The sequence below is a fragment of the Talpa occidentalis genome, unplaced genomic scaffold (genome assembly GCF_014898055.3).
Source record: "Talpa occidentalis isolate TD23 unplaced genomic scaffold, MPIMG_talOcc4v2.1 talOcc4.8, whole genome shotgun sequence".
NCBI lineage: Eukaryota > Metazoa > Chordata > Mammalia > Eulipotyphla > Talpidae > Talpa > Talpa occidentalis.
Genome location: NW_023605194.1, coordinates 70,023,092 through 70,163,837, shown reverse-complemented (window position 1 = coordinate 70,163,837; position 140,746 = coordinate 70,023,092). Strand labels below are relative to the sequence as shown.

Sequence of the window (140,746 nt, the reverse complement as noted above, 5' to 3'; positions counted from 1 at the left end):
ATTTGTTTTCTCTTCTGGCCTCCTGTCGGCATTTGAGTTTGCCACTCCAGCTAGAGATGCTAGATAAGCAGAACTTCAGTTAAATGTGAATTTCAAATAAACCACAATTTTTTTTTAGAGTAGGTATGTCCCAAGTAGTGCTGAGCAGTCTTTTTATTTGCTACATTTACCCTTTCTAACCCCAGGTCCCCAGCCTGGCCTCCCCACTTCTGTGTTGCTCACTGATCACCTTTCCAGCTGTACGCTCTGGCCGAAGCAGCTGCTCGCCAGCCTCATGAATATGTCTCTCGCATCCTTCTCTGTCTTGGACACCCTGCCCTGTTCCCTCTCCAGCCACCTAAGATTAGACCAGCATCTTCAAGACCAAGTTGAAGTTCCAGTTCTTCCAGAAACATTCTTTTTCCCAGGTTCCCTCCTTCCTCCCCCACCCCCACCCCCCATCCCCCCACCCCCCCACCCCAAGTATGGCGTTTCCAAGTATCACCTCCTTGCAGGTGAGACACCTCCCCAGCGGGATGACAGCCTTTGGGTGTTTACGTATTGTTGTAGCTCTGGTACCCCTGTTGTAGCTCTGGTACCCCTGTGCTTTGAGCAGAAGCTGTGGATGAGAGCTTCCAGAAGGACGATGCCCCAGCCAGATTTTATAACAAAATACCCCAGACCCAAGCCCTAACCCTGAGGATAACAAGTGTTCATTACAGGTCACGGTAGGTTGGGCTAGGCTAGCGCCTCTGTGATGGCCTGACATGGAGGCTAAGCCAGCTCCTCTCCACAGCTGGTTGCAAAGGGCCCCTGCCTGGGTCTGCTTTGCTATTGTTCCATTTGTCGAGGAAGGCCGCAAGACCTGGTCCAGCTTCAGCAGGGAGAGGAACAGGCTCTGCCACTAGTTGGGATGAGGAGTGAATCCCACTGGGTGCGGGGAGGCAGTTCCTGTGACCCCCAGCTGAGAGCCCAGCCCCAACCATGGCTTCTGCACGTGGGTGAAGGGACTTCTCTGGGAAGGCCAGACTCCTCTCCCGGGCTGTCCCCTCCCGTCCGCCCTGCCGGCTGCTCGCACCCACCCCAGCCTGACTAGACACCACATTTCCTTCAGGCCACTTCCTTGGTGCCCCTTCCTGCCTCCTGGCCAGGCCGGGCTCAGCAAAGTGCACTCGGTTTGGGAGCCCCCTCTCGGGTCTTTACTCAGGGTCCTGAAATACTTTGTTGGTGGATGTTTGTTCCACGTGGGCATCTCCCTCTCAACAGAAAGCACTCCGGAGACAGGGGACACGTGCTTGCTTGTTGACTCCACAGCCCGGAGTCCAGGGCTTGCCTGGCCTCCAGCAGGGTCCAGCTTTGGGGAACAGATGAGTGACCCTGTGGGGGAGTGACCACCGTGCGTGGAGCTCAGAAGCCGGCGTGGGGACCCATGGGGCTGTGGGGGAGACGGGCGTGGGGGGCACAGAGTACTTGAAAACAACTCAGGACCAAATGGAGAGTAAAGCCAAGCTATGGACATGGTGTCCAAGCAGCTCGGGCCCTAGGAGAGGCTTCATGCATGATGCGGCCCTCTGCCTGTGCAGAGAGGCCGGGAAGGTGGCGCCATGAAATGAGGGGAGGGGACTCAGAAAGAGGTCCTGTTTCCAGCCTCTGTCCTCCTGCTGACCACAAGGGGGAGTGGGCTGGAGACAGGGCCCTGCCATGGGGACCCTACCCTCGCCCCCATGCACAGTGAGTGACCCCACACACACCAAGCAGTAGAACTAGAACAAGAACATCTCCTGACTTAGGATAATTTCTCTCTCTCTCTCTCTCTTGCTCTCTGAAATACACAAAGAGGAACGTACCTGAAGCCCCATCATCTACTCAATGAGTGCCCACACTTTGCCATGTAGATTCTGCGGCTCTCCCAGGCCAACCTGATCTTTTAGTTTAAAGCATTTGAGAGCAAATCCCAGAGGTCTCGTCCTCACTCTCCTGAGCACATCACCCCGTGGCTGAAGGAAACAGAGGCCCCTCCCACAACCTCGCTAAGCCAAAAGCAGTGGCCGCCCCCCCAACCCCCCCCCCCGCCCCTCCCCGCTGCCAACAGCACCCCCCGCCCCCATTATCCAGAGCATCTCTTTTTATCGTCAATTCTCTGGGCCAGGGTTGAAAGGTGTCTGCGCCCAAGTCATCCATGTGTCTTTTAAATCTTTTCTTCTGGAGAGGGATATTCTCTTTCAACCAGGGCTTCTCTTTGCTGCCGCCCCAGCCTGGCCACCAGCCTCCACCTCAGTGCTGGACATGGGGCGAGGGTGGGAGGATTGGAGTCCAGTCGGAGCCTTCAGAGCTTATGCAAAAGAATTCCTTATCAGCTTCAGGGGAAACAGATTAAAATAAGAGGCTCTTGAAGGCTGGAGTTGGCCAGCTGGCTCTCCAAGCAGAAGAGGGTGAGAGAAGAAAGGAGGCCAAGCGGATGGACAGGACCCCAGGACTGGCAGGGCCAGAGACACTGCTCACAGGCCCCTGCAGAGCTGGCCCAGAGCCCTCACCCAGGGGAACCCCAAGGGGCTGCGTGCAGGTCTCCGGGCTGAGCCCCGCACTGTGACGCGGGCCAGTGTTGTCTTTCAGAGACGTGCAAAGCCTGGGGAGTGAAAGAGCCAACGTTTTATTTCCTCCCCTAGAAGCCAGATAACCCCGTTTGAGTCTGATACCAGCTGTTGAGACCCCAAGATGCTGTCCGCCACCTGGCTGACCCCCTAAGAGACTTGGGGACTATGGGCGATCTGAATGTGCCCTGTGCTGCCCTGGCCATCCCGGTCGCCTGGCCCCACTGCCCCTCTCCGGCGGTCAGGCCCAGCCTCGCCCTCTGGCCTGAACTCCAGGCTCCTGACTCTGGGCAGCCGAGTGGGTTCTATCCCGCCTCACAGCACTTGTGCCGGCGCAGAGCCTCAGTATCCCGCAGTGTCCATCTGATGTGACATCAGGCCCCTTCTTCATCCAATGCGTCTCCCGGTCCCTCTGCCCAGGCCTTGGAGGGGGGTTTGGTAGGGACAGGATCACCACAGAAGCAAGGCAGGGCCTGGGGTGAGGGCAGAGGTGGACAGAGCTGCTTTCCTGTTGGCCCATCCAACCTGAGGCCCTGGCAGGCAGCCAGGGGCGTGCTTGGCGCTTCCATACCTGGTGCCTGGAGAAGCAGTGGATAAAGAGAGAGTGCACATCCTCCTCCTTCCCCAGACTTTCTCTGGGGTCACTTGAAGAAGCACTAGCCCCCCTCCCCAGAGGGCAAATGCAGCCCCTCTTTTGGATAATTTTTCTCTTTACACCAAGAGCTTTTAAAGCAATTGCTGTTGAGGGTTTTCAAGGACTGGCGAGCAATGAATTAATCCACAGTATCTCCTGAGCAGAACAAGAAGCTGCTGGGAGGAGGGAAGGAGTAAAAGCAGCTTCCCCAACGCATGGTGTAGTCTCGATGGCCACAGCTTTTAGATCGTAGAAGACACAGACATATCCAGAGAAGGGGCCGTGGTTGACAGACAATCCAGGGCAGAGTTATCAGCTCAGAAAAGGAGAGTGGAGCCCGAGCTTCTGGGGCAGAGGCAGGCCCTATCCAGACCACAGTGACCTCCTGGCAGGCCCTCAGGAGGGGCCCAGAGAGGGGCAGGCCCCAGGGAAAGGAGTGACAGGGCACCAGGCCGAGGCAGGGGCAGCTTCCAAGTACTGTGGCCTCCTCCTAGCCATTGGGGTCTCCCACATCTTTCAGTTCCATTTGGCAGATATCTCATGCTGTGAAGGAAAATAATTATGAAAATAATTCAGGCCCGCCCACTGCAGGCTTCCAAGGCCTCACCTTCAGACCCTGAGAGAGAAGTCAGAACCCTTGACACTGTCACTATTTGGGGTGGGGCCTGGCAAGGCCTGGTCATGGCCCTGGAGACAGGAGGAACACAGGTGGATGGTTTCCCTGAGGGATCCATCTACACTGTCCCCAGGGCCAAGGAATCAAGCCCCTGATCCAGACTGCCCTGCAGCCTGCTTCCTCCTTTTCCAATGGTGAGAAAAGCCAGGGAGATTGGAGCCCTTAGCCCAGGGAGCAGTTAGCCTGGCATCCTGGACAACATAGAAGTTTCCAGAACTAACCGAAGACCCAGGGCAGGCTGGAAAATATGAAGAAAGGAGATGAGGGCCTGCATCACCACTGCCTGGAGCCTGTCCCCCTTGGGCAGCTCCCCCTCTGGCCTCCGTGGGAATGGGGTCCCATCACCAGATGGTCAGTTTGGCAGAGGAAGCCCAAAGCCCAGAGACCGGGGTGGTCTGGGGAACCAGGACAATCTCCTATTCTAGAATCAGAGAGTCTGAGGAGCCACTCCCCACACCTGGACAGGCCTTGATGGCAGCCTGCGGGTGCCCCAGGGACCTGAGCAGCCTTGTCTGCAGGAGGTGACAGGGCTTGCAGCTGACCGTGGATCTGGGGGTGCAGCAGGCGGAGGGATGGTGGATCCCAGCAGGTCTGGATCTACTCCGTGGAGGATGAGACGCTCAAGCTGCATTATAATGTCATGTGAGTTCCAGGGCTCCCTCGAGCGGTGAAGGTCACTGCTGAAGGCCCAGTCTGTCCCTCCTCGTGCAGGTGACCCCTTGGCCTGATGTGCCCACCTTCCTCTCCCCTCTGGTGACCACTCACTGGTCTGAGAGTCTACGCGGTTCATCTGTTTTGTGGGCCTGTCTGTCCCTTACGTCCCCCTTTGAGTGAGGTCAGCTGTGCCGGCCTTCTCGGCTCTGGCTGCTTCCACTAAGCATGGAAACTTCCAGGCGCCTCCAGGTGGCTGCAAATGACTGGACCTTGCCTTGTTTTGTGAGCTGAGTAGCGCCCACGGTACCCACCGCCTCTTTGTCCACCCACCCACCATGGGCACTAGACTGCGCTTGGCTATGGTGACCACAGCTGCATGGACACGGGCACAGAGATCTCTGCCAATTCTGCAGGTAAATGCCAAAGTGGGGGACCTGTGTCCTGCTCCCCTCAGTCTCCATCTCACCTCCCGGCCTCTGCTCCCCATGTCCTCCTGACACCCACTGGCTCTTGTCATCAGGAGAGCAGCAGCCATAGCTTGGGCAGTCACCACTGTTCTTGTTGCGTTGTGATGACCATCCTCTCATGCGTGCGGCATTGGCCTGCCTCCAGGAATGTCCCTTCAGACCCTCTGCCCATCTTGTGATGGGCTGTCTGGTTTTTATTGTTGAGTTTCAAGCTGAGTCTGGAAACCCCAGTTTCCCCAGTGGACTGGGAGGAAGAGCATTCTAAACGGGGCGGACGCCATGTATGAGACACAGGGGTGAACTTGGGGGTGGCCACTGATTGGCCCGATGCTCGTGGGGTGCACAGCAGGCAGTTGGGGGGGTGTGTTCACCCTCTCTGGGAGAAGGAAGTCTCAGAGCTCAGAGAAGTCGGAGGAGGGGAGAGCAGGTGTGGTGACTTGGGGGGCACTGACGGTCTGGGGTTTCACTGGGTGCAGGATGGAGCAGAGGCCAGAGGCCTAGGGAAATGATCTTCAAAAGGTGTTAGTGTTTTTGTTGAGGTAACATTGGTTTACAACACTATATATGATTTAGGGGTACAGCTTCACACCCTCAAATGTCTGTCACCACCTCACACCCACAGTCCTCCCCACCATCTGTTGGTCCCTCCCCACAAACCCCACTTCCATCCCCCCTCTGGGAGCCTCAATTCTGCAGTCAGTTTCATAGGCTTTTTTGCTCTAGTTTAAACTGTTTATTATTATTATTAAAGATTTAATTTATTTATGCGTATAAGAACTGGGTACAGGCCAGAGGTGCAGGGGTTGAGAGGGCTCACCAGAGACAGAGTGGGAAGCAGAACAGGAGAATCCACTGAGGAGGCCAGCGGGGAGACAGGAGAGGTCTGCTGCACCATGTGAGTAGCTTCCTAACCGCGGATCGTACTCAGGCCTCAGCGGCAGTGGCTTGATAGCGTTGAGACTTTATAAAACCTGCGTGCCACCAGGAGACCCTAAACTGTTTATTTTTTAACAACTCCTCTCCCCTGGCCCCATCTCCCTCTCCCAGAAGCACCCCCTATTCGGGGACCAATAAAATCATTACTTTTTCTGCACTTCTGGACGCTCGGGTTATGGTTCCCTTGTTCTGCCAGTTGCCCTGACACTGCTTCACGACACTCGCCAGAGCTGGCTTCAGCTCTCTGACTTCTGAAGGATGCTCTGAGACTGTCACCAGGCTCTGCCTTTTCTAGAAATGTACACTGGGATCAGGGGATGCAATTTTTGTGTTTGTTTAAAAGCAAAACAAAACTTCCCAGGCAGGCTCCAAATTCTGGGCCAGGGGCACTTTGCCTCCCAACTGGGTCCCGAGTCCTGCAGGTCCGTGTGGCCAAGGCTGGCTGTCACAGAACATGCGGGATGTTGAGGAAAGTTCGGGGAGGAAGTGTCTTTTGTTCTAGTGCCAAATCCCAGGGAGAAGGGTGTTTGGAATATTGTACACGCTACTGACTTCTGACATCATTTCTCTGATCCTTCTGTTTCATACCCAAGAGCAAAGTAAAGTTGGCCCAGTGGGTCTGCCAGGCTGGCCCGGGACCTGCAGTCTGCAAGGTGCTCACCGGCCAGTGGAACAAGGGTCAGTCGGGTGAGGTCCAGGTCACAGCCAGGAAGCCTTTGGAGGCCACTGGCCGGAGGCACTTGGGCCCAGGTCGTGAGCGCGGAGGCCAGGGAGGTGGGGGAGGACCACGCCGTCCAGTCCACCCTCTGGATCCTGGACAGCCAGGAAAGCGGCCTCAGGCAGTCACCTGACAGAGAGTCCTGTGGGAAGAAGGCCCCCTCAGCCTTGGGCCAGCCGGAGCAGCACTGACTGGAGCTACGTTTCTGCTAAACCGGAAATACTAACTTTTCCCGATACGAACGTCTGCCTCCAGCTTCTATCGCCCCCAAACAGCTGTCGGCCCTGGGGTGAGGCTGTGCTTCCTCCCCTGCCTTCACCGCCCTGTCCTACCCACCCCTGCCTTGCTATCCTTTCATCTCCCAGTCAGGCCACGAGAGGCACTTCGGAAGTCTGGGGGGTGCCTGTCATGGCACCGATTTCCCAAACCATCATCTGGACAGATGCAGCATTTCCAAGTGTTTCCCTGGCATCCCATGGGTGGATGCAGCCCTCGGAGGCTCAGCCCAGAACCAGGTCCCGCCAGGCTGCACCTGGCACCGGCGGGACAGGTGACAGTCCTGAGACCTGGCTGGGACAAGCACCTGGCCTTGCTGGCCTCAGTTTCCCTCTGGGTACAGGGAAGAGCTGCTGTCAGTGACCATGATAAATGTGGTGGGGCCCGGCTCACAGAGGCCTCAGGCTCCTGGAGGCCCTAGCATGACAGTGAGCAATGGAGAGAATGAAACTGTGTTTGATTTTGTCATGAAAATTCTCCAATGCCAGAGAAGTTGAAAGCAAGCAGTGCTTTCATAGCAGCAGTGAAAGCAAAAGCCTCTCCTGGATTTTTTATATTTTTATCTATTCTGTGCATCATAGATTTCAGAACCACTGCAAAGTAAGATGTTGGCCTGATCCCTAAACCCTTCCACACCATCTTTGGAGAAACAAGGCTTTATCCTACTTCTCAACAGTCTTCATTACACTTAAGAAAACAACAGTGGTTACCTAAACAACCTGATTCGCAACCCAGTTAAAACTCCCCCAGCATTCCCCCCAACCCCCACCCTGGCATGCTCTTATCAGCCTTCTCCCAACAAGGCCCTGGGGATTCCCACTCTGCCCCTCATGGCCACAAGTTTCTGTTCTTGGGCAGCAGGTGTGGGACACTCTGAAACAGGGTGTCAGGAGCTGTGTGAGCTGCCGGCGCCCAGCGGGTGTGGCCCGGCCTCCCCAGACCCCAGGCTGGCCGGGCCAGAGGTGGGTTGCATGTGCGCTAGAGGGGCTGGTTACTGGTTTTACTGCTTAATGACATGCACTTCAGGCATCTTTATGGCCTTTACCTTCCCACCACCCACACTGTGGCTGACGCAAGATGATCAATAAAAGTGGGTGATGGAGGGCAGGCAGGGCGAGGAGCAGCGTGCGTGGGAGAAGGCACGCCTGAGCAGGTGTGGAGGCCCCTGGGAGGTGCCCCTCCTGACCTGGGGATGCTAGTGTCCTGCTGCAGACCCTCCCCATGCCCTGGCCAGATCCCATCCTCCTTGGGGGACTGAGCACTCCCTGCATTGCCCGGCCCCTCTCTTCCAAGAGACAGCATTGGTCACCAAAGTCTCCACTGCCCTCTCTCTACAGCCTCCTCATCACCCCCACCTGGGCTGTCTGCCACTTGGTTTCCACCTCAGCCATAGGGTTCCTGGCCTGGTGCGGGTCTTGGGGACTGTACTCTTTGGGGACAGTGAGGCCACGGGGCCTACAGGACGTGCTCCTGGACGGAGGCCCAGGGACTGGCTCCCCTCAAGCGTAGCTGGGAGGGTTCCTCAGGGCAGGCCTGACTTGGCCCACCACGGAGGGAGACACGGGTGTGATTGGCTGCGCGAGCCCGTCTGGGCCTGAGCTAGTCCACCGCAGCCGTTCTGAGTTCAACAAAGGACAGAAGTCCTGGGAAGGACGCAGGGATCCTAGATGCCATAGCTGGCCGCCGCTCAGGCCAGCCGCCCTTGAGAACAGGCCTCTTGCCCAGCTGCTGGCTGGCCTCAATTCAAAACACACAGGCCGCTTAATCATTAATCCACAAGGCATCATCAGGAAAGTTAAATTGGTGGGTGAGTGTGTATGCACTGGGACGCCTCGTGCCCTACCCAGCCTGGCCTGCTCACGCTGGGCCTGCTCCTGTCCCTCTGCAGGGCCACCCATGAGGCATTGGCAGGGAACCCCAGGAGCTCCCTGGCCCCTCTCCCACCCGCCTCCCTGTGGAGCTGCAGGGGGAAATGTTTGTCAGCTAAGCAGGCTCCTGATCTCAAGGAGGGACTGACCTTGACCTTTGAATGGGCCTTTGTCTGCCTGGGAGGAAGCTCCTGTTTGCCTTAGGAGGTGACTTAGGCCCTGCTATCCCAGGCGGGATGTCCAGGCTGGGCTCCCAGAACCGGCAAGGCTATCTAGCCCACAGCTTTATTGACTATAAACTCACTCTATCTTGATACTAATAACAGGGGAAGTAGTTGGGAAGTTAAATACAGAGGGCGTGGGTTTTAGCTTCACACTCAGGGCCATTGGACGTTCTGCAGAACTAGATCCAACCGGTTCTCATTTCCCTCTTCCTCCGGGTGTCGTTCTCTTGTTCTTCGGTCCTTTCCGTCTTAGTTTCTTCTTTTTTTTCTTGCTTCCTATCCCTCCCTCCCCTTGCCTCCCCCCCCCCCCCCCACTTCTAGTGCTGCTAACTGCCATCCAGACACTTGCTGAGAACTCAGGAGGCAGAGGCGAGTCCCACACTCAGCAATTCCGGGACTCAGGGTTGGGGTCCACAGACTGAGCTCTCTGTCATTCAGTCCAGAGATAAGGAAGCTGCTCAGTGGGGAGCAGTGGACCCTTGATGACGGTGGGGCTGGGGAGGAGCAGGGCCAAAGCCTTCCCTGCTGGGCCAAGCCTCAGGGCAGTTTAAGGGCTCTGGACAGGGGCTGGGGATGGAGGACTCAAGAGAAGCTGGGCCTTCCCTGATGGGTGGCAACAGGCTTTGGTGTCACTGGGCCAGGTTAAGATGACAGGGCAGGGTAGAAATGGTGCCTGCCTTTATCCTGAGAAGCCCGGAGGACCCACCTGGGAAGTGCTAGAGACGCCCCAAGGTGCCTACTCAGGGGACTGACCCCAGGGGGTCCTGGCAGAAAGAAGAGAAAAATGAAGGAAAGTCCCCCAGGGCCAGTGCATGAGAAGTGAGGGACAGGTGGGGGGCTGTGGGAGTTATGCAGGGGTGACCCAGTCAGTGGGAAGCCCTCCAGGGTGGAGCAGTGAGGGCTGGACAGGAGCAGGATGCTGGGCTGACCGGTGCAGCAAGCTTTGCGGGGGAGCTCAGGACAGGGGAGGATTCAGGTGAGTGGCCACCAGGTTCTCCGGCCGCCAGGGAGAGTCCCTGCCTGACTGCCCCTAAGATTCAGATCACCTTGGTGATCTCTGGAAGGCAAGAGGGAGTGTCCTGCTCCTTAGAGGTCTCCACCTGCTGGTAGAAAGAGCCAGAAGGACCCATGTGTCGTGTCAAGAATGTCACCTGCAGCCCAGAACAGCAGTGGGTGCTCAGTGTCTGCGTCTGATACCACCCCATACTCAGTGTCTGCGCCTGATACATGCACTTACCCCTCACAGACAGGGGAAAATGAAGGCCCAGAGACCATGGGATCACACTTGAGCGGCTCCCACTGGCCCCCCTGCTCCTGAAGACAAGCAAATGCCCAGGGCAGCATCTCTGTGGCCAGACGCCCTTTGCAGCTCCTTGGGGGATGGGTGGACAGAATCCAGAGACGGATGCATTTTTGTGGTTCCACTGTTGTTATGAAGATGCATAAATTAACATTTTCCATTTCCCTAATTAGTGCAGTCTCCATGTGCTTAAAAATATATATCAGCATTAGCCAAGGATTTGTCACTTGAGGAGGAAAATGTGGCTTAGAAAGCAGATCCAGGCAGGAGCCAAAGGCGGCACGTGTGGCCCCAAGTCCAGTGTAGGTCCTAACCCCTCCATGGTGGCACCTGGAGTCAGGTGCCTGGGAGGGGTCAGACAGGAGGTTGGTGGGTGGGGTCCGTGATAGGGCTGGTGCCCATGCCCCGGGGAGGCCACGTGAGGATGCATTGAGAAGGTGGGAGGGAGAGGTCCCTAAGAACTGACAGGTCACAACTTGAGCTTGGATGTCCAGCCTCCGGCACCGAGAAAAAAAAGCACCTGCTGCTTCGGCCCCAGCCCTGGCTGTGCTGCTGCATCTGCCACCAGCCCCCCATACCCTCAGGCCCCACCCCAGGCTGGGACAGCAGTGGCCACGCAGCTGCGGACACATGCCCTGTGCCCAGGGGTTTTACCCACTCCGTCAGGGTCCCCCACAGTCCACAGGAGATTTGGATGCGCTTTTTCTCATTGGTGTTTGTGAGTAATTTATGCAATCATGACTTTTAGCAAAACTTCTAGCAGAAATATGAGCTGCCTTAGTATGCGCCATTCACCATACAGGTGGGCGCTGCCAGCATCTGCAGCCTCCAGGAGAGGACAGGAGGCGGGCAGGTGGCCCTTGCAGTGGAGAGGAGAGTGGGCAGCCCACGGCCCACTGCCCGGCCTCATGACAGCCTGCCCAGTATCCAGGATACACCTAAGGGAGATACAGGCCCAGCTGTGTGGTCTCCCAGGATCTGCTCAGCATGGGGTGTGTCCAGCAGGTGCAGCTGGGCCTTGGAGGCTGTGGAAGAGCGTGTCTGGAGCCCAGCGCAGAGCCCTGCTTGGGCAGAGATGGGACCTCAGGCTTCCTGACCCCCTCACCCCGAGAGTGACTGCACTGGGGGCCCATCCCATCTGCAGACATGAGGAAACTATCTTAGTCCAGCATCTGTGGGTCTCCAGTACCTGGGTGTCACTGGGCACTCTGCTGGAGGGAGATGCTGGTTAGCAAGTGAGGGCTCATCTGTCATCTGCCCCTGTGGGAGGGGCTGGTCCAGGGGCATACCCAGAATAGCCTCCTGATGGCCCCAGCTCAGCATGAGCCTCCACCCCACTGAGAGGCCTCACCCCACCACCTCACAGAGCTGGGCCGCTGGGGGCCCAGTCATGTGGTGAGGAGAGGTGTCAAGTGTGCCCCAGGATCGGCCAGCCTATGAGCTCATGCTTGCCGTCACTGTGCACATCGCCATCAGTCATACAGTGAAGAGAAGAGTCTGGGAAGACACTGAGTCACTGGTCATGGCCTCACAGGTGAAGGGGGAAGCTAACCAGCACGGCCTGCCCCGGCCATCAGCCCCCCAAGCCCACAGGGCCCACTCCTGGCGCAGGCCCCTCCCTCTCTGGCTCTGGTGTCCAGGACCAGACAAGCTGGCCTGACTGTCCTGGTTAGACTGACCTCCCTGGCCCTCAGTGTTCTCCTCTGTGGACAGGGCCGGTGACGCCCACTCCGGAGACACCCCATGTCTGGCGCCATCCCCACACAGCCTCCAGCTGGGGAGCCTGGAGCGGGCTGAGGTGGCCACCAGTCATGTCACCTCTGTGTGCCCCAGGCCCCCTGGGGCAGGGGTAATGTCGGGTCATGACATCTCCTGCTCTTGCAATGGGGCAGCCATAAGATGGGCTTCTGAGTGTCGACTGTGTGGTATGCAGGGCGCTCATGGGACGTTCACAGGGTGTTCACAGCTGGCATTTTTCTTCTTATTGTACACACTTTTGGGCACGGAGGACCCTCCTTGCTGACCTAGGAGGTGGGTCCAGAGACCAGAGGAGGGAGAAGGCCCCATCTGCTGGATTCGGGGCTCCAGCCTCAGGGACACACCAGGGAGGGACACCAGTGCATAAGACAGCAGGCAGGGTGCTGCCGTCCCCCAGGGCCAAGACCCCAGAGTAGATGACCCCTCCCCACGTGGGCTCTGGTGCAAGCCAGAGGAGGCTTGGCTGGGGGCAGTTTGCTACCCTGCACCCCAGAGCAGGACACAGGGTGCCCGGTCCAGGGTTCCCATGTGCCGGGGGTGCTTTGAATCACAGGAGAACCGAGGCAGGGTGCTTGCATGTGGTCGGGATCGGGCTCTGGCCTGCTGGCTTCCAGGCTGGCCACTGTGGCTGCCCGGGGTGCACAGATAAGCTCTCCCCCAGCAGAATCCATCATCTCACACACTTGCCAGCACCAGGCCCCATGGAGACAGGGCCAATGTGCCCTCAAGGCCTGTAGTCTGCCAGAAGGGAGCCCTCCCAGCCACAAGGCACCATCAGCGTGTCATTGCCAACGTCAGTGGCCGGCACGACCCCCTGGAGACTTGATGACTTTCCCCTGCTGCGTGGGTGGCTAAGCAAGGCCCTTGTAGCTGTTGTTTTGCTTGGTTTTCATAGGAACCTTTGTAGCAGACCCTGGGGCCTTGTCTTCAGACAGGGATACTCTGGAACAGGGAGACTAAGGGCTGACCAAGGTCACATGCGGAACCAGGTAAAGAAGCTGAGCCTTCATCCTCTTGGTAAAATACCCAACCCCCCTCAGTAAAGCAAAGTACCATGAAACATTAAGTTGATGTCCCATGGGGGTTTGGGGGTGAACCCTGGGAATCCACAGGACAAGATACTTGCCCACTAACTACTTATTGGGGGGCTTAGCTATGGCCCCCACTGTGTTGCTGGGTCTGCATTCAATGCCCAGAATGAAGCCTGCTCGGTTTGCCCGTCAACACCCAGAAAAGAAATCCTCCCTGGCAAAGCCTCCTCCCGGGCTCTGGACAGCCTCCAGAGGGCTGCGCCAGGAGGAGAGGCCTCCAGGCCAATCACAGGTGCCCAGTAAGCGTGGTGGTCACATGATACGAAGGACTCAGTCCTCCCATACCCCTGAGTGAGCTAACACAGGGCCCCAGGGGAAGGGATGTGGCAGCCCCACCAATCACACCCAGCTGCTCCTGGCTCTCAGGAGACTTAAATAAATATGCACAAAGTATATTTATAAGATTGTTTGTAACAGCAAAAAATAAAGTTTTCCAACCATTCAACCGTAAGAGATTGGTTCAATGAATTAAGGTACACCAAGAAATTACTCTACAGCCATAAATCAATGCTATTTATTAACATAGGGATGTTTTCAGTATGTTGCTAAATGCCAAGGTCAACTTGAAAGACACAATGGGCATTCTGATCCTGTTTTCATAAGGCAAAGAAGTGCATAGGTGTGCACAGAAAAAAATTCATTTATACACACAAAAATATTAATAGAGGCGTCTTTGATAGGAAAGAACACTGATTAAGCTCTTTTTGCTCATCTGTATTTACATTTTTGACATGAAACAGGTATTGCTTATGTAATAAACTTGCTATTTTAAAAATCGAATGGTATGTTAGAAATTTAATTTTGTGAAAAGAATCATCTCCATTAAATATGAGAAAACTCAATGTCTGACTTTCTCATTCCCTCTCTTCTTGTTGTTCTTGCTGCTGGTGGAAAGTGCATTGTGTCCCTCTAGGGAAGTCACTCCAGGCCAGAGCTTTACCTCTGAGCCCCTGCACCTGAGAGCGGCAGTTTGGGGGGCCCACTCCCTCACTTAGCAGATGAGTGAGTGGATGGGAGGCTTGGCTGGACTTCCAGGGACCTGGAAGTGAACTTGGCTGGAATCTGGGCTCCTGGAGTCCCAGGCCAGGCATTTTCTCCACCATCCTGCCCAGTGCTGCATTTGGCATTGACACATGGAGAGCACTCCTCAAGTGTGGTCTCCTCGGGTGTGGAGGTGGCACAGGAAGCACAGGAATGGCGAGTGCGAGGGTGCTCTGTCACCACACTTCCGGCCACTCTTGTGTCACGTGGCCCTGACAGCCAAAGCTGAGGTGGCGGTGGGTTCTGGGAACGAACCTCATGCTCATGTCTGGAAATCTCCTCTGAACGCTCCGTGTCCCACCCGCCGGCAAGGCTGGGCCCAGGCCACTCTCCACAGCCTTCCTCTCCTTTGGCCGCCGGCCTTCCAATCCTTCTCTTCCCGGAAGGCACAGCAGCGTTGGGACCCAGCCTGGCTCACGGCAAACGCTGTGCCTGCCCTTTGGGGCACCAACATGGAGAGCTGCGCCAATGATAACGCCTCCTCGTCTCTTCTAGAGAACTCCTGCCAGGCCCAACCAAATCGCCACGGCTTGGCTGCCCGCTTCGGACACCCCACTGAGTCTAGTTCAGGCAAAATAGGGGAAGCCTCAGCTCACAGAATTCAAGGCAGGTTGAGTCTCCAAACTGAGCAAAGGTCACAGGGAAGAGTGAGGGCTCGGGCCGCGAGGACCAGGCTGCAGTGCCAGGCTTCGTCTCCACCTCTCCTGTTTCTCCCTCCACTGTGATAGGCAGCATCCTCACCCCATGGACCTATTTCCACCCCTGCCTCTCACTCCCAAGTTCCCCCTGGACCCCCGTGGGAGAGCCACTGACCAGGGTGTCTGGTCATACCAAAGGTGATGGTTCCAACACTAACACGTGGCCTGTCTGAAAGGATAAGCAGGTTGCAGAGCAGGAGGTGCTGACTGAGATACAGGTCTTGGCTTGCCCTTTAGAGACAGCAGATCTGAGGGAAGAGACCAAAGGGAAGGGGCGCTGAATGGGCATGGCCCCCACCCCCCACTTCATGCAGCTACCTTGGACTACAAGTCCCAGTGCACCATGGACCAGACTCCTGACAGTGGCCCTGTGAAGGAGCAAGGAGTAGTAAAGGGAGGGGCAATGATGGAGAGGACAAGACCCTTGGAAAAGACATCTATGTGGGTGAGACGCATGTGGAGAAGGTGTTCCTGGCCTTGGCAGAGAGAGCAGCGGCTGTTATCTTGACCTCATGTTGGATGACGTGATGTGTTTTGAGTCTCTCCTTCTGTCCCAGCTCCCTGGGACCCGCCTGATGCCTTTCTTATGGTTCCCTGCCAGAAGGTGCCTTAGCTGTGTGGCACGTTTTTGGGCCTTAGCAATACCATTTAGGGCCAGGCCCGTTTGGCTGGGCATTAGCCCATGAGGGGAAGGGTGATTTTTTTGATTTTTCTTTGGAAACTACTATTTGAAGCCCTTTCTTCTCTATTTCTCTCTCTGCACACAGATTCTGTTAAACGTCTTCCCCATTAAGAGTCTGCTCCCTCTCCCTCTGTGCACACAGGGGCTGGACCCTTCAGAGGGTGCCCTCCCGAGCAGTTTAGGGTCTCTGGATCCCCCTCAGTCAGATTTTCAAAAAGCCAAAATAAAAACCCAGCCGGGGTCCTGGTCAGGGACATTCTCTCTGACAGTGGCTGACGTCCAATGACCAGAACCTGCGTGGGCTGCTCCTTAACAGGCCCCCAAAGAGGCACACCTGGGAGTTTGGGCCCGGAGTCAAGTTTCAAGAAAGGTGCTTCCCTCCCAGCCCCCTCTCAGAAAACTAAGTCACAGGGTAACAATCCTGTAATTTTTACTGTATTTATAAATCCCTGTTCCTTCATGTGGTGCTTTTTTTCCTACTCTGCGCTTAGTCTGAGTGTTTCTATTTTCACAGAGGAAATCAGAGGAAAGAGACTATAATTGTATGTCAGACTACAGCTCCGGAAGCAGAGACGGCAGCCAGCGCCTGCTCCTGGCCCTCTTCCGGTGACACCCGTTACCGGCCTCAGCCTGGTCAGAGCTGCACGTCTCCATCCCCGTGTCTTCTCTGCCTTTGCTTTGCTGGCTCAACGCATCATGGGTCAAAAAGGGAAAGTGGGAACCAAACGCCAGTGAAGGAAAGCTGCACGAGCTTGGGCCGGCCCTGCTCTTGGAGATAAATAATTCAAATGGAAAAGAAAAGGGGAAAAAAAACATTTCAGGTCATTGGCCTTTTTAAACAGACCACCGGCAGTGTTTACTCCTCCTGAAATAGCACAGTCGCACAAAGAACACCGAGTCAGTAAAGCTGCAAAGCAAAAGGACAACTGACGGACAGCCCTAGCACTGGCGCTGAGGGCCCTCGGATTGCTGCCTGGCTGTGCCTGCCTCCTGGCCTCCCCCTGCCCACGCCGACAGGAGTCGGCGGGGTCACAGTCAGGCGGCCCAGGGACCCTCCCCGACTCTGGCCCCTGGAGTCAAGAGCCAGTGTCTGGCCTCCTGCCACGTGACATGCATGGCCTCCAGGCATGGCTGTGTCCCCAGGGGCCACCCTCTCTTTTCCCCTTTACGCCTGCTTTCTGTTTCCTTTTCCTTCATTGTAGACATTTGAATCCAACATCTGCCTCTGATGGAAATGTCTTGCTCCTCCACCCCTTTTTGGTCCAGCTTAAGACTTTCTGTGATTTCCCCAAGGTCACCCATTTGCCAGCAGGTCACAGGATACTTTTGTGGACATTAAGAGAAGAGGCTCCTTCCGCCAGGCCCCGAATGGGGAGCCTCTCTCCTTCAGGACACAACCCACGCCATTGTACATGGCAGACCAGCCTTCATATGCCAGCCCTGGGGTGCCTGGGCTGTGGGGCCACCAATGAAGTCAGGTCGGCATCTGGGGGTACAGCTCGCCTCTGGGCATAAACTGTCATCTTGGCTACCAACATCTGTGGGACTTGGCTTAATGGGTGGCAAGGCTCCAGGTGATGCTGTTTGTACCCCTTGTTTCCTGTCCACCAACCACCACCTCCTTTCTTTTGTTTCCCCCATCCTTTCTCACACTCCCCTTGGTCTTCTCTCCTGAGTCAGTCCTGCTGCGCCCCCATGGAGCTTTCCTGATGAGGCCTGCCGTGGCTGGGGCCTGAACGGAGGTGGGGTATGGGCGGGGGAGGAGTGGTATGTGGTCACAAGCTGGGCACTCCGGAGAAGCCTCTCAGTCTCACTCCTTCCAGCTTGGTGCCCAAGATTCCCTTGAGAAGGCAAAAGCCATCTGAAATTGTCTGTCTGTCTGTGAGCACGCCATGCTCACCAATACCTTCCCAGAGGCCACTCTCCTGTTGTCACCGATCTTGGCGAAGGTCCCGAGGGGAGTCCCACTCTCTGCTCCCAGGCATTTGTGTGTGTGAACACAGAGGCAAATGAGACCCTTCAGATGCCAGGAGACTCCCAGAAGCAGGCTGAGACTCGACTTTACCGGAATCGCTGGCTGACCGGGCGCTGGACTCCATGGACAGCCGACGGTCACCAGGGACTGCTCAGTCGTGCCCCAGTGTTCTTGTTTCCATCCTGCCCACCCCAGGCCTCGGGCCCTGCCTCGCTTCCTTTTGAACGTGCCCACGCACGTAGGACAGGAGGAGAGAATTAGCCAGAGAAGCGTGTCGTGGCCTCTGGTCTTTCAGGTGTTTTATGGTTGCCAGGAAAGTTACTCGTAGCTGCTGGTGAAGTCAGAGTGTCTGTGTACCTGTCCATAGATCCAGGATCTAGCCTCTGTCTGTCTGTCAACTACCTACCTATGACTCTGCCACCTAGTTATCATCTGTCACTTACCTATCAATCATCTATCCGTCATCCACCATCCATGTATCTCCTCATCTACCCTCTATTTCTGTCTGCCTGTCTGCCTGCCTGTCTATCGATGTGTCTATCTATCGTCTCTCTCTCTCATATGTCACCTGTCACAAACACTCCCTGAGGCCCACTGCCATGCTTGGTGATAAACCTCCAAGATTCTGTTTTTTGTGGGAAAATAAAGCTGGACCCAGCTGCCAGGAGCGCTGGGCCTGTACTGTCCCTCTGATGCCAGCCTGCGTCCCCATGTCAGGGCTGCTCCTGAGCTGGAGACCTCCTCTCTCGGGGCCCTGGACACAGATTTGCCAGGGCAGCCCTGGGCCACCCCGACAGGGCACAAACACCACTCAGGCCCGATGCCCCAAGTGAGGCACGCCTGTCTGGCTCTGTCTGTCCCCACCTGCCTTCTGGGTCCCCCACAGCCTTGTCCTGGGAACATCGAGAAGCTCACTCACACAACCATATCTCAGGACATGCTCGGCTTGGAATCCCTCCTGCCAAGTCTCGGAGGTCAGAATGGTGGAGGGAGACGTGGGGAGCAGCAGGCCCCCCAGGTGCCTGAAGGGGCATCACCCAAAGTGGAAGGTGAGGACTCCCCAAGGCCGGGGGGCGAGGCAGGACTGGGGGCGCCCATGGAACATGGCTCCTGTGTGGGAGAGGCTGAGGGGTCCCAACAGCCTCTGACCCCTGAGGGTGCAGGGTCCGTCATGGGAGGGCAGGTGTTTTGGGGTAGAGCCAGTAGCCATCATGACCCCGTGTGCCCACTGCCCCTCGTGTCCTAAGGCATGTAACCATGTCTCAATTGTCAAACAGAGGAAGAGAGCTGGAAAACGGGAGCTGGAGGCGCCCGGCCCTCAGGGCTGCAAGTGAGTTGAACGTGGGCTGTTGGTGTCAGCGCGTCATAGGCACTGTGGGGCTGGCCTTGTGGACGTGGGGGCCTGCAGCTTCTGGGCTCTGCAAACTCTGTCTCCTGCCCAGAGAGGGGCGGGGCTGCTCCCTACAGTCCCCTGTCCTGTCCTTAAACGCTTTTTAAGGACAGAGATGGCGCCATCATAGGGAACTTGAAGATCCTCATCCATCCACACCCTGTAGCTGGGCCCCTCGGGGCTCCTTGGCTCCGTAACCCCAGCACAGCCCCTGTGGGTGGCCGCAATGCCCTTTGCACTGCCCAGCTCTCCTCAGGTGGGGGCCTGGTCCGAAAGCACCCCATTCCTGCCCTGACACTTGGCGTCCCTCTCGCCCTCCTAGGGAAGAGGTTTGGCTTCCGGACGCCAGGAGACACCTGCTCAGTCCAGGCCACAGCAGGGCGCAACGAGGCTGGCTGGGGAAATGCTCTTGACAGCAGCGGCAGGTCTGGGCTGATGGAGAACCTATGAAACTCCCTCCTGGATTTCTCTTCCAGTAGAAGGAGAGGGAGCTTCCAGGGAAAGTGGTGCACGCCCCATTCCTCGGCACCTCCCAGCCACTTGGGAGTGACCGCAAATCAATTTCCAGGTGGTTAGTTAGTTCCCCTCTGCTCAGGAGACCTCTCTGGAAGCAGTCACCCCCACGCCTGGACCAGAGCGGTGGCCCAGCACCCCCCTCCACACCTCCCCCATCCTCCGTCCTGCGGCGCCGCCTCAGCCCAGGCCTGTTTACTGGCTTGGATGAGCAGGAAGGTCACTTCCGTGTTCCAAGCTGGCAGGGGCCGCCCTGCCCTGGCCGAGCGCCCAGGCCTGCAGGGTCCTGAGGCCAAGGCCCTGTGCACGCCAGCACCCGCCTCTACAAGGCTCTGAGTGTTTGTGGGTGTGCGATTGTCATAGGCTAGGGTATGCAGGGAGCTGAAGTGACAGAGAGTAATGAAAACCAGCGTTTGTTGTCACACAGTCCAACTGTAAAGAAGAATGTAAGTGAACACTCAGTCTCACCTCAGTGAGCCTTCTCCGTGTGCCCCTCGGCGTGTGCACCCACTCAGATGCTGTTTCCATCACGGGTCAAGCAATATTGGGGCGCCATCTCCCGAACTAACAGAGGTCATGATGGACTATGATTGAGTCTTGCGTGTACCTGCCCGGGACCACCTGTGTAGTCCTGTGCCCTGTGAGGGAGGCATGATGGTGACTCCACTTTACAGAACGGGAGCCTGGGTCATCAAGGAGGACGTAGGTCAGCTCTAATGGGGGGGCCACATGCTGGGGAGGAGTCTGGGCTTGGAACTCACCTGAACGAGCGTCCTGCTCCTGGTCACAGAGCCAGACCCCAGCAGGGGCCCAGCTAGAAGGGTCCTGAGCTTCCTCCATCCCCCATGGCCCCTTCCCTTCCCCTCCCTCCCCCTGCCCCTTCCATAGTCACCAAGCACCTATACTCAAGGTCTTGGGGTAAGAATGTGAAGCAGGCCCAGATCTTCTCAAGACCCAAAGTCTTTAGAGGGAGACAAATGTGTAACTAAATCATTGCAACTCAGAGTAAGGAGGCAAATTATAAAAGAGAACTAAAGGGAGACGGTCATTGCTACTTGGGGGAGTGCAGACGTGCTTCAAAAAAGAAAAAGAGGTGCCTCCCTGGTGGCGAAAGGGTTTAAGCACAGCCTGTGAAGCTGTCAGCAGCCACTGCAGCACAAGTTCAATCCCCGGCCAAGGAGGTGACCCAAAGGGCGCAAGAGACCTCTGCTCTCTCCCCACTGCTCCCCTCAGCAGTGTATTTCAGTGTATTTCGGTGGATCCACCTTTTCTGCTCCCCACTGTGTCTCTGGTGAGTCCTTTCACCCTCCACACCTCTGGCCTGTACCCCAGCTCTTATATGCATAAATAAATAAATAATTCTTAAAAAAAAAGAAAAGAGAAGTTTTTACCTGGGAGTGTGGGGAGGGGGTGAAGGCTGTGCCCATGAGGCCCGGCAATCTCACATGTGCCCACCCCGCAGGGGAGGGGGGTGGGTAGGCTTGCAGGTGAGAATGCAAACTGCCAAGGGGCTGGTGGCTCTGTCCAGGGGCTGGTCCTCCTGCAGGCAGAGGGGACTCCTGGGGTGTCCCATCACCACATGCTTTTCAGTAACAGCAGCAGCAGCTGGGGGCGGGGAGGGGGTTGTGGGAGGGGTGGAGCAGGGAGCTGGTCCAGTGCAGAGATGCAGGAGCACTGCCTGGCGAGGATCCTAAAGCTCAGGGCTGGCTAGAGGGCATGGGGAGCTGTGTAGGACCAGGACCCGGGGAAGTTGAAGCTGTCGAAGTAGGTCTGCCTGACTCTGGGGAGGGGCTGAGACTTAGAAGCTCCCCATGACTCTTAAATGCCACCAAGATTGGGGCCACAGGCACACAGGGTAGTGGCTGGAGCACGGGCGTTGGTTCTGCCACTGAAGCCACTTACCGGCACACAGGGGACCTTGGGTGAGTTATGTAACATTGTCGAGCCTTTGGGGTGCTCATCTGTACAGTGGAGGTAGCAGAAAGCCGCCTCACTGGCTTGTAATTAAATCAACACTGTTTGGGCACTGAGTATACAGGGTTGTTATTGTATCAGAATGATTCAGGATGGAGATGAGGAGAGCTAAGAGATGACAGCTACTGAGTCAAAGGCAGGGAGTTTACGAGAAGAGCAGGAATTATAAAGGTGGAGCTTGGTGAGCGATTAGGTGAGGGCAGGTGAGGATAAGAGGAAAATTAAAGAGAACTCCCCTAATTTCAGGCTTGAAGAACACAAGAGGAGGTGATTTGGGGGGTTGCAAGGGAAACAAGGGCAGCGTAGAAGGCAAGGGGCAGGGAGAAGGGAAGTATTTGGGGGGAGAACATGATTTGGAATAGAAATGAGTTGATCAAACAGTGGCCAGTTAGATGGAGATTTGGAGCAGGAAGTTGAAACGAACTGGCTCGAGCTAGAGATATTTGGGGGCAACCATGCCTATGTGGCTGGGGCATTTGAGCTACAGAAGTAGGTTGTGTTTCTCAGGGAAAGAAAGTACATAAAGTCTCAGGAAGGCCAAGTCCAGAAAATGGCAAACACCCGCATTTCAGGGGTGCGGGGTAGATATGAAAGTATGTCCCCCAGGAAGGAGGTGAGGGATAGAAAGAATGAAGTTACAGGGATAACCACAAGGAACCCACTAGGAATAGCAACCTACTCTCCACAGGGAAAGAAGTAATCCTGGGAAAGACAAAAGTCTAGTGGAGAACGTTGAGCAAAATAAGATGCTTTAAAACGTGGACACTTTAGGGGCCTCTCTGGTGGCGCAGGTGGTTGAGCGCTGCACTGGGAAATTGTCCGCAGCCTCTACACCGCGGGTTCGATCCCAGCCGGCCGGGGAGAAACCCACATGATGTAGCAGACCTCTCCTCTCTCGCCTGCTGCTCCCCTCAGCAGTGTATTTTTTCAGTCTGCCTGTTCTGTTCCCTGCTCTGTCTCTGATGAATCCTTTCACCCTCCTGCTCATCTGGCCTGTACCCCAGTTCTTGTATAAATAAGTAAATCTTAAAAAAAAAAAAAAAAAAGGATGCCCGAGACCCAGGTTTAAAAAAAAAACAACAAACTTGAACACTTTAATTCTAGGTTGCTCTTAGAAGACACACAACTTTTCTTATTTGCCTTCCTTCCAAAGGACGTCTTTTCCTTGCACATCTGGATGGCAGGTGCTGTGGCAGGAGTGATGGCAGCCACGCTGTTCCCTGAGGTGTGGGGGTTGTCTGAGTCTCTCCATGGGGCAGAGGGAACCATGAAACCCATGCTGGGTGACTTGCTCTAACCAACTGGGCAGGATGGGGTGAGATGGGGTGCCTGGCAGGGGAGGTTGGGATCCAGGCATGAGGGCTGATAAAGACTGGGACCACTTAGGAGTGACTGGATGAGGCCTGGCAGAGGGACATTGCTGATGAGCCAAGGCTTCACCGGTGCTGCTGGGTACTCATGGCTGCAGGGGGTCACAGGTGGACTTGCACAAACTGGTTAGGGCTGGTCCTGTTGAATCCAAGGGAGGAAGCTGAGATGATTCCAGAGATGAGGATGAGGATGGAGGGTTGCTTTCAAATGTGTTGAGCTACTTCCCACAAGAGACTGTTTCAACTTAAACCATTCACGGTCAGGTGAAGAGTTCAGGGTCATTGACTGGTTATACCTCCCACTCTTATTCCCCCATTGCCCCCAAAACAGCCTGATTAAAGTTTGGACAAGTGAGTGGTTGAGCAGAGAAGAGGTGAAGAAGAGGTGAGGGGGCTGGGGAGGCAAGGGGGAGTCCCGTGGGCACTGAAGAAACCTTACTTTTGAAATCCTGATCCCTGTGCCCTTTGCTTCCTCTTAGTGATGGGCGGGGTGGAGGGGTGCTGCCAAGGGTGCAGGAGGCTCAGCCCAGCCATCACCTACACTGGCACCCAGTCCAACAACCTGGTCTTGAGGGCCCAGGCCCAGGGGCTGTATGGAGAGGCCCCTGCAGGCCACTGATAACCTCTAGGCCCGGGCCCACAGACATGGGGGCCCACTCTGTCAGGACTATTTAACTCCTAGGCTAACAAACAAGATTTTTAAAAAGTCACATGAGGCAGGATTGCAAGAGCAGAATTGCTTCAGCTGCCTGTGAAATACCGGCGTTGTGCAAGGCTTCCAGGGTGACAAGGGGCCAGGAGCCCTTGGCCCAGCCATTTCTCAAACACAGGCCTCTCTAAGATGGTGCTACCTTTGCTGCCACAGCAAAGAAGAACCAAGGAGAAAAAGGCCTGACGTCCTGGGGGCCCGCTGGCCCCAAAGGTGGAGTTAGTTTCTTTTTTCGATTCTTATTTCTAGAAGATGACAACAAGGCCGATTGACACTGGGTGGGTTTTTTCTCAACAATGTTCCTTCCGGCTCACCTCCTCTCAGCTCCTCTCCTTCACCCCACCTCTCCCACCGCAACCCACTTCCTCCTGAGCCCCAGCTCAGCCCTGGCCCCCCAGGTCCCGCCTGCCCCTTGTGCTCTGGCCCCCAGCTGCCAGGCAGGGGTCACACTCAGGCAGCTGGCCCGGGCGAGCCTCCCCTCCCTCCACCAGCGTCTGCTCAGAGCTGGTCTGGCAGGCAGGTCACCTTGGTCCACCTTGGTCCTCTGGCAGATAGCACAAGGCGGGCAGCCCAGAACAGAACAGGGGGCGGGGGGAGCATCACGACGTGACTACTTGACATTTGACATCCTGTGATGACGATTCTTAATATCATTCATCGTGGAGTCAAACACAGAGCAGTCCTTTCCTCCTTACCCCAGCAAACACATGAAATCAGTCCCACCATATCCCTGTTTAAACACGAGGAAAGCAGCAGGGAGATGTGAGGGACTTGCCAGAGGTCAGGGGCGGCGCTGGCTACTGACCCACCCTCTTCAGCCCTGCTCTGAACACGAAGCTGGGAAGGCCACCTGTGGAGATCAGGAGACCGTCTCACACAGGCGAGTCCTGGCAGGAGAGGCTAGTCATTGGGGACCTGAGGTTGGCTGCCCCAGAAGCCTAGGGGCCCATCCCTGGCCACCTGAGGGGAGCCCGCCCCTGCACAGATCACCAAGATGGCGCCTTGCCAGGGCTGGGCCCACACCCTGCTGGCAGATACTCGGTGGACAGCTCCTTTCCATCCGATCTGTGGTCCTGGTCGCAGCCTTTCCCGGGGGAAGCCACTGGATGAAACCACGAGAGCAGCCAGACACAACCCTTCACTGTTCTAAAAAATAAAGAAACTAGAAAAGCGCATCCTGCAGGTGGCTGGTCGGACAGCTCTCTGCAGCCCAGGCCGATGGGCCGGCGGGCAGCTCGCTCTTCCCTGAAAGGCTGCCTGAGAGAGGAGTGGAGTGTGGCCTATGGAGTGTCCCCAGCACGCCATGCCCACCACCTCCTTCTTACCAGACACCCTGAGACAGAGTGAGGTCCTGGCAAGTCGGCACAATCTGGGAGACGGCTGGTGTACGAGGCAGGCCAGGAGCCATGGGGAGCCCCACAAATGGCTCTGGCAGCAGCTGTGGGTGCTGCTGTGAAGGAACCCTGAAGGCGGTGACCCCCTATGCACACAGCACCCCAGAGCCTGGCTGGGGAGCCCTGGACACTGTGGGCGCTGACCCCACAGAGGGGCCAGACACACCCATCAGGCAAAAACAGATAGGAAGCGGCACCCCAAATACAGAGCACATGATGAGGAGGGAGCAGAGCTGGTGGGAAAAGCCAAAGGGCCAAAACAGGGAACAGATTTCCAGGGGGGTGCGTGGCATCTGAGTGAGAGGAGCATGAGTGGTGCACCCCATGTGTTGCCTGCTGTTGGGGGCACTGGCCCCCAACAACTAATGAGCTTCTCTAAGGCATGGCTGTGCAGGCATCGGGGGCACGCGTGGTTTAGACACGCACACCCTCACAGAGCAGACAGTCCAGTGTAGTCCGGGGACAGTAGATCCCCCATGTGAAGTCAGCGCCCTGCTGGGTGCCCCAAGGTTACAGCTTAGGCTGGCAGGGTGCTGGCTTAAATGGAAAATGGAAGGCGAAGAACATGGGCTAGCATTCGGGACACAGGCAGTGATGGAGGAGAGGCCACGGCGGGGCACAGGGTGGGGGTTTCGCAGCCCTTGGGTGTGACGGGGAATGTCAAGAAGTGAATTTGGAAACACAGGCAGGACTAACTGCGGCAGCAAGGATGCAGTGGCAGAAGCCGGGGGGTGGGTGGGGGGTGTGAGGCAGTGAAACCCCTGTGTTGGTGTCCAGTCCTTGGTGGCCATTAGCGAGGGGCCACCCAGGCAGGTGAAAGGCGCCGCTTCAGTCAATAATCATGACCCCAGCCTGAGGGCTGCCAGCTCTCCTGCCCTTGCACCCCCAACATCCCTCTTTCTCCCCTGCAGCACCCAGGGTGCACACACCAAAGGTGTGGATTTTACTTCCCTGATGGGAAGGGAATAGCCCCGTGTGGAGCTTAAAGGTGCCGCTCACATTTCTAGAATTCATGCCAAGGTGTTCTCCAAATTTGCTAGGAAAATGCTTCCAACATCTTAGAGATATCTCTTGCCTGCCCAGGGTAAGGGCAGGCTCCAGGAGCCAGAATATTAATGATCTCCTTTATAATATCCCAGAACAATCTGAAAATATGTAGGAGTAGCTAGATAGTTAGAGACAGCATGGACAGATTGATGGCTGGCTGGAAGATGGATGGATGGACGGATGGGTGGATGGGCAGAGAATGGACACAGGATGGGGCGGGGTGGGGCTTCAGTTCCAGGGCCTGCGGGGCAGGCACCTGGCTCCTTGACCTCACCCTGCCCTTCGCTGCCACCCTACCCACCCCATGGCCCACACCAGCTCTGCTTCGTCCCTTCAGGCTTATCTCCAACTTGAGTTTAAAACTTCCTCTCTCCACGGCCATTCTGGGATCTTGGAGAAGAGCCTCGGCTCTCCCAGGTCCAAATTCTTTGCTCCCCTCTAATTTTTCCAACTGTTCCCACTTGTGGACCATATATCTTGGGCGCCATTATCACAGATTATAGGACATTCGCCCTAATCTGACCAGGGAGACATTCACGTGACGATTTTGAACAAGATAAGGGAACTCATGACCGAGAGCCGAGTGTACACAGTGGCCAGGGACATGTCCAGAGCTCAGAGGGGGCCACGTAGGCCTTGAGGGCAGGTGGGCCTTCAGTCTGCATTGCGGACCTGGGGAGGCTCAGGGGAGGCAGGTGTGGGACCAATGCTGGCAGGGGAGTTTCTTGTGAGGATGACAGAGGGGAGTTTCCTGGCCCCCCAGGGCTGGTGACTGCGCACAGGGTGATGTGAAGTGAGTGGAGCCACATCAGCCACTCCGGACCGGCTGCAAGTTCCGGCCAGCACCCTGGCCACCACCTCCTGTCCAGCAACTTCGCATATTTTGTCTCATTGAAGAAGCACCCCCTGCTTTTCAGATGAATACATGTGTGGCCAGGGAGTGTCTCAAGTCAAGCAGCTGATAACAACAACGTGACAATGCGTCGAGGTCACGGCAGTCCCAAAGCACAGCCACCAGTGAAACGGCTCTCTAACAGCCAGGGAGTGGGAGTTACCCCTGCCCCCACCCTCAGATGGAGACACTGCCAGCTGCTTGAGATGCACGGCAAACAGCAAAGCTTTATAAGCCAGACTGGAATCCAGGCGCCCGGGGATCAGCGCCCAGCCCCCCAAGACTGCTGGAGGGCAAAGGGCCCCTGGGAATCTGATGACATCACACCATCGCAGTAAAACAGGGGAAAGAAAGACGGTGCTTGCCAACATGTAGGCCACGTGTCTTAAATGTTCTAGTAGCCACATTAAAAAGCAATAGGAAAAATTAATTTGAATAACACATCTGATATAATCCAAGACCACCAAAATATCATTTCAACATGTAATCAATACAGAAATGATTGCTTATGTATTTTACATTTTCACATGAAATCATTGAAATCCAGTGTATATTTTTTAAACTTGGAACACATTTCAATTCAAATGCTACATTTGCATCAGGAATATTTGATCCGTATTTATACCTCATATAATTTATTCAGAAGACTCAATACAAATATCTTCGATGTGGATCATAGAAAATCACACAATGGAAGAGAGATCAGTATGTTGCTTTCAAATTCCAATAAATCAGACTTTGGATTCACACAGGAGGAGACCCTTGGTTGTGATGGAAACGGTATTTTCCTATCTAGCTGAGTTTTTCTTTGGCAGAAAGAAAAACGTGGGTTCAGTTCTCGGCCTGTAAAATAACCTACTTTTTTCATAAATTTGAAAGTCTTTTGAGATGAAGCACATCGTGAGCGTTAACTGGGCAGACTGTCACACCACAGGACTCTTCTAGAGCCGAGGGAAAGCTTGCACTTTTTCAGAATTTGAATCCATTGAACTCTGACATATTAAGAAAGATTGTGCATTCAACAGGCAATTGTGTAATTGTGGACAAGTTTTCTGAGTTTGTAAAAATATCTTTTTTTTATTATTATTTATTTATTTATTTTTTTTAAAGATTTATTTTATTTTTATTTATTTATACAAGCACTGGGTACAGTCAGAAGCGCGGGAGGGTGAGAGAATTCACCAGAGCCAGAGTGGGGAGCAGAGCAGGCAGAAGGACCAAAGTACACTGCTGAGGGGAGCAGCAGGCGGCAGGAGAGGTCTGCGCGCCATGTGGGACCCGCCTCTGGTGGCCGGGGAGCAGCCAGGGATCGAACCGGCACCGCGGAGGCTGCGGGCAGCTTCGCAACCCAGCGCTCAACCGCTGCGCCACTGGGGAGACCCTGTAAAAATATCTTTTCAAGCTTTTTTCTTATGGTTTTCCAACAAATATCATTTTCATAGCTGAAATAATAATTAATTGTAGTACCTCTTTACATGGTTTTCTTTTTTATGTAAGAATACAAGTCGTATGGCAGCTGCTCAAGTTGTCAGCTCAGATCTTGCTAAAACCTGTTGTTTCAAAAGTTTGTTGGACATTTAACTCTAACGTCAGGCAACTGGTAGTGAATCTCTTTTGAGGACTGAGAGGAAACTTTGCATCAAGTGTACTATGTACTTACTGAGAATATTGCTCAGTATTGTCCAGCTGCTCTTTAAATTTACTGTTTTACAAAGCAAACAGCTTTTTCCTGTATGTGGCCAAACTGTCATTGCCATTCACCGAATTGTGCCTGCTGCCACCTTCCAGGCCTTTCTCCCTTCTGCTCTCACCCAGCGCTGTTAAGGAGGATGCCTTGATCTGCCCCATTCAAATGTTCCAGGCTTAAAATTAAAACCAGTATTTCAACTTCACTGCCAACTCTGATTTACATAGTATCCCTACATCATCCACAAAAATATTCGAATCAGCATATTCTAACGTTATGTTTGGTGAGAAAAAAACCATCCAGACTGTTCAATCTGTCGACAAGAAGTAGATCAGATGCCTTTCAATGTAAAAACTCTGCCCACCCAACATCTTCCGCGATGATTTACAGGGCTTCAAGTTTTAAATTAAAATGGAGTGTGATTAAGATTAAGTGACATTTGGCATTCAGCTCCTTGGCCCCACAGCCGAGGCCAGCCGCTCTCCTGCTGACCGCCAGGCTTAGGAGCAGGTCAGAGCTGATTCCAGGTCAACAGGGTCTCGTGCCCCCCGCCCCCGCAGCCTCCCCCCTCGCCTGGAGGTCACGTAGGGCCCTGCTAAAATTGTTCTTGCTAAAGCAATGCGGGTGTCTTCAAGCAGTCTGCTGCCAGTCTGCCGCTTCCCTCCTCCCCAGGAACTCCAGCAGCTGTATTTCCCTCATTTGCCTTGCAGTAGCCCATCTGCTCCTCCTGGGTCTCTCTGCTGGTGCGGCTTCCAAGTCGCTTTTCCTGAGGGTGGGTATTCTCTAAGGCTTGAGGGCCTCTGTCTACCGTCACCAGCTCCTTTGGGGGATCCCGCCCTGGGGACAAGGTTGGTGGTCTCTGCCAGCTGGATCAGCTGCAGTCTGCCGAGGCTACCCCCTCTGTGGGTTCCCCCTTTTGTAAGTACCCCATTTCAGCCCAGTCTCACCATTTTTAACATACAGAGACCCTATTTTCTTTACTCCAAAAGCTAAAATCATGTTTGTATGTAAATACATTGTTCCCTGCATGCAACTGTGCAGAGAATAGCAATGTAACAGATACTTGGCTCTGACCACAGGAAACAGCACGCAGCCTGTGGGGTGTGGGGGGGCCCTCCAAGGGGACCGCCTTCCTACCCTCCTGCAGGAAGTAACGCGTTTCCTGAGCTCGGTGTTTTCAGTTCTCAGGAATTAAATATATACAACGCGGCTCGCTATTCAGGAATACGTGTCTATAAAGCTCTGCGTGCCTGCGCACGTGGACGTCACTACATAATACTCTGTTTCCTAAACAGTAAACAGCATTTTACATGCTTCAAGCTCTGTTCATTCACCCATTCAATCAGTTGTCTAGGGTTTTAGCTTTTGTAGCTGCTGTGTTTGGATACAGCAGATAAGAGGCTCTAGAACCCTGTGTTCCAGGAGTCAGGGGGTCCCCTTCAAGGACAAAGAAGCCACCATATGCCACCATGGTCATCCCAGGGAGGAACAATTCTGATCAAATCAAGTGTTTGCCATTGGGTTTTATTTTCTGAACTCAAGGCAGATTCTGAGAGAATGAAGGGGTTTAAGAAAGGGGCCACAATGAAGATGTAGGGGGTCACCACATAGCCACCAGCCGGTCTGCCCTGCATGTCCAGAAGAGTTGCATCTGTGATGGTATTTCCTAAGTGTTCACCCTGATTTGCAGCCAGTCTTCAGAGTGAGGTCCAGCGGTGCTGATGACCCCAGCCGGCCAGACCACACCCTTCTCTCCAACAGATGCTCATTCCAAGTCCTAACCAGCACCCCCGCTCGGAGAGTCCACAGGCATTTACCCCAATGTCTAAAATTCTTCTCCCCCTGTATTTCTCTGAGTTGACAGTTGGGGATCCAACCTCTTAATTTGTGCCTGATGGACGCTGCACTGCCCAGGAGTGTCTTTTGTGGGGCCCTCACTGCCTCAAGAATGACCCCATAGGTCCCCAACCTGCTACTCTCCCATGCCCTGTCAAACCACCCTGTGCTTCCCAGATTTGTGCAACTTACTTGTCTCCATTTGGTGACCTCCTCATGCTGTTCCCTGCCATGCTGTTCCCTGCATATCCACCCACAGAAGCATGAGGCTTTCTCCTGGTTAATTTTAAATATCAGCTCCACCCATCTATTATTCACCCCCCCACCCCACCCCCCAAGCATTAGAAAAGCATTTTCCTCATTAATTTTAATGGCACTTGACTGGCACATCTCTTATCCGAGACTCTGGGCCCTTGGCCTTGCTCCCTCACAAGGTGTGAGCTCCCTGGGCCTGAGCCATGTCCAGCTCACCTGGGTTTCTCTGGCACCTCCCACCCAGCAGGAGGCAGCCCTAGCTCCCCAGGGAGAGTACTTTCTCCCAAAGAAGGTGGATTCTCAGAGAATTCATCTGAAGCCTTGGTGCCCCCAGGAGAGGACTGGGCTGGGAAGGTGGGCCTGCCCACATGGGGTTCTTCCAGCCACGGGAAGGCCTGTGACCGCTCAGCAATGCCACGGGAGGGGCCCAGGGGGTCATGGGATGCAGTCCCCTGGGGGGTCATGTCTGTCTGCTAGCCCCACAGACAAAGCCGACCTTGGATGACTTCCTGTACGTGGGAATTTAAGGCCGCAAAGTCCATGAGCTGACAAAACAAACGTGCACAAGTGGATGCTGACAGCGGAGCGGAGGTCACTGAGGGGAGCAGGCAGCAGGGAGAAGGGGAGGTAGGGGGTGGTGCTTGCGCTATGTTTGCTCTTTGCTCAGTGTGTCCATTTCTTTGCAGAAAACCAACTATATGCAGAGCCAGAAATAAGAGAATACCTGCGAGAGCTATGTCCAGTTGGGCAGGGGAGCAGCCTGGCACCCGCGGCGAGGCCATCTCCAGGCTGGGCCACATCCCCGCCCTGGGCCGCTGGGCACTGTTGCTGCGTCAGCACAGGGTACCTGGGTGCCGCCCGTCCTGCCTGAAACCCGTCGGGGGAGGGGATCCCTGGTGGGTAGAGAGAAACTCGCTGCCTCTGTGAGGGGTGCCAGGAAGAGGTTCTGTCAGCGTTTTGGTGTGGAAAGTGGATGGGACTTAAGGACACTGGTGTGAGAGAGAGTGAGTGTGTGTGGTGGGTGTGACTGTGTGTTGAGAGTGAGTGGTGTGTGGGAGATGTGAGCATGAGGTATGTGAGTGTGTGTGTGACTGTGTGTGAGTGTGAAGTATATGTGACCATGTGGTGTTTGTGTGAGTGTGAAGTGTGTGTGGCATGAGTGTGAGGTGTGTGTGAGAGTGTGAGTGTGAGGAGTATGTAAACATGAGGCATGTGAGTGTGAAATGCATGTGAGTATGAGGTATGAGTGTGTGAAAGAAAGTGTGTGAGTGTGAGGTGTGTGTGCAAACATGTGGCATTTGTATGAGGTGTGTGGTGTGTGTATAAGGTGTGACTGTGAGCATGAGGTATGTGAGTGTGTGATACAAGTGTTAGGTATGAGTGTGTGAGGGTGAGTGTGAGGTATGTGAGTGTGTGAGTGTGAGGTGTGTGTGAATGTGAAGTGTGTGTGACTGTAAGCATGAGGTATCTGTGATGTGAGTGTGAGGGTATGTGTGTGTGTGTGTGAGCATGCATCCCCAGCCCTCTGTGAGCTGCGCTTGGTGTCTTGCTCCTGGCCCATGACCCCGGGCACAGGCTGCTGGCCTGGTTCCTCCCCGCGCCCTCCTGCCTGGCTGGCACTGGGACCTCTGAGGCACATGACAGCTTCACATCTTGTGCCCATTTGTTTCTGTCACGAATTTTCATCCTTGCTGAGGAAAAAGGCTGGTGCCGTGGTGTTCTTCCTTCTCTGGCCTGGCCTACTCCAGGCTGTCTGCCCAATCTCGCCCTCATCGTTCCCCAATTAACATACAACATGTCATCACCTCTTTAAAAATAAAGATTCAGCTCTCCAGCTTAAAGGACCTTAAAAAACTCTACGAACTCAACACATCTCACCTCTATTCGCTTTTCCTTCTTCCTCACCAAGTCCCTCAGGTGTTTCCCTTGTAAGGCCTCCCCACCTACACGCAGGGGCGTTTGCATTTTCAGCCTTAGATCATCACAGAACTGGGGATGGGGTGTGTGGGGGTTGGGGGTTGGATTGTCACTTGGGTCTAGCTTGAAAAGCTTCACAGGTGGCACTGACACACCCTTCCTCCCACCACTTGCTCAGGCCCTTACCACCTGGACGTCTGTCCTCTCCTCCAGGCAGTCCCTCTGGTTTCCCCTAGCCCCGCCCACTGCTGTGAACACACTGCTTTCCACCACATCCGCATTGGATCATTCATCATCCTGTCCCAGTGACCTCAGGGAGTCCAAGCCCTGCGACATGCCACCATCTGATACCACTTGCTTTTCTGGAGTGTGGATACCCCAGGGGAGGGGGGCAGGGGGGCACGTTCTCTTTCCTCTTGGCTCTCCACACTCTGCCCAGGACAAGGGCATCCTTGGAGGTCTCTCTACTCATGAGCCTCAGCCCAGATCCCTTCCTGCCAGCTGCTTCCTGCACGTCCCTCAAGCTCTGTGTCCAGCGAGCTGTGTTCCCATGTCCCTCCTCTGTCTCGGTAAATGGCACCACTGTCCCTGGTCACTCACTCGAGTGCATCACCCCTTCCTCCCGTCTGTCCTTCAGCCCCACTCCCCCAAATAAATCACTGTATTCTTTACTTGGTTGCCAATATCTCCTCATCTGATCTCTCTGTCCCCCTTGATGCTTGCTTTTGGCTCTCCTGGCTGGCTGGTCTCCGCAAGCCTGGCCTCACCCTCAGCCATCATCCACCCTGTATGCTGCTACATGTGATCTTGCTAGAAGGCAAATGTGGCCCAGCTTTCGCCTTCCAGTGTCTTCTCGATAGCCTGAGAACAAGTGTGAGCTTTATTTGATTTTATTTTCTCTCAAACACCCACCTACCACCATATGAGCAGCCCAGTGTCCTGACCTGGGCCCAGGAGGAGACATTCACTTCAGGCCAATGAGCCTCTTTCCTGCCTGGACCTCTGAATCTTAAGCCCTGGGAGTATTTCCTCGCCAATCACTGGTCTCCTCTCCTCCCTCTCCCTTCCCCCACCCACTTCTCTTTTTATTTCATTTTTTCTTTTCTTTTTCCTTCCTACCACCACCCCTTATATTCCTCTGTCCCCTTCTCCCTCCCCCTCCTCTTAATTCAGAGCCCTCATTTCCTTAATGAGTGGTTGCTGCTTTTTGTAAGTATTTTGCTTTGTCAAATTGTCCACTAAGTCAGTCAACATTTCTCTGTGTCATCCTGACTTGGTGGCTATACACAGTTCCCTTGAACTCTTCCATTTTGGTTTAGGTTGTAACATTCCATCTTTTTTATGGCTGCATAGTATTCCACAGTGTGGACAGACCACATCTTCTTGATCTGCGCCTTGATCAGTGAGCGCTAAGGTTGTTTCCAAGTTGTGTTTTTGATTTGTTCCCCTTTCTAAACCTTCTGAGGGAAAAACCCATGTTGTTTTCACTTTCTATCCCCAGAACCTAGCCCTGAAAATAGCCAGTAATACCAAGCATGGAGTGTTGATGGGATGTTGAATGAAGATTCCTTTTCCAGTTTTCATTCCCAGTGCCCCTCCAGAAGACACTTTCTTTAGCCAGCTGCCTCTAGCCACCTCATGCATGCCTGCACCTCCCCAGCTGCACCCATGGCACCCCCTTCACTGGCAGACAGTGGACAGGCTGTTGCCAATGGAGACAAAGGGGAGGACTCTGAGCCTGACAGGAGCGCTGTAAGCAGATGGTCTCCTGTACCTGTTTCCTTTACGTAGTTGGGCCTCACCCTGCAGGCCCAGCTTCTACCTACCTCTCCACCTCAGCACAAATGCTGCCTTGGGATCTGGTGTCTTGTCCTGAGTGGGAAGCCATCTCCCTGGACACATATCTTTTCTATTCCTCAAGAGATTGTGCTCTCCTGGTCTTGAGGCCAGTGCTCAGCCACAGGCCTTCTTCGTGGGCCTGTTAGATGACACTGATTGTTTGGAGTCACCGAGCTTCCAGGTTTGCCCAGGTCTGGGGGCTCTTGGGACACACATGGGGCTTTCTCCCTGCTTTGTTCCTGTAGTTGAAATGTAATTGCCATGCGCTTCCCCCACTGATGGCAAGCTCCATGTCTGCTGAGGGATTCCCCCCACTGTCCTCCCAGAATAAAGCCTCTGGAAAGGACCAGGCTCATCGTGCAAGGCCAATGAATGTGTCTGAATGAATAAATAGGTAGCACTGAGCACCCTTCTCTCTCCTGGTAATCTCATTTGCCTTCCAGGTGACAGGACTTCAGAGTGTGTCACACACACGCACACAGGGTGTATAAGCACCAGGCCGTGTCATGGGGGTCATGCTGATCCACTCATGTCATGTTTCGTGAATACACTTGTGCAGGGTGAATGGGAGCACTGGGACTTGCACTGACTTTTCCTGGAGGGGAGTGGAGGGCCCCAGAGATGCTAGAACATCAGCAATTTCACCTGAACATGACAGGGGCGTGGGCCAGTCTCCAGGGAGGGACACGGGAGTAACAAAGGTGACCTCGCCCAACCTTCATGTGACGGGGCCTAGCACACAGCAGGTGTGACATTTGCAGTGCTGGTTCTATTTACACACACACATACACACACACACGCACACACACAGAGTTTAGAAGGCTACATCCTTAAGCATACACGTCCAAGCTCAGGGCCTGGTAAGCAGTAACAATGGAGAATTTCCAGCTCAACGATCCCTGCAAACCCTGCAGGACCAACAGCGCAGCTTACTCATACCACAGGCTCCACCTGTGGCTGAAGATAAAGGGTCCGTTAATTGGCTTTTCAAATTGACTGATTTCTGCAAGTTTGAGCCTAAATAGCAAGCCCATAAAAGCCGTGGCTGGCAGGCAGCGGGGAGGTATCTTTAGAGGAGGGAGATGTTTCCTTCAGCAGTGGAGAGAGGACATCCTCCCACAGGGAAATGCACGGTTGCCTCTGAGTCCACAGAAGCCAGTATCATTTTGGAAATCACTGCCCCACCTAATATACCCAGAGAGCAAGCGTGTGTTGAATTCAACCACTTTTGCTTTATCCCTCCACCCCCAGGTCAAATTCTGCCACAAGATGTGGCCAAATAAACTCCTGAGTTTCAGTGGGGAAAAGTGGGACGTTACCTGTTGTGTGACATGAGCAAAGTCATCGGTTGAGATATGAAAATCTTTTTAGTGATGAAAAGTTAGGATTTTTGATCTTATCCATGTGAACTTTGCTTTATCTCAGGCTTCATTTCAAATCACTGTTTCACATTAAATTTTCGGGTGCTCTCCTCCCAACCCAAACTCAATCTTCTTCCCTCCATTTTTACACTCTGCCAGGAGGAACACAACAACACAGCCATGGGCCGCTGGCCTCCGCTGCCCCTCCTCGTGAAGTTGTCAGGTCATGCTTTATTTATCTTTTCACTCCCAGTGTCTGGTGAGTGGCCTGGCACATGGAACGCACTTGAAAAATGCTTTCAAGGTTAAGTGAAAGTCTGGAGTTTGGCAACATTGGGATTTTTAGTTTCATTCTGCAAAGACAAGAGTACATAGCATGAGCTGAGCCCCCAAATAATAGCCGGGTGTCTCATCTATGCAGATGGCTTGGGCATGGCAGGAGTTATGAGACATCTACAATTGCAGCCCACTTCGATGGAGCAAAAGACCTCAGAGCTGTGGAGAAGAGACTCAGTGGTCCTTGTAAACTGTACGTAAACCCACAGGCTTGGGAAGGATTGATCCCCCCTTGGCGTTACCAACAGCCCACAATCAATCCTCCTGCAAGTTCTGTTTCTCTCCCCTAAAATACATTTCCCATCCAGCCATCTCTGCTGCCACCGACCTCCTCTAAACTCCTATTTGGCCAACAAAACTTGTACAATAGCCCAAAACAAACTGATTTAGTAATCACCAACCTATCTACAAGCATTTTGTAATTCAAAAGCAAAAGTGGCAGCAATTGAAAACCACACCCTCAACCTTGCCTGGCTAACAAAGGCCTCCTGGAACCTGCGGGAATTCCCTTCATCTCCATGAGTACCATGTTTACACAGTGGGTAGAGAGGCAGCATGGAAATAGAGCCCTGGAAAAATCTAGAAAAATTTAGTTTCCTTTGTGAAAACCTAGTTTCATTCAGCTTTAGCAGCTTGCATAGTAAGTTGTTAGAAGATGTCATGAGCCCAGCAAGGTAAGTCTCCTGGAAGGGAGGGAGGGAAAAGAACTTCCCAGTTTGGATGAGCTGAGGTCCCTGAGACAGAAGCACCTTCCTGGTCTTCCAGGGTCAGGGACCAACTTGACCTGTGCTGATCGGGTCCTATCACCTTCCAATGCCCAGTGCGCCTACGAATGTCTGTTATGTGAGTGAGTGAATGAATCTGTGTAAGCCTGCAAGAACCCTGGAAACTTCACTGAAGTCTAGGCAGTAGGACTCAAACTTCTCCAGGTGAGGAAATGCCTATAAGTCATTCTGGTTTTGGCAGAGCTTCGGAAAGCATGAATGTATTAAATCCTAAGGGATTTTATCTCTGGGTACAGAAGATGTGAGAAATGGGCTGCGTGGAGGTGGAGATTTGGATGTTGGGGGACAGGGTGAGCATGAGACTTTTTCTGTTACTCCTTGACTTTTAAAAAAAATATTTATGTATGTATGCACACAAGAACTGGGGTACAGGCCAGAGGTGTAGGGGGATGAAGAGGATTCACCAGAGACAGAGTGGGAAACAGGACAGGCAGATTGACTGAAATCCACTGCTGAGGCAAACAGCGGGGAGACAGGAGAGGTCTGCTGCACCCTGTGGGTCAGCTCCCTGGCCAGGGATCGAACACCTTGCACCACCAGGGAGGCCCTTGACTTCTTTTGAATTTTAGATAATGTGAGTGTATTTAAATAAAAATAAAAAAGGTATTATAAATTATATTTTTATTGCAAACCAAACCCTACTTTTTGCATTTAGATTGTAGTATATTAACATGGCAGTAGAAATCAAACTTCTAAAAAAGTTATAAGGGAGAAATTTCATTTTATTTTTGTAAATTTGGAAATTGCTGCTTGCCTTGATTGTGCAGATAAAGCATGTTTGGCTGCTCTTCGATTGGACACAGTTTGGAAATTACAGTTGTTAAGGAATCAAATTTGCCTGGATGAACTAAAGAGAATTTCCCAGTGATCTGGGAAATTGCCTCCTTCTGAAGCCCTGGAAAACAAATGTGTAATAAACATACTACGCACATACAATTATCCTGTGTTTACTTTTCATTTTTTCCAGTATGTTCTTTCTTAGGTCACATGGAGACCCTGGAAAGAAGGCTGTTCACTGATGGTTTTGTGTGTGATGTACAAGTCTGGAAATGTGAGCCCTAAGAGGGTGAGGGGTAAACAGGACCATGTGTTGATACCAATAAGCAATAAAGTGAGGCCTATAGATTCTTGGACTGCTGGTCTTCCCAGACTCTTTCCCAAATGCTCAGCGACTTGAATTTGGAATGTGAGCCTCTGCCTTTACAAGTTTGGAATCACTTATCAAAATTGTGCTCAGAATTCTTCCCCAGGAGAAACCCTGCTCTTAAGAACTAAAATGTCCTACCCTGGGTATCTGCCCCAGCTCCAGGAAGGGGCTGCTTAGACAGAGCTGACATCAGTGGTCTCGGGTCTCCCCACCTGCTTCCCTCTATTTTCTATCACATTCCAGTATGAATTTTGGCTTTACTCTACTGGTTTGCTTTCTGCAATCCGTTCCCCCTTTTTATGTAAATTCTCTTTCTTATAAATAGTACTTCTCCTGACTTCTAAACATTTATGATGTGTTTTTAATAACATCCAGATGACTGGAGAATAGGTGACCTATTCTCCAAGCTTAGTAAAAATAGATTTCTTGGGACTTTCCCATAGGATCAGTCCAGGAATCTGTATTTTCTATGAGCACCCCAGAGAATTCCGAGGCAGGAAATCCAATGTCCAGACTTTCAGAAACCCTACTCTTGAGAACTAAAAATTATATTGTGCTTTGCTGCTTATCTCTCCCGAGTTCAGCAGGGAATACAAATAACTGAATTCCTGCTCTCTTGTTTACAACCTTTCAGGGGAGAAAAGTGGTGCCTTCCCAGCTGCTGCGTGATAACACGCCCAGGAGTGGTGTAGACCATAAATGCTGGAACAAAAAGAAGGCAGGCATCACGTCTGACTGGATTATCACGAATGGCTTCATAAAACACAGGGGCTGAAGAAAAGACAGGTCTCAACAAGATGGAAGGAAAATCACATTGCTTCAAGAGGATGGAACAGTACAGATGGGGGGGCGGTATCTGGAAACACAGATCGTTTTAGGGGATCAGTCTGTGGAATGATGTGTCTGGAGTGAAAAAAGGTTTGTGTAGGGACATGGTGGGATTTCAGCTTGGAAAGTCAGTGAGAAGTCAGACAGGAGAGCCATGAGTTTGGCCTCTGTAGTACCGTGCAGTCCTGCAAACCTGCTAATTAAACGAAAGGGGCGGTGAAAAAGCTGATCTAGCAGAGCCTTGGACAAGCCCTGCCCTGTGTTTGGCGTTCGGTTTTGCAAATTGGGAGGAAGCTCTGGTCTGAAGGCCTGGGAAAGTCGAGCAGCACGACTGATGAGGAAGAGGAGCAGCGACGCTGCCCAGGTTGCCGCTTGCCTGGGAGGAGGTGCGCAATGTCACCTCTCAGTGACTCGGAGGGGGGGATTGTTTGGAGGCGCCAAGCTGGGTTCTAGATCTAGACTCCAACTTTCTATCCAAAGTTGGAATCCTCTATACCTATGCAAGGGGTGGTTTAGCTTAAAACGTGGCTGCTGTTTTTATTCAGTCGGAAGGTAAAGGCGCGCAGCTCAGGGCAGAGGGGTGCAGATTCGGGTCCACCTGCGCAGACCGCCGGGCAAAGTGAGGCAGCCGGCCTAACTCGCTCACTTCTACCGAGCGGTGTTGCAGGCACAGCGAGGCACGAAGCCCCAGACGTCCAGCCCTGTTCTTAGGAAGTCAGAGATCCAGACCGACCCTTCAAGGAAGAGCCAGGGGCAGCCCCCCACGCCCGGCCCGCACAGGCGCGACCTCGACGCGAGCGGCGGGAGCCGCGCAGGCTTCTGGCTGAACGCGGGTGAAAGTTCCCAAGTTGGGTCAGGGAACCCTCGTCAGGGAGGCTGCGGATTTGGGGAACACTCGTTGGTAGCAAATACTGGAACCGCGCGAGAACCGTGTAGGGGCCCGGGGGCCTGGGCAGCCGACATACATCCGTTTACCTCGCGACCGCGGACCCCCGAGATTCCCGGCCGCGCCTCTCAGGCCCAACCCTGGTGTTCAGTTGCGCGCTCCGATTGGTCAAGCGCCACTCCCCTAGCCGTCAATCATACCGTTCGTCTCCCCCCCCCACCCCTGCCCTCGGCCCCGCCCCTTTCAGTGACATAACACCTGGCGCGTTCGGGCGCCTCAGTCGTCAGGCTTCTCACCAGTCGCTTCAGCTTCTCATTGGCCAGCAAAGAGGAGAAGGAGGGGAAGGGACACTCGATTTTGCTCTCCAAAGTCGCCCCTCTCGTTTTCTGGCCTCCTTACAGGCGACCGGGAGAGCAACTCCAGCCTGGCGCAGTCGCGCAGGCGTGCCAAAGCGTTCGAGGATGGAGGGACAGCTCCCCTCCCCGGAGAGCCCCTTACGCGCTTGTGACGCAAGCAGCGCTCCGCTCTTCGCCTTCACTTGCGATTGGCTGGCGGCGAAGTCCGTCGCACGGCCACGCCCCTTCTTCTGAGTTCCGCCCCGGTGGGCGAGCCCGTCCCGCGACCACACCTCTCCCCGGCTGCCGCTTAGCCCTGCGATTGGCTGAGGGAGCGGGCATGCTCCCACCGCCCACGCCCTCGGAGCCGCCGAGAGGCGGCGGGACCCCGCGGAAGTTGTCAGTCAGCCGCTCACCCCGTGAGGCTCCGCCCCCGGGCGCGCGCCCGCGGACGCGCGCCCCCGGCCCCCGCCCCGTCCCCGCCGGCTCAAGTTGGAGCGTCGCTCGCCGCGTCTCCGGGGGCGGCGGAAGGGCGCGCGGGGCAGGGGTCCGGGAGCGCAACTGAGCCCGGCGTGCGCGCCCAGGCCGGGTCCCGCCCGGGACAGGCGGGGCGGGCGCTGAGGGGGCACGGGCGCCTCGGAGGCGCCCCGCGATGGCAGCGCCCCGGGCGGCGGCCCCGGGCCGGGCGGGCTGCGCCGGCCGCGTCCTCTGAGGACGGCCCGCGGTCCGCGCCGCGCCCCTCGGCGCCCTCGAGCCGCCCGCGCGCGCCCCTCCTTCTGCCCGGGCCGTCGCGCCGGCATGCGGCCGTGAGGCGAGCGCTGCGGCCAGAGCAGCTCCGCGGCGCGGAGGGCCCGGCGCCAGCGCCCGCCCGCGGAGATGTCGGCGGCGTCGCCGCCCGCGGGCGCCGCCATCTCGGCCTCGGAGAAAGTGGACGGCTTCACCCGGAAATCGGTGCGCAAGGCGCAGCGGCAGAAGCGCTCGCAGGGCTCGTCGCAGTTCCGCAGCCAGGGCGGCGCGGCGGAGCTGCACCCGCTGCCCCAGCTCAAAGGTACGGCGGCCGGCCCTCCGCCCTGGCGCCGCTCGGCGGGCGCCCCCTCGGTCCCGGAGTCCCCTCGGCCCTGGCGCCCCTCCGCCCTGGAGCCCCTGGATCTCGGCGCCTCTTGGTCCCGGAACCCCTCCGCCCCGGAACCCCCTCGGTCCCGGAGCCCCTCCGCCCTGGAGGCCCTTGGTCTGGGAGCCCCGCGATCCCGGAGCCCTGGAGCCCCTCGGCCTCGGATCCCGGAGCCCCCTCGATCCCGGAGCCCCTCGCTCTTGGCGCCTCGGCCCGGAGCCCCCTCGGACCCGGAGTCCCTTAGCGCGCCCAGCTGCCCGCCGGGGCTCCACTTCCCTCGGGCTGCCCTGCCCCACCCGGCGGCCTCCCACCCGGCCGCCCTCCGACCCGTCTGCGCCGCAGCCTCTCCGCAGCCCCTCGACTAAGACTTTGGGCCCCGGACCCTCCCCGGGCGCGGCGGCTCCTCTCCCTGCCGGCGCGTGTCCCCGAGAGCCCTGCCCCTCGCGAAGCCTCGCTAACCGGTTCGGAGTTAACGCGGCCTTTCCCGGGCGGGCCAGAATGCAGCTTTCACGCCTGGCGGGGCTGTGGCCCCGCCGGCTGTCGAGTGGAAAGGGTTCCCTTTAGCTCACAGCCTGGGCGGCGGTGGGAGCAGGGAGGAGGACGCGGCAGGTGGCTCGGCGCCGACCGGGTGGGTTGTGCGTCTCCGGTGCTGGCTGCTGCACGCCTCGCCGGGAACCTGGCACGGCTTTTGGGCTCACTTATTTTCCCCACAAAGTTCAGAGGACTTTCAGTCAGTCGTTCCCCGGTGTTCTAGCTTCTTTGTGAATTACCGCCGTACGAGTCAATCATTTTAGTGTCTTCGCTCTTAGGAGAGAGAAATCATCTTGGCGCAAGATAAGGCTCCTAGACATTAACAAAAATTCCTGGACGCAGTAAACCTGATAGGAATTAGATCACCTGTGTGGCAAGGCCAGGAAATAAGAAGTTCAAAGTCAAATAAATGTCCAGCAGAGTTTTCAACCCATTTCAAAGACACTGGCATCCCTTTCCAGGCCACTGGGGTCCTGATTGGTCTTTGGGCAGCTTGTGAATCCAGCTTCAGGCTGGCTAGGAGGCCAAAGAAAGCCCTAGAGCCGATCTCAGCTGACCTACACTTGCTCTGGCGCGCCGTCCAGACCCTTCTCAGTTTGCCTCTTGCACTGCTTCTATTTTTTACTTTTAAATTAATTTTCCCAATTCACAATTTGGAGCGCTTCTAAATCAAGGCCATCCCACAGCTGGAGCCCCACTGACTTGATTGGAGGGTTTATTTATTTTTTTTTTTTTTTTTTTTTTTTTTTTTTTTTTTTTTTTAATTTTTTTTTTTTTTTTTTATTTATTTATTTATTTTTATTTATTTAATAGAGGCATGTTTTATTATTTATTTATTTGTTTGTTTTTTTGTTTATACATGCACTGGGTACAGTCAGAAGCGCGGGAGGGTGAGAGAATTCACCAGAGCCAGATCGGGGAGCAGAGCAGGCAGAAGGACTGAAGTACACTGCTGAGGGGAGCAGCGGGCGGCAGGAGAGGGCTGCGCGCCTGGAGGGTTTATTTAAAATGCTGTTACTGCCTTTGCGGTCTCCTCCTTAACCGACGAGACTCGCTGCATTTACTTGCCCTCCCGGGTGGTAGTTCCCAGGGGTGGGGTTGGCTAATATTTTAATTCTTGAGAGATGTCACAGCTGTAGAAGACTAGCATTTAGTAGGAGGTCAAATTGTTGCTTGTGGATTTAAAATCTTAACTTACTAAAAATAGTTATTTTATATTTTTGATTTTTTCACTACATTGTTGGATTTTTCACATTTTGAAGGTTTAGTGCTAGTGTTTTTCATATTTGTTTAGTTTGCTTGTACTTGGGTATTCTAGTTCCTTAGTAATGTCCTTATTTTGATGTCTGTCATAAGAATAATTAAATATTAAAGATATGGTTGGTTCAAGCCAAGAGATATATCTTGTATCTCTTGTTTTATACATTCGGTTTTTAAAATCTGGCAAAAAATATGCAGAGTCAGTTCAACAAGTTGAAGGTGCTACCGAGTGGTTTATTTATAGTATTTGTTCACTAGCAGAGAAAAAAGTTGGAACTTTAGAGTAATTCTTTACATTTTGCTTGAAAATATTATGGTATTCTTCATAAGGAAAGTTATTTGAGGTAAGTTATGCACATTTAATTGAGGAAATAAGACCCTTGCTAAGTTTACCCACAAGTAGGGAAAGCTTCTTGGACTCCGGATGCCAAAATGCTTGAAAAGAGATTTAAAAAAAAAATCCAGCCACCTCCTGGTGCTCTGGCAGGGGGATCCGTCCCACAGAGCCGAGTACTTCTGTGTCGGTACTCATTTTTTCCATCTGTGGTCTGAACAAAAACCAGTGGAAAGCCCTTTAGTATGTGCATGAAATAGAATCTTAACTGTGGGGCAATTCAGGTGTCTGTGGGTACTCAGGACCTTCCAAGGGTTTTTAGCAATCTGCTTACATTACACTTGCTCCACGTGGTTTGAAAACTGGAAAGGTGCCAGCTCTACTCAAAGGATTAACAAAATAATTTGACTTTCTCATCTGTAATTTATTTCTGCAAAATCGTTTAGTACGTGGATTGCAGGATTTTTAATGGCAAGAATTTTCAGACTCAGTTCTCTGTTTTATTATGCAAAATATTCAATAAACACAGTTTGTTAAAGGGTTTTTTAAAAATAAGAATCTGTTGGGCCTCCCCTGGTAGTGCAGCAGTTGAGCGCTGGGCTGCGAAACTGCCCAAAGCCTCTGCAGCACCAGTTCCATCTGGGCCGCCAGCGAGGGTCCCACATGGCGCGAGACCTCTCCTGCTGTGCCCACTGCTCCCCTCAGCAGTGTATTTTGTCGGTCTGCCTGTTCTGTTCCCCGCTCTGGTGAATTCTCTCACCCTCCTGCACTTCTGACTGTACCCAGTGCTTGTATAAATAAATAAATAAATCTTTTAAAAAAAAATCTGTTATGTGAATCCTGAAAATGAAACCACCTTATATTGTATAATTTAAAACAATTTTTTTAGGAACTCTCCTGCACTGTTGGTGGGAGTGCAAACTGGTCCAACCACTATGGAGAGCTGTGTGGAGATTTCTTGACCAACTAAACATAGAGCTTCCATATGATCCAGCAATTCCACTCCTAGCAGAGAGGTAGGATTTACCTTACTCCTAGGTATTTACCCAAAGGACACAGAAACATCAATTCCAAAGAGCACCTGTACCCCTTTGTTTATAGCAGCGCTATTTACAATAGCTAAGCTTTGGAAACAACTCACATGCCAAAAAATAGATGATTGGATCAAGAAGCTGTGGTACATATACACCATGGAATATTACTCAGCATTCAAAAAAGATAAACACATGCAATTTGCAGCAACATGATGGAGCTGGAAGGGATCATGCTCAGCGAAATAAGCCAGAAAGAAAAAGAAAAATACCGGATGGTCTCACTCATAGCAGGAATCTAGAAAACTTAAATAAGGGACCAGGAAAAACAATAACTATAAGAAAGAAAATATCAAAATCAACAAACAACTATGAACCAGAGACACTCTATGGGGGATGGGGGGCGGAGAAAGGAGGGATTAGGGTCAAAATAAGGGGGTTGCAATTGTATGGGGAATATAAAAATAAAATTAAAAAAAACTGAAGCTGATGAAAAGTAAACCAATTTATACTAAAAAAAAGTATTTTCCTACTATTAAAAAAATAAAATAAAAAAATTTTTTAAGCACTTTAAATTTCTTATGTTATGCTCTTCTGCAAACTAGGTATTAGAAAGTAAAAGTAAGGGCAGCTTATCAGTCGTTCTTTCTGTATTTAAATTTACTTTGGTATCAGGCTTAATTTTTCTACTTTAAACTTTTCCTCTGGTAACTGACAGTTAGGAAATTGAACTTCAATCTATTCTCAATAGGATTTTTTCTTTCTGTTTAACCTATTTTGTTTAAGCCTAGAAGAATTGAGTTGCTATAAGTGATGCCTTAAATTTTTACACACACACACACACACACAAACATTTAGCATTTGTGACTTATTTTCATCTTAAAGTTTTATAATTATAAAAGCAGTGTTGCTCAAAACAAGTGGGACAGTCTAAAGGTGAATAACCCCTCATTCCTGACACACCCTGGGTTTTCACCCCCACTCAGGCCATGCTGTTTGTGATAGTCCAAGCTCAGTTCTCTTTATACACCTAGTATTTCATTGGGTTAGCCCAGCAGTTCTGGGCAAGACCAGAATTATTCCCTTTTTATTGATGAGAAAGTTGAGGCTTAAACAGCTGAGTTTCAGGCCTGTGATGATTTATCCAGATGGGGTGGCAGCTGACATGGATACCGGGTCAAAGGATTTCAGTACTTTGCCTGTTAACAGACTTCACAGAAATCTGAAGCAGTGTGACCAAGAGGTATGGCATCATGGCCAATTCTGGGGCAAGGATCATTTTTTAATCTGTGTCATTTTCCTTGTCTGTAAAATGAAGTGGGGAGGGAGTAACACCTTGTATCTCCCCAGGATTGTGGAGATTAAGTGAAATAATGTAATTTAAGTGCCTAAAAGTAGGCAAAGAATGTTAGTTCCCGTTCTTTTTGCTATTTGAAAATCCAGATTAAAAACACATTTTAAATGAAGGATTCCTATAAATAGTAAACTTCCCTAGTGTTCTGAAAGAACAAGTTCATTTATAATCAGTTTTGAGAGATGATTTGTGTGAAGTGACATTTTTCTGCATGCGTGTGGAAGTGGAAATTAGGTAGGAAATAAGGTAGACTATTAATAACTGTAGTTAGAAGTTTTGGTTTTTTTAACCAAGCAAAGAAGTTGAATTACTGGTGGAATTAGCTAGGTGTGCAGTTTTCATTTGAGTAAGTAGCAAAGAGCTGAGTGGAAGTGGTTTTGCGACTGGAGTCCCCTTCAGGTGGGAGTGTTTGCAAGGACTTTGTCGGTGCCTTTGAGGGAGGTGTCAGGGCCCTTAACGGGGTGCTAGCAGATTGAGGTGCCTTGTTCGCCTTCAGAAAAAATGTTTTGCTTGAGCTGCGTCGTGTTTAGGGTAACTGGAACAAGAATGCCAATGTGATCTGAAGTATCATAACCACCTGGGCATTTTTTGTCCAGGGGAAACTCTCAGCTTTCAAGGTTTTTAGATCTTCTCCAACTCAGATCATTTGTCTAAACCCCAAGCCCCTTTGTGTAATTGAGGTGGCACTGAAGGAGAATTGAAATTCATCTCAGCATGTTAAGGTAATTGTTTGCTTACAAAGGGATATAATATCTTAGCTGTCAGTTTTTCTAGGAGACATTTTAAAAACTTTTTAAGGATATGCTTCTTAGAAAAACGGATCCAGGTTCCATTGCTGACCTTCACTTAAAGAAAAATCTTTCCTACTTAAGTCTAATTTAAATTTAACATCTTCAAAATTTCCATTTAGGGTCAGCTCCTCCCACCCCCCCCCACCCCCCCCCCCCCGCTTCATTTTATTACCTCTTTGGAGTCTAAGCTGAATTTTATGACACATCAGGCCCAGTGATAACGCAGCAAGCTCTGCTTGGCTGAACACCTGGCCGGGGCAGCCGCAGGCACAGCCCAAGCCCCCTTCTGCAGCACAGGGACTCGGGCCCTAGCTGGTTGTGTGACTCCTTTGTACTTCAGTTTAATCGTTTTTACTTGTAAAGATAACCTTTTCCCTTGATAAAGCCACAAAGGTGAAGTAGTCCCTAATGCATTCTTGACCTCTTTGGATAACCAAGACTGGTCTGTCAACAAAAATAATGCACCTGGGAAATAATAGGCTTTATGTTTTATTATTATTTTTAATTTGATTTTTTAAGTTGTAGAAAGCTGGGGATGGAGACATGCCTGTTTGGTTTTCACGGCTTCAGCACTGTGGTTCTCCAGCCTAGTGCGCACCTCTGGGCTGTGCACGGAGAGCGCAAAAGATGCCAGTGCAGGAGTCTGAGCCGCCAGAGAGTCGGAATTAATTGGTGTAAGGCAGGATCCAGACATTTGTATTTTTAAAAGGTCCCAGGGGTGAGTTTAAGGCACAGCCAGGGTTGAGAAGCACTATGTAGTATAATCCGTCTATTGATTTAACTCATTAATTGAGCTCTTGTCCTTTTCTCTCATCCTCACGGCTCATTACCCGGCCTGTGAGTGCTTCCTGCGGCTCCCCTGCTGCCACTCATCCTGCACTCTGCTGCCCCTGGTGGCTATCCGCCTGCAGAGGGTGGCGCTGGCTGCCTGTGTAGGCGGTGAGAGGGTGCTGCATACTGGGCTCGCTGTGGTTGTCACAGTGCAAACAGCTATTACCATTTGGTCCTATGCGGTTGGGGTTTTTTCTCTAATTTTTTTGGAGCTGCGGCTGAGCTGTCAGGTAAATCAGAGCTGACTAGAGTAGAGGTTTGCCTGGTTTCAGTGGCCAGTTCTCCCCACTCTGGAGGGCAAGGCTGGTGTTGCCCTGTGCTCACACATTGCTTTGCTTCCTGGAGACTCAGAGCCAGTGTGGCCACTGGCGATACCAAACACCAGACATTGGACAGATGAACTTGGACATGACTTTGGTCGTCTGTTTACTGTGTGCTAGAGCTGGACCAGTACAGAGATTAGCCAGACCTTCACCCAAGGAGGGTGCCAGCTCATGAAACTAACGTGTTTTTGCTGAATAAACAGACCCTGGAGCCAAAAAAAGAAGTCGAGAGAAATGTATTTCTTCAGACTGTGTTCATATCTGTCATCTTCATCTGACACAGCTTTTCATCAAGGACAGGGTCTCTTACGCTTCATGTCCCTGTTTTTCCATGGCCCCGTCTACTTTCCATTTTGAATTTTTGTATTTGCTGCCTTGTTGTTGTGAGGCGCATTCAGTGGCCATGAAGTGGTGTTCCTCTCTGGAATGAGGTGTCAGTGCTCCATGAGCGCAGGAACCATTTCCTGTGTCCCTGTATCTGGGACCATGCAGTACTCCACTCTCACACATGCCATCTTTTTTTTTTTTTTTTTTTTTTAAAGATTTATTTATTTATTTATTTATTTATTCATACAAGCACTGGGTACAGCGCGGGAGGGTGAGAGGATTCACCAGAGCCAGAGCGGGGAGCAGAGCAGGCAGAAGGACCGAAGTACACTGCTGAGGGGAGCAGCGGGCGGCAGGAGAGGTCTGTGCGCCATGTGGGGCCCTCCTCTGGTGGCCGGGGAGCAGCCGGGGATCGAACCGGCGCTGTAGAGGCTGCGGGCAGCTTCGCAACCCAGCGCTCAACCGCTACGCCACCGGGGAGGCCCTCACACATGCCATCTTGCAGGCTAATCACCGCATGGGCGAGCTCACCCCTGCCACCCACATCTGGCAGCTGCTCTCCATGCTCCCTGCGGGAGGATTGAGTCTCTTCTGTTGGGATGTCTTCATCTTTGTGTGCCTAAATCTGACTTGAGGTTATTTAAAGTGAATGAATTCTGGGTTTTAGCACCACGGTAGTAAGTAGTGCTGTGTTTGACGGGGTGCTTTCGGGACATGGGGCGTCATGGACACTGTGCAGAAGACTTGTATGGAAGAGCGCACATGGCTGGTTTCCAGCATCGATGTGTGCACAGACGTAACCCAAGCGATTTCTAAATTTGAGGTGCAGTCTTGATGTTAATAAGGGTGTCCTTAAAGGCAATGAAATGAACAGCTTTTAAACATAATCATTTCTAGTGCATTGGTCTGTAACAAGGCACCTGAATGCTTTGCGGACAGAATTTTACTGCCAGGTTAGTTAACACAAAATAAACTCTACTTCTCTGAGCAGGATCCTGACTAATGAGTGGTTTCAAACCGATTTTCTATGTGACTTTTTGAACTCTGCCCGGGAGAAATTTATTTATATAGGCTTTTTGAGTGAGTAATGGTGACTTTTAGAATCCTGCCATTTTGATCACATTTCCTAAGGAAACCCGTTGTGTCTTGGGGTTACTTGCTGTCTCTCATTGGCTCACAAGCTGACATTCCAAGGGCCTCTTTCTGCCTTGGACTCGGGAACTGTGCTTCATGGGCACACATTCCTCCTGCAGGATCTTCTTGGAGCGGTGGGGGCCTCCATGCAGAGCACCTAGAGGCCCTGGGGTAGCCTTCACTGAGAATCACCCTTGTTGTGTGTTTAAGAGTAATTTTGTCACTTCATCAGAAGAACTCCTTCTAAGGTAGGGAAGAAAATACAGGGTGGTTTTGCTCATAGAAACTCTATCAGGTTTTGCCTCATTAGTGAATAAAGAGTTTCAGACATCACCTAAAAAGATGGAAAATGCCTGAAACAAGAGCTTTTTTTTTTTTTTTTAAATAGAGGCATGTTTTATTTATTTATTTGTTTGTTTGTTTGTTTTTTTTTTTGTTTATACATGCACTGGGTACAGTCAGAAGCGCGGGAGGGTGAGAGAATTCACCAGAGCCAGAGCGGGGAGCACAGCAGGCAGAAGGACCGAAGTACACTGCTGAGGGGAGCAGCGGGGGGCGGCAGGAGAGGTCTGTGCGCCATGTGGGACCCTCCTCTGGTGGCTGGGGAGCAGCCGGGGATCGAACTGGTGCCGCCGAGGCCGCGGGCAGCTTCACAACCCAGCGCTCAACCGCTGCGCCACCGGGGAGGCCCTGAAACAAGAGCTTTTTTAATGAATGGACTTACAACTTGTAATTTAGAATCATCGCAGTCTTAAATATGGCCTCAGAAATTGGACTTTTTTTCAATGTTTAATTGGTTTTGCCTTTGTTTCACACTCCCTGATGAAGAATAGCCTAGAATCACTTATTATCAGAGGTTGATTATTTTATCTCACTGTTGATCCATGCTCTCAATTGATAAAGAAGATGAGATGGTTTTTGTTGTAAACTCTGAAGTTTGATTTAACAAAGCTGGGTGTTATTTTACATTTCTAAAGATAAACATCTGTTGAAGTCAGAGAAGTAAATCAGATACAACTTCCATAGCAAGAGGTATTTGCTGTTTGTTTTTTAACTTGCACCATGGTTCTTTTAATTGGCTAGAGAAAGAGGACTTTGTGCGCCTGCTGTGAACTAAACACATACTTGACTTTCAAAGTCTAATAAGAATTATTTACCTCTCTTTGGTGTCTCCCACGTTCAGAATTATTCTTTTCTTTTTTTTTAAAAAAAAAAAAAAGGTTTATCTATTTATTTATTTATGCAAGCACTGGGTATAGTCAGAAGCGCGGGAGGGTGAGAGAATTCACCAGAGCCCAGCACTCAACCGCTGCGCCACCGGGGAGGCCCTCAGAATTATTCTTAACTTGGGCATCTAGATGCACTATAACAATTTTCGGAAAAAAGAAAAAGAGGAAGGTCCTATTTGGAAGAAGATAGTGGCTCCTCATTGAGCAGGATGAATGCACTTTTCTAGAAGGAGGTTAGATGCTCTGTCTGAAGCTAAGTGGGAAAATGTGCGCTGGAGATAATGATTTCGGGGGGGGGCGTTGATTACAGATGGCATTTGAGGCAAGACTCGCAGAGCAGTGCCCACCAAAAGTGTGTAGGGTGAGAAGAGGCTGGGGAAAACCATTCTTCTGATGATGCCCACAGCGAAAGCAGTGGCCAGAAGCCAGAGATACACCTACGGGGCAGAGAGAGGAGGAGACCTGCCATCAGGGAAAGAGAATCTTTGTAAAATTGGGGATGGAAGCTAGTAACTGAGAAGTGCTGTTGACAAGCACTGAAAGGATTCTGTGGGTTTGGTGGTTTTCAGGCAACACGGATGATTTGAGAGTTGCTTCAGAGGATGGAGACACCTGAGGCCAGGTTTCTGTGAGGTGGGAGTGAATGGAAATTGTGAAAGCCAGGTCAGTAAGTGTAGACATCTCCTTTAGGAAGCTTGGCAAGTTAAAAAAATAAATAAAAGCCACTGTGGCTGCCAGGTGGAGAATGGATTGTGGCAGAGCAAGATTTGCGGGAGGACTGCCCAGGAATCAGCATCTGTGGGCGCTCGATCTGGTTGGGCGAGGGAGGAGCAGGAAAGATGGCGAGAAAGGAATATATTCAAGGTACATCTCAGGTTGGAATGGATTGTTTGGGGGGGAGATAAGGAGGGAAAGGTGGGGGACTCTCATGCTTTCTCTTGGATAGGTCTGCCACCGCCGAGACAAAGCCAGGTCCGGAGCGCAGACCCAGGATGGTATTTTGGAAATCTTAAGCTTGAGATGTCTTCTGAAAGCCCAAGTATAAATCTGGAACAGGCTTTTGGATGTGCGCATCAAAGTGTGCCTGCTCGGCAAGTCCTGTGACTTCTGAACACTTAATTACAAGATTTTCAGGTTTGTTTATTAGAAACAGCCATCATTGGGATGCTGGCCCTTTGGTCTTCTAGCCAGATTGGGGTTTTTTTCTGCCCTGTTGGTTGGGCCATCTGTGTCCACGGAAGGCCCCTGTGTGTGAGGGAAATGGGAAGTATGTTAAGACAAATGCAGGAGTGAGGGGAGTCACAAGATTGGCTGTTTTCTGCTTTTTGCCTTAAGTTCTCTAAGACCTGAGGTACTTATTTTGTTCCACAGCATCTGGGCAGTCAGTGCTTGGCTTTATTATTTATTGGGTGAAATAATAAAGCAAAAGCTTTTACAGTGATTACAGAATAACACCATTTTGTCTTGTGCAGTGATTCACTGTAATGATACATAACTGAGCAATATGTACGCAGCACCCCACACTTAGCACTTTATTAATGCAGAACCCCAAAAGTGGAGGTCACATCTTTGTGCAGCATTTGGAGCATGATCCTTTCCTGGCTACTGAGTTTTCCTCTGTAATGTTACCTTGAAGTTGTCGTGCTTGCTGTGAGTGTCTGACTGCGCATGGGGTCCTCTTACCCCAGAGGCGCTGCTCCCCTCAGCCCTGGCGAGCCGGTGCTACACAGAGGTCTCCTGAGGATCTTTCAAACGGAGGGTCTTTGTGCCTTAAGTTCTTCTGATATAAAAATACTTCATTGCCATGGGGGGGGGGTCTCCCTTTTTAGCACTGTCCTCCATTTTTTAAGTAATGTAAATTTTTTTTGAAGAAAAAATTGGAGAACATTTGTTTTATGAATGAGCACTGAGATACAAGGTGAAGTTGAGTTTTTCATCACTCAGGATATTTGTGTCAGAGCTAGATTTATATGTTGGAGTTACTACTCACTTAAAATTATAATGATTTCTGATCAGTAACTGAGGAGTTATTATGGGATATCAACACAAACTACATACACACAGTTGTGGGGGAAAACAATTTTTTTTTAACGGTGGCCAGTTTAACATGTATTTGTATTATTTCCCAATTTGAGGGAGGAAAATAAATTGGGGCAAGATAACTGAGCCCTAAATTCATCTTTACTTCTTGATTTTTTGGTACTAAAATCCCCCCCCCAAAAAAAAAAAACAGTAAAGTTAGATGTGTCACTCCTTAACTAGTTTCCCACACACAGAGCTTCCAGTGAATGAACCAGCCTAAATTTGAATCTGCAGTGGAAATAAAGCAGCAAGTGTAACAATGAGAGGCTTTCAAGAGGTGTGTAATTAGCAGCCTTTTTGCCTTGTAGGCGGTTTTTGCTACGTGGGACAGGAACAGCCCCGCTTGACCCAACCTCAGGTCCCCAGACACTGACTTAGGGACCTCGTTGTTTTTTTTTTTTTATATTCTGTGTTTTAACTTGAAGCACCTAGGTGACCTTACACATAATGTATTTTGTTATTTTGAAAACTGTTGTTTATTTTGTTTTTGTGTTAAGATCTAGAAGAGCAGCTTCTCCTGAGGACTAGGGACACCTATTTTAGGACACAATGCTTGCTGTGAGTCATGTACGAGTCTCAGTTTTCATGGTTTTCTAAAATGAACTCATTTAAAGACTACGCAGTAAGAAATGTCATACTCTCAATTTCCCTGTTTCTTTTTTAGTGGCTTTATTATTTTTGTAAAAACGGATAGACTTGCTGTTAAAAAACAAGCAAGAGACTCTTAAAAGATAGGAAATTAAGATCCCCAGCCAGGGGAAACTTCTCTTAAATATTGAGCCTCTTCTTGTATTTCCCCGTAAGTGGGGTCAGATAATGCATGATGTTCTGTAACCCATAGTTTTTACTTTAGCAGAATATTACAAACAGCATGTCTCTGAGTGGAAAATTAAAATCAGTTTAAAATTGTCATTGAAGTTTTTATTTCTGGATCTGCTGAAACAAATCATTTTAAACCTTGATTATAAAAATTCCTTATAGTAAAAGAATAAACAATTTCTAAGAATACTGATATTTAGTTTTAGGGATGTTAAGATTCGATCTCTTAGACAATCCAACTAAGGGAATGTATTGTCTCAAAAAATACCACAGACAACATTTTATAAATAATTTCAGATTTCTTGGGCACCCCCTACCCTGCCCTGGTTAGGAGGGCTTCCGATAGCACCTGACAGACGGAAGGGGGTGTTTGTGGTTCTCGGACACTGCTCCAGAGAGGCCTGTGCCTCACTCAGGTGGGTGAGCCTGTTCCCCAGGTGGACCCCAGGTGGGGGCGGAGATAGGGGGGCGACCCTCATCACAGCAAGCAGCTATTGTCATGCCCCACGCTGTCCAGAAGAGTCTGTGAATGCTACTTGTTCCCAAGAGTCACAAAAAAAGAGCAAAGATGCTTCCACAAATCTATTCCACTCCACATCTAACAGGTTTTATATTCAAATGGAATTAAGCAGATGACACAAATATTCCACTTGTTCTCCTTGAAGACTGTTTTTCAATATTTTTGAAGTCTAAATTCCCTCTTTCCTGTTCCTTCAACCTGATCATTCAGTTGGGGTTTGTATACAAAAGATAATCTTTTTTAAGTAAAAATTGAACAATGTATTTTAATCCCTCTGTAACACAGTAGTTGTGGATGTGGTCACATTTCAATGGCAATTGAATGAAGTGTGAAGAAAATATTTATGCTTGGGCCTCCCCAGTGGCGCAGCGGTTGAGCGCTGGGTTGCGAAGCTGCCTGCAGCCTCTGCAGCGCCGGTTCGATCCCCGGCTGCTCCCCGGCTACCAGAGGAGGGTCCCACATGGTGTGTAGACCTCTCCTGCCTCCTGCTGCTCCCCTCAGCAGTGTACTTAGGTCCTTCTGCCTGCTCTGCTCCCTGCTCTGGCTCTGATGAATTCTCTCACCCTCCCGTGCTTCTGACTGTACCTAGTGCTTGTATAAATAAATAAATAAATCTTTAAAAAAAAAAAAGAAAATATTTATGCTCTTGAAAGAGTCCGATGGTTTCCAGCGGAGTCTTAGCACAGTGTGCGTTTCTGACTAGAATTCCTTCCTGATGGGCAGGCCTTGTGCGCTGTCCCAGGATGTGGCCTCCAAGATACAGTCCATAGTTCTTACCGTTTTCATTGTTAATGAAATCATCGACCCTTAACGAAGTTATATTTAGTTGCAGTGCTGTGACTCATTTATTAATAAATGTTTCCATTGTTATTTTATAAGAGCTGATCCTTTAAAGTTTCAAATAAAAGCTGATTTTAGACTCTTAGTTATTAATGTTCTAGGGGTATTGCCAAAAAAAGCTACATGTCCTATATTCTGTTCCAGCTTCTTAAATTAGAATCTTGGATGGCATCCTCCTCCCTGAGTGGTGTTGCTGGGTTGCTAGGATACGAGTGCCCTGTGCAGTAATTGACTGTATGTGCTGCCACTTCGTCAGCCTGCAGCACCAGTCGTTGCAAATATGATCTTTTTGCTTCAAAGAGAATTTTACCTGTAAAACTTACTTGTTACCAACTTTTTTTTTAGTCTGTAAAACTGTTATTTCTGTTACTTCCAGCTATCTTAGATGTTAAAATAGAAGACTAACAATGAATAGTGTGAAACACTTTGGCCAGGAAGTTTAAGTTGATCACATTGACTTTTAGGAAAATGGGAAAGAGGGAGGCTTTATGATAATGTATTAAGGTTTCATTGTTCTTGGTACTTGAGGCCTTGAGAGAAATGAATACAGACTAGATTTGAGATGGTACTGGCAAAACTATGAAAAACCCCAAATTATCTTGTTGTATAATTACACATTAATATATAAATTATATTATCATTTTTTAAATGTAGTAAACTCTTGAAACTATCTTACATAGCCATATTAACTAGTTGTATGTTCTTCCCCTTACTTTATGTGGTGTTTCACCTGCCATGAAAGTTTCCATCAACACCAGTTGTATAATAAATGCGTCCAGGTGATGTAAACACAAACCCCAGATGTGTTCTAGGTGTTTATTGTGTGCACTTTTGCAGTAGAACGGCATTTGTATGATTTCTGGTTATGGGTATTTGATCTTTAAACCATAGGTGAGCTTTAAATGTCTACTGTTTTTCAATAATATCTTGGGTATTTGATGTGAAAATATTTTAAAGACCTGGATTGGACTAAGTTTTTTCGACAGTCATTGCAGTGCACTCCCTTCCCGTAGAGCGCACGCTCCAACGGCTTTCTGGGTGCCCATGGTCCCAAGCCCTCCTAGGGGCTGTCTAGAGCATGTCCCTGTTCTCAGAGAGAAATCCCGCCGCTGTATTGAGCCCTGCACCCCTGCTCTGGGCCCGAACGGGAGCGGGTCATGTCGCTGACGGTCAATGTGCCCAGATGTCCTTGTGGCCCACCCCGAGGGCGTGTTGTGCGTGGCCGCGTCTGTGCCCTCTCCTGTGTGGCAGTGCCCCCGCCCAGGCCTGCTCTTGACTTGCCCCGGCCCGCACCTCCCCGTGAAGCTCGTGGCTTCCACCCCTTGGGGGTCGTGGCCCGGCTGCTACCAGCATTTTAGGGCATGGCAGGTGCAGGTGACCTGCGCGTGTCGTTGCAGGGTCACTGGTGTCCATCCCGAGTCCCCAGGACCATGCCACGTTTCCCACCGCACTGCTGGCTCCCACCCCGCACGTCCCTGCACCGGGGCCAATGCTGAGCTGTCCCAGGATGGGCTGGGAAGCGATGTCAGATCTCCGGCTGTGTTTGCTTCGCTCCTGGTGATGACAGCCCCTCCCAGCGGCCCTGCTGGCTGTCCACGGTGGTCCTGAAGAAGTGGCGCTTCCACTTCCTCGCACATTTGTTGATCAGGTTACTTGGTCTTGTCCCTGGGTGTAAGATTCTCGATGCCCTCTTTATCCAGGTCTCTCTTGCTGACTTTATTTTGCATACTTGCTCTTGGGCTGACCAGATTTTACATAATACATTCAGTTTTACCCCCATACCAGCTTGTGTACTTCCACACCTCGCTAGCTTCCTTCCAGGGAGAAATCTCTTCTCCCATAGTCCTCTCTCCTGGCCACTGGCTGATGGTTACACAGTTGTTAAAAAATATGCCGCTACCGCGTTACCATCCGCTCTGGCATGACAGTTACTTCTACCCTGGCAGTTACCTCTACCCTGGCAGCTTGGCCTCCTCCCAACTCCTGTGCCTTATCTGTCAAAGTCCTGCAAACTTGCACCGGTATGTTCAAGACCCAAGGTAACAGCAGGCACGTTGTTTTACACGATGGTTTGTAAAAATCTGTTAAGAGAAGGAAACTTACACATCTGTACTGTCCTTTTTAATTACACCATTACCTTTACTGGTGCCCTTTGCCTTTTTTTTTTTTTTTTTTTAAAGATTTATTTATTTATACAAGCACTGGGTACAGTCAGAAGCACGGGAGGGTGAGAGAATTCACCAGAGCCAGAGTGGGGAACAGAACAGGCAGACTGACGAAATACACTGCTGAGGGGAGCAGCAGGCAGGGCAGGAGAGGTCTGTCGTGCCCTGTGGGACCGGCGGTTGGGGATCGTTGAGCCAGTGCTGCAGAGGCTGTGGTCAGCTTCACAGCCCAGCACTCAACCGCTGCGCCACCAGGGGAGGCCCTGATGCCCTTTGCTTTTTGTGTGGATTTGATTTAATTCCCGTGGTCACTTGCTTTAGCCTGAAGGAAGCTATGTTATAAGCCCGTGTTGCTTAATTTCAAAAAAGAAAGAGGAGAATTTTGAATACAAAGACATATTTATTTGCTCAAATCATTTCATTTCCTTTCTCTTAAAAGCACAAGCAAGCTCGTCAGCAGAGAATCGTCCAGTAGCCTCAGCTGACAGAGGACAGCACTGGTTCTCCCACAAACATGTGTCAAGGCCAGCGCCACATGCTGGGTGTGGGGGGCTTCAGGGTGTGCGCGAGGGTCTGCTCTGGGGCTGCAGGACTTGAAGGGGTGGGAGTCAGGGGTGGATCCCCTCCGCCCAAAGGGAATGCAGGCAACCCCAGGGGCCAGCCAGGATGTGTGGAGAAGCAGCGACAGCTCCATGTCAGGTGCAGAGGATTCTGAGGAAGCAGCAGCTCGTCACATGTTTATTTTCTGGCCCCTCATCTGCAAAGTTACTCTTGTCCCTTGCGAGTGACGAGTTTTTCTCTTGCTGCTTTCAAGATCTTGTCTTGTCTTAAAACGGTGATAGATTTGTGGGTCCCTTTGCATTATTCCCCTTGGGCTTTGTTGAGCTTTCTGGCCTTGTAGGTTAGTGTTACTCTGTAAATTTTGAGGGGTTGGTCATTATTTCTTAAGATTTTTTGAAAAGTTCCTTTCTCTCATTTCTCATTGTGCATTTGGTGACCCTCTGAAGCTTTTTTTTTTTTTTTAAGATTTATTTATTTATTTATACAAGCACTACAGTCAGAAGCGTGGGAGGGTGAGAGAATTCACCAGAGCCAGAGCGGGGAACAGAACAGGCAGACTGACGAAATACACTGCTGGGGGGAGCAGCGGGTGCGGCAGGAGAGGTCTGCACGCCATGTGGGATCCTCGCCGGTGGCTGGGGATCGAGCCGGTGCTGCAGAGGCTGCGGACAGCTTCGCAGCCCAGTGCTCAACTGCTGCGCTATCAGGGGAGGCCCTGAAGCTTTTTGGTTTTTGAGGTCATGTCCGTTGGCAGGGTGGTGTGTGCCTTAGAGGTCCAGGGTATCCCCTTTCAGATGCTGTTTCCAGGCGCATCCACCACCAGAACCCCACAGCCCTTACCCTACTTCGGGGCCCCTCCGTGCTTTGTCTTCTCCCTCCCCCTCTGTTCTTTTTTCTCATGTTTTTTCCTTTTTTCCAGAATTTGATGGGACTTTTGTAATTTCTATCAACATGTCTTCAAAGCTCCCCATCTTCCCTCTCCTCCCGTCCTTCCTTGTGCTTCCATTTGTTTCTCTTTTTTGTCAAATCCCTGACGGCATCTTCTGTTTGAGGCCATGTTGTTGCCTGGCCTGCACTCCTTCCTGCATCCTTTAGTTATTCAAACTGTGGTGGGTGCCCAGCAGGGGGGGAATTTCAGGTTTGCTTCCCCACCCAAGGGAGGGTGGAGCAGAACAGGGAGGAGGAGAAGCTGGAGAGGAGACTGGGGAAGGAAGGGAGAGGTTGGGGAGCAGGAGGAGCCTGGTGGAGGCTCAGGGAGCAGAGACATGCGAAGAAGCTGCACCTGCTTCCTGGTCCTGGACTGGTGGAAACAGACGTGGGTGAGAGACCCGTGGGGAGGTGACAGTGGCAGCTTTTATCTTGATTTTGATTTTGCTCTTTCTTTCCAGACTTGTCTGGCTGTTTTTGCCCTTTCCTGTGGCTCCCCACTAGGAGGGACCCTAGATGTGTGAAAGGCTTTCAGGCCTCAGTGGTCCTGCTTTGGGACACCCCTGTTGGGCTGGACATTTACCCACGAGGGGATGGGTGTCTTTGGGTGCTTAATTTGGAAACTTTATTCTTTGTCTTTTCTTTGTTACACACTAATTATATTAAAGTTCTTTTCCATTGAAGGTCTTACACACTAGAGTATGTCTTGTCTTGATGTGGTGGATGGCAGGACCTATTTAGAACAGGCAGTTTTGGGGGTTCTGGGGTGTCCCTCTCTCTGCCCGCAATAGAAGGTGTCTGCTGTGGCTACTGCCACCAACACCCAGTGGGTCTCACAGGCGGGTTTGTTTTGTCGTCTCCCAGCTGGGTAGGTCGAACTTTGTTCCTTTCTGTTTCTTGCTGGTTTTGAATAGAGTCAGACATTTGTATATACCATGGTGGCTCCAGGCACCGTTCCCCGGAGCTGTGATAGTGCTGCGTGTTTTAGTGTTGGGTCTAGTTCCCCTACCAGTGTTCAGCATCTGATGTTGCTTCCCAGAAGGACCCAGGTGTGGATTCCTAGTCTCCCCAAGAGGACAATGTGTCAACAGGGACCCAGACTCTTCTGGCAACACCCCAACTTCAGAGTCCAGTGACTTCCTGCTGATGGCTCAGATGTTCTCCAAGAAGCTCTGGGACAGAAATTGCTCTCCAGACCAATCCATTCAAATGACTCCTGAGTCTGTGCCCCACTTACCAGGAGGGCTCCTCGAGCCCACCCTTTCCCAGGTGTCCTGCAGAGGGACTCACTGAACCCACAATCTCACCACTGTCTTTCACGGCAACATTACTGTTTGGCAGAGCACCCCAAGCTGGGACTCTCCATACTCTGTTACAAACAGAGACCTCAGAACTGCTTATGACTTGCTCCCCCACCCACCCCAAATCGCTGAGCCCAGCTGCTTGTTTCCAGCATCTGACAACATTTATTTCCTGAGCTTATGGTCTTCATGCACCTCTTTTTCTACAGATACTTTTTGTCTTGTGGTTTAAAGGTGTTCTTTTGTGCATTCTGAGTAATTGTCCAGAACTGAATAAGCATTTTATGTTTTCTTACTGGCATTTAATTTTCAGTTCTCTTGGAAGTAATTTTTGCAAAAGGTATGAAGGAGGCATCTTCTTTTTCCTGCTAATTTCTCCTCACACGAGTGGCTAGTGATCCTGGCATAACCCACCTCTTCAGCAGCAGCAGCTCTGCCCCCGGCACGCTGGCCCCCACACGCCTTTCCCCTCCTGTGGGCGCAGTCTGTCTAGCTCCCCTAGCTGTAGGTGTGGCAACGTGGGTCTTCATAATTTAAAGGTCATCTGGCTATTCTTTGCACTTTATTTTTCCAGATGAGTTTTAGGAGCAGTTGTTCAAGTTCCAGCAAAATACCTGCTGTCTGGTTGTGACATCCTGCAGATGCTGAGCGACATTCCTTGCATAGATTCAGTGGGAGGAGCCTGTGTCTCCCCACCCAGCCGGGGCTCATGCAGCTTGTGTCTGTCATAATGTAAAAGCCTCGCTCATACTTTCCCTCATGAAAGTCTCCTTGTCTTTTGTCAGAACTCTGGAATGCTTGGCCTGGATTCTAATCCCCATGTCAGAGGGAGCCCCGACCCGTGGCCCTCACGTGAGGGTTTCAGCACCAGGCCCCACCAGGCTCCCGCCAGAACTGGCCGCTGGCTGCAGGCTTGGCCTTTAGGAGCCCAGCGTCCACTGCCCTAACTGAGGCTTAGCCGGCTCAGAGTGGCCCTGCTGGGCTGTCTGAAACCATAACTGCCATGGATGATGTTACTTTAAGCCATTAAATCTGGGATCATTTGTCCTTAAGCAGTAGAAAATTAGTACAGCAAACACCCTTCTGAGTGTGGTCTGGTTCTTTCTGTGGGCCCCCTAGGGACACATAATCAGAATATGGTAGTACCATGACTGAGCACTGCTGCCTCACCCTAAACCTGTAAGTTGGTAGCGGTTACTGTGTTGTGGCTGAGGTGATTGACATTTGTGTTGTGTGTGGTAAGAAGCGGTGGCCTGCATGTGTGAGGCAGAGCAGTCAGTCCAGGCAGTCAGCAGAGACTGCGCTTTCTATGTGGAGACCGACCGTAGTCTCTGTAAGAATAAGTGAACATCCCCGGTGGTTCCGCGTGGGAACCTTCCAGACCTGGGCTTGTACCCCTTCCAGACCTGGGCTTGTGCTGCAGTGGTCCTGAGTAGTCCTCATGGACTGACACCAGAAAGTACCATGAAAAATCTTTACATTTTCCTGAAATTCCTTCATTTACTTTAAAAAAGTCGTTTCCCATGCTGAGACCATGTCATCCGCTTGGCGGCTCCATAGTTTTCTCTTTTCTCGAGTGGGTTATTCTGTGCTCCAGCTCTAGAGGCTCCCCCTTCCCATATCGCCAGCGAGGAGGCCCGGAGCTGCACTCTCCGGTACCTTCCGAGGAGCAGCCCCGCCCAGGCAGGAGATGCTGACTATGTCAGGGGAGAGGAGCAGTAGATACGTGGCCAGACATGAGCGCTACTGCCCTTGCTAAGCTGGGTTGGAATCAGAGGAGTTTGGTCAATACTAGACTACCTCGACTCTAGTCATGCCCGGGCTTGGGGGTCTTGGGGGTCTCAGACAGGGATCCTTTCCTGTGGTCCATGTTCTCCTGGGCACTGTCTTTCTCAGCTGCTGAGGAGGAGGAAGAGGCCAAGGGGAGGGCGCTGCAGTCGAGCCTGTGAGGGCAGGTCCTGGGACTGAGGATCCGCAGGCACAGCCCTCGCTGTCGTCAGTGGTAGGACAGGAAGGCCGGCTGCACCTCTCTGGCCGTGATGAAGTTGTCCGTAAGTGTCCGGAGGCTGGAAGCCAGCAGGCAGCTTTGCTGAGTGGCTGTACCAGCATCAGCACCACAGCGTGTCTTTGCAGTTCCTTTGTTATGTGATTTTTTTCGTATTTCTGCTTTCCCTTGTGTCTTCTGGCCTGACCGGGTGCTCAGGGACCTTCCTCTTGCTCTGACCTGGCCCTGCCGCCCGCTCAGCCTGTCACTTTCCTGGCTCACGCCTGCCTTCCTGGACTTGTCCCTCTCACTTTCTCTGGCCCTCATTGTCATCATATCTGCAGGTAATTTCCTTCCTAGGAAAGGTGGGGGGGGGGATGGGGGGGGGAAGGTGCTGAGTTTTCCAAGTAGCTGGTGAGGTGCAGGATCCCAGGTTGGTGTTATGGTTGGTGGCCTGCCCGCTGTCTCTGGTCTTGCTTTTGCTGATCAATCTGGCGGCTCTGCCTCTGGTTCTTATGAGTGACTTTTTTTTAATCTCAAAGCTCACAGGCCTTTCTCCTGGGCATCTGAAGTTTCAAGTGATGTGCTAAATTACCCCTTTCAGGATTTTTCTGTTAATTTCATTTTCTTGCAGTCACAGGCTTTCCCTGACTGTCTGGCCATCCTTTCTTTTCTATGATTATGTATGAGTGAACAAAAAATCACGTTTGAAGTTGGATGGGGTCAGTTGTCTTGTTTTGTTTGAGTGGTTGGGAAGGGAAGGCCTAGCAGGGCTTTTGTGAGCCTTGAAAGCTGTGTTAGTAACTATCCCATGATAAATGCCCCACGTCCCCAGAGTTGCTGTGGGTCTCCTGCTACCCAGGGCCACGCGGGGGTTTCTGCAGTGCTGAGCACTCTCATGGGACCACATTTTAGTCACAATGAATTGGGAGACAATTACAATGTCGTTAAAAAACACATCTTCCAGTCATTTAAGCTAATTATGTATATTGCATATGTATTTTAGATAATTCCCCAGTTTCTTACATAATTTTCATGCATAGTTTTTTATACTGAGGATTTTGTGATATTTTCCAGAAGAGCACTTTTAGTGAATCCTTAGTTCTGATCTTGTTACTGAAGAGCTGAATATAAATTGGTATTTTAGGCCTATTAACATAGTAGTCTTAAATTGTGATCATTTTCTTGAGTCAATATAAAGACTTAACGCATTTAAAGTGATTGACTGTCATGATAGTAACTAGTGGTCTCTGTTGCTCCCAAGTGAATACCTAGGGGAGTTAAAATACACTAGTAGGTTATGTGCAGGACTGAGTTTTTAATCTTCATCTAAATGTCGGTCACTAGAACCTAAAATATTCTCCTTACTTGCACATGATCCATTCGTATATCTTGGAAGAAATTAATATCCATTTGCTATAGGTGCACGTCATCATGTCAGGAAGACGCACTTTAAACTGATCCCACAAGCACTTGGTGTCTTGGTAACTGATTTCATGGTGATGGTGCAAGTCCCTGCTGTCTGGGCTGTGAGGCAGAGCGACCCTTTCCATGCCCCCCACCCCATCGCTGTGGGGTGCAGCATCACATAGTGTTCTTAAGTGTCCCAGGAACTTGTGGCTCCAGGATGTTCATATTTTAAGCCTCTGGTTGGAGTTCTGATAGAAAACACGAGTTAATGTTGAAGGGAGAGGCCCAGATAAAGCAACAACCCCACAAGTGGCAGATAACCCCGTCAGCCACGTTAGCACTGGCCGGTGGCGACCCGGTAGCTAGGCAGCAGCACCTGTGGCAGCAGCCCTCCGTGTCAGACACTGCCAGGTCCGCGGCAGCCCCCACAGGTTCTCGTGGCTGCACCCTCATGGTACAGAGCTGTGGGGTGAAGTTCTAGCGCCTGTAGCAGTCATGCATGCTTTCTCTCACAGATCATTGGTCATTCATATCTGTGGTTATTCATAGCCAAATCTGTTGAAATGCATTTTCTGCTTTTTCTTTTTTTCTCATGAGAAAATTCACTGCAACTGCTATTTCAGACAGAGGCCTAAGGGTTGGGACAGCACATTGAAATATGAAAAATCTTTAATAATTTTTAAATGATCAAAACCTTGGTCACCATCTTTTCTTGTTAGAATAACCATTATATAAGAGAAACACGTTTGAAGTACGGACAGTGTTTGAGCCAGGAGGAGGCCAGCCATCGCGACAGCAGTGTCCTCGCCCACCCCACGCCTCTCTCAGGCAGGCCTGCTTGTTTCAGCGCTGGGTCCTAACTGCAGAGGCTCGGCCCCGGGAAAAGGCTGAATACAGCAGCCAAGCACCGAGTAGCGACTGTAACTTGCCTGCATTTAATGAGTTCTGGTTTCATTTTTAATTGTTCCATTTATATCCCATCTAACATGCACGCTGGGATTCTTTTTGACTCCAGACTGGGGGGAGAGGGGAGCCGGCTGTGTGTGGTCAGTGCCTGGCGCTGGCTTGGTGACTGGTAGCTTTAGCTTTCTGTGGTTTGTATCAGCCTTTCCCTACCTGCTTCTGATCTCTTGACTGCAGGAAATCATCTCTAACTTTCGGAATCTCATAGGGTTGTTTTGAAAGTTAAATAAACCAGCACATAGGAAAGTTAAAATTGTATTTGGCATGAAAGAAACTAATGCTAGTAGTAGTAGATTATTTTACTAAGTCTCATAGCAGACTGCTTCATATAATAGCACGTGGACTTAAGGAAGGATGAAATAGGAAAAAGGTTTTTCTGTTCCCCAATATCTAAGAATAATTGAGGATTGGAAATTTCCATTTTAACTCAGAGCCAGAGTATCCATTATGTTAACTGCTTTTGAAGATTTCAAATATTTGGGAGAATTCAGATAAATATTTGGGCTAAGAAATGATTTACTAAATAGAAAAGTTATGAAAAACATTAATTTCTTTCCAGAGAAGTCTCAAGAGGTACCCAGAGAAAAAAAGTCCTTTTTCATATGAAACATGTTAAATGAGCCTGCTGTTTGCCCATTCTGAAGATGATCTTTCATCTCCCACCACATCAGCCATAGTGCCAGCCTTTGGCCCTCTCCCAGACTCACTCACTCACCTTCATGATGCTCTTCTGTTAGTCCATGGAAATCTTCCATCCAGGAAGGTAACTGACAAAAGTGGTCATTGCTAGACATTCTTAACATGGACATGATGTAATAATTCACTATTCATGTCATTTTCTCTGCCCAGCACCAACTTTGAACTTTTTCCTTGTTCTCTAGCCTGTTCTCAGCATGTAATTTTAGTCTTCAAATGTGGCATTTTTTTGAGCATCAAATACATACTTAGTAACTCCTCACATGCCCCTACTAGATGTTCGAGAAATAAGAAGGAAGCCTTGCTCTTGGTGACCCTCGAGGAGTCTGAGCTCTTCCTGTGGGTGAGGAAACACCACCTGCTAGCGCCTGCAGAGAAATGGTGCCTGCTTAGCTGTGGTGAGGCTGGGACTGTGGGTGCTCAGAGATGACCCCCCCCGCCCCAAAGTGTTGTGAAGAATATGAGATGTAAGTTTATCCTTAAAGGGCAAGTAGGATTGGAAACATAGTGAAGGAAATCTGGGAAGATATTTCGGGTGGAGAAAAGAGTTTGAATATAGAGAAGGCATCAGAGAGTAGGAAGAGGAGAGATTTCACCTTGAATGGCGGTGAGGAGAGAAAGGTGCCAGTGGGCCTGGTTCTGGAAGGAGACGCTAAAATGGGATAGTGTCTGAGTGTGTGTTGCTTTTAGCGTCAGTGGGAAAAAGCAGAACAAACAAACAAAAAACAATCTTTGTTGCCACTGGGCTTGCTCTAAAGATTACTACCTTTTCCCTTAGAACATCATTATGATTAAATTTAATTATATGTCAGGATATATTTTATAATAAAGATATAGTCATATTATAAGGCTGTGGGCATCTTTGTAGATAGCTTTATTAACCCATACCTGAGAGAACTGTGGGAATTGCTCGTGTAATGTGAGTGGGAGAGCTCAGCTTACAGCTCAGATAACCACCCCTTCTCTAGTGTGTAATGTGTGCCCAGGCTGATAAGGTTGACATGACTAGGAAGTTTTCAAGAAGCAGTGGTGTTCATCTTCTAGTTTTTCAAACTAAATATCAGTATTAAGCAGACACCTGTTTATTGAAATCATCTAAATATCAGAATTAAGCAAACATCACTTTATAAATTAAAATTAAATGCATCACCATTTTAACTTTTAAGCGGGAAAATAGAAAATTTCAGGAAAACAAAAAAGCATTCAAGATGTAACTGACTTTCAGAGAACAAGCAGCTTCTGCTCCCGATGGAAGGGCACATGGGGTACAGAGGGCAAAGGTGACTGCTACGGCTACGTGCAAGTGTGCTCCGGGGTGCTTCATGCTCACACCCGATAGAAGGTGTCATTCTGGGGTAAAGATAGCCATTTAACATACGACTGGTATAAAAACAGCTATAAATCTGTTCATCTTAATTTTTTAAGAATATATTAAAATGTCCCCACTTCAGAAAGCAGCTGTTAGTGGTGATCCTGAGTCACACACTGTTGACATGGGTGCTGTCACCTCGCATGGCCCATGGGGCCAGTCTCAGGAACGAGGATCTCAGTCTTCATGTAGCAGGTGGCTGCAATTATTCTGGCACCTTGTCCCCCAAGGCCTTCCAAAGTGCAGAGCCCCCCCCCCATCCCCCAGGAGTCCCTGTGGGCACAGCAGCAAGTACAGATTTGTTCTAGATTCTACATATTTTTACATCAAAGTCATGTGAATGTAGTCATTTTTGTAATAGATCCACATTTGTAAAAATAAGATTTTACATTATCAATGAGTAAAATCACCAGTTAAAAGGATGTGCTATCTTCTGACTTTGTGTGAAGATTTTTAGGGTATTTGACTCGCTGCTTTTTTTGCAATACTTTATCTTGGTCATATTTTTTAAGGACAGTAACTTGAATATAGTTGCAAAGTAATTTTACTGGTTCCCTGCCCCAGAGAAACAAAAGTGTGGGCATCTTTGTTAGATTGTCTTTTGACGAGTTCTGCCTGTATATTCATGTGGCGTGGGTGCTGATGTGAGTGGAGGAAGACTTCTCTATGTTATACTGGCATTGAAATAAGGCTTTTAAAATTTTAAACTAAATGGTTCAAGAATCTTAAATAACTGCGCTGATTAAATAACTGTCTTTTGTTCATAGATTTGGAAGCTCAGGATTGAAGTTTTGGTCTTTTTGGAATATTGGGAACAAAAGGGTTTAATACATTTGTTAGAATCAAATCAGTATGTCCCTATTTCTGTAATATCGATAAGTCGGAGGTAAAACAGTAAACATCTGGTGCCTATTGTGTGGTACATATAAGAAAGAGGAGAAGGGGGTTGAAGAAAGAGAAAGACACTTGTATCTCCCAGGTCAGGCGGGTCAGACGCAGCACAAGCACTGCAGGAGTCAGCGCTCAAGACTTGGCATCAGTGCGAGGTGGGGAATGTGCTTACTGGAGACCAGTGACTGGTGGGGGCGTCCAGGCCGGTAGTGAATGGTGGGGGGCGCCTGGGCCGTAAGTCTTCAGGTGATGTTGGGAGTGTTGTTGAAGCCTCAGTACAGGTGCCTGACTCTTGACAGGAGGCAGCTGCATTTTGTAAACAATTCTGAGGTTGAACTTCATTCTGTCATTTTTGGGGGTTCCTAGGAAAGTGTTGTGTCTGATCAGCATGAGTCTCGTTTTAGCGAGATTTCAGCCCTGGGGTCATTTAGAGGCAGATAAGGACTTGTGGTAATTGGAGGATGGGGGGACAGCCCAGGGCATCCCTGCATTGAGGTGACAATGATGAGGGTGTGACAGGGACGGGTGCTCCAGACTTGTGCAGAGACCGTTAACATGGCACCTTGGGGGACACTGAGGGGTTCAGTAAAAGCCCCAGGTTCTGGTATGAAAGATGGGTGTAGGTGGGTCAGTCTCACTAGCTCCCTGAGAGCTGCTTTATGGCATGTGTTAATAGTCTCTACAGAATTAACAGCCGTATAAATGTAGGTAACCTTTCTTTGTTTTTATTTGTAGATGCCTCTTCAAATGAACAGCAGGAGCTTTTCTGCCAGAAGCTGCAGCAGTGTTGTGTTCTGTTTGATTTCATGGACTCTGTTTCTGACTTGAAGAGCAAAGAAATTAAAAGAGCAACACTGAATGAACTGGTTGAGTATGTTTCAACTAATCGTGGTGTAATTGTTGAATCAGCGTATTCTGATATAGTAAAAATGGTAAGCCTCTAGACTTAACGTTCCTCAGATTTATATAAATACAAGTAAGATCTGAGGTGTAATTATGAATTCACAGGCAGGTTTTTAGTAAATTTGAAACAATGTACTCAATGTTCTCGAGACTGGTCCCCTGGAAGCCGAGTCCTGCCTGCTGATGCTAGTGTTCTGTGACAGCTGGGGGTTTGGGCACCGCAGTGGCCGCGGTGGTGTGCAGGGCCACAGAGCTGGTGTCTGTTGTCCAGACTAACCGATAATTCATGTCGTGGGCTGAAGAGAATTTCTAGAGGGTTAAGAATGACCGATGAAAATGAGGGAAAAGGGAGTCAGGTCTAAAAAAAATTCTTATTTAAGACATATTAATAACATGTGTTTTTAGAGTCTGTTATACTTGAATTTTAACTAAAGCTTAGACCTTTTAAGCAGTAGATGACATGTTTGAAATACCTGATGTGGAAAATAAGTTTCTGCCAACTATTGAAATAAAATTGTTTAGGATGCTGTTTGTTAACACTTCAACTATCAAATGGTAGAAATTTGTTTAGGATTTGTGGTTTTGTATTTTGGTACGTAGAATAATTCAGTAACAGAGAGAGTACCTGAGTGTATATACCTAAACCAGCCAGGGATAGAAAGTTATGTATGTTCTGAGGAAAGAGCAAAATTAGTGGGGAAATTATATTTGGTCTTATTAGTTGAGTTTTCATCATATTATACCAGAAGACCTGTGAAAAGAGCTTAGGAAATTTTGATTGGGTCGTTTTTGTTTTGACTTCCTACACTCACACAAAAAGTAAGCAACAATTTGAGGCTATACATACTGAATATTGTTAGGCTTCTTGTTTTGTATTTGTCATTAAGAAATGTTCAGAGGGCCCTCCCTGGTGGCTCAGAGGTTAAAGTCTCAGTGCTCTCAAGCTGTCACCAGCCTCTGTGGCCTAGTTTGGTCCTGGCCAGGGAGCTAGCCCACATGGCGCAGCAGACCTCTCCTGTCTCCCTGCTGCTCCCCTCAGCAGTGTATTTCAGTAGATCCCCCTGTTCTGCTCCCTACTCTCTCTGGTGAATCCTCTCACTCCCCACAACTCTGGGTTACACCCCAGTTCCTCTATGCATAAATAAATAAAAATCTTTTAAAAAGAAAAAAATGTTCAGGGGAGGAAATGCAGTAATTCTACTTCAGTGATTTCAAATGGTTTGTATTCAGGAATTTTTAAATCCTAAAAAGATACTTTTTAAAAATTTCTATGAAAATTTCTATGAAGTTGTTGACATAGATGTTGAAAGTATTCAAATTGTGAGTTGAGTTATTCTGTAATTTACTGTATGCCAATTCTGGGATTTCATTTCTTTGTTCAAATAAAAAGGTATGTTTTGTCTTTTTTAAAAAAAAAAAATCTCACAATTTCTAGATGAGTGAAGCTAACTCACATCCTTACTCCTTTTAAACTGCTATATATTTTTAACAAGAAGGTTGGTCTCAAAGGCGTTTTATGCTCTTTTACTGGATGTTTCCTTTTTGAAATGTTCTTTCTGCCCTTCTCCGAACCTAGTACCCATCAGGCAGCCTGGTACCCATCAGGCAGTCCCAGCACATCAGACTCAGGTTGTTACTTTCCCAGTCTCACGTGAAGGACTGTTAGTAGCTACTTGACGGAAGCATAGTTGGAACTGTGCTTGCACCACCAAACACCCCCTTGTCCCAACCTCACCCGCACGTACTTTATCTTAAGTGGCCACCCCTCGGTAATGTGGGCTTCAGTGTTCACTAAACCACTTGGTGTCTTCAAAGACCTGTGGGCTGGGATTACCTTTGCATTGAGATGGTACAAAAGATGACATCACAAATACAGCATTTCATTGATTCTAAAATGGAGACTCTTCGGCCTCCCCCGTGGCACAGCGGTTGAGCGCCAGGTTGCAAAGCTGCCCATAGCCTCTGCAGCGCTGGTTCGATCCCCGACTGCTCCCCGGCCACCGGAGGAGGGTCCCACATGGCGCCCAGACCTCTCCTACCGCCTGCTGCTCACCTCAGCAGTGTACTTCGGCCCTTCTGCCTGCTCTGCTCCCCACTCTGGCTTTGGTGAATCCTCTCACACTCCCGTGCTTCTGACTGTACCCAGTGCTTGTATAAATAAATAAATAAATCTTTAAAAAAAATAAAATAAGGGCCTCCCCAGTGGCACAGCGGTTGAGCGCTGGGTTGCGAAGCTGTCCGCAGCCTCTGTGGCGCCGGTTCGATCCCCTGCTGCTCCCCGGCCACCAGAGGAGGGTCCCACATGGCGCACAGACCTCTCCTGCTGCCCGCTGCTCCTCTCAGCAGTGTACTTCGGTCCTTCTGTCTGCTCTGCTCCCCGCTCTGGCTTTGGTGAATTCACTCACCCTCCCGCGCTTCTGACTGTACCCAGTTGAATCATGTTTTATATATCAAACAAAAAAGAAACAAACAAATAAATAAATAAATAAAAATGCCTCTTAAAAAAAATAATAAAAAAAATAAAAAATAAAATAAAATAAAATAAAATGGAGACTCTTGTCCAAGCACGTCCTCATTTCAGAGAGATTAGTAATTTTTTTTTAAGGCTCAGAGTAGATGGAATAAACTGACTCATTGTGGAGTAGTATAGGCCATGCCTGAGGTGACAGTAGGCATCTACTTGTCCATGCGCTCCCCGAGTCTGTGTGTGTACGGAGAGGGAGCGTGCCACACTCATGTGGGCTGCAAGGTAAGTAAGTGGTTGGGTTAGAGAAGGAGAGGAGTTGTAGAGCAATGGAAAGAACAAAGTTAGATTGTAGGGTTAAGAATTTTATGCTTCCCCCCTCACGTCCCTCCCCTTGCCTCCTCTTTTTTTCCAGCAAAATTTGGAAAGAACAATTCATAATTTAAGGAAAAGGAATCTAGAGGTAACCTGTAATCTTCAGTAGGTTGGTGTCTGAGGTAATGGGTAGAGTCAGTTAATGGGTAGAGAAAAGAGAAACACCTCCCTCTTAAAGAGGTTTATAGGTTTTGAACTAAGCTTACAGCCATAACTTAATGTTCTTCTTAATCAAAAGTATCATAGAAATATCTCATTTTTGCATCATTGAATTTAGCTACACCTCAAAGAACAGAAGTCTAAATTTATGTTTCTTTACAGATCAGTGCTAACATCTTCCGTACCCTTCCTCCAAGTGATAATCCAGACTTTGATCCGGAAGAGGATGAGCCCACACTTGAGGCTTCTTGGCCTCACATACAGGTATGGAATATAATTACATATTGATAATTTTTACATTTATGGCACCCTGCTGATGAAATCATGGCTTGTAGATCTGAATGTTTATGTAAAATATGTGACTTTTTAATGTGTTTTCTTAACATTCTTTTTCCACAATGTTATTTTTCACTTTTTATTGTGATAAAGTATATGTAACTCTTACATTTAACTATTTTGAAGTGTACAGTTGACCAGCACTAAGTCTACTGACAGTGCTATGCAACCATCACCATTAACAAGTTCCAGGACTTTTATTTATTTTTTTTTTGTGGGAGGGACCCTCGCCGGTGGCCAGGGATTGAACCGGTGCTGCAGAGGCCGCGGGCAGCCTTGCAACCCAGCGCTCAACCGCTGCACCACCAGGGGAGGCCCCAGGACTTTTTAATCACTCCAAACAGAAACCCCCTTGCCATTAGCAGCCTCTCCCCATTCCCTTATCTCTACAACCATGGCAGAGTAGAATTGACTTTCTATCTCTGTGGATTGGCCTGCTCTGGATTTTTTTTTTTTTTTAGAAAGTTTCTTTTTTCTTTTTTTTTTTTTGGTTTATTTATTTATTTATACAAGCACTGGGTACAGTCAGAAGCGCGGGAGGGTGAGAGAATTCACTAGAGCCAGAGCGGGAGCAGAGCAGGCAGAAGGACCGAAGGACACTGCTGAGGGGAGCAGCGGGCGGCAGGAGAGGTTTGCGCGCCATGTGGGACCCTCCTCCGGTGGCCGGGGAGCAGCCGGGGATCGAACCGGCGCTGCAGAGGCTGCGGGCAGCTTCGCAACCCAGCGCTCAACCGCTGTGCCACCAGGGAGGCCCTCCTTTCAGTTTTGATATGCTGTGTTTTTTACCTTCATCTCAAATGTTTTCTGATTTTTCTTGTGCTATCTTCTTTGAACCTTTTTTTTGGAATGTGTTTAATTTCTACATATTTGTGACTCCCAAATTTCTTTGTTACTGATTTCTAATGTTGGATTAGAAGCTATACTTTGAATATTCTTGATCCTTTTAAAGTTACTGAGGTTTTCATGGCCTTAGCAAATGTTCTGTCCTAGAAAATGTCCTGTGTATTTTTGAAAAGGATGTGTGCTCTCTTGTTGAATGTAGAATATGCTGTAGAAATCTCTTGGGTGTGGTTGGTTTTTAATGCTCAAGTCTTCTGTTTCCTTCTCAATCTTCCATCTAGTTCTGTCTATTAAAGTGAGATATTCTCCAGCCATCATTGTCTCTCTCTTCAGTTCTGCCAGTTTTTGCTTCATGTGTTTTGGAGCCCTGTTGTTAGCTGTGTACGTTCATGATTTTACATCTTCCACATCTTCTTACATCTTCCACATCTTACCATTCTAGCTCTAGCAGCTATTTCTGTATTACAGTTATTTTGTCTGATATTTTTATATCCACTCTAGGTAGTTTTTGGTTACTGTTTGCATGGTATATCTTTTCATCCTTCTATTTTCATTCTGTTTCTTTGAATCCAAACTGTCTCTCTTTTAAGCAGCATATAGTTGAATCATGTTTTATATATCAATTGTGACAGTTTCTGTATTTCTACTGGCGTGTTTAGTCCATTTACTTTTTTTTAAAGATTTATTTATGCATACAAGAGCTGGGGTACAGGACAGAGATGCAGGGAGTGAGAGGATTCATCAGAGACAGAGTGGGGAACAGAACAGGGAGACTGACTGAAATACATTGCTGAGGGGAGCAGCGTGGAGATAGGAGAGATCTGCTGCGCCATGTGGGTTGTTCCCTAGCTGGCCGGGGATCGAACTTGTGCTGCAGAGGCTGCGGATTGCTTCATAGTGCGGTACTTAACCCCTTGTGCTACCAGGGTGTCCCTAGTCCATTTACTTTCAATGTGTTTACTGACAAGGTAGGATATACATCTGCCATTGTGCTGTTTTCTGTATGTCTCAGACCTTTTTCTGCCTCCTCTACCATTACTGACTTCTGTATTAAATATAAAGGATTCCATTTCAATTCCTGTTTCTTTAGCTATATATATTTTTTTAATTTATCTTGGTAGTTGTTTATATTTATCTTAGTAGTTGCCCTGGGGTTACGATTAGCATCTTAAAATAATTTCATTTGAACTTAGTATCAATAGTACACAAAACTTTAGTCCAGCACATGTCCACTCCCTCCTCTTTTCTTTGTGGTAATATCGCCATACAAATTACATCTTTATGTAATAACATGCCCACTAACATAGAGTTTTGTAATTATTGCTTTATATGGTTGTCTAATGAAACAAGAAAATAAGAGTTATAAATAAAAGTACATTTATACTGTCTTTTGTATATGCCTATATAGTTACATTTACCCTTACTCTTTCTTTCTTCCAAAGGACTCAGTTTCTATGGTGCCCTTTCATTATAACTGGAAAGTCCCCTTTGGTATTTCTTGTAGAGTAGGTCTGTTGATGACACATTCTCTCAGTGTTTACTTGGGAATGTCTTAAATTCCCCTCCACTTTTTTTTTTTTTTTTTTAAGATTTATAGGCAGATGCATGGGAGGATGAGAGGATTCACCAGAGACAGAGTGGGGAGCAGAACAGGCAGACTGACTGAAATACACTGCTGTGGGGAGCAGCGGGCGAGACAGGAGAGGTCTGCTGCGCCCTATGGGATTCTCGGCAGCCAGCTGGGATTGAACTTGCGCTGCAGAGGCTGCAGACAGCCTAACAGCGCTGCACTCAACCACCTGAGCCACCAGGGAGTCCTTCCCTCCACTTTTTATTTATTTTATTTAATTTATTTTTTTTAAGATTTATTTATTTATTTAATTATACAAGCACTGGGTACAGTCAGAAGCACGGGAGGGTGAGAGAATTCACCAGAGCCAGAGCGGGGAGCAGAGCAGGCAGAAGGACCGAAGTACACTGCTGAGGGGAGCAGCGGGCGGCAGGAGAGGTCTGCGCGCCATGTGGGACCCTCCTGCGGTGCCTGGGGAGCAGCCGGGGATCGAACCGGTGCTGCAGAGGCTGCGGGCAGCTTCGCAACCCAGCGCTCAACCGCTGCGCCACCGGGGAGGCCCAACCCTCCACTTTTTAAAGAAGACTTTCACTGGATATAAAATTCTTGTCTAACCATCTTTTCTTCCCTCACTTTGAACATGAAATCACATTATTCTTCTGGTGTCTATACGTCTCTGGTGACAAGTCACTTGTTAACCTTAGTAAGTTGTTTTCCTCTTGCTGCTTTGAACATTTTCCGTTTGTCAACTTAATCATGGGATGCCTTCCTGCGGATTTCTCTGACTTTGTTACTTGGAGTTCACTGAGTAGTTTATTATGCTGATTAATAATTTTCATAAAATTTTAGTTGCTTTTAGCCATTATTTCTTGGAATATTCTTTCTCCTTTCTCTTCTCCCGACACTCCTGTATGTGTATATTATTAGGATTGAAGGTGTCCTGCCAGTTTCTAAGCTTTGTTCACTTTTTGTACATTCTTTTTCCTTCACCTCAAACTAGGTAATCTCTATTGAGCCCTCTTCATGTTCACTGATTCTTTCTTCTGTCAGCTCAGATTGTTGTGGGACACCAAGTTCATTGAAGTTCTTATTGCCACTCTAGAAGCCCATCTCTAGAGGAGCTCTTTTTCAGTTGAAATTGAGGGAGAAGGGTATTTTCCTGCCTTAAATGCTAGAACTCATTTCCCAGAATCAAATTGGAAAACTGGTAATAAAAGTTACTATATCAGCAGTTATTCCATTAAACCTCTTTAACCAATTTTGCCTGGCTCAAGCTGCTAGCCCTCGAATATATGACTTTAATCCAGGGTTTACTCAGTGGAATCATGTTAGTTCCACCTCATTTAATACTCTAGTAACTAGAACTCCAGCTGTGACTCAAGATAGCTTATGCTACAGTGTGAAAGTACTTACGCTGTAGTGTGAAAATTTAGATTTACGTACAGCTATGAAATATGCTCATGTGTTAAATGTTTCTCTTTCAGGTATTCTGGTATATCTGTCTAGTCTTTATGACCATCAGTCTCTGACTGTACACACCGAGTTTTATTTTTCACCAAAATGTCTAGCAAATACCCAAATATACCTTCAGTTTAGAGATACTTATTTCTCAATTAAGCAAGGTTCTGATGGAGAAAGTAAAAGTCACCAAGTTCAAAGGATTCTTGCCTAATGCTTCAAATATAATGACTTTTATGTTTCTAAAATGCTACTAATGACCTAATATCTACAGGCATAATGGGTTTTTTTTTTTAAAGGTTTATGCAGTCTTGAAGTTCATATTCTTTTTTTTTTTAATGAGTTTTTTTTTTTTAAGATTTATTTATTTTTATTTATACAAGCACTGGGTACAGTCAGAAGTGCGGGAAGGTGAGAGAATTCACCAGAGCCAGAGTGGGGAGCAAAGCAGGCAGAAGGACCGAAGTACACCGCTGAGGGGAGCAGCGGGTCGGCAGGAGAGGTCTGCGCATACAGGCATAGTGTTTTAACCCTTAAAGCAACACTATAAAATAGGTGTTGTCTACATTTTATAGATAAGCTTAGAGGAAGTTCAAAGAAATTAAAGTTGTGATCAAGAGTACACAAATAGTAAATGGAAGAATCAGGTTGACAATTCAGATATTACTCCTGTGTCACTGCTATCATGAGAAACGTTACTACCTCTCCTCAGTAGAGTCTGTGGATAAATACATACATACAACCTCCCTGACCCCACCACCTGGGAAGTCCTCCCTTCCCCCAGTCACATAGGAGGAAGGTTTTCTTTCTTGCATCAACCTTCTTATTTGCACCCTTAGTGATCACTCAGGATCTCAGGATCCAGGCTGCTCTCCTCCTCTGACCCTCAGGTCCCAGCCTTGTGTATAAGGCGCTCCAGAGATGAAGCTGGCAGGTCGTCACACCCCCTCTCGTGAGTCTGTCCTGCAGCAGAGTCCTCTTAGTCCACCACACTCTCACAGACGCTGTCTTTACTTTCTGGCTCCGGTAATTTAGCATTTCCAAGGAGTAATTAGGAAAACCCCCAGAGCTCACCAGGCTGTGAGACCAAAGTGTGACTATATGTTCAGTTTGAAAAAAACGGTTACCAACTCATCTAGTCTTATGAGATCTGAAATCTACCTAAATTTGTAAGGGAGAAGTATTTTGGGTGTGAGGTCATAACTTAGGGTAGAAATGGACAGGTATCATTTTAACATTTATTTGACTTTCTCTCATAGCTGGTATATGAATTCTTCCTAAGATTCTTGGAGAGCCCTGACTTCCAGCCTAGCATTGCAAAGCGATACATTGATCAGAAATTTGTACAACAGGTAAGGGACTCTTCCGTCTTAAATGTTCTCTGGTTCATCTTATCAGTGATATATTAGCTTGCGATTAAAATAGACTTCCAGAATTATCATGGGTTATTTCAGTGTAACAGTACTTAATACTTAACAATGAGGATAAAAGTGAAGTAGCTTTGAGGATAGTTTTTTTTATCAAGAGAGAGCTCCTAATGAAGTCAAATTATCCTACCCAGTCCTAAATGCTCTCTTATTTTGGCGAGACCAGAAAAGCAAGCCTTTTTACAGTATCTGAGAAATACTGCCGTGACCATTGAGTCTGCAGACAAACCTTTACTTATAAGTCTTTGAACGTGAGTTGGGTTTTAAGCATCTAACTTTGAAATGACAGTGGAAGGCTGGAACAAGCCATTGAGAGAGTTTGGGCTTCCGGTTTGTCTCCTGCCATCAAGTATCAGTTATTCTTTCCCCTTTCTCTTCTTTTCCCTTTCCCCTTTCTCTTCTTTCCCCTTCCCACCTTCAGCCTTTGAACCACCCGGTTCCTAAGGCACAGACAAGATGGGCCCTTTTGCAAGAAAAGAGATAGTTAAACATACAGGATACCTTCTTTCTTTTTATAAATTTGTTTTTAGCTGATATTTTGGGAACCTGCATACTCAGAATTAATTTATCAGAACATGTACGTTGTGTTTTCAAAATCTTTTCAACCATTAAAAGCTCTCTGTTTAACTTTGGAGTTTTCTGGCCAGATATCACATTGTGACAGCAGGTTCACATTCCCTCTGGAAACGCCTTCAGTGTATGGGGTCTCGCCAGGACCCAAATGCTCCACATCAGCCACGTCCTGGAGGTGGCAGGCGGAAGTGAGGGGCAGGCCCACGTCACCACAAGGATCCCCCTGCCCACTCAGCCGCCTGTGTCCCCAGTGTCGGGGTCCACAGAACCTGCAGGGGCTCAAACAGGGCACATTTGTGGCAGGCGAGTTAACATAAAATGTGCATTTCGGTCATGAGTAAAATTCAGCCCTATGAATGGAGTTGCACAGTTCTGGTGACTAGGCCATAGTGTGCCTATTCTGCCTGCAGCTCTTCGAGGGGTAGATGAGGTGCCTTAGCCACTTAGACAGCAGCCGCCTTGGGCCCTGCAGTCGCTGGTTTGAGGTGTTTTGGCTGCTGGGTGACTCCGTGGGTTTGGCAGGAAGCAGATTGGTGAGGAGGGACCCACTTGCCACTTTCTGCTCCACCCACCACTTCTCGGGGCGCTGGTGTGCTCAGCAGTATGCACAGGGATGCTCTGCTCTGGTGTTTTTAATTATTTGGTGAGGTGGTAAGTTTTAAGGCTGAGAATGGACGTTCATTTTTCAAGAAAAGAAAACAATGACGTAATTCTGGGTTATATTCCAATCGTGGAGTTGTGGAACAAAGTTAAGAATGAGCGAGTGCTGGTTACATGTCGGGCGCCATCCTTACTTACAGGCTCTAATGTGAAAGCTGGACGTGGCCAGGCCACCCGGGTGGGGCGTGGCACGTTGAGCTGGACTTACACGTTGGCCTCGCCACCTCCTCGCAAAAAGAGCAACTGCTCTCCACGCTCACTTTATTGATGGAGACTCAGAGGTGATGGGGTCCCCTTAAAGTGAGATCTAAGTATCAGCCAAACAAGAGATCTGCCTCCTCTGTAAGCAGCGTCTCTCACACGCAAGGCTGGCTGTGCCTTGTAGCAAGAGGCCTGCACCTAGAGGGCCAGACACCTGCCGAGACTGGCCTCTGCTGTCATACGTCCCTGGGACCGATTTATGTTAAATTACACTTGTTCTTGAATTAGACATGATGACCTGAACATCGAATTGGAAAGCACAGCTTCCAGGGAAGGCTGACGTCAGAACCGTGGGCTCAAGTGTCTCCGGAGAGAGTAGTGTAGCCGTTTTTAATTAGCATAATTTGAACTGAATTATTAGGTACAGCAGCATAAGCATTCTTCCTTCCTGTTTCCCACTGGTGCCTCACTCAGCGCCTGACCCACCCCATGAGCAAGGAATGCAGGCCCAGCAGACGCACATGCACGTTCAAGGGTTGGTAGTGCTCGAGTGGACGTGGGTAGTCCCGGCCTCCAAAGCCTGTGTGCTGAGGCCATAACGCAGCAGGCAGGACACCAGCTCCCCCACAGCTTCTATAAAGAGGGGTGCTTTTATATTTGTTCCTAAGAAACCCAGTGTTTGATTTAAAACATGGTAATACTTTTTTTGACAGAAGAAATTCAGTTTTTCATTGGAAAAAAAATGGTAATTTGAGCCCTTTAAGTTCTTCAAAGATCACTTTGTCCTGCCTTTGCTAAAGAGTTTTTTTAGGGAAAAGAAATAAAAGTTTTGTAGGGGTATAGGATCCTGTTGACTTGACCAGTTTGAACTGGCTTAAAATTCTTCAGCCATTTGCCAAGTTGACTGAATAATAGAACTCTTGCACCTGTCCGTTATTTCAGTATTACTTCATGAATGATTTAAATCTAGTAGCATGTGTCTGCCAGTATTTTATCTTACCAACTAAAAACTTATTTTTAAGCTGTTGGCATGGTGACTAAATTTTTAAATGTGAAATCACCTAAGAAGCTTGGTTTATGTAGATCATTCTAGATTATAATAAAACATTTACACACATTTCTAAATTTCATATAAGGGTTTGTAATCTGTAAGCTTAAAGTTCTGCATGTAGTTTTGACTGTCTTTAAAAAAGTTTTAAAAATTAAATTTCAACTAATGATACAAGTTAGGTTTTGTAGTCAAGAATAAGTTAGAATTTTAAAGTGTGTGTCAAGGCAAAAAAAAAGATTCCAGTTTTTGAAGTATTATCATGCCAGTGTTTATCATTTTTTGGAATGAAACAAGTGAAAGCATTCCCTAAATTTTTGCAAGAAAAATCAGTGTAAGAATATTTAAGTGCTTCGTAAGATTTCATGGGCTATCTTAAGATAAAAATCAGAATAATATGAAGTTTTAGCTCGATTATTTTTTAAAAGTAATTTCTCAGATTTTTTTTAAAGCTCCTGGAGCTTTTTGATAGTGAAGACCCCAGAGAACGTGACTTCCTGAAGACTGTTCTGCATCGAATTTATGGGAAGTTCCTTGGATTAAGAGCGTTCATCAGAAAACAAATCAACAACATTTTCCTCAGGTAAATGGGTCAAATATTCATTCATATGTAGTGCTCACCCCTCCACCCACCCGCAACATTTTTATTCTAGTTCCTGTAGATTAATTTTTAGTGTCTGGAACCTTCATATTCAGTGAGCAACACTTGGTCATTGTTTGCCTATACTGTGGGCAGCTGATTGCAGCTGACACTTCAGACCCTTGTTGTCCGAGTGCACAGCAATGAAGACAGTTTTTTTTTTTTTTTTAAGATTTATATATTTATACAAGAAACAGGGTACAGGCCAGATTCACAGGAGGGTGAGAGGATTCACCAGAGACAGAGTGGGGAACAGAACAGGCAGACTGACAAAATACACTGATGAGGGGAGCAACGGGCACGACAGGAGAGGTCTGCCGCCCCACGTGGGACCCTCGCTGGCCAGCCAGGATTGAACCGGCACTGCAGAGGCTGCGGACGGCTTCACAGCGCTGTGCTCAACCACCTGTGCCACCAGGGGAGGCCCTGAAGACAGTTCTTTATAAGTCGTGCCAGTGTTTCTCATGCTTAAATTTGAGAGAATTTCTCTAGCAATTTCTCTGAGCTATTTTAAAAAATTGTGTATAAGTATCATTTAAATCAATAGCTCTTAGAAGTACTTTCATCTGATTTTTTGACAAAGCTAATTACTTGGGGCCCATCTTTTGACTCCTTTATAAATGTTAATCTGTTAAGTAATAGCTTCAAAACAGATTTCATATCATAGTAACACCCATATTTCAAGGTTGGTTGGTTGGTTGAATTGAAGACCTGGCATTCCAAATTATAAAAATTGGGGTGAGTAATGGCTGTTCCTCCTAGAGAGAGCCTCTCCTCCGGGTCCACTGCCCCTCCTGAGCCACGTCAGGAGGGACGTGCCTTGTGTCCTGGAGTCCTCATGACTCCACTTAGGGCACACCCAGCTGTGGGGGGCCAGGCAATCTGTGTCCATGGAGCCGGGAGCAATTACGAATAAAAGCAACTTTCCCATATACAGGTCAGTTTGGATCTTCCTATGAGCAGAAGTTCATTTCAAAAAACTTTGAGAAAACCATCTTCTATATTCTTTTTTTTTTTTTTTTTTTTTATTTATTTATTTGTTTGTTCATTTGTTTTTGTTTATACATGCACTGGGTACAGTCAGAAGCGCGGGAGGGTGAGAGAATTCACCAGAGCCAGAGCGGGGAGCAGAACAGGCAGAAGGACCGAAGTACACTGCTGAGGGGAGCAGCGGGTGGCAGGAGAGGTCTGCGCACCATGTGGGACCCTCCTCCAGTGGCCGGGGAGCAGCCGGGAATCGAACCGGCGCCATAGGGGCTGCGGGCAGCTTCGCAACCCAGCGCTCTACCGCTGCGCCACCGGGGAGGCCCTCATCTTCTATATTCTTAAGTGAAATAAAAATCACTTTATTTTATGGCTGTGAGGTGATAGTTTGGGCTGAGCTGCTTACAGAGAAGCCCTAAGTGTGCTCGTGCTTCTCTTCCATGGTTTGTCTGCCCATTGGGCTGGTTTCTTTACCTTCTTTCTGTCAGTTTAGTCTTGTGATGCTTCATTCCACCTATCTTTATTTTAAATTCAGGTTTATATATGAAACAGAACATTTCAATGGTGTTGCTGAACTCCTTGAAATATTAGGAAGGTAGGTCATTGATTTTTTTTTAACTATTTTATGTATTAAAATCTTAGCTGCGGTTGGAAAAACTAATATTTTAGTGTTTAAATACAGGCTGAAGACAGTTTCTCAGCCGTGCCCTCCCTGTGGCTCTGTAGGGGCCTGCTGCCTGTCAGCAGCCCAGCACAGCCTCCCCACTTCTGAGGCTGCACCTTCTGCTGGCCTGGCCAGACCACCCCAAAAGTTGCAGGGCCTCACTGGGGAGCAATGACATAAGCTGCAGTGGGTCCCCTGTTCAGAAGTGGACACCCCAGGCCTCATTCATGTGCTGCTTCCTGAGACGCTGTGGCCTCTGGTTTTAGTTTGCACGAGCATCTGCCTGCCTGGTTCCCCACCAGCATGTCTGCTTGAGACAGGGCCCACTGTTCACAGGGTGATCTTAGTCTCCTGTGCTGCTTGAAGAGTGAGTGTGGAGAGAACCACTCTTATTTTTTTAAAAGATTTATTTATTTATACAAGCACTTGGTACAGTCAGAAGCACGGGAGGATGAAAGAATTCACCAGAGCCAGAGCAGGGAACAGAACAGGCAGACTGATGAAACACACTGCTGAGGGGAGCAGCAGGAGAGGTCTGTTGTGCCATGTGGGACCCTAGCCAGCGGCCGGAGACTGAACCGGTGCTGCAGAGGCTGTGGGCAGCTTTGCAGCCCAGCGCTCAACCACTGGGCCACCAGGGGAGGCCCGAGAACCACTCTTAATTCCTGAGCTTGTCATCAAGAGACTTTCCACGTTTACCCCAGAAACTCTTCTGGTGGCCTTGCAGAATAGGAGAATTCTGACAGTGTGACGAGCTCAGTGTCACGCCCTTGGGGAGAGGAGGAGGGAGGAGCAACACCCAGACCAGCTGCAGGACAGGCTTCCCAGAGGCGAGCCACCCTGTCTCCCTGGGGCCTTGGCCTGCGGCTCGGGCTCTGTGGTGCTGCTCTGTCTGGCCGAGGCTTGCAGAGGCACCTTTGATGTGGGGCACAAGCAGAGCTGACCCTTTCTTTTGTTGTAGTGGGTGGAGTAACTTTGGGAAGTCAAGTAGCCACTACTTAACCCTTCCCCTACCTTTTTTTCCCTCCAGTATTATCAATGGCTTTGCATTGCCACTGAAAGCAGAACATAAACAATTTCTAATGAAGGTTCTTATTCCTATGCATACTGCGAAAGGATTAGCGCTGTTCCATGCACAGGTACGTCTCGGGAAGTCTTCAAATGAAATAAATGACGTATAAAGACAGAGCAAGGGAGGTAGCGAGGGCAGTTGTAAGTACAAACAGGCATGAGGTATCAGTTACTGACCAAGTTCAGGCAGCGGACATGAGTTCAGCTGTAGGAGAGAAGGGCCGAGTCCCTTCTCATCCAGCGTGGCCGAAGCCACACTGCAATGGGCTGGTGGGTCAGCTGGTGGGTCAGGTCATAGGCCACCAGGCAGCAGTAGCAGCCCGCCTGCAGCAGCCCCAGTCAGGAGACAGGGTCATCTCTGCCCTTACTAGAGACTGTCCAGGAAAAAGGCACTGAGGCCTAAACATGGGGTGAAGTCAGTCAGCTGCATGTGCAGAAGTTGCTGCTGAGAAACTTTTTGAAACCAGGAGTTAGTTTCAGGGGTAACAATGATGCACGAATTGTTGTTTATGGGTGAGATGAGCTAATCAACTAGCCGCTTTTGTCTCCTCTGGGCCTTGCTCTGGGTGACGGTGACATGCCTTGGTTTCAGCTGGCCTACTGCGTCGTCCAGTTCCTGGAGAAGGACACCACCCTAACGGAGCCGGTGAGTGCCCCCACATCCCCACCTGGCTACCATTTCACGCAAACCTTAAGTATTTCCTGCGAATCTTATTCCCTGTGGATGCTTGTTTTTGCCATGAAGGCATCCTTACCTTTCATCATTACGCAGTTTTATTTTTATAAAGGTACTGTCTTTAACATTGACCTGGCCACATACTGAGTTTTCCAGCTTGTAAGGGGTGTGCGTAGACATACTCTGCACAAGCACGTAGACATACTCTGCACAAGCACGCTGACTGGCATTCCTTCCTGGTTTTAAATGTAAATGAGTATTTATGGGACCAGGCCAGCAATTTAAAGTAGCTTACAAGGCCGCTGAAGGTCTGTTTCCATGAAAGCACCAGGCCCAGATGGTTTTCCAGCCTATTCCCATGAAAGCGTGTGATTATCTGGTCGTTTTCCATGTAAATTCTTAGTTTTAGGTCATTCAACATTTACCAGGATGTAGCCCCAGAAAATAGTCCAAAATTGTTCAAAATCTCCTGAGAAAAGTTATTCCCGCCAGCACTGATGGCTGACCACCCTGAAGCAGCTACGGCTGGGTGTGTCTACCCTGTACATTGCATTTAATACAGAATTTGCAGTTTTTCATTTGGCTCATGATCCCTTTTTGGTTTCTAAGATTGTGCTAACCACACATGGGAAGCTTTCTGGCTTATTTGTGCTTCGTAATGGTTAAAGATGTCTCTGGTCCTTGATTTCCCCCTAAAATAACCTCCACTTCACCCACCAAGTCACATTTTTGTTAATTTCTTTGCAGTCAGTAGCACTCCCTGTTAAATTGGTTTTGTCGCATCGCTAATTCCTTGTGCCCCAGCAGCGTCCCACAGGGGCAGGATCTGGGCTGCACCAGTCAGTCTCCCTGTGGGCTTGGTGGGTGAGCGTGTCCTGTCCCAACGAGGCTGCACTTGCTTTAGTCATGCTCAGTATCTCCTCCCTTGCAGGTGATCCGAGGATTGCTGAAGTTTTGGCCGAAAACGTGCAGTCAGAAAGAGGTGGGCGCTGCTCGCTGTGCAGGGCAGAGTGCAGGTCACTGTGCTCCTTCCTGTGTGTCCCGCCTTGCCCCCACAACTCTCCCCCAACCCCTCTCCCCAGCCCTGCTCTCCCTCCCCCATCCCCCTCTCCCACCTTCCTTGTACCCCTTCACCTCTCCCCCATATCCCCTCTCCCTTCCCTCTCCTCTTCCCATCCCTCTCCTTAACCTCCTCTCCCCCCTTTCCCTCCCCCTTAGCCTCCCTATACCCCTTTCTCCTACTTCTCCCCCACCCCTCACCACCCTCTGCCTCCCCCTAGGCCCCCTCCCATCCCTCACCTTTCCCCTCTTCCCACACCTCCTCTCCGGCTCCTGCTCCCCCAAATCTCTCTCCCCACTTCCTCCCCTCTCCCCCACTGCTCCACAGGGAACCTGCCCTGGCCACCCACAGCTGGCAGAGGAACCTGCAGCTGGCAGAGGAACCAGAGAAGCTGTCATGTTTTTTAAGAGATTTTTTTTTGACCTAGGTGATGTTTTTAGGAGAAATTGAGGAAATCCTAGATGTCATTGAACCAACACAATTCAAGAAAATCGAGGAGCCCCTTTTCAAACAAATCTCCAAGTGTGTGTCCAGCTCCCACTTTCAGGTACAGGCCGCCGGCGAGTCGCTCTGTCTGCACCTTTGTCTTTTCTCTTTCAGCTTTCACATTTCTAAATGTCTGTTTCAGGTTGCAGAGAGAGCACTGTACTTCTGGAACAATGAATATATTCTTAGTTTGATTGAAGAGAATATTGATAAAATTCTGCCAATTATGTTTGCCAGCTTGTACAAAATTTCCAAAGAGCACTGGAATCAGTAAGTGTCTTTTCTAAACCTGTCCCTTGACCTACTAACTCACAGATGCGGAATTTATCCCAAGGTGAACGTCACAGTCTGTGAGGTGGAGAGTACCCGACTGTCTTAACTTCAGCTGAAACGGGAGGTCGCCTTGACCCCCGTCAGCGTATTTGGCTGACACGGGTGGGGTTGGGGTCACTGGGCAGAGGGAGGATTCACCAGGCCAGGGAGGGGAGCCGCCGCAGGTCGGGCGGCTCATGCACTGGGCAGCCTCCCCTGCAGGGCCTGTCCCTAGAAGCTGCGGCACCCATGGCCTCGTCCACTCTCCATCCTCCACCTTATGAGCCCCGCGAGCTGGGTCTCCTTTGCCTGCCCAGGCTGCAGCTCAGCATTTGAGGTGGCAGCACAGGACACAGGATCTTCGTACCTGAGTACACAAATGCCGGCGCGGTGGGGTGGCCACCTTCCCCCACTGGCCACAGCGTTGCAAACGCAGGGCTGGCGAACCAGCAGTTCTTGGTTGCGTGCTGGCAGAGGCTGCCCCTCCCTCACTGACCGGCGCCGGTTTCGATTTCAGGACTATCGTGGCGCTGGTGTACAACGTGCTGAAGACGCTGATGGAGATGGACGGCAAGCTCTTCGATGACCTCACCAGCTCATACAAAGCAGAGCGACAAAGGTATGACCACAAGGCCCTCAGTCGGGTTGTAATGCTGAGTCGGTCCGGGATGTGCGACCTGCACATGTCCAGGTCACTCCCAGGTGACGTCTGAGGTTAACGACTGTCGATTTCATTCTAAGCCTTAAGGCTTTGTCAGCTGGAAGCAGCTGCCGCGTGAGACAGAATCTGATTTCATCTGTTGTGTCCACTCACTCCACGGGTGGAGAGGTTCTAAGATGCGCGTGTCGTGCAGTGACACTGTGTCCCCGTCCTTCCTGCAGGAAGGGGGGCTCCTAATGAGACACCCATGGCTCAGCACAAGCACGACAAAAACCACTCCTACTGTCCAAGAAATTCAGGAGTTTGGGGTGCCTCGTGTGAGGAACTGGGGCCGGCGTGTAGTTTTTATCTTGCACACCTCGTTTGGAATAGCTGAGCTTTCATCAGCACGTGGCTGGTCTGAAGGAGAAGAGAACAAGGAAAGCGGCTCCGGCAGATGCGGGCGGGGCTTAAAGGCCAAGAGCAAGGGGTGTTTGCTGAGCAAGGGGTGTTCCTTTATGGGATCAGTCATCACCTTGGGGTCATGTTGGGGCAGTCTAAGACTGAGAATACCTGCTGACCTGATTCCTCACATTCCTGGAAACATCCATGGCCAGGTTTAATTTAAGGTTCATTAACCTTCTGTACCTCCACCTCTCGTGTCTGCCCTGTGAGTCCTTCCATCCACCACCCACTCCCGGCAGCCCCCGCCCAGACCCAGCCCCAAATCTTCTGGGGGTCTTGAAGGGAGGAGGTCCATCTTCTGTAACTGCTTCAGGCTGGCATAGGACGTAGAGCTCTGTCCCTACTGGAGGGGCCTGGGATATAGTCTCCCCGATACTAGTCCCTGAACCGACAGGCGATTGGTCCCTAATGCTGGTTCTGGAAGGTGGTGTAGGCAGAGCCCAAGAGGTGGGGGGTGTCAGCAGCTGCTGTGTCTCTTGGAGGAGTTGGAATTTAATTGCCTCTAAACAAGAAGAAACAAATTTAACAATGAAATGGACTAGCCAAGGTCCCAAGAGTGAAACACAGCTTGGCCGGTGGGTTCCAGGGGAGGCAGGCACAGTCTTGGGCAGGCTAGCAGGCTTTTGATGGACATTCCCGTCCACTCTGGCTAATGTAACGACATGCGCCCTCTAGATAAGGTGTGTTCCCCTGGAGACAGCCCATTTCTTAGGTGCCGTGTGACCAAGAGGAGTGCAGAAGGGGTACTGGTTTCCAGCAAAGAGGAGCTGCGTCAAGGCACCTGGTGGGGACCCATAGGGAAGGGGCAGAAGGGGCCAGACAAGTCTGGAAGGAAAAGAGAAAAATGAAAATCAAGGTCAAGGCTGCCATCGCTAACCTCCCCATGGGTCTCTGTCTCTTCCAAGTGTCTCCTTCCATGTCCCCAAGTCCCTAGTGCAAGTCCCAAGTCCAGTGTCCACTTCACAGGTTCAGACTGACCTATTTTAACTAAGATTCATAGTCATCATTTTCAGTACAACGTGAGGAAAGAGATCTCCCAAGCCTACTAATGCATCAGTAACTCGTTGCAATTTCTTTAAATAGCAGCTTCCAGGCAGGGATAGTACCTAGCTCCTGCACCAAGGCGCCAGGGCAAGGAAGTCATGTGAGGTGTCGGTGTTATCTGAGTCACATTTTCTAAGAATAACTTTCATGTCTTACCCTTTAAGTCAGCACCTGTGTCCCTTAAATCACACGTAACTGCAAAACTAAAGCCCAGGTGCACGCAGCCCTACAGCAGACTCTGGTCCAAAGAGAAATGTTTTCCTTAGAATTGACATTAATCGACTATATTAAAAACTTAGCTTGTTCTAAAGAGCCATTGTTCCAACTTTAGTTTTCATCTGACGTGTGGGGTCTGTGTGGGGAGACAGCCAGCGCCGGGGCTCAGCCCTTGTCTGCACGGTGGGTGTGGACCTGGCCTGGCCGGCAGAGCACAGCTGGAGGTGGAGGGTGGGGAAAAGCACGCAGGACTCATGGTCAGTGCCAGGGACACGCAGGCGTCATGGCCCCACTGTGCTCAGGACCCGGCCATGGAGGCCTCCATTGGGTCTAAGTAAATGTGGACATGGCGCCAAATAATAGCGCCTCCTCCAGGTTCTACAAGAGAGGGTCTGACTGCAAAAATTTTGGTTTGCCTACAGAGAGAAAAAGAAGGAATTGGAACGTGAAGAACTGTGGAAAAAATTGGAGGAGCTAAAGCTGAAGAAAGCTCTGGAAAAGCAGAACAGCGGCTACAATAGCATCCTCAACAACACAAACGCCGAGTAAGGGCCCCCGCGCAGGACTGGCAGTTTTGTACGCTCTTGTGGAATATGTAAACATTACGAGACAAACCTCATCAGTATAATTAAAAGGCCAATTTTTTCCTGGCAATTGTAAATGACAGCCTGGACTAGACGCAGCCCTGTGCTGCTCACAGCCTCCGTGTGGTAACCCTGGTCTATCATTGATCCTCTGTCACTTCTGGAGTCGCACAGAAATGAACCTTAACATCCATGAGCAAGATAATTATGGGAGTGGTAAGAATTATGACTTGAATTCTTTGATTGTGTTGCACATAGAGTAGTTGCTCTGTATATTTTTCCCTTTTATAATGTGCTTTCACATGCTGCAGACCTTAGTTACATCCTGGGAGTCTCTCCTGAATCAGCGCTCAGGGAGAGCCTTCCCTTTCCCGTGGCCTCTCCCAGATTCCATGGGGCCTCCCTCAGTAGTGGTATTGCCATACTCTGGAATTTGAGCAAAACACTTAAATATCCAGGCTCTTCAAAGCACAAATATAGAAATAAAAGCTGGGAAAGTAAACCAAAATTCTTCATTGTCCCTCTGGACACCCCCTGCCTGCGCCACTCCAGTGAGAAGCCCCGGCCTGCCCTGGTGCATTCCGCCAGAGTCGGGCTGTGGGCCACCCGCGTCAGGCTACCATTCCAGTCTTCACATGCAGCCGCGTGGAAACTTTTGTAACAAAGAACCTCACTGGGGGTGGCGCAGCGTTTAATAAAGTCTACGTTTGTATTTGCCTTAAGTGGTCCTCGCTCCTTTTCAGAAGCCGGTCCCCCAACGCACATAGGCTGGTGTCTAGCGGGAAACCTCAAGGCCTGAGATGGCAGGTTGGGATTGGGAGAGCAGGCACCACCAACCCCAGTGGGCTGTCCTGCGGCTCTGGTATCTCCTGAGGACTCTGTCCCCGCCTGTGCCGCTCTGTGCAGGGGACAGGCTTGAATGGACACTACCATGAAGTAGGCGCCGGAGGATAAGCCTCCCCTCAGAGTTAAGCACCCTCTGTGGAGGCTGGGAGCCAGTGGGGGAGTCAGGGCACCCTACAGGAAAGCAACCCAGCTGACCCCCAGCCATTAATTTGGCCCAGCACCGTGCACCTGCGGGGTCCCCGAGAGTGCACACCCCTTGCCACACACCTGCAGGCTCCCCGAGAGCGCACGGGAGCAGTGCGCCCGTCTGTACCCAAGTCACCAGTGCTGCCATGGAAACACCTGCCTGGTCTGGCAGGCCGAGGCCATCCCAAAGCTGCTCCCGCCAACTTGGGGCCCCAGGATCCCAAAGTGAGCACAGCTCGCTCACAGGTCACCAGCACCTGCCTGAGCCCCTCCCTGGACACAGGCCGACATACCTGGGCATTGGCTCCACTGCTGCAGGGCTCAGCCACGCTCCTCAGTCTACAGGTCCCAGGATGGCAACCAGGTCCCACCATGCTCGGGGAGCCACTTTCACTGCCCCGCGGGGGGGCTCCAGCGCCTTCAGCCGCTTCTGCCGGCTGATACTTGGTTCTCCAACCCGTGTGAGCAGGTCTCCAGCCACACACAGGCAGCCCTCAGCCAAGAAACTTAACGCCCCTGAGAGCTTTAAAAAGTCTCATTTACTGTTGAGCAACAGAAGCTGGACAGGGGGGTGGCTAGGGTATGTGGGCTCGCCTCTCTGTGTCCAGGGTTGGGGGAACGCAGTCACGCTGTCTACTTAGCCTAAGGAAGGCCGGGCAGTCGCTGTCGGCAGCCACCTCCACTCTGCCGAACCACAAGGCACATCACAGATCCGGAGACCTCACCGTGGCCCAGCATGTCCCACGGGCCACCACGGCTCTGGACAGGCTCTACAGGCACATGAATAATTTAAATACTTAAATAACTTGGGCGTCATCCCGGGGCCCCACAGCCGTGGCCTCACCAGGCTCAGGTACAGCAAATGGCTGGGCCCAGCGGCAGCAGCATCCCAACACCTGACAGCTGTGCCTTGACACATAGCACGGCCAGAGGGTGGGTCCAGGGGCCATGCCCGCCTGCCTCAGCTGATGTGGTTGGCGGCCTGGCCTCTCTTCTTCAGGTACCGCTTCCGAATCTTGATCATCCATTTCACGCTCAGTTTGGCGAACTCAGCAGCTTTGAACAAGGCCAGGAAGGCCCCACAGAGCAGAGCAATGGTGTTCCAGGGGTTGGCCGTGATGATCTGAAAGCAAACACGAGGGCTTGGGGCCTCGGCCTCACCTCTTGGGTTGCCCATGGGGTTACTGTCAAGAGAACCCAAATTCCCCTAACTGCACTTCTTTCAGATGCAACCCCCAGCGCCCACAGGCCGGCATCGAGACAACAGTCCCCCCCTCTGCCACCTCCCCACTCCCGCACTCTGCAAGGAAAGGGCCGCCCCCAGTGCCCCTCCACGAGTGACCCTATTTAGGACAAATTTCCCCAGGACTACCCAATCCACAAGGAGCTCAGTGCCCTGTCTGCACCCCACCACATACTTTTCAGGACCCTCCCAACACAGTCTCGTCCCTCCCACCCTCAACTCCAGACTGGCCTGTGACTGTTCCCCTGAGCCCCCCGCCTTCCCTGGCTTCTCTGACCCTAAGTGAACCCAGGAATCCTGCAGAGACACGCTTTCCAAGCCCGGAGCATGCTGATGCCCACTGCAGGCAAGCTTGAGGGTCCTGCTGCTGCAGCTACTCAGGACAGGGCGGCTGGGTGACGGCAGCCCCAGCACCGCCAGGATCTCATCTGCATCCAGGTGCAGAGCCGGTGGCCTCTGTGCCCCTTATCTGATTTCAGAGCCTCCGCACAGCCTGGCCCCAGCTGAGCATGCAGACCTTCCATGGGGCTCTAGCACTGGCCAGTGCCACGTGGACAGCGCTGGAGGTCAGCCATCCTGCCCCTTGGCCCACCGTGGCATTGTCACGCCCCCCGCGGCCCGAGCATTCGGCCTCCACAGGTGCTCAAGACACCTTCCCTGCGCCTCTGCCCTGGTGGTAGGTAACGAGACTGCACAGCAGCAGCGCCATAGCCTGCAGGGAGGAACTGCCTGTGTCCACCCATGAGGGGCACACGATCCTCTGGCCCACTGGCCTCTGCTGGATGCCAGATACAGGACAGGGCAGTCTGGCGGCCAACACAAGACCCAGTCAGACTGTCCAGCCTGACATCACCGCAGTAACTGCCATGAGCTGTGAAAGGCCACGGCCCGCCGGCTGGCACCATCTCCTCGGGCCATACTCACGTCCTGGACTTTCTGGATGAAGGGGTCTTTCCACTCAAAGACTACGAAGAACAGCTGTATGCTCCTCTCAGCGTCCGGCCTCTGGTCATTGTAGTTAACCACACTGGTCTAAGCGGAGAGGAGTGGGGTCAGGGCCTCCTGTCCCCCTGCACCCCAGAGGCCTACTTGGCCACCCGAGGGAGTACCGGGCCAGGGCTGCCCCTTGGGGGACGTGGGGGACGTGAGATGCACGGGCGGGGCTGGGACTGCCCAGGGGCCTGGTCTTCTGATTAAACCACAGCTAACACTATAAGACTCAAAAAGCCCCAAATGTCCAAATGCTTGACTAAGAGCTGAGCGTATCCACCCTCTGGACTACAGAGACAGGGGGCCACCTCACCCCAGGGGCACTCAGGAGGTGCGGGAAAGACCCGGGGCAGGCGGGCCCAGGCAGAAGGCCAGGCCAGTCCAGGGGGCCAGGCTGGTCTCAACAATGGCCGCCCACAAGAAGGCAGGAGTATAAGGCCCACCACCCTGAGGAGCCGAAGGCAGACTGGACTAGATCTGTGGATGCACCTCACACTTGAAATGAGACAAGATTTTCTCAGTGTTGTCAGGAATTCATCCCCTGCCCCAAGATGTCCCAAGTCGAGAGGACCCACAGGCCCCAAACACCCGCCAAAAGGCCGAGGTTCCCTGGGGTGTGGTGTCTGGCTTCGAACCACCCCACTGTGGAACTGTCCCCCCAGGGGCAGCCCCCCACCTGGTGGTCCTGTTGAGTCCCCTTCTGAGCCGCATGGGGCAGAGAAGGGACCTGCGTCCTTGGAGCCAAGCATGGAGCAAAGTCCAAGCAACAGCAGTTGACACAGGCACAGGCCCCGCCCGGGGACCATCCCTTCCTGGGGCAGGAGAAGCACCTAGACCCTGGGACAAAGCTGGCTTGCCACAGGCCCCGCAGCAGGCTTGGAGCCAGGGCGGGCAGTGGGAGGACAGCCCCGAGCAGAGTGCGTGGAGGTGGCAACCCCGAGGCCGGTGCAGCCACAGCCCTGACCAGGCAGCCACAGGCTCCCCACCTTCACAACCATCCTCCAGGGACCCCCCCCCCACCCTCCCAGATCTGGAGACCCCGGCGAGCTCCTCTGTAGGCAGAAGCTTTCTGAGCATGTGAACAAAGGTCTCCAACCTCAGATGCGACACGCAGGACTGTCACCGTCCCAATGGCCATGCAGTTCAAAGGCTCAAAACAGGACTCCCAGCGGCCTCAGGGTTGAGTCTCGAGCTGTCACCCTGAGGCCTGGGTTCAATCCTGGCCAGGAAGCTGACCCCCACAGTGCAGCAGACCTCTCCTGACTCCCCGCTGCTCCCCTCAGCAGTGGATTTCAGTGGATCCGCCTGTTCTGCTCCCCACTCTGTCACTGGTGAACCCCTCACCCCCCACACAACTGGCCTGTACCCCAGTTCTTCTAAACCAAAAAAAAAAAAAAAAAAAGCTTCAAATAAATAAAACACTCAAAAACAGAAAAAGAAATGAGAAGAGGAAAAAAAATGACCATAAAGGGAAGCAGGTCTTCCCCTGCACCCCAACATCCTGGCACGCCTGCCACTACTCAGAGACCCCCATTTCCATCTCCCACAGGCCACACAGCCTCTCTGGGCCTTGCACAGCTGGGGAGCACCTGCGCCCACACACACCCCGTGAGGACAGACATGGAGTCCAGCCAACCCCGGGGGCCCCTCTCATATCGACCCCGCTGAAGTCACCTTTCCAGAGCGGACATCCACCTACCTCCTGCCGGAACTCCACGGCCTCCCGCCCGTCCTCCTCCTTGGTCTTCACCAGGGACATCTTGACCCAGGTGCGGAAGCCCCCCGAGAACTTCCAGCTGGAGTAGGCGCTCTCACAGGCCTGCATGAAGTGTGCCCTGTTGGGGCTTGAAGGAGGGAGAATGGGGAGGGTCAGCCTGGCCCACAGCAGGCCCAGGCCACACCCTGCACCCCTCTGCTCCAGGCGGCAGCTGCTCCCCAACCCCCAGCCTGGACCTCGGTTTCCAAATGGAGGGACAGCTGTTGGGGCCGCAAACAGGGGCATGGTCCCTGAGAGCCCAATTGGGGGGACCCCTCCTCCCCTCACACCCAGAATAGCCAGCAGACGCCCCCAGCAGAGGCCTGAGGGCCTCATGGGCAAGTCAGCCTCCCTCTAGAAGGCCAAGTGGGAAGAGGGTTTCTTGTGGAGCACCCAAGCAGGAGGGACCGCACGGTATTTGCCCAGTGGAGCCGACGCGGCACATGAGCTCCCCGGGGGGGGGGGGGGGGGGGCGGGGGGCAGAAGGGAGAGAACACAAGCCCGTCAGGAGCTGGAGCAGTGGGGCATGGAATGGAGGCCCCGGTCACCCTCCAGTGGGTCTACCTCTCCATCCCCCAGGACAGCCCCCACTTTCCTTGAATGGGGCCTGGGGGCTCCAGGACCCCAATGAGCTCTGGCCTGGAGACGGCGCCCTAAGAGTCCATGTGAGGCACTCGTGTGGCAGACACCTCAGCCGGGAGCCCGTGGCAGCTGGGGGCGGGACTAGTCCCGGGATGCACACGGTCAAGGCCGAAGCCTCCTGTTTCCAGCACCCAGCAGGGCCCAACCAAACCTCCCCACCCCAGAGCCTCCGCAGGTTGTTGGAGAACCCCAAGGCATGCAGTGCTGAGACAAGGAAGACATAAAGGTCATGGCTAAAAAACTGATCAGCTCGGGTCGAAGGACTGGCCCCTGCACAGATTGGGGTGTTCTTTCTCTCGTCTGGGAAGCTATGTGTGGGGGACAAACTAGATTAGAAAAAGAAACAGAATAAACTGATGGCGCAGAACCTTGGTGGTGAGTGTGTGCCCGGACAAGGCCAAATGCTAAGAGAATACTTCATTGTCTAGTAACTAACCTGAGGTGGGTTTGGGGGGGCGGGGGGCTACTTGTATCAATAAAAATGAGTTGCACCAGCACTCAGGACGCTTGAGCACGCATGAAAGGCCTTGCGTCCCCTGGCTCCCGCTTAAACTCTATTTTGCGTCTGTCATTTCTTGGTAATTTCTACAGCTCAATCGGATTCCTCTCTCAACCCTGTTCACCGGAGCTGGACTCCGGCAGCAGGTGAGTCCCACGCCTTCTCCCCTACCCCCGACCCACGCTCCCTCAGACCCATGGGGCCCAGTGACCAAGCTTCCCAGCTAGCTGAGCTGGAGGCCCTTTACCAGGTCAGTCCCAGGGCCTGTGGCTCCTCTCCAGGATCTATGGATCCTCCCCAGGGCCTTTGGGTCTCCCCCTGGGTTTTGTGGATCCTCCCTGGAAACTGTGGGTCCTCCCCAGACCTCTGGGTCCTCCCTGGAGTTTGTAGCTCTTCTCTAGGGGCCTGTGGATCCTCGCGGGATCTGTGGATCCTCTGGGGTCTGTGGGTCCTCCCCGGGGCCCATAGGTGCACCCCACCCCAGAATGTGGCGGTTGGAAGAGTAGGGAGTGGGGGCAGGAAGGTACCTTTGCAGGAACTCCTGGAAGGAGGAGAAGAGCAGGTAGTCAATGGCGCTGAAGTCCTCGCTGCTCTGGTTCAGGCGGAACTGCAGGAAGACCAGCTCCCGCTTCTTCACCTCCCGGGGCCCCCGCACGACCAGCGCAGACTTCTGTGGGACCACGGCAGAGGCTCAGCCCCCAGGGGCCTGCCCCAACTCTTGGGCTCAGGTCTCCCTGCCAGAGCCAGCCCCTGCCCTGCCCAGCAGCTCTAGGGCGGCCCCTGTCGACACCAGGGCCAGCATGTGCCTGCGTCAGCCCTGCGTGCAGAAGGCCCGGCCCATCATGTCCCTGGGACTCGGCTCCCGGGCCGCTGGCACCAAAGCACTGAGGCTGGTGCAGCGACTTTGGTGAACCTTTTCTGGATGCCTCCTGGTCTGCCTTCAAAAGGAAAAACCAAGCAACACCCATATTCCCCAGTGCTGCCTCCTCCTATGTGTTTCACCTTTTCTGAACCCTGAGCCCTTTGGGCTGCTCTATGGGGGCAGGGGCCCAGGGTGGACTAGGCTGCAGGGTGGGGCTGGGTTGGACCTAATTGGTCCCAGGCAGCCCTGCCCCCTGAGTGCGGATCACTGTCTGCACCTCCCATCCTGAGTGGCCGCCACATAAGCCTGCCTGCTCCATGGCAGTTGGGGGCCGCGACACGAGCCGGTCCTGAACATGGACATCAGTCTGGGAAAGGCTTTCCATCGCCAGCTTTATAAATGCTCCCCAGAGAGCCAGTGGGGTATGCACACCCTGGATGCACTTGCTGGTCACTCAGCTGACATGTCTCACCAATAACAGGTTTGACTTAAGCCATGCGAGGTGGTGCTGGTACGCGAGGCGGTGCTGGTGTGCGAGATGCCATGGGCTGCTGAGTCGCCCTGGAGCGGAGACCAGGCTGGGGGGGGAGGGGGCGGGTGGTACTTACCAGCGTCTGGTTGGAGAAGGGGTCGGTGTAGTTGACCCTCTGCGTGGTGCAGCTCACGTCGCCTGGCTGCCCAGGGCTCCTCAGGGGAGGGATGACCTCGTAGTGGTGCTCACAGCTAAGCAGCTGTGCCCGGCCAGGGTACAAGGCGATTCCTGGGGCCAGCAGGGAGAACGAAGGTCACATCACCATCCCTGAACCCCCCCAAATCATGTCCCCTGCATGTCTCACACACACCCCGCCCCAGGCCAGGACTTATGGGGAGACGGAGGATGAGGGCCACCTCTGCTCTCGGAAGCCAGGTTCCCATAGGGCAGGGGAGACCTTCAAACCTCCTGGTGAACCCCACTCCAGCCTGGGATGCAGCCTTCCCAGCACCAGACCCCTGGGAATCCCACTGGGAACTCCCACACACCTGGGGCCCCTCAGCCTACAGTCACAAGGTACCATGTCCCGGCGCCAGCACAGGGCAATGGCAGCACCCCAGCTCCCCCACCCGCCAAAGCACCATGTCCACAGTCCCCCGACAGTGCCGTCCCACCTCCAGGGCAGACCCCAGAGCCCCATGTGATGACACACGCAGGTAGAAGCTGGAGAAACAAGGATGCCCACCAGGCCCCCGCCCCATGGCCCCCCACCTCGTGGGGCCCCATCTCATGGCCCTGCCTGGGAGGTGAAGCAGCTCAGAGGGGGGCCAAGGCCCAGCCCTACCTGGGGCATCATAGCGATCCACCTCCTCATAGGACACCGACATGACAGGGTGCTTGAGCTTCTCCCGAAAGTCTGTGATGGTCTGGTAGACCAGGAAGACGGCCACAGCCATGAGCAGGAGGTAGATGAGGATGAGCAGCACCGAGAAGACGTTCTGCAGGCAGGCGCGGCTGAACCTTAGGCTGCTGGCCGCCGACTCGCTGTCCAGGCCTAAGCAACAGAGGCCAGTGACCCCAAGCACCAGCAGGTGCAGCCCTGGCCTCACCCGCTGCCCAAGGGGCCTCACCCCCAGGCACCACACACACACCTGTCACCAGTCACACACCCCCGCCCTGCCAGGCAGGCCAATTGGTGACTCCTCTCCAGAAGGGCCCACATGGAGCTGGACCCCAAGCCCTACCTCCCTCAACTCCCAGCTCTGTCACCCCAACCTCTTTTGTTCCTCCAGCATCCCTTATCCCTGGTATCCCACATATGCACTCCCGGTGCCAGCCCCGACACGTCCCCCATGACTCCAGGCCTGGCACCCACTAACCCCAGCCCTCCACCTCCCACACCCACACTCCTGGCCTGAGGAGGCCCAGCTCAGCTCCAGGGCTCAGTTTAGAAAGGCATTTCCCAGAAGTCAGCAAAATGACAGAGAGAAGACGCAGGGCTCGGCTCCTCTACAAACCCACAACTAAACACTACAGGGCTAGAGACATGGTCCCCAGAGGGGGCAGAGGGAGTGTCCTTGCTGCCCTCGGCCAGCCCCAGCAGCAGGACCACCACCCACCAGGCTCTGCATGCAGCTGTCACAAGGAACAGACCCCAGCTGCCCTCGCTCCCCACCACAGTCGAAACACCAAAACAAAACACCAGTCAAGAGGCAGAAAGCAGCTGAATGGACCAAGCTACAAAGTCCTGTCTTCCGTTGTTTACAGGAGACCCTTTCTACTCCCAGAGACGAGCACAGGCTTAAAGCAAAAGGCTGGGACACAACCCTAGAAGCAAAACAAACAAAAACTAAGGGACAGCTACACTTAAATCATATGAAACAAGACTTTCAGTTAAAAAACACAGGACAGGGCCTCCCCCCCTAGTGGCGCAAGGGGTTAGGCATAGTGCTGTGAAGCTGTCCATAGCCTCCAAGGCATGGGTTCGATTCCTGGCTGACCAGGAAGATTCCACATGGCGCAGCAGACCTCTCCCATCTCTCACTACTCCCCTCAGCAGTGTATTTCAATCCATCTGCCTGTTCGGCTCCCCACTCTCTCTCTCTGGTGAATCCTCTCACCCCCCGCACCTCTGGCCTGTATCCCAGTTCTTGTATGCATAAATAGATAAATCTTTAAAAAAATAAAATAAAATAAAAAACACAGAACAGAGATTGACATTGAACTTGACATAAGACCTAGTACTTTCAAGTGATGTGCATCAAGTGATGGAGCATCCAGATGTATAAAGCATTAACAATGTTTAAAAAAAAATTTAAAAATGATACATAAAGCAATTACTAAGGGAACTGAAGAGACACCAGGGCACAATAATAGCAGGGCTGTCACCACAGGGGCTGAGCAGTCAATGAAACACACAATTATCACAAAAAAAAGGGCGAAAATCATATGGTCAGATCAATCAATACAGAGAATGCTTTTGAGAAGATACAATCCCCATTTCTGATAAAAATTCTGGACAATGTGGGTATTCAGGGAACATATCTCAATAGAATACAGACCATATGGGCCTCCCTCGTAGTGCAAGGGGTTAAGACGCAACCTATGAAGCTATCTACAGCCACTGCAGTGCGAGTTCGATTCCCGGCCAAGGTGATTCCCACAGGGTGCAGCAGACCTCTCCTGTCTTCCCCGCTGCTCCCCTCAGCAGTGGATTTCAGTGGATCCACCTGTTCAGCTCCCCACTCTGTCTCTGGTGAATCCTCTCACACCCCCACCACCACTTCTGGCCTGTACCCCTGTTCCTGTATGCATAAATAAATAAATCTTTAAATAATACAGACCATATACCTCAGACATATCATACTTAACAATGAAAAACAGAAGCTTTGCTTTTAAGATCAAGGACAAGGGGAGGATGCCCCATTGCCACTTCTGTTCAATTTCGTTTCAGAGGTTTTAGCTAGAGCAACCAGACACCATAACAACAGGGCCCAGGAAGGGATTTGCATGATTTGCAGACCATATGATACTATATACAGGAAACCTTAAAAACTGCCAAAAAACTATTAGAAATTATAAATGAGGAACGTGGCAGCCTAGAGAAAACACCACAAAGCTGTTGCTTTCTTATAGGGAAGTAATTATCTAGAACAAAAAAATTAACATTAAGACAATAATCCCTTTTACAAACAGATTTTAAAGAATACCTAGGAATAAACAAGGGAGGTGAAGGATTTATATAGTGGAAACTGTAAGATATGAATAAAGGATATAAAACAAGACATAAAGAGATAAGACATCCCATGTTCATGAATGGGAAGAATCAATATAGTCAGCCTGGCCATTTTATCCAACACGATAGATTGAATCCAATTTTCATTAAAATTATGATGGGTGCCTCCCTGGTGGCCTAGGGGTTAAGTCTCAGACTGTCACCCCTGTGGCCTGAGTTTGCTCCCCAGCCAGGGAGCTGACCCACAGGGCACAGTAGAACTTTTACACCATCATCCTGCTTTTTACAAGCTCTTGTTTCAAATTAATGGAATTTTTCTTTTTGATGTGCTCTTTAGGGCACATACAGCTTACTACAATATTGTCACGCAGTTCAAAAACCACCACTTCTGCAGGAGGACAAGAGACTATAAAACATTTTTTATATTTTACTAAAAAAAAAAAAAAAAAGCAGTGGGCCTAGGTGACAGGGGATATCAAAGCTGGTAAGTGACCACAGCGGGCTCACCTGATGATGGTCACTGAGAGCCCCCGGGGTCTCCTCAGCAGCAACGTGAACACAAAGCTGAGCGATGTCACCTTTCAGCAGGAAGGACTCATGGTCCAGTGACGTGGCCGTCACAGCGCCGAGCCTCCCCAGCCCTGTCTGGGTTCTACCACAGCCCGGACGGAGGTGGAGGCACGAGACCACATGAGACTCCCCACTGAGGAGCTGGCCAAGTGGAGGGGCTCCTGGGGAGGCCCCATGATGTGGGTCCCTCGACACTGCAGTGCTCCCATCCTGCCAGCCCTTGGGGGCAACTTTTCAGCCCCACTGCCCTGTCTCCTTCCGCCACTTCGCCTCACTGACACCATAAAAGCCATTCAAGGATGCTGGGTAAATAGCTAGGATCACACCCAGCTGCTTGTAGAAAGGGTACAAAGCCAATTTACTAGGAGAATTGCCTATTCCAACCCATAATACCTAAAATGAAGTGACAGAACATACTAGAAACACTGCAGCAGAACAGCAACAGGAGCCTGAGCCCAGCAGAGCATCCTGAAGTGGCTCAGGGTGACAGCTGCACCTGTGCCTGCTGAATATGAAAGGGCTGGGCTGGGGCTAGGGCTGGGGGCTGGGCTGAGGGTTAGGGTACAAAACAGAAACAGAAGGAAGGTTGAAGAAAAAAGATGGCTACAAGCAAATGAGTCTGAAAACCAGTGGCACCAAATTATAAGCCACCAAAAAGGGCTCAACAGCAGAGAATTCATGAGACTGAAAACAAAATGTCAGAGAACAAACAAAAGGAACACGGAGAAAAAGATTAATAAAATAAAAATGGTAGGGGCCTTCGAGGTGCATCCATATGGTGGGGGTCACAGAAGGAAGAGAAAAAGACACAGATATTTCCAGAAATAACGGCTGAGAACCATCTCAACCTGACATCGTGACCTAAGAGGCCCAAAGATTTTCAAACAAATTAAGGACTCAAACACTCCTGGACGCATTATAAATATGACACCTAAGAGCCACCGACAAGGGATACCAGTTAAGACTCTGAGCTGGTGAATCCTTATAGGCAAGGAGGGAAAGACAAGAGCTCAAGACTCAAAGACAAAGATTTCCGGACTTGAGTATCTCACAGGACAAGACCATCACTCGAGGCAGGAGGAGCTCACTAAAAAGCAAAAATTAGAAGAATTTACCCACACCAAGCTAGCCACAAAATAAGTGCTAAAGGGCTATTATAAAAGAACAACAACAAAATACAAAGGTTAGGGGCCCCTAAATCACAAAACATGGGAAAGGAAGAGTGAAAATGTGGCCCATCAGAGCCAGTTTGAGGTCAGACCACCAAAGAGACCACAAAAATAGCCCACGACACACTAAATCCGCAGAAACACCAAATAGCAGCAGGGATAACACAGAAGACGAAACCAGAGCCCAGCAAAACATGAAAGGTGCCCAAAATAAAGACAAACTTAAAAAAGTTTTTACTAACACAATGGCAATGAGCACTAGCCTCAATTATCTTAAATGTAAATAACTTGAATTCACCAGTTAAAAAGTACAGAGAAGCTGAACGAATTTCAAAACAAAACACCAACCCATGGGCTGTTTTTTTTTTTTTTTAAGAATTATTCATTTATTGTAAGATTTTTATTTATTTTTGTGTAGGCCAGAGGTGCGGGGGGTGAGAGGGTTCCCGAGAGACAGAGTGGGGAGCAGAACAGGTGGATCCACTGAAATACACTGCTGACAAGAGCAGTGGGGAGACAGGAGAGGTCTGCTGCGCCCTGTGGGTCAGCTCCCTGGCCAGGGATCGAACTCAGGCAGTAGCCGTTACAGAGCTGCAGCTTAACCCCTAGACCACCAGGGAGGCCCACCTATGGGCTATTTCTAGGAAACCCATCTCACCCACCAAGACAAGGGACAATTCGGAGTGAAAGACTGGAAGACAATCCCACAAGCAAATGATAATGATGATGATGATATTAATAATAATAATGAAAACACTCAGGAACAGTGAAACGTATCAGATAAAATAGATTTCCAATCAAAAACGATTCGACATCAAGATGGGTATTTCATTATGACAAGGGGCCTAACAGAACTATGAGAAATAACACATAAATATACATGCACTTACATAAGATACATTAGACAATTATTAGAACAATATTAACTATTAACTAATTTTTTTTAAGATTTATTTTATACAAGCACTGGGTACAGTTAGAAGCACGGGAGGGTGAGAGAATTCACCAGAGCCAGAGCAGGGAGCAGAACAGGCAGAAGGACCGAAGTACACTGCTGAGGGGAGCAGCAGACGCAGCAGGAGAGGTCTGCGTGCCATGTGGGACCCTCCCAGGTGGCCAGGGATCGAACCAGCACTGCAGGGGCTGCAGGCAGCTTTGCAGCCCAGCGCTCAACCACTGCGCCACCAGAGGAGGCCCAACTATTAACTAATATTATTGGTAACTAATACTAAAGAGAGCTATTTAACACAATACTAGATTTTAATATGCCACTTAAAACTATGACTTGGTCAAGAGAATAAACAAGGAAACAACAGCCTGAAACGAGGAGCTGGGGTCAAACAGGCAAACAGCCATCTATGGACCAGTCCCCAGGCCTGCTCCACACGATGTACAGGTAGGTACACAGGGAGAATTATAAAAACAGACCACAGGCCTGTGAAACAACAGCCTGAAACGAGGAGCTGGGGTCAAACAGGCAAACAGCCATCTATGGACCAGTCCCCAGGCCTGCTCCACACGATGTACAGGTAGGTACACAGGGAGAATTATAAAAACAGACCACAGGCCTGTGACAAGTCAACTGTCAGTGAGACCACAAAGACTGACAACAGCCCAAGGGCTCTGTCCAAGTGCCATAAAGCTGAAAATCAACTTGAAAAATTACAGGATAAAACAAATGAGGCTACAAGCTATAAAGAATTTATGGGATGCAGCAAAAGCTGCAATACAGGCCCACAGAAGAAGGAAAAACCCAAATAAACAACACTACACCTAAAGCAACTTGCAAAAGAGGAACAAACAAGACCTAAAGTTAGTAGGAGGAAGGAAATAATAAAAAGGAGAGCAGAAATAAATGAAACAGAAGTCAAAATGACCTCCAAAAATAGATCAATGAACTTAAGAGCTGGTTCAAGAAAAACAAAATTGACAAACCTCCAGCTAGACTAAAAAAGAGAAAAGATTAATAAACAATTAGAAATGAAAGAGGGTAAATTACCACTGATGACACAGAAAAACGAAGGATTGTAAGAGGTTACTGAGAAATGGCATATTAAAATATAGAAATGGAAAGATTTTCTAGAACAGTATAATGACTCTACCAAGATTAAACCAGAACCAAACAACAGTTGAATGAATTAGTAACAGAACAGCCAGGGAAATTGAAGCAGCAATTAAAAATCTCCTATAAAACAAAAGCCCAGGGCCAGATGATTTTATAAGTGAATTCTACTAAAACTTTAAAGAACTTACAATAATCTTGCTCAAATTATTTCAAGAAAACCCAAGAAGAGGAAATGCCCCTAATACATTTTATGCAGTCAACCTTTAATCCCAAAACCAGACAACACAGCATAAAAATCTACAGACCAATAATCTGATGGGAACAGCTTCAACAAAATATTAGCAAATCAAATTCAACAAGACCTTAAAGGAATTATACATCATGATCAAATGGAATTTATCCCAAGGATACGATGGTTTGATATATGTAAATCAATGCAATACGTAGATATATACATATAGTTAAAAATTGACAAAAGATGAAAATGATATAACATCAAAACAGAACTGATAAGATTCAGCACCTGTTTATGAAGATATTGTAACACAAGGGCACAGAGAAAAGTGTCTCAATACAATAAAGGCCACGACCTACCCAGCAGCAGCTGTTAACAAAGCTTTTCTTCTGAGATCAGGGAGAAGGGAAGCGTGCCCACTGTCACCACTTCCGTTTCACTTAGTATGAGAGGTTTTAGCTAGAGAAATCAGGCACCATGAAATAACAGGTGTCCTGATTAGAAAAGAATAATTGATGCAATTACTATTTGCATGTGTTGAAAACTCTAAAGACGCCACCAAAAGCTACTAGAAACAAATGAACATGGCAGCATGGCAGGTTACAAAAATCAAAATACAAAATCTGTTGCATTTTTATATACAAGTAATGAACGAATGGGAAGAAAAAGAAATTAAGAAAATAATTCCAGGGCCTCCCTGGTGGTGCAGGGGTTGAGCGCTGGGTTGCGAAGCTGCCCGCAGCCTCTGCAGCGCCGGTTCAATCCCTGGCTGCTCCTTGGCCACCGAAGGAGGGGCCCACATGGCGTGCAGACCTCTCCTGCCGCCCGCTGCTCCCCTCAGCAGTGTACCTTGGTCCTTCTGCCTGCTCTGCTCCCCGCTCTGGCTCTGGTGAATTCTCTCACCCTCCTGTGCTTCTGACTGTACCCAGTGCTTGTATAAATAAATAAATAAATCTTTAAAAAAGAAAAGAATTCCAGGGCCTCCCTGGTGGTGCAGCGGGTTGAGTGCAGAGCTGTGAAGCTGTCCACAGCCTCTGGTTCCATTCCTGGCCAGCCAGGGAGATTCCCACTTGGCGTGGCAGACCTCCCCTGACCCTCCCACTGCTCCCCTCAGCAGTGCTTTCGGGTCTATCTGCCTGTTCTGCTCCCCGCTCTATCTCTGGTGAATCCTTTCATCCTCTCACGCCACTGGCCTTTACCCCAGCTCTTGTATGCATAAATAAATAAATCTTAAAAAAAAAAAAAAAAAGAATTCCATTCATAAGGGCTTCAAAAAGAATCCAATACCCAGGAGGTATCTGACTTCACTCTGGTAGAGGATTTCTACAGTGGCGGGGAGGACTTACACAGAAGACGCCAAGGCTTTAAGACAGAGTCATGATATAAGGAGATGGAAAGACAGGCCCAGCTCCCAGATGGAGAGACTCAACACAGTGGGAAGGAGCAGCCCACAGAGAGCATCACTTAACACAACCCCATGGAGAGGCAAGCAGCAGTCTCCAGAGAAAATGAAAAAGATACATTAAAACTTCTATGGATCCATAAAAAGCAATGCTGAGAAAAAAGGCAAGAAACAGCTTTAAACTGTACATCACAGTAAATAAAACAATATGTCACCAGAATAAAAATGACATGGGGCTCAATGGTACAGAATCAAAAGCCCAGAAATAAACCCACACACCTATCAACAGGCAAGTCAGGATAAGGTCATCTCAGCCACACTCTGAGGGAAAGGAGAGTCTCCAGCAAACACAGCAAGGAAAGCAGATGCCCACACGTCACATCATGAGGCAGGACCATTCTCTAACCCCACGCGCAAAAATAGACACTAGGCGGATAAAAGACTTGGATGTAAGACCTATGGCAATAAAAGGTGCAGAATAAAAATTGGGAATATGCCTCATGACAGTAATGATAAATAAAGATGCTTTTGGAGACCAGTCCCTGAAGCAAGGGAAATCAAAGCAATTGGGATGAGTTCAAGTTAAAAACTTTCACACAGCATAAGAAAATACACATAGATTAAAAAGACATCCTACCAAATAGAAAATTTTCACATAGTTCACAATTGACATGGAATATTACTCAGCAATCAAAAAGGAGTACTATTCTCTCCCTCTACATATACACACACACACACACACACAAACACACATACATATACACGTGTATGACTTTTCAATTTGACAATTTAAAAAAACCCTAGTAAATGAGCAGATCTAAACAGACAATTTATCAAAGAGGATGTCCAGAAGACATCAGATCCAGACAGATGCAAAAATAATCATCACTTTTAATGAGGAAGATGCAGGTCAAAAACACAATGAGACATCACCTCACACCATAGAATGCTCCATATTAAAAAGACCCCCAGCAACAAGGGATGGAGAAATGCAAAGGAAACAGAGTGCTCACACACACAGGAGCCCTCTCCTGGACACCCAACCAAAGGATAAGAAACTATCAACTCAAAAAGTTACAGGGTTCACAGCCCCAGTATTTGGGATAGCTCAGAGACAACTGAGCTATCAGTTGGAGAAAACTGAGGCCCCCCCAGAGAGGATTAGATCAAGAAGATGTTGTACATCCACACTGTGGAACACTATCTAGCCATAGGAAAGATGAATGTTGCTATTTAAGGCAAGATAGAAGGAATCTGAGGGAGTAAGGTGTTGTAAAGTCAGAATGACAAAGGCAAGTATCACACACAGTGGCCGACTCAACAAAGCAAGAGGCCTGTAAAATCTAACAGATGTTAGGTCTCCCTGGTGGCCTAGGGGTTAAGTCTTAGCACTGTCACAGCAGCAGCCTGAGTCTATCCCCAGCCAGGGAACTGTCCCTACATGGCGCAGCAGACCTCTCCTTTCTCCCTGCTGCTCCCCTCAGCAGAGTATTTCCATGAATCCACCTGTTCTGCTCCCCACTCTGTCTCTGGTGAGTCCTCTTACCCTTGTACCTCTGGCCTGCACCCCAGTTCTTCACACACACACACACACACACACACACAATAATAATAATGGATGCCATTAAAAAATATAACTAGCAGGCGTCAACAAAGTCAGGTTTCTGAGGTTAAGAGGAAGAGGTGGGTAGACAACTAGGGGTGGTGGGGAAGGAAAAACACAGTGGGGGAAAAAACAGATAAAGGTCTTTGTTTTTGAAAAAAAGGGGGATTAAAGGCTCAAAGCTATAAAATACACAGAAGGAAGCACAGACAACACACTCTGTGACGTCAGTGATGGAGCCATTTTGGGACTGGGCCCCTCTGGTAAGGGAAATAAACAATCGGGACCACATCAAATTAAAAAACATTTACACGGTCCTAAGAATATACCCAAAGGCCACAAAACAAAACATTAATTCAAAAGGAAACCTGCTCTCTTGTGTTTACTACAGCACTATATACAATAGCCAAGATACGGAAACGACCTAAATGTCCAAAAACAGATGACTGGATCAAGAAGATGTGGTCTATATACACCATGGAATACTACACAGCAGTCAAAAAAGATAAATTCATGACATTCACAGGAACAGGGATGGAGCTGGAAGGGATGATGCTCAGTGAAACAAGTCAGAAGGAAAAAGAAAAATATTGGATGGTTTCACATATAGGAGGAATACAGGGGAACCAAACAAGGAATCGGGGCGGGGGGTGGGGGGAACACACAAAACTAGCAGGCAAAGTATAAATCGCAGACATTCAGCATTGGAGGGAGAAGGATCAAAATGGGAGGGAAGAGCACAAGAGTCCATGGTGATGGTTCACGGGTGGTGATAATTTTATGCAGATGACACCTGAGAGGAGAAATCAAACTTGTACAAAAGTGATCAACTATGGGGTCTCCCTGGTGGAGCAGGCAGTTAAGCACAGCACTATGAAGCTATCCACAGTCCCTGCAGCATGACTTTGCTCCCTAGCAGGCCAGGGAGCTGACCCACAGGGTGCAGCAGACCTCCCCTGTCTCCCCACAGCTCCCCTCAGCAGTGGATTTCAGTCAATCCGCCTGTTCTGTTCCCCACTGTCTCTGGTGAATCCTCTCACCCCCTGCACCTCTGGCCTATACCCCAGCTCTTGTATGCATAAATAAATATTTTTTAAAATGATCGATGATATAAAAATACATATTAAAATTTTTTAAAAGGAAAGAAAATATCAGCAAGTTAAAAAGACAGCCCACTGAAAATGGGGAGATATTTACACATCACTCAACTGACTCAAGGTTAACATCCAAGGTGGACAAAGAACACATCGAATTTAACAAGAAGACCCAATTAAGAGATGTGCAAAAGATCTGAACAGACACTTTTCACAAGAGGGTACACAGTGTCCAACAAGCATGAAAAAACGTTAGCAGCACCAGTAAGAAAACCCAAGCCATGAGGACCACGTCACAGCTGGGAGCACAGGTGTGTCCTAATGGTGGCTACTGGGGAGGCCGTCCCTACACTCTGTAGGTGGGAGTGGGAGCCAGTGGACCACTCTGGAGAGCAGTCTGGGCCTATCCTTAAAAAACTGAAAATAGAAATACCACTCAGTCCAGCACCTCCACTCCCGGGCATCTATCCCAGGAACATAAAACCATCAACTCAGAAAAGGACACACTCGGCCATGTTGACCACGTGCAGCAGAGCAGGTGGAAGTGACCCAGGTGTCCAGGGGCTGAGAAAGAAGAGGTATCCATCCATACGATGAAACATAAATCAGAGATAAGGAAAGAGAAAACTGCCATTTTCAGCAAAAATGGAAGGAACTTACAGCAAAGTTAGCCGAAAAGATAAATACCGGACTTCTTGTATATAGGGAATATGAAGAAACAGAGTGAATGGACTGACAAGGCAAAATAAGAATAAACTGCAGGATACTGAGAACTGAGCTGAAATTACAGATGTTAAGAGAATGGGGTAGGAGCAACAGTGAAGGGATGGGTATAAAACAATGTGGTGGGTGTTTTTTGGTGGGCTTCTATTTATCTTCAAAAGTGAAAAAAGACACCTCCTCCAGGAAGTCTTTCCTGACTTGACATGGGCAGCCCTTGCTCAGGGCTCCCGCAGAGCTGCCCCGTCCACCACTTTGCTGTCTACATGTCCTTTTGTCCCTCAAGGTGGTGAGCACCCTGAGGGTGCTGCCAGTCCTGTTCCTGGCACCCCAGCACTGAGCCCCAGCCCTTCTCATGTCGGACGTTGTGAAGGATTCTGCTTCATGTGGTAAGTGACCATCTGAGGCCATAACCATCCCCACAACATCTTTCCTGCTCTCAGCACCCCAGCCTGTGTTCATGTCTGTTATGAACTGACTCCAGATCCCTATGTTCAAGCCCTAATCCCTGATGTGAGGGCATTCAGAGCCCGACCAACAACAGAGAGAATTAAGGTTAAATGGGTCATAAGGTAGGCCCAGAGTCCTTACAGGAGGAGGAAGAGACACCAAGGATGCATGTGCATAAAGGCTTCGAGGGCCCAGGGAGCTCTGCAGGCCAATAAGAGGCCTTAGGAGAAACTGCCTGCTGACACCTTAATCCTGGATTCTAGTCTCCAGAACTGTGCATGAGATCCTCCCCCTGTGGTGCTGTTATAGCCCCCAAGCCAACCCAACACAACTCTGGGGGTCCTTGTGTCCCCGCTCCTGCTCAGTGGAAGCCCCCTTCCTCCACAGTAGCTCAGGAGGAGCAGGTTTGGAATGTGAGCCCCCAAAAGCACCTGCTTGCTTCTGGTTACCCCAGCGACCGACACTCAGTCACACCTCCCTCTTACAGGGCAACTTAAAAATGATCTGAAGGCACGGGAAGATGGTCAACAGCACACAGAAACTGGAAGACAAGCCAGCCTAGAAAGAAAAGAGCCACACCTCGTAAGATCTGCAAGTGTGCAGGTGCCTGAGGGCGCCCAGCAGTGCCCGCCAGGCACTGCTCAGAGTGACCAGCTCAGGGCTGGTAGCACAGGGGAAAGAGGTCACCTGGGAGGTAGGGTGTCTCATGGAGGGGACCCGGTGAGTCTCCAAAAATCTGAAAATAAAATATACTTAAATTCTTGGCTAGAGGCCAGCAAAAAAAGCAGCAGCTGTAAACAGAATTGGGTGATTCTAAACCAGGGGGCACAGGGACCTGAGTCCTGCCACCCTAACTAACCGCCAAGACAAAAACTATCGCTCCGAGGATAGTAACAAAACCCAGGATTTCTACCATGTCTTCCGGTTTCTGTGTCTAGCAATTAATCAAAAATTAGTAGACATGCTCGGAAACAAGACAATGTGACCACACTCAAGACAAAAAGCAGTCTGAACATACAAGACGACCCGGTGTTGAGATCAACAGGGAGGAATGAATGGCAGGAAATGGGGGAACAGAAGCTATAAAAAGAACAAAATAGAAACTCTAGAGCTAAAAAGAAAAATTAATGAAATGAAAAATCTACTACATAGCCTAGACAGCAGATGGCAGAAAAATGAGGCTAAAGTTAATTGATAGAAATTAGTCAGTTTGGGAAAAAAAAAACCTGAAGGAAAAAATGAACAGTCTAGATAACTGTAGGTCAATATCTACCAGTTCAACAACATGTAATTGGAGAAAGTGGTGACACATAAAAATTGGAAGAATCAAGGCACAAACTTCCCAAAAGTGGAGAAAAGATATCAACTTATAGATTCAAGAAGCTCCATAAACACCAAGCAGGATAAACAAGAAAACCACTCCTAGAGGGCATCCCTGGTGGAGCAAGGGGTTAAGATGCAACCTATGAAGCTGTCCGCAGCCACTGCAGCACGAGTTCGATCCCCAGCCAGGGAGTGACCCACATGGCACAGCAGACTTCTCCTGTCTCCCCGCTGCTCCCCGCTGTTCCCTCAGCAATGTATTTCAATCTGCCTGTTCTGCTCCCCACTCTGTCTCTGGTGAGTCCTCTCACCCGCCGCACCTCTGGTCTGTACCCCAGCTCTTGTATGCAGAAATAAATAAATCTTTAAAAAAAAAAAGACCTTAAGCCACAAAATACATAGAAGAAAAAATAGGTGAGAAGCTTTTCAACATCAGCCTTTGGGATGTTGTACCAACAGCACAGGGCAGGTTCACTATCGACTCGCGCAGACAGATTAATAGAGTTCCGGAGGCCTCAGTGGATTTTTCAGGCTTTAATGCTCTGAGGGAACCAGGTGCACGGGAAGGGAGGCACGAAGGAGGCAGGTCTGGGCGGCATGCTGGCAATCCTTACACTTTCTCTGGGCTCCCTCTGGCCTTCTCTCGTGGTCTGAGTGATGCTGCCCTCATAGCCCGCCTCTAGGCTCAGATGTGCACACTTAAACACATGCCCACACCCACGCCCAGGTGTCCATAATCAAGCACGCATGCCCACACCCACTCTCTCAAGCACCTTCTGCATTAACACAATCAAGGCCGGAGGTGATAGCCACAGAGGCCAGTGCCATGAAAAGCCTAGTTAATTCACTTAACCCTACAGATGTCTCTGCGGGTTCGATTCCAACAGCACAGAGACAGAAACAAAAGGACTCAGGAGACTACATAGAAGGAGGAGCTTCAGCTCAGCACTAAGTCATCAAAACACACAGGCAACCACTGACTGAGCAGATACTTGCAGACCATTATCAGACAAGTGGTTCAGATCGATCACACCTAAAAACAGCGCATCCAACAGCAAAACCACCCCCTGAGAGGCAGGCAGGGGGTCCGGACACGCTTCTCCAGGCCCACAAGCAGGTGGCCAGCAGCCGGCAAAGCATCCAGCCCCCCAAGGGGTCCAGGAGCTGCAAGCCCAGGAGGCAAGCTCAGGCGAGAAAGGCAGTTCCTACGAGGGCAAGAAACAACAAGTGTTGGCGAAGGGTAAAGGGGAGCACTGCTGGGGGTTGTGGGCTGGCGCAGCCATGACAGGAAGCAGCACAGAGGCACCTCAAAATATCAGGACGAGAAACTCCTGTGACCCAGCTGGGGGGCAGGCACTGGTCCCGAGAGCAGAAATCTCGTTCCCAAAGCAGCTGCACCCCACGCTCACACAGGGCACTTGCACCAGCCAGGAGTCGGGACAGCCTTCCTGATGCGTGGATGCTACACTGGGAAAGGGAGCTAAGTCAGACGCAGCAAGACAACCACGCACTTCACTCACGCACAGGAGATGAACAAACCAACAAAGCAAAACCTCTCGGGCTCTAAGGACAAAATCGTGCTGCCAGAAGAGAAGGGGGAGGGGTGAGTCAGTGGGCCATGGGGTGGCTGTGTGGGGTTGACCACAGAATTCTGGCAGGAGCAGCACACAGTCACATATATGGGGACTCATCAGCCGCTCACCGAATTGCTGTAAACTGGTTAGTTCAGTGGAGACAGAGATGGGCTGGAGAGACAACAAAGATGCAGGTGTTTGTGCGAACCATTTCATTTTCTTAAAAGCACAAACAGAACCGTCCAGTAGCCTCAGCTGGCAGAGAAAGTCACTGGTTCTCCCGCAATCAAGCGTCAAGGCCAGAGCCGCATGCTGGCCATGGGGGGCTTCGGGGCGCATGCAAGGTTCTGCTGTGGGGCTGCAGAACTCGGAGGGGTGGGAGTCAGGGGTGGATCCCCTCTGCCCGCAGGAAGCATGGGGACTCTAGGGATCCGCCAAGCTGTGTGGAGAAGCAGTGTCAGCTGTGCCCAGGCGCCGGCCCCTCCTCCATGACCAGGCGTCCACATACCAGGCGCCCCACACCACCCTCCTCCAGCGCATTCTATCCCAGCCAGGCCATGTCCCCACACCTGCTCGTCAGCTCAGGTGCTGCCTCCTTCCTCATCCCCCCAGTCTTCCTTCATTCCCCATCCCACAAACAGAGGACACACGGAGCAGAATCCCACCCCACCCCCCATCCACCCAAGAACCTGGGGTCAGACTGGAGCCCCACTCACTCACTCATTCATTCAACAAACCTTCAGTGCGTAGCTAAGGTGCAAAGCAAATACCGGTCCCTTGAGAGCTCGTGTGCTTGGCCATGACACTAACCCGTAGGCAGATGCACCAACAAGACAGTGGCACAGTGGAGGGCACAGGTCGGGGACCATGCAGAGGCTGGCAAGCAGCCCCGCCAGGGTCGGAGGAGGTTTGGGGGTACAAAAAAGAGCAAGCTGGACCACGATGTGGTGACAACCTTGTGAGGGAGGAGGGGACTTGGGGCAATGAAACAGGCGGAGGCGGTGAGGCCCCAAATTAAAGGTCAGAATGGCTGAGGGGCACAGAAAAGGGGAGGAGGGAAAAAGGACTCCCAGGGCCCCCTGCTCCGTGGTGAAGCCAGGCCAGAAACAGAAGCAGCAGGGGAGGCCGCACGGGAGGTCTGAGGTCAAGGCTGGACAGGGGGATGTCCGAGCACAGCTCGCACCTGTGCACCTGCAGGAGCAGGGTCCAGAAGTGTGGGGTACTCAGTAACCTCAGGGGGAGGGGACACGGGCTGGGCCTGGGTGCGATGGCCTGTGGGACTGAGAGCTGGGACACCATCAATCTCCAGTGCTGGGTGGTGACTAGAAAGGAGGCTGCAGTGGCCTGAGCAGTGAAGGGTCACTGTGTCACCAAAGCCAAGGGGGCAGAAAGGGGGGATAGCATCAGACTTTACCACAAGGCTCCTAAGAGGCCAGCTGGTGAGGGGAGCCCACTACCCCAGGGGCAATGACCTGGTGTCCAGGGCAGGTTAGCTGGCCTCCCAGAGGGTCCCCGGGTGAGGTCCAGACTCTAAAGACACAACTGCAAACGACGCCTCAGAGAAAAGGAGCGGAGAGCAGAGGCCCTCACCCTCCCACCCAAAGGCCCTGCCCCAGGATCGGCAGAAACCGGAGCCGAGGAAAGAGCAGAGACCTGGGTAGCGACCCAGGCTGGTTAAATATGTACAGCTCTGAAACCAGGGCAGCCCTGGAGCCCCGACACGGGCACAGAACAGTGGGTCAGGGGGACACCAGAGCAGGGGGACTCCGGGCACAGGACACCAGGCAGGGCAGGCCCCCAGCAGCAGCCTCTTACCTGGTGAGCCTCCTGGACCTTGGACTTGGATCTCCTTGTCCTCCTCCGAGTTGGCCACCACCTGATCCAGCTCCTCGCTCAGCTGGGGGGAAGCAAAGAGGCCACGTCAGCCACATCAGCCCAGCCTTTCCACCCCACCAAGAAAGCAGAAGCTGCTGGACTTACGCTTGGCTGTCAGAGGGCACATGACAAGGGGTGGCGCCAAGTCCACCGGCAAGGACACGGGCACTCAGCACACAGTGGCTTCCCGCAGGTCAGTCCCCCGGGGCCCGGAGCCACGCCAGAAGTGCAGCCCCACTGGATTTGGCCTGGCCCATCTCCTCTGGCCTGGCCCCGCAGGCCCATCTCCTCCCAAGGACACCTGTCCTACTGCATCAGGGGCCGCCCCATCCCGAGTGGCCTCATCTCAACAGGTGATACCTGCGAAAAACCATGTCACGCCCTGAGGTGGTGGTGGGGGGGGGTCAAGGCTTCAATATATCTTGGGGGGCAGATTTCACTGCACTCTCCACAGCCATAGATCAAATATTGAGGCCAAACTGGGCCACTTCCAGGCCCGGGACGCCCAGGAAGACAGTAGCTTGACAGGCAGCTGGGGAGGCCGGTACAGCCTGGACAGACCCAGCCTGTGGGGGTGTAGAGGCAGGAGGCCACAGGGCAGGATCTCTATGACCCGAGCAGATGGATGAAGGAGGAGTCCTGGAGCCCTCAGTGGCTTTTTCAGGCTTTTATTGGGATTTACCAGGTACACAGTAGGTAGGGGTGCCGGGGGGCCAGGAGGCTGGCAGGCCTCCTAGCCCCCAGAGAATCTTCACTCTTTTCTAGGCTCTCCAGCATTCTCTCGTGGCCTTGTTCTCTCTTCTGCTTCTGCTGTTCTGCTCTGGTCCCTCTTTCGCTCTGCTGGCGTCCCTGTGACGCCTCCCTTATAAGCCCAGTCTTAGCCCAGATGAACCCATCTACGTGTGCCCACACCCTACTCCAGGTGCCCGCCATCAGGCATGAATTCAGGACCGAAGGGATCCATCATCAATGCTGATGGCAGGAGGGCAGAAAAGCCTGATATTTACCCTACGGGGGTCACCCCGACGCACACCACTCATGTCCTCACGACTGGTCTCACCCTCACCACCCCAGGTGGGGGCACCTCCCTCCCTGCAGCAGGAGCAATGGGGAAGTTACACGACTTGACAAGGCACACAGGAGACAGAGGATATGGGGCATGGGGTTCTGACTTCAAAGGAAGGTCTAGCATTTACTCCGACACTCAGAGTCGGGAAAGACAACGCGGTGGCCATACTTCCCTAGGGTCCAGCACAGAATCCACAGCACCTGCTGAAACCCATCAGGCCCCTTCCGGTTATGGAAACAGTGGAGGTAGGGGGGTGGTGAGAAACAGAGATCTGGACCCCCAAGGCGGTTTCCAGCCCAAGTCCTGCACTAAGAAATGGCAAGGCTGTGGCTCAGGGCCCCAGCCTGCCTCGGGTCATCCCCTATTCACAGGGTGCAGGGTACGCCAGGGCTCACCACCATCCAGGCCGCAGGAGGGGGGGTGGGGAGGAAGGTTCACCAGTGCAGCCTGAGGTTAAAGAAGCCGCACTGTGAGCACGCATCTTTCTAAAGTGGCCAGAGTCCACGCAGGGGAGGAGAGGGGATGGTCAAGGGGACGCAGCTGTGCACACTTGCGAGCCACTGAGCAGCTCTAGGCTGTCCAGGTGCGTGAGAAAGGAATCGTGTGCACAGAGGCAGGGCCTCGAAATGAATCTGCACAGCACAGGGAGAGCGGGGGGGGGGGGGGGGGGGAGGTAGAGACACCGGGAGAGACCCCAGGGGTGGCGGTCCCCAGGGTCACCAGCGGTGGCCTGGGGTTGGGGAACGGTCTGCACTTGGCAAGTGAGGGAGTCCTGGGGGGCAAGGGACGCGCGGTTCCAAGGATGGCCAAAGTCGGGGCCCCGAGAGGAGGAGAGCGGCTCAGGAGTTTCAGGAAGAACTGGGCGGAGGACAAGCGGGAGGCACAGCCTGGAGCTCGGCACAAGCAGGAGACAAAGGGCTGGAAAGTGCCGGTTCAGGCGCGGAGGAGAGGTGGGCGCAGGAGCCGGTCGGCGAGCGCACGCGCCCCAAGTCCGCGGCCGCCGCAGGTGTGATCCCCGAGTCCCCAGCGCTGCCGGCAGCCGGGGAGGAGCGCGGAGGCGGGGGCGCGTCCACCTGCCGCGGCCGGCGCGGGGCACACCCGCTCGCATCATTCCCGGGCCCGTCACGGGCGGCGTCCGGGAGGCGGCGCCCGCTTCTTGCCTCCCCGCGGCCCTGCGCACGCCGCACCCCGCGCCCGGGACACTCCCCGCGCGCGCCCCACACCCCGCGCCCTGCGCCCCTGGGGGAACTCGCCGTGCCCCGGCGCGTACCTCCTGGTAGGACGTGGAGAGCTCCTGCCGGATCATGGCACTAGCGGGGCGAGGGCGCCGCGCAGCCCGGGAGCGCCGCAGCAGCAGCCCGGGCCCCGCGGGCTCGGCGGGCGAGGGCGGCTCCGAGGGGCGGGCGGAGCGGCCCGGGCGCATGCGCCGTGCCCGCCGCGGGAGGCTGGGAAATGCAGTTCCCGCGGGGGCGCGTCCGCGCCCCGGGCCCCGCCCGCGGGATCCCCAGCCCGCGGGACCCTGCCCCGCAGCGCTCCGCCGCCCCGCAGCGCCCGGCTCGGCTCCACTTCCTCTCCTTGTCACGGCGGGCGTGGGGAAGGGCCGGGGAGTGAGCGGAACGTGGAACCCGGGGCGGGCCGACGGGCGGGGCGCTGCGGGGTCAAGGCCAGAGGAAGCGGGTCGGGGTGACCGACCGAACAGCAATGCAGACCCCCGGGCCGGGCGCCCTGACACTGCGAGGAACCGGGCAAAGGTTCCTATTTGCCCCGTTCACGGAGGAGGAAGCGGGGGCACCTGGTTACAGGAAGGACGGGGCGGGCGCGCTGGGCGTGTGAGCTGACCCCCGCCGGCAGCGGGCCCTTGCCGCGACCCGGGGCCTTGTGACATGCCGGGGCGCCTTTCCTAGGCTCGGGCAGGGAAGGCCTGCTGGGCTGCAGGCCCTACAGAGCGGACTCGGTCCACCGTACAGCGAAACCCCAGGGTCGCTGCTCCCGGAGCAGAAGCCCTGATGGAGGAGCAGTGTTCGCCCTGGGGCTGGGGGTGTTGGCAGTGTTCGCAGCCCGGGGCGCCCTCTCCCGCCGCCTGAACAGCTGCCCGGGCAGTGAAGCAGGCAGAGCTGACTTAGGCCCTGGGAAGGCGACCTGTCCCGGGCTGCTGAGCGCGCCCCCTCCGCAGCATCACCACGGGCAGCGACCTCCGACAGCGTCGACGGGGAACCCCATCACCCCCTGACCACCCCAGGCGCCCACTCTGCTCACATCTGTGAAATGTGAGGAGACAGGAGGCACCCCAGTCGGCAGGCACCCAACAGATCCGCGATAAATTTATGAATGGAAAACACTTTTCCCATCCACTTATCAGTCCTTGCCAAAACAAATATAAACAACAAGCCACTTACTAAATTCCCAACTATTAAGTCCAGGACGGCTGCTGGCCAGTCAGGCAATCGCAGGACTTGAGGGCTGGAAGGAAACAGAAACACCCAGTGCTGCCCTTTGGCCCTCTCTGCTGTCCCACCAAATTGCAAAACTGTGGGCTCCCGCAGTGAAGGAGAGACTGTGCCTCAAGGAACACAGTCTGGTCTCACTACGTCCTCGGCCTTGGGGTGCAGAAGCCAGTGGCCGCCCCAGGGCTCTGCTGTGCCCCCATGCTAGAAGGCAGGGCTGCCCCAGCACAGTGCTTACTGTACCAGCTGTCCCCTCCCGGTCACAGGAACATGCCAGCGGGCTCCAACCTCTCCATGCCCACAGTCACCAGGGGCCTGGCCTTACCAGCTTGGATGGCCTCTTTCCACCCTTTCCTGCCCTGCCGGCTGCCCTGCACTCTGCAGAGCCTGCTCCTCACAGCCTCCGGGACATGGCTCCTGCTCACTCACTGCCCCTTCTGGGCTCCTGGCAGGTCTCTTCTCAGCTCAGCTCTACCAGGGGAGTCCCCAGAGCCAGGGCTTCCACCTCCTTCTGTTCCCTCCCTAGGAGCTAGTGAGATGGTTTGACTTACCATCTACACTCTTAAGATGCCCATATGGGTGGCACTGTGTCCCCCAAAGGACAAGGTGGAAGCTTAACTACTGGCACCACCGAATGTGACATTGTTAGGAAACAGGATCATGCAAAACCATAACTAAGATGAGGCCATCCTAGATAAGGTGACCCCTTAATCCACTATGCCTAGCGTCCTTACAAAGAGACAGGACCACGTGAAGACACACACTAGAGAGCACCAGGTGAGAATGGAGCAGAGGTAGCAGCTGCTGCTGCACACCTGGGCGCCTCTGCTCATCCACCTGCAGGCGCCAGGCCAGGGGCCAGGCTCCATCCTTGGCCAAGCTGCCAGCAGCAACCCTTACTAGGAATCCAGGAAGTGGCAAGGAAGGACTCCATCCATTGTCTGGGAGGAGTGTGATCCACTGACCCCTGGATTTCTTGAATCCCTGCCCTTCCCCCCCGCCCGCCCCCCCCCCCCAGCATGCAGCCTCTGCTGCCACTTCTTTCCAGTCACCGCCACTGGAATGTCAGCTCCGTGAAGGCTGTTCTGTTGCATCTTTTCATCCAGTGATCCTGGCAGTGCCTGGCATTTCTGAGATGCTCCAATACAAGTGAATGAAATGATTTCATTCTTTGGTAACAAGAACACCGACAAAAATGAAAGACAGGGAGCTGGAGGGGTGGTGCTGACCTCTCCAGGGGGGTTCAGGAGCAGCCCTGCGGAGGCAGTTGCTGGTGTGTGAGATCTGAATGACAAGAAGTCCAGCATGACCTCAGCACCCTGGGAGGCAGGTACAAGGCCCTGCTGGAGCACAGGCAGAAGGATGTGTGACTGGAGGGTAATGGAGGGCCACACAGTGGAGTCAGGGCAGGTTGATCAAGGCTGAGGCATGTTGGCCCTGGCTTGTCTATGCTCACACCATCTGGAATGCAGAACTGGCTGCAGGCTTTGTGGTCCCCACTGAGCCAGGACCCCCCCTCCACTGCAGATAGGGTAATCTGCTGCCTCTCTGGGTGCCCCTCAGCCTCTCCCCTCAGCAGTGCACCAGGCCCCTGCTCTTCAGTCATTCTGTTCAACTTAGAACAGCTTCTGCTTTCCTTGCAGGTGGCTGTCCCTTTGGAAAGATGGATCTGGGTATAACCAGGGCACTGGCTGGAGAGACCCAGTGCCGCTGAGTAGCTGTCAAATTACAGATTTGACGCCACGTCTCAGGGAGGCGGAAGCTAGATCTCATTGTAGATATTACAGGGTGTCTCTGTTGTTCCAGAGAAGTTCCTGACTTAGAGCCACGGAGCCAGGAAGGGCTGGAGCTGGAGATGCAGCACACAGGTGCCAGGGTGTCGTCGAGAAGGGGGTGCAGTTCACTCGGGGGTAGAGGCCCTTCCAACCTGACACCCCATGATACCAGAAGCACAGACCCCACAGCACCTGTGTGGCCTTTCACATCTGTCATCACTTTAAGCTTCAACACAGTCCTGTCAAGGGAGCGGGCAGGTACAAGGCTGATGTAGACATGGAGATGCCAGGGGCGGTGGGGGGACCCTCTGTAGGTCACTCTGCAGAATCCACATTGAATATGTACAAAATGTGGCCTGGTGGTTGGGGGCAGACCCCGGGCACACGGAGCCTGGGCTGGGGGCTGGGCCCTGCCATCTCCCCTTACCTGGGCAAGGAGTCTCACCTTCAGTTCCACCATCTGTCAAACAGGGGCTGACAACAGGCCCTGCTGCAGAGAGCGATAGTGAGGAGTTGATTCTTTGATTACCAGAGCTGAGCTGCTTGGCACGCTGCAATCCCAGCTTTGGGTTCCTTTGCTGTTTCTCCCAAACTACAAAATATTGGGGTGGGGGAGCCCCATAAGTTGCTCCTCAGCCCTCTCATCTCCATGCAAACCACAAAATATTGGGGTGGGGGAGCCCCATAAGTTGCTCCTCAGCCCTCTCATCTCCATGCCTACAGCACTTCCTGGCTACCTCATCCTTCTGGGACTTTAAACATAACCCTTCCCCAGGGACTCTGAGATGGGTATCTCTGCTCTGGATCCCTTCCTGGAACTTGGAGCTAACTGGGAACTTGACACTTGAGGTTGCCATCTAAGTGGTTGAGCTGACTGCCATCTCCTACAGGCTGCTCTTCCACCACCTCTCCTGCCTCGGGCTGTCCTGGCCAAAACCCTCAGGCGATCTCAGTGTTGCCTGGATGACACTATCTCATACCACTTGTCTGCTCTTTCACAAGCACTTCTAAACATCTGCTGTCCCCCACTCACCACCAACTCCCCTGCCACCAAGCTGGTCCTAGCAGCCATCTCTCTTGCTGGCATTCTACAGGCACCTCCGTGTCTGTCTGGCCCAGCAGTTCCCTTAGCATTTTTTTTTTAAGATTTATTTATTTATGCATACGAGAACTGAGGTACAGGCCAGAGGTGTGGGCGGTGAGAGGATTTATCGGAGACAGAGTGGGGAGCAGAACAGGTGGATCTACTGAAATATAGCACTGAGGGGAGCAGCTAGGAGACAGGAGAGGTCCGCTGCACTATGTAGGTCATCTCCCTAGCCCGGGATCGAACTCACGCTGCAGTGGCTGCTGACATTGTGCTGAGACTTAACCCCTTGCATCACCACGGAGGCCCTCCCTTAGCATTTTAACTGAGTCCCCGCCTCTGTTCCATTCACTCAGCATAAAAGCCAGAGATTAAAAATAAGCATTGCAAGGCCCACAGGCTCCTCCCACCTCGGCCCCTCCCCCTCACCTCCCAAGCTCATCCTCCCGCACTCAAGCTCCCAGACTGCTTTACCCTCTCCCCTCCCCACCTCCTGCAGATTTTGATTACAAACACCATCTTCCCCGGTCAGCCCATGCAAAATTGCAACCCCACGGCCCTCATGCCTTTGCCTTGCTTAGTGCTTCTCCTGCGTGGTCATCACCACGTGCCGCCGTCCCTGGCCCGAGCCAGAGCGGAGGGCGGCCGAGTGTGGGGCTGCCTGTCTGATCGGGAGGGGCCGGCGAGCTGGCAGGTGGAGGGCCTCCAGAAATAGTTGCTGAATAAAGTAATGGAGGACGCCTTGCACACGTGTTAGCTATTAGTATTTGGGGGTTTGCCGTGACTTCCCTTTTGCAAATCCACTTGGGGTACCCAAAATTTAACCACTACTGGGGAGAAAAAAAATCAGCGAATCGATAAAGTTAGGGTCCTATTTTTTGGGGGGTTCTGTATTTATAGAGACCTTGCTAACGCTTAAGTGCCGGTCTCAGCCATCTTGGCAGCTAACCAAGAACCGAAGGCGGGTATAATCTCAGAGGGCTGGAACTAGTGTGCACTTTGCTCAGCTGAACGATGCGGGGAGACACCAGGGCATAGCTGGTGTTGGCAGGGGCCGGCCGCGGGCCCACGTGACCCTTGGGCTAGGGATGAAACTGGGCTAACGTTGCCAGGCAGGACACCTCCTGCGGGAAAGCCCCGAAATCTGATGCTTAAGCAGATAGCAACCAGCAGAGAACGGCGCCCCCTAGTCATGAAATGCCCCCACCCCCCCGAACAGGTTATAAACAGGAGTCCCAAATCCTTCCTCCAGGACAGAGGTATAGCTCCCCTGTCACCCCCTGCTCCCTTGCAGAGTATTTTAATAAATCAGCCTTTACTGTCGTCCACTCTGTCTCTGGTGAGTTCTTTCGCCCCCGCCCGCGGCCTCCCCCCGATATTACACGGCACACTATATTACTATATTACACGGCACACGATATTACACGCCACACGGTCGCGCTTCCGCTCAACTCCTCAGCCGCGCTTTGGAGCCGGGAGCCTCGGATTACAATCCCAGCTGTAAACTTCCAGCTCCGCGGCCGAGGGCAAGCGGTGGGCGGAGCTGCTGGTGGCGTGGGCAGGGCTCCAAGTCTCGGGCGCTGCGTGGCAGGGCGCCGGGCGGAGCTGGGGCGGGTGGTCAGGGGATGGGAGGAGGGGCGGGGCGGGGCTCGGCTGCGGGGCGGGGCTCGGCTGCGGGGCGGGGCTCTCCGGGGGCGGGGCTCTCCGGGGGCGGGGCTCGGCGGCAGGGCGGGGCGGGGCTCAGTCTCCGGCCCCGGACCGTGCTGCTGAGCCCCGGGCGCGCCTGCCCTGCTGCGCGCACTTTCCATGGCGGGCCCCGGGTCGAGGCCGCGGCTCTGGCCGCTGGCCGCGCTGGCCCTGGTCCTAACGCTGACGCCGGAGCCGCCCGTAGCCCGGGCAGGGCAGGCGCCGCGCTCCGCCGCGCGGGGACCCCCGGTGCGGCTCTTCACGGAGGAGGAGCTGGCCCGCTACGGCGGGGCGGAGGTAAGTGGGCACGGGTGTCCTGGTCCGACTCCAGACCGCGCCCGGGGTCGGGCCGCGGCCTCCCGGATCAAGCACCGGCCCCTCTTCCGCTCGCTGCGCTCCCGGGATCTGGCGGCTGCCCGACTTTGTTTTCCGAGCCGGCGCTCTTGGGGCGGGCACGGGGCCTGCTCTCTGGGGCGCGGCGGGGCTCAGGGGAGCGGGGCCGCGCCAGGGGGCGTGGGCCGGCGGGGTGTGCGATCCCGGCGCTGGGACCTCTCCGTGCCCGCGCCTTGGGGCTGAGCCGAGCTGGGGCGATCGGAGGGTGGGAATAGCCCCTGCGTGCGCGCACAGACACACACACAAGTCAGTCCTGGGGCGCCCACACAACGCCTCCCAACCCCCTGACCCTCAGTGGGGTTGGGGAGGGGGCTCTGGGAGGGGAGAAGGGCCAAGGGGTCTGATGGCAGATTGGGAGGTGGGGCAAATGGTTTGTTGGGACATCGCAGCACCATCGCATCTCAGAGTCCTCAGAGTAAGCGGGCACCAATTTCTGGCTTTTACACTCAGGAAAGCAAGTCATGCCTATAGTTCTCTCTCTCCAAACCCTCAGACCTGGACCCCCCAACCCAACTTAAGGCGCCTAGATGAACCATGGTGGGGGTCTGGGGGAGATGCAGCCTGGCCTTAGGTAGTGATGCCAGTTGGGGCATCATTTGTAAAGAGAGGTTGGTCATAAAGAGCAGAGAACACGGAGGGAAGAGGGCACTGTGGCCCTGGCAGGATGTGGGGTCACCCATCTCTGTGATCATGCTCCCAAGTCACACATTTAAATGTTTCTCATTTTCCCTGTTTAAATAATGTCATGCTGGTGTTTGCTTCGGCAGCATATATACTAAATAATGTCACGCTGAACTTTTTTTGCACTAACATCTTATACCTTCGAATCTATCAAAGATAAAGCACAAAACCCACTGTCAGAACTGTGGGAAGACAGAACGGATCCCATGCTTCTAGCACTGTGAAGGACGAGCTGGAGACATATAAAAAGTTTGTATGGTTTGGCCCAAGAATTCCACATGTTGGAAGAAGCCTCAAGGAAAGAACTCACTGGATTAGAAAGTCATTTGTAGAGAGAGTCATAATGCAGCCAATTCTCGTTCTAAGGAATTGGAATCAACCCAGCACCTCAGGTAGAAGACAGGCCAGCTCATCTCTACTCTGCCACCGGCCCTGCGGGTCAGGGGCCAGTCTGGTTATTTCAACAACTGGATGTGTTCATAAAAAGAAATGTTACCTAGAAGCAAGGTAAACAATAGCTCCTTTATCCGGGAGACCATCCGTCCCAGTGCATTTTGGAGATGAAAGGAAATTTGGAATAGGTCTGCTTGTTTTTTGGTAAACAAAGATGTCGTCTTGGCCTTGGGCATGATCTTTTGTCCTGCAGACTTTGCCCACATCACTGATGTGTAAGTGAAGGTGGCAGTGGGGGGTCTCAGTCTGAGCCTGAGCCCCCCATGCTGTGGCCCGTTGGGAAGAGGTCTTGTTAAGGGGCTCTGCAGGCCCTGGGCTCTGCCTTCACCCAGCAACTCCCTGCTTCCTAGGAAGACCAGCCCATCTATATGGCCGTGAAGGGGGTGGTGTTTGATGTCACTTCTGGAAAGGGTGAGTGGTTTGGACTAATGAATCCTTGTTTCTGGGGCACTCAGAAGCCAGAGGGGGCACTGGAGGTGGAGGAAGGTGAGGGGCACTGGGCTCACCCTTTCCCTCAGGTCCAGTTAACAGTCTTTGGGTGGTTCTTTTTTCTTTCTTTCTTTCTTTTTGTAAGATTTATTTATCTATTTATAAGCACTGGGTAGAGTCAGAAGCGCAGGAGGGTGAGAGAACTCACCAGAGCCAGAGCGGGGAGCAGAACAGGCATGCTGTTTTATGGTTTCTCTCGTGGTTATTACTAATGATGTCCTGGGGTTGGCCTTGTGACATCAAACACAGTTGGAAGGAAACAGACATGGATTCCACCAACCTTTAAGAAAAATGAATCTTGGGCCTCCCTGGTGGCGCAGCAGTTGAGTGCTGGGTTGCGAAGCTGCCTGAAGCCTCTGCAGCGCCGGTTCGATCCCCGGCTGCTCCCCGGTCACTGGAGGAGGGTCCTGCATGGCATGCAGACCTCTCCTGTCGCCTGCTGCTCCCCTCAGCAGTGTACTTCGGTCCTTCTGCCTGCTCTGCTCCCCGCTCTGGTTCTGGTGAATTCTCTCACCCTCCCTCACTTCTGACTGTACCCAGTGCTTGTATAAATAAACAAAATCTTAAAAAAAAAGAAAGAAAAATGAATCTTTTTATTTGTATTTTAAATATTTTTAAAGAGATGGTTGCTATTCTGTATTTTTTTTTTAATCACACTCAGCTGGTGTGTGGTTTATTCCATATTCTGAATTAGTGGGATCCAGCCAGGTGCGGGGGTGTCCATCGAGCTCTACAGTGCCCCTGTTCCTCTCCCACCAGGACAAAGCCCCCTGCCCAGCCTGCACCATCCTGCTGCTCTGCACCCACATCCACACTCACGTCCTCTTCCCCCACTACAGAGTTTTATGGCCGAGGAGCCCCCTACAATGCCTTGACGGGCAAGGACTCCACCAGAGGGGTGGCTAAGATGTCCCTGGACCCCGCAGACCTCACGCATGACATGGTGAGCCTTTGTGGGGACACTCACCCCCTTGGCTGGGGCCTGGCCCGACTTACTAGGCCAGTGCTGCTTACCTCTGGCCACATCTTACTAGACCAGTGCTGCTTAGGAGCCTCTCATGACTCCCACTGCCACAGAATCAAGTCCAGGCTGTGAGTCTGTGACCCGACTCAGTGATGGGCATGGCCTGCCTAGCAGCCTGCCCTGTGCAGTGCCTCCGCTGCCCCCGGCCTCTCACCTATTTGCTGTTCGACTCTGAGACCCACTCAGGCCTCTGGGCAGCTCCGGATGAAGGGGGTGGGGAAGCAGGGTCACCCCACTCTCAAATTTCCATGAGGGCGAAATCAGTATGAACAAAACTATTTCCAGGTCCAAGTGATCTTAGCCAAAGGCTGGTGGTCACCCCAACTGTACAGCAAGGAGCCAGACTCTTAAGACACAAGAGGCACCCAGGAATTGAGAAGGGGAATGGGTGTGAGTGTATAGTGGGAGGGGGTGGGGGTTTATTGGGAAAGGTGGTGAGGCAGGCAGCACTGTGCCCCCTCTCACCCCAGGCTGGGGTCCTGCATCAACCACACAGCAAAATTGCTCCCCTCATCCCCCAGAATCATCTCTTTAAAAGATGATTGTCACTCTGTTGTGATGAGCTAATTTTTCTCTTGCCTCAGTGGGGCGGGGCTGGTGAGGCCCACATGGAGTCACTCCCCCCCCCACCCCACCCCCCCACGCTCCCTGGCTTTCTCCTCAGACGGGCCTCACGGCCGCGGAGCTGGCAACCCTGGAGGACGTCTTCACCAGAGTCTACAAAGCCAAGTACCCCATCGTGGGCTATACCGCCCGGCGAATCCTCAACGCCGACGGGAGCCCCAACCTGGACTTCAAGCCAGAAGACCAACCCCACTTTGACCTCAAGGACGAGTTCTGAGGTTCTTGGAGGCAGGGGACGTGGTGGAAACCCCTGAGGCGGTGCTCACCTCTGTCCCTGGATCTGAATAAAACCATCCAGCCTGGCAGTGGCCCCTTTCATTGCCCTTGGCCTGCGTTTGGCTCCTGGGGGCCTGCCCCTGCCTGTACACCAGGGCCGGGGGTGCACCACAGCTACAGGGGAGCCTTCCCCACATCCGCATGCTCCCTCTGGTGGAGCGGGGTTACTGGGACCTTGGTTGCTCCGTCTTTTTTCAAGATTTGCCACATTTTCTGCTGGGACCATGTTTATGTTAAGATAAGCACAGCAGTAAACATCCTCTGACACAGGAGACACCCGCACTTCCCTCTGTGGGGGCCTCAGCAGCAGTGCATGAGGGGCTCCCCAACAAGCCTGGGGGGCACTCCCAAGATATTGCAGAAATGGGATTAGGTGGAGGGGTGGGTATGGGAAGAGGAGGCGACCTCAGGCCTGTGGGTACAAGCAAGAGAGGTGGCGAGGAGGGGGTGGGGCTTCTGGCTTCCAGTGGCCTGCAGCTGGGGGTAGTGGCGAGGCGGCCAGCAGGGCCTGCCTGGACGTCCTTCTGGACTGGACCCAGGTCACATCTTTCGAGGCTCCTTTTAGGGGCCTTTGGCAATGTCTGGAGACATTTTTCAAGTTATTCGTCACAGCTGTGGGCTGCTGGAGTATCTGCATCCTGGGGGGCTGCTAACCAGTCCCCGTGCGCTGGACAGGCCCCCACAACTGAGAATTCTCAGGTCCCAACATCTCTGGCGCCGAGGCTGAGAAGCCCCGTGTTGGGCTGAACCCTGGCAATGTCACAGGAAAGATATTTCTTTGACAAGAAGCTGTGGCTCTTAGTAAAATAAACAGCAGCTACCACGAGAGAGACTCTGCAGTAAACAGAAGGCTCCTTGGTCCCCCTGCAGGATTCCCAGAATGTGACCTGCAGAAGCACTTGAAGAAACCCCACTTTGCGCATTATCGTCCCCTGAGGGACTTGCCCTGTCCCTTCTGAGGTTCCGTTGGACCTTTGCTTGGCCCAGCAGCCTAGACTGGGGGTGTAATGAGCTCCAGGTCCCAGAATCAGGGAGGCCTGTGGCCATGTGGTCTCGCCCCCGAAATGGATGATGTCGGAGCAAACACCAAGAGCTGTGTGTCCTGGGGGTGCCTGGAATGCGGCTTCTGCTTCCTTGGCGCCCTCTGCCTGCATCACCCAGTGGTGTTAGGGCTCCAGTCCCCAGACCACTCCCTGCCGCAGAGGGCCAGGTCCCCACTTCCAGCTCCCCAAGAATCTACCAGAAGTACTAGTCTCGCCACCAGCCCCCTTCTCTGGCTCCTCAAAAGGCTCTTATCCCTCTGTGCCTGAGGATCCCTGTCCTCCGGTCTGCCCCACCCCGCCCTGCACCCAGCAGGCCCCTGAGTGAGAATGCCCCCCACTTGGAGGAGCCCGGCCGGCCTTTGCCAGGCCCCAGCACTGTGCCATGAAGGAGCTCCCCAAGGGAAGGCTTCCCGGCAGGCCTGTGCCAGCTGAGTCCGGTAGGGTCATAAGCAGAGTTCCAGATATGCAAACCTGAAGGTTGGGTGATGGATGTCAGGGGTCCGAGTTGCTTTCTTTAGGCCCTCCCCAGACCTGCGGGGGCTCCCTCTCTTGGGCTGCTTCTTCTTCCCTCCACCCCACCCTTCCCCAGTGGGGCCCGTGCAGGCAGTCATCAGCCCTGTCCGTCCCAGTCCACACCAGATGGTCCCGTGCGCTCAGCTCCCTCCCCGGGCTCCTCGGCCGAGCACCTCCATCTTGCGCACTGGCCACCAGCAAGGAGTCCACAGTCCCCGGGGATCTGAGGGAGCCACAGACCTGTCCCGCACCCCAAGGCTCATCCTGCAGGCTTCTAAGGGGGCCAGGGGGCTGAGTCAGCCAGACCTAGTGGATCAGGCCAACAGCACCCTGGGGTGCACTGAGCCACCTCCCTGCCTTCATGCTTCCCAGTCCCAACTCGGACCTGGACTCCCCTCCCAGATATGGGTGCCACACACCAGCCCCTCCCCCAGGTGCTGCTTTGGGGCACAGCCCGGGCTCTGGAGCCAAGTGGGCTTCCACAGACACTGAGGCAACCTCGCGGCCCTGGGGTCTCCTGACAAGGCCCAGCGAGAGGGGCCCTCCACAGTCTGCAAAGCCACCAGCTGGGGCTGGGAACACGCACCCCTGCTGAGTGGGGCGCCCAGACCTGGGGCCTTGGTCACTTTGCGGGGCCTTGGCTGGAAAGCAGGCGGTGCACTCACCTGGCGCCCACGATGATCCTGGGGCATCTTCCCCAGAATGGGCCTGGCTGGGATACCCCCCTCATTCCCAACCCCCCCCTGCCCCCCCCTCCCCCGCAAGCTGCGCCTGGACTGCATCCGCCCAGGTCTGTCACCCCCACCCCCGCCCGCAGCTTGTCTGGGGTCACCACACCTGGCAGGTGCATGGAGACAGGCTCCAGGTCGGGCCCACCTGGCAGAATCCGGTTTCATGGCTCACGACCTGCATGGTACTGGGGAAGCCACGGGCATCCTGGAGGTGGCGCGGGTGATGGAGTCGCAGGAACCGGCTGAACGCTGCACAGTCACACGGCACTGTGGCTTCGGGGCACAGCGGGCCAGGCCCGCAAACAGCATGTGCCGCGTCATCCACGTAAGCCGGGCTCTTTTGCTCATGGTTCACAAGGCTGAGCACTGAACCAGGAGCACTTTCTGTAAAGGAAGCTCAATCCCAGGGCACTGCCCTCGGGAGCAGGCGCAGGGGCCTCACAGAGCTCTCCCCAGGCACCATCTGCGAGGCTCCTCGTAGGGCAGATGAAGATGGTCAGGCCTCTGCGCCATTGGCCTCTGTGGCCTTGAATGTAGGAGGCTCTTGGGAACGTGGGCTGGGGCACGTGTGGCTGACAGCGGACACCTGGTGTGGGCATGTGTGATGTGCACACCTGAGCTGAGAGGCTGAGCACATAAGGGCAGAGTCAGAGGGGACACAGAGAACATTTGGTGGAGAGCAGCGGACAATGAACCCACCCAGCCGAGGATGGTGGCAGAACGCACCTGCAGGTTCAGATGAGGCTCCTTATGCAGGTGTGGCAGCTCCTGCAGGTACCAAATGGCTGGTCTAGTAACTGAGAAGTGAATACGTTCACTCTGGAAGCTTTGTTCTTGAACTGGGTCATAACCTCCCCTGGATGGTTCCGACGAGGCTCAGGTGTTGCCACGACCATTTCCAGAGGCCAGTACTGGGGCCAGGGATGTCAGCACGGTTACCCCCACCTTAAAAAAGACACCCCGCAGCACATGCTGTTGGACATGGTCTCAGAGGCTCGCCCTTGGAGCTCGGCTGACCCCAACCCTGGGCTGTAAATCCCCGCAGGCGGTGAGAAGCGTGGAGCGCGGCTTGCCTGCATCGGGTTCCCTCAGCCACAGTCCCCTCACCTTTAAAATGAGCACGATGGCCCTTGTGCCACCACGTACGTCCAGCTCCACACAGCTAGACCTGGACTGTACCTCTGTGCCCAACTGCCCACAATCCCCCCACCAGCAACCCTGGCCCCCTATGTCCTCTGAGGGATGATGTCCCCACCACCGAGGACATGAGTGACCACACAGCAGAGGGACTCGCAGAGGGACCCAAGATCACCCCACAGCTCAGCAGGGTGATGGGGAGGTGTTTGCTGGAGGCTGGAGCTGGACACTGGCAGGAAAGAGCTGCCGAACAGCAGTCTCCTTGTGGGGAAGTGAGGCCCACCGTTGGCTGAGATTGGTCTCCAAAGAGCCAAGGACTTGGAACTACGTTTTCCAAAGCGCTGCTCCAAGAGGGGCGAAGCTTTAAAAGGGGAGCTTTGTGGGTGGATTGGGCCTGGTACTTCCGCAGAACAAAGTCAGGACTATTCTGGAGCCCTGGAGAGCTGGAAAGCCTTGACTTCCCTTGGATACAGAAACAAACTAAAGAGGGTCTGGCATTACCCCAAAAACCGAGGAGCAGCTGGTGAGGAGCTGCTAGAAAGCAGACCTCACCCAGCTGGTTCTGGGAAGTATGAAATCGAGATCGCACACCCCAGAGAGACAGAACGTCTCACAGGAAAGGAGGAAGAGGAGCTGTGGCTGGAGGGGCGAGGGTGCCCAGGGAGGAGCAAGCGTGCCCAGGTCAGCTTGGAGCCAGGCTAATGCATTGAGGACTGGCGGTGGCCGCGGGGCTGGTGGCGCTGGTGGATGTGATGAGGGGACCTGTGGGAGCCTGGGTATGGATGGAGGCCCAGGCTTGAGCCCAGGAGGGACCCTGAGTGGCCCGAGTGGCCGGGAGACACAGAGGACTTGTCTTGATGGGAGATGATCATTTCATCACTTTCTAGGGCCCAAGACACACAGTCCTGTGCGTAGCTGCCAGCCTGTTTTCTTTGACTTTGTCCTTTACTACGGATGTGGATTTGTGGGTTTCATGTTCAACCTCAAATAAAGCTTCCTTGGGTGGGAAAAAAAATCAAGTAAGTGAGCGTTGTAGCTCTCCCACCAGAAACTGTCCCTGCTCCCCTGGCAGGGAGTCGCGCAGGGGAAAATCATAGGTGCCCCGGGTCCAGGAGCTGGTGACCTTGGTGACCCCCCCGGGGACCCCCCCACCCCCGCCCTCACCCCAGCCCCAGGACCGGGTCTGGGTACCGACTTGCTGAGCGGGGCGGGATTTCCGTGGAAACGCCCGCGGACTCCCGCCCGCCCGCCACCACTTGCGCGGGCGACAGCGCCCTCTGGCGGCCGACCTGCAGCCCGTCCCCGCAGCAATTCTTTTTTTTTCATAAAGGTTTTATTTATTTTTGTACAAGAGCTGGGGTGCAGGCCAGAAGCGCAGGGGGTGAGAGGATTCACCAGAGACAGAGCGGGGAGCAGAACAGGCAGACGATAGAAATACACTGTTGAGGGCAGCAGCACCATGTGGGCTTCTCGCCAGCCGGTGGGGATCGAACCCGCACTGCAGAGGCTGCGGACAGCTTCACAGCGCGGCGCTCAACCCGGCGCCAGGGAGGCCCCCCCGCAGCTCTTCTAAGGTCGGAGGATTAAGCGCCCCCCCCCCCAACTTCTATTTTTGGTTCCGGACATTTCCGTAATGACTGGCTAGGCGTGGCAGCCAGAGGGCTGCCCGAGGGCCCGAAGCTTCAGGCCCGAGCCCGCTCCTCGGGCCTCGCTGTCCGCAGGCCGGGACCCGCTGCTCTCCCGCGGGCTTCTCGCTTCCGCACCTTCGCCCCCAGCCGCGGAGCTCCACCGCGCCCGCCTCGGGAGCGCAGCGCGGGCAGCGGGAAGGCTGGGGCACCCCGGGAGTGACCGCTGGAGAGAACACTGCGCCCAGGAGCGGGAGGCCGGTGCCGGCCCCGCGCTCGCCGCTGCCGAGCAGCATGTGGCCGAGACAGTGCCGCTGCATCCGCGCCCAGTGCGAGCCGGGCTCCAGGTCGCTCGCTGCCTGAGCTCGGGGCGCTGCTGTTTCCGTGTTATGGGTGAAGAAATCAAGCACAGAGAAGTTAAGCAACTGCCCCAACCTCACAGGGTTTGGCCGTCAGGACTTGTTTCTGGGGCCAACGTGATGGACCCGAAAGCGGCAGAAATGAGTGGCAGGGGCCGCAGAGCCCTCCCGCCGCATGCAGGCCGCAGGCGCCAGCCTGGGCGCAGTGCTCTTTGATCTGTTCCCTCCTCGGTGGCAATGCCCAGCCTGCGTATCCCTGGGAAGGTTTCGATTCATCTCGATCTCCCCTCCGGGGTCGGTGTCGAGATGCAGCCTCAGCCTCACCCAGCAACACCCTCACGCCCTGCCTGGGGTCCGAGGGGATACCTTGCGTCCCTGACGACCAGTGTGGTCTCGGGTGTCCCCCACCGCTCCCTATGCCATGCCTGTCACAGCGCCACTCTGGCTTGCCCCATGCAAAGAGCTGTCGTGCTCAGCGGGCACCGCGTCCTTGGGGCGGCCTCCCTGACCCGCAGGCCCGGAGCGGCTTCTCGCCCCGCAACGCTGACCGGCTTCCCGCTCTGGCCACCAGAGGGCAGTGGCGTGTAGCGGTTCTCTTCGGCAGGCGGAAGGGTCACCCCTGGCAAAGGCTATTAGCTGGTTCGCAGAATTGCCTAGAAGCCAGAGGGCTTCTCGAGGGCCCACAGCTGGGAAGGGGGCCACGCCGCGGTGACCAGGCCCTGGGAAGCGGTAAAGGGTGCTTGGTCCGGTTCGGACGCCCCGGAGCTGCCGCTAATGGGCGCTCACTGACACCCGTGCTGCCGCAGTTAACTGCTCGGGCACCCCCAGTTAACAGCCACCTGCCAAGACAGCACCGGGCGGACCCCCCGCCCCAACGAGAGGGCTCCATAACTTAGGACGCTGTCATTCCAGAGCCTCGTGCCCTCCCCAGCTCCTTCCACCCTGGAAGGCTACGCAAAGCTGCCCCTCGTGTAGGGCAGAGGAGGGAGGGTGTGCGGATTCTGGAACCCAAGGGGCCTGATGCCCTGCACTCTCACCTGCTAAACCTGCCTGCCTTACCTGGGAAACAGCTTTTTTTGTGACTTATTTTGGGGCTTAGGGTGGGTTTTATTGGAATCCTGGTGTTCACTGCCAAGAAAACAAGCAGTGAAAGTCCCCACTCCTCTGACCCCCCCATAAAGGAGCTTCGCTGTCATCCTTGTTTCACGGCCTGTCCCTGCCGGCCTATGAGCAGAGGTGGGGACAGAGAGAGAGCTGAGGCCAAGTCACTGCCCTGCAAGGGCTCTCTCCAGCCGTGAGGCGGGTCTCTCCAGGAGAGACCAGCCACCAGCACACATGCACCATGGCCGGAAGCTCATGGGCAGTGGGGAGCTGGCCCCACACTAGTCCTGCATAACAGCCAAGAATCTGGCCAAAGACCAGCCAGGACCGGCCCTGGGTCCCCTGGTCAGCGGTCAATGTGGCTTTGGGGGACACCGATCCTCTTGGACCTCCTCTTTTCTTTTCCTCCACCTGAACGTTCCACAATGCCTCAGTCATTCCTGCCCAGGGGCCATTTCCTGAGGCGTCTCCTGGATCCAGCAGTGCGTTCAGCCCAAGACCAGGGGTCTGGGCCCAGGGAGGACTCTGGCCAGCACAGGAACAGGCCACGAGAGGCCCTGGGGGAGGAGGAAACCTCATGGGGCAGTGCCCTGAGGGCGGGAGTGAAGGGCACAGATATCGCTGCCCAAGAACAAAGTCACGCTAGGGCTCTTTGCTATCGTGAGCATCCAGCGCGGATCCCGCGTTATTTTTAATTATTAAAGGGAAGTTTTCCTTTCCAGAACAGTGTTCCGGCTCTCACTGAGTGGCAGTCCTTCCGCCCCAGCTCTGCATTGGCCTGGGCGGTCCAGGGTGAATGAGGGTAGCTGAAGTCGGGATTCAGCCTGGGCTGGGACCTGGCCATGTTTGGCAAGGAAGGCATGGAGTCTCTGCCCATGCCCCCCGCCCCTGCCCTAAGAGGGCCTCAGCAGCAGCGTGGGCACCAAGTGGAGGCGCAGAGATGGTTTGGGGATCCGTCATGCTGGGGCTATCATGCTGGCCCCAGTCAGCTGCGGGCGTCGGCGGTAGGGGGTGCATGTGAGAGCGTGGGTTTCTCTGCTCCCACGGAGCCCAGAAATAGAATTCTGCCCTTTGTTCTGGAGGAACTGAGGCCCCACGCCGGGCCAGGCGTGGGTGTCCTGACCACAGGCCCTTTGTTCCTCTCCTGTCCTCCTGCCCTGACGTGGCCGGGGCCCTTCACGCTGTAGGCTGCCTCGGCCTGTCTGCTTCTGGGTGAAGGGTTTTCTCCAGCCTGGCATGGAGGGCAGGTCTGAAGGGGGCCAGCCGGGTGCCAGCGCTGCACGGCTGCTCCTCATGGGACCAGCATTGCACGGAAGGCCTCCCCGTCTGACCCTGGCCCGGGGCCACTTGGAACTGCCCTCTTACAAGCAGCACCTCCAGGCGGGATGCTTGCTGCTAGGGCTATAAAGCTTCATGAGCCAAGATCTGCAGTAATACTGCACCCCACCTTGTCTCTGTGCACACATTATGCACCAGTGTTTTCCTCTGTGAATTCCAGTACATGGCTCCCTGCCTGTGGGGTCCCCCAGGGTTCATCGAGGGGGCAGCCCAGGCAGGAGGCCACCTCTACTCGTTTCTGTTTCCTGCGGGGCTTTGCACCTGCTAGTTCCCCCCAGAATGTCTGCAGAAGTGCAAAGTCCTGTGCAAAGCCCTGGGGGCCCCCAGGCCTGTGGCAGGCACTCACCTGAGCACACCTGTCTCAGATCAGTGCTGGATGGGATCCAGGGACAAGGGCAAAGTTACTTCCCCAGACTTCATGTCACCCCCGCAAAACTCAGCTGGGGACCCCCATTGCTGGGACTTTCCTCAGCCCACTCCCCTGGCCTTCCGAGGTGTCCCTTCCCTCATCAGGCCTTCCTTTCATCATCCCAACTCTTGGAGATGAGTGTGCAGACTTCCCAAAGCCCCCACCACGACACCCCCTCTTCCTGCTCCAGGCTCATCTTCCTGCACTTAGCGGAATGCTGGTGAGTCAGCCCCTCCTGCCAGGCTCGCTGGGAGGCCCTGACTCATGCAATTCCCCTTCCAGGGCATCCCTGTGTGCCACCCCCCAGCCCGCTCCTGAACCCTCTGATGCACATTAGCCACACAGAGACCTGTTGCAATCAGCAAGCACCATGCCATTTAATATTTAATTCTTCTCCACACTTTTTCTTAATGCACATCCATTTCTTTCCCCACCCAGATTATACGCTGGCCGGGGTAAGACACCTTCTTCTGTGGCCCAGGAGGTGGCGGGTGCACTTCTTCTGAGCTCCCCTAGCCCCGTGCGTGCACACAGCCTCACAAGACAGCTCTGAACGTCCTAATGTTTCACCGATGAGACCTTTCTGGGGCACCTCTGGAAATATGACAAGGAAGCTCAGACCTAGGTTCAGGGGCCGGAGATGGAAGGGACCAGAAGCCGACCCTGCATGCCCCTGCTGACTGCAAGGATGCCCGAGTTTGGAGAAATGAGATTTCCACGCAGGGAGAAACTGCAGCCCTTCTGCGCATAACCAAGGTCTGGAATCCAGGACATGGAGTGATGGTGGGACTCACACACACACACACACACCTGCCCAACACACACACACACACACACACACACCCCTGCCCTCTGGTTAGGCACCCACACCTCCCTGACCCTCTGAGGCCCCAACATGCACTGGCGCATGTCTCAGATGGGGTCCCCCGTCCTGCCCAATGCTAGACCCATTCCCTCTTCCTCTCCCAGAATCTCCCACCCGTACCTCACTTCTCACATCACCTCCTTCCTGCGAACCTCACGTCCCCTCCACCTGCACCTGCCCCTCCCTCAGCTCCATCTGGTCGCCTGGGGGGCATCCACACGCCTCCCCACCACCTGGAGCTGCGCCCCTTCCTCTAGAGAGGGGTGGGAGCGGGTGGGTGAGGGTTGCGGTCTCAGGACACGTGTTTCTTTAGCAGGCACTGGGCACTCCTAGTGTGGGCTCTGTGGGCACAGGGCCCGCCCTTGGAAGCTGGGGTGTAGGGGCAGCGGGCAGCAGGCTCTCTCTGTGATGACAGGATACAAATGGGGGAGAGGGAGGGCCCCCACCTCGGGTATCATGGGGAAGTGGGGGCCAGGAAGCCCGAGGAAGGTGGGGGTGGCTGTGAGCTAGGGCAGAGGGGCAGAGAGTACAGGGAGTGGCGGGCAGCCACGGGGCCCTAGGGCTTAGACTCCAGGTTCCAGGAAGAGGGGTGGAGCCAGCTCCTGGCTGTCCTCAGGCCAAGGTCCTGGTTGCTGCTGAGGGCTCTGAGCGCGGAGCCCTTCAGTGTGGGGGTATTTTCTTCTCAGAAGTGCAGCACCCAGCTCAGCTCCTAGAGGGAGAGACAGAGCCTCCCCACCCCCGGGCTGTGCTGGTGATGTGTAGCCAGTAACTCTGGGGGAGGTTGGGTAGGGGGACACCTTTGCTGATTTCTGGGGTGTGGGGACACCCACCGAGGCTGGCCGTGAGCCACCAGCTCCAGGACAGCTGGGCCGGCCCCGCACACCGTGACCTGGGAGCTGGGTCCCGGGGCCGCAGCAGCCGGAGAGCTCGCCAGTGAGGCACACTCCTCCCTGCACCCCAGGCCTGCTAGATGGGAGACCTGGGGGCACCCTGTCTTCACAACCCCCCTGGGGAGTCTGAGGAGCACTGGCAGCGGGGGAATATACCCAGCTGAGCCCAGCCGGTCTGGCCCCACCCCCAGGTCAGGAGGATGGGCTCCTGCCCATCATGCAACAGACGGGTAGACTGAGGCTGGGAGGGTGGAGTGGGCTGGAAAGTGAGGGGGTGTGAGAAATGGACTCTGAGATCTTGGGGAACCATCTTGCAGACCTTCTCAGCTCTCCCTCGGGGTAATGGGGTGGAGGGTCTCTGCAGCGTTTCTTGGGGTGTTTGGTAATCTGTTCTAGGTGATTTGCTCACAGACCCTCGAGAGGTAGGATGTGGGATTGACCTCTGACTCCAGGAAGGTGGCCAGAACAGAGGGACGGAGGGGAATCCAGGGTCCCCTGTGCAGGTGCCTCTGAAGAAGGGGACAGAGAGCTCCACGCAGCTGCCCAGACCCGTCTGGGCCTCAGCCCTCCCTGCCTTCCAAGGAAGTTCAGGCTCTGGATTCCAGGAATGCTGCAAGAGGGAGGGGCTGCAGCTGAGCCCAGACCCCCCCACCCCTGTGGGGGAGGATGGGCCGGGCGTACCAGGTCCCCCACCTTCCTCCACCCCAACCTAGCTCACAGTTAGCCAAGGACACAGCATCTCAGCCAGGAAGCAGGGGTGATGCAAATTCCGTATCAGCCCCAGAGGCGGCTGTTTGTGGTCCTGGGGCCACCAGTGCAGGGCCTGCTGTCACCCAGCGGGGGGCAAGGGGGGGTGCGCCATGCCATCACCTGACTGTTTCCAAGAGGGAGGGGGTTCCCCGCTGAGAACCAGAACACAAACAAACGCCTGTCATCAGGAAGTCACCAGGAAATCCATGGGTCACGTGCCAACGGCTTTGCCTCAAGGGGCTGTCGCGCGCTGGGGTGGGGCCCTGTGCTGCTCAGCAGAACTGGTGTGGGCCGGCCTGCATGGGTCTCCGCTGCCCGGCCAGCTCTCCGAAGCCCAGTGGCTCTCCTCCCAGGAGAGCTGGCTCTCCTCTGCATGCGGGCGTTTCCTCCGAGGCACTAGAATTTCTGCAGCCCAGGTCCTGGAGTGGTGCCAGTTTCCCCACTGGGTCTGTGGTGCCCTCCAGGCCCACTGCAGTGACTGGAAGTCTGCCCTGGGCCCCGGGTGGGCTGGCAGAGGCTTCAGCTGGGAAGGGTCTGGGCTTTTTGCATGCAAAGAGCCTCCCCACAAGTGGCTAGAATGGTTGAAAGGAAGTGGGGTGCTGGGTGCAGGGGCGAGCCCACCCCATTCACTTCCCCCTTGGGTCTCTTTCTCTGCAAGCAACTGCAGGCGACCCTGGAATCTGGTCTTGCTGCATGGTGGGCAACTGGGGAAGACAAAGCCCCAGTCTGGACCGTGTATAGGGAACACGACAGCTCAGCACATGGCCAGGCCTGCAGCTGCAGGGGGCCCGGAGCTAGACACGCCAGCCCTGCCGCTCACAGCCTCTGTGTGGCCTCCGGCAAGGTGCTCACACTCTTTGAGCCCCAGGCTCACATCTATAAAATGGCGATGAAATCCCCAGCTTGCAAAGATGCAGTGAAAGTGAATGGTGACCACAAAACAGCTGATAAAATGCCCAGCACACAGTAGGTACTTAATAAACGGCAGCAATCCCCTGGATACCTGGTCTTCAAACTCAGCACACATTGGAAGCAATGAAGTGAATAGTGAAGAGGGCTCAAGAGTGCAGGGATGGTGAACAGGCCCACCCTGAGGGAAGACCCAAGACCACACCGGGGGGCAGCAGTGCCCCCCACCTGCCCCCGGCTTCCAGGGCCACAGACATCACAGGACAGTGAGCAGAGGTATTCACCAGGAAGTTGAACCCTGGCCTCTGAGAAGCCGGGGTGAGCAGTACATGCTGAAACGTCTTCATTCAGTACAGCTGACACTGGCAGGTGGAGGGTCAGGGAGGGGTGCAGATGGGACACCCAGGACTCCCATCCCAGGGGCTGGAGGAGTTGGAGCTTAGGCCTCCCCCAGGCTCAGTGGACCCTGCCGCTCACCAACCCCACAGCTTGGATGCTTTCATGGCTTGAGGCCAGAGACAGGCAATGATGGGGCTCTCTAGCCACCCTGCCACCCCCAAGCTGTCGCTCCATCTATTGTCTCCAGCCGTGCCTACAGCCATGTTAATGAAGCAAGCTGGTGGGGCTCCCTATGCCCCCCACTCTACACGTATCACCTTGGTTTTTCCTACCTGAAGTCCTGCGAGATAGAATTAATCATTTTGGTTCTCAGATGGTGAATCAGAGAGGTTAAGACGCTTGCTGGGGGTCACCCAGCTCCTACAGAGCCCTTGGCGTCAGAACCCAGCTCTGTGTGCAGACAGGTCCTGCCAAGAGGGGGTGCTAGGCCAGTCACTGCCCAGGGGCCCTGCTATGTGACCCCCGAGTGGTCAAAACTGGAGTGAAATGAGACCCTAGGATTTCCACTGTCTCGGGACACTGCGGTGGGACAGGGGAGTCGAGTCCCTTTCTTTTTGAGCCACACGGAGGACTGGCAGCCAGAGTGTGGGCCCAGGCAGAGGGTTCCCAGAGTTAGCTGCTGGCCACCAGTCCCAGAAGAGGCTGTTCCAGGATCAGAGCCACTGGTCAGTCTCCCTGGGTCCCGCCTGCCTGCTCCTGACAGGTGGCTGCCTCTGTGGGCTGCTCCCAGGCCCAGGAGGGACCCTGCCCACTGTTGCCTCCTTCTCCCCCACCCCAGGGCCTGCCTTTCTCTGTTGCTGGGGTCCCCAATAAAAAGTGCTCTCAGCCTCCCAAAGATGCCTCCTTTCCATGGGAGTTTTGCCTTTTATGTTATGTCCAGACCTTCTGTGAGAATGAATTCTGGCAAATCGCCCATCAGTCAAGTCTACGGGCCTGTTGAGGTGCCCCTGTCTGAAGCAATCTGGGACTCTGCCTTCCCACTTCCTCCGGAGCCCTTCAGGGTTCTGCTCTGGACCCACACCTGGCTGCCTGCCTGAGCCTGGACCTGCCTCCCCCCCCAACCCCGCCTGGCAGGGGGCCTGGGCTCTGGACCTGGGCCCCCAACCTTGCAGGGGGCCCCGAGTGGGTTAGCAAATGGCTTTGGAGTGGACTGTCCACACCCCCCCATAGGACTGCTAAGCACCTGGTGCCTTCTCCTGCCTGCACAGGGGACCAGCTCCTGCTTCGACAGCATGAATCCAGGTGCTTCCCTCAGGGCCTCTCATTCACCTTCCACCAGCAACCAATGTGCTCCCCTACATGCCCAGGCCCAGCTAAAGGTCCAGGCAAAGCTCTGCAGCACCCAACCCTGGGCCCAGAGTTACCCCTCCAGCCCAGGCCCGGAGACATCCCCTCCAACCCGGGGCCCAGGGATGCCCCCCATGCAGGTGGTCAGGAAATCTGTGTTGAATGAGGGCCACTTGGTTTCCTGTAGCACAGCAGGACAGTGAGGGGCCAGGGCTATGGGGGAGACGACTTAGCTACAACTCAAGCTGAGACCCCAGTACATTACTTGCCCACTCTGCCTCAGTTTCTCCAAATGTGAAGACAGTTACAAGTACACTTCCCTGGCAGGTTGTCTAAACTCAGATCACAGCTGCTGGATGCATCACCTGGCCCGTAGGAAGTGCTCCCGGCTGCCCGTCTCCTGGGCTGAGTGAGGTCTGGGGAAGTTCTGGTGCACAGAGAGGCCAGAACTCAGGGCGGTCTCTGGTGGATGAGGGCCACAGAGGGTCCAGGCGTCTGCTCAGGTCCCCCATTCAGAAACCCCGAGGAGCATGACCCGGCTTTGGCCCTGTGTCCATAAAAACCTGGGTCGGTTCCAGGGTTGGCCAGGCCTTGGAGGTTCACTGGTGCTTTTGACAGTTTGGGGAAAAGGAAAAACAGGATTGAGCTCCTCTGACTCTGAGAACCTGACGTGAGGCATGTGGCTTCCAGATGATTCAGCAGGGTCCGCTTCCTTGGAATCGGCCACTCTGGCCCCAAACTGGGCCTGTTGCAAGTGCCTCATCAGCCACCCCCAGACTGGTGACTGGCACTCTGGGAGCTTCCTGACTCACAATGGCACAGTCAACTTCCAGGACCCCAAGTGTGTGCACTTAGGCCCCGCCAAGTAGAACACATCCCTCCCTCACCACATTGTGTGTCTTTGCTTTTTTGTAGGTTCCTGGTTCTAAATTTATAGTTCAGGAGGCAAGAAAGTGCTGTCAGGATGGCGTGACCTCTGGTTGTGGGCGGCAAGGGCACTAGGACAGGCCCCGCTGGGGAGACTGGGACCTGGGGATTCCAGCCCCGGCTCTGAGGTCAGGGCACTGTGATGCTGTGATGCTCGTGACCCAATGTCTGCAGGAGGAGCAGGGGTCCCCTGGGGCTCCCACCCATCTGCTGAGTGCCTGGTCCCAGCAGATGAGGACAGTGCTCCCTCCCTCACTGATAGATGTTTACTGAGAACTTACCAAGTTCTGGTAAAATCAGGGGAGACAAAAATCAAATCAAATAAAAGAGGCACAACAGAATATGACACAGCCATGAAAAAGACAAAATAGTGGCATTTGGGATAAAATGGATGAAACGAGTTGATTAAGTGAATTTAGTCAAAAAGTAAAAGGTATCAAATGGTTTCACTCATGTGTGGAATAAAAACAACTAAAACACATATATGGCAAAGTATAGCAGGAATAAATCTTGAACTCAGTGAAAGACTATAATGGTTACTAGAGGGAACAGGAGGGGAGGTGGGGAGGCGGGAGGAAGGGACAAGGCATGGATGGTGTGCTGAGTGTAAGAATTCAGATGGAGAGGTGGCAGCGCCAGAGCCGGGTCTCTCTTGATCAACCCCAGCTGGGTGGCATGGGCACCATGGAGGGCACCGAGTGGGCAGGGCTTGGAGCTACCTCACATTCGAGGGAAAGTCAGTCTGTAGAGTCAGCTCCTGCCAGGCTGCAAGGCATAGGACGGGTGTGGGGAGATCCCCAAAAAGCCCACTGCCAACTGGGCTGCTGGTGGCTGGGGCACGGTGAGGGTGGGTGGGGGTTTGTGGGGCCTGGTGTGACTCTAGTGGCGCCGCTGGTCCTGATGGAGTGACTGGCCCCCAGAGTTGTGAGGCTAAGGCAGCAGTGGCTTTATGCTGTCATGCCCAGGTGGATCTGTGTGCACACAGGTCTGGGCCATGAGGCACATGGCTGCACGTGTGCACGTGTCCTCTCCACCATGGCCATGTACCCACCTGTTGCCCCTCCCTCCCCGCCCAACCCCCATCCTGGTCTGTTGTTTCTCGGGCTCCATGAGTAGGAACACAGCTCATCCCTGCAACAACCCCTTGAGGTCATGTCCACACTACAGGAAAGAAACGGGGCAAGGGTCGGGGTGATCACTCGCCCCGGTCACGTGGCTACTGATTGGGGCTGGAGCCTGACATCTGGCCCATTCCAGGCTGGGAAGCCCTATCCCCTGTGGTGTCTGCTTCTGGGTGTTCCTGTGGGCTCGGTCCTCTCTTGATCACCCCCTGTCCCCTATAGTCTGCTGCCTACCGGGCTGAGCGGCCAATGCCGCACTGGGCACCACCAATGCCTCCCTCTGCATCGGGACAGAATCCCCAGGACAAGCTGGTAGATTGAGGCATCCCGGGTCAGGCCCAGCCCGGGCCCCGGACTCACTGTGGGATCCTAAGCAAGTTTCTTAACTTCCCGGAAGGGGAATCACATGGGCTTCTGGGGCTCCTGTGCGGATCAGAGAGGGAGCTTCTGGCTGCCCCGAGGCTGGGGGCAGGTGCTCCCTGGACCTCTGTCCGCAAGCCTCCCTGGCTGGGTGCTGGCTCCCAAGTCCAAGTCCAGCGCTCTGGCTGTGTCCTCCCTCTGGTGCTTAGGGGAAAGGAGGGGGGCCAGCGAAGTAATCTGGAAGACCTCCAGGAACTGAAGAAGCTGTTTCTGGGGAAAAGAGCAGTAACCCAGGGGTTTCACGTTCCTGTGGTCGGCCCCGCTGCATCCGGCTCCTCCTTCGTCCAGCGTCCTAGTTATGGCCCAGACCTGGAGCTGAACACTGGAGGGTTACCCAGCATCTCCCGACCCCTGCACTGCTCTGTCCAGCGGTGGAATCACTGGCCCCCTGGGGCCTTGCA

General features: G+C 52.3%; 3 protein-coding genes across 6 annotated transcripts; 2 read left to right on the top strand and 1 right to left on the bottom strand.

The window, feature by feature from the left end:
- The first annotated feature begins 39,167 nt into the window (after positions 1-39,167).
- PPP2R5A (protein phosphatase 2 regulatory subunit B'alpha) lies at positions 39,168-88,444 on the top strand. 3 transcript variants are annotated; one of them, XM_054690629.1, is made up of 13 exons: positions 39,168-39,234; positions 67,589-67,785; positions 70,917-71,018; positions 76,218-76,310; positions 79,320-79,450; positions 81,027-81,086; positions 82,186-82,294; positions 82,819-82,872; positions 83,834-83,884; positions 84,390-84,509; positions 84,591-84,718; positions 85,278-85,379; positions 87,548-88,444. In XM_054690629.1, exons 1-13 carry the CDS (start codon positions 39,183-39,185, stop codon positions 87,672-87,674), a joined length of 1,326 nt encoding a protein of 441 aa, XP_054546604.1. In that variant the 5' UTR covers positions 39,168-39,182; the 3' UTR covers positions 87,675-88,444. The 3 variants fall into 3 exon arrangements, with proteins under 3 accessions (XP_054546604.1, XP_037353313.1, XP_037353314.1); XM_037497416.2 differs by lacking the exon at positions 39,168-39,234 and adding an exon at positions 40,919-41,117; XM_037497417.2 differs by lacking the exon at positions 39,168-39,234 and adding an exon at positions 64,738-65,060.
- Positions 84,335-114,951, bottom strand: PACC1 (proton activated chloride channel 1). 2 transcript variants are annotated; one of them, XR_008550096.1, is made up of 9 exons: positions 114,860-114,951; positions 112,461-112,542; positions 96,050-96,259; positions 95,342-95,493; positions 94,399-94,541; positions 92,674-92,818; positions 90,909-91,016; positions 89,035-89,864; positions 84,335-86,690 (listed from the first exon to the last, which is right to left on the bottom strand). XR_008550096.1 is itself a non-coding variant. In XM_037497419.2 (8 exons), the coding sequence occupies exons 1-8, from the start codon at positions 114,893-114,895 to the stop codon at positions 89,703-89,705; spliced, it is 1,038 nt and encodes a 345-aa protein (XP_037353316.1). In that variant the 5' UTR covers positions 114,896-114,951; the 3' UTR covers positions 84,335-89,702. The 2 variants fall into 2 exon arrangements, 1 of the variants encoding a protein (XP_037353316.1); XM_037497419.2 differs by having other exon boundaries at positions 84,335-89,864.
- A 5,713-nt stretch (positions 114,952-120,664) lies between these two features.
- Positions 120,665-124,820, top strand: NENF (neudesin neurotrophic factor). Its single transcript, XM_037495873.2, has 4 exons — positions 120,665-120,878; positions 122,459-122,519; positions 123,437-123,540; positions 124,286-124,820. Exons 1-4 carry the CDS (start codon positions 120,702-120,704, stop codon positions 124,460-124,462), a joined length of 519 nt encoding a protein of 172 aa, XP_037351770.1. The 5' UTR covers positions 120,665-120,701; the 3' UTR covers positions 124,463-124,820.
- The last annotated feature ends 15,926 nt before the right edge of the window (positions 124,821-140,746 follow it).

Excerpts from the sequence above, each read along its gene's own strand:
- PPP2R5A (XM_037497416.2), top strand. The coding sequence starts at position 40,946 with ATGTCGGCGGCGTCGCCGCCCGCGGGCGCCGCCATCTCGGCCTCGGAG. Across the intron at positions 67,786-70,916 it reads ATTCTGATATAGTAAAAATG|ATCAGTGCTAACATCTTCCG; the intron begins GTAAGCCTCTAG and ends GTTTCTTTACAG. Across the intron at positions 81,087-82,185 it reads CTCCTTGAAATATTAGGAAG|TATTATCAATGGCTTTGCAT; the intron begins GTAGGTCATTGA and ends TTTTCCCTCCAG.
- PACC1 (XM_037497419.2), bottom strand. The coding sequence starts at position 114,895 with ATGATCCGGCAGGAGCTCTCCACGTCCTACCAGGAG. Across the intron at positions 95,494-96,049 it reads GGATCGCTATGATGCCCCAG|GAATCGCCTTGTACCCTGGC; the intron begins GTAGGGCTGGGC and ends TGCTGGCCCCAG. Across the intron at positions 92,819-94,398 it reads TTCCAGGAGTTCCTGCAAAG|CCCCAACAGGGCACACTTCA; the intron begins GTACCTTCCTGC and ends CCCTCCTTCAAG.
- NENF (XM_037495873.2), top strand. The coding sequence starts at position 120,702 with ATGGCGGGCCCCGGGTCGAGGCCGCGGCTCTGGCCGCTGGCCGCGCTG. Across the intron at positions 122,520-123,436 it reads TGATGTCACTTCTGGAAAGG|AGTTTTATGGCCGAGGAGCC; the intron begins GTGAGTGGTTTG and ends CCCCCACTACAG. Across the intron at positions 123,541-124,285 it reads CAGACCTCACGCATGACATG|ACGGGCCTCACGGCCGCGGA; the intron begins GTGAGCCTTTGT and ends CTTTCTCCTCAG.